The 109,176-nt window shown below is 42.7% G+C and overlaps 2 protein-coding genes across 2 annotated transcripts; one reads left to right on the top strand and one right to left on the bottom strand.

Moving 5' to 3' along the window:
* Window positions 1–1,428: 1,428 nt before the first annotated feature.
* epha4b (eph receptor A4b) lies at window positions 1,429–82,020 on the bottom strand. Its single transcript, XM_070918607.1, has 19 exons — window positions 81,906–82,020; window positions 66,358–66,422; window positions 60,553–60,753; window positions 58,692–58,799; window positions 57,606–57,957; window positions 39,111–39,266; window positions 35,228–35,563; window positions 34,091–34,203; window positions 32,268–32,430; window positions 29,996–30,104; window positions 17,035–17,102; window positions 16,343–16,468; window positions 15,908–16,093; window positions 8,160–8,221; window positions 4,897–5,106; window positions 3,407–3,556; window positions 3,038–3,231; window positions 1,773–1,913; window positions 1,429–1,528 (listed from the first exon to the last, which is right to left on the bottom strand). The coding sequence occupies exons 1-19, from the start codon at window positions 82,018–82,020 to the stop codon at window positions 1,429–1,431; spliced, it is 2,955 nt and encodes a 984-aa protein (XP_070774708.1).
* A 16,617-nt stretch (window positions 82,021–98,637) lies between these two features.
* LOC139296248 (eotaxin-like) lies at window positions 98,638–100,036 on the top strand. The gene is made up of 3 exons (XM_070918609.1): window positions 98,638–98,882; window positions 98,993–99,107; window positions 99,536–100,036. The coding sequence occupies exons 1-3, from the start codon at window positions 98,816–98,818 to the stop codon at window positions 99,789–99,791; spliced, it is 438 nt and encodes a 145-aa protein (XP_070774710.1). The 5' UTR covers window positions 98,638–98,815; the 3' UTR covers window positions 99,792–100,036.
* Window positions 100,037–109,176: the final 9,140 nt, after the last annotated feature.

Genomic DNA, 109,176 nt, shown 5'->3' with positions numbered 1-109,176 from the left:
GACACGAATGATCTAAGTAAAAATCTTCCCCTCTCGTGGTGTCACAGCTGAAAATCAACACTGTCCATATATTTCATCTCGCTGAAAAAAGATCCCATTCCAATGCTCCTTTTCATCAAGCAGACTATTTGGACAAAACACTGTAATTACTGTGACTGGCCTTGTGTTACCATCCAACCATGGGAACTGATTAAAGGAAAGAGTACAGCAAGAATGATGGTATGTTGCCCAGATGGACATTTAAAGGTTTCTGTACATGGCACAACACTGGAAAAACAAGTTACACGTTCTTAACAGTGTCAACTCTATAATGACCTTGGCATCACCTTTGCTCCACACGAAACACTATAGCTTTCTTAACACACCTGAAACATGGGAAGGCAAACTCTTGGGCTGAAATATTCCCAACAACATCACACTGTAACAGCTGAATAGACAATGTTGTTTGGAATAGACAGTCAGTTATGGAAGAGTAAAAATTCCTCTGTGCTAACTGCACTTTAAGCAGTTTTTTGCTGTTTTCTTTGCACTCAGTTACATCATAAGTGCAAGCAGACTAGCAAACGTGCACTGGGTCTAGTTGCTATGGAAGTGTGTCTGAGAGCAGTCGCTAGGGAAGCCCTTGTCCTGGTCAAATACACTATTTAAATGAATCATACTTCCATTCTACATGAGCTAGCAAAATCTACATCCCTGTCTATCTCTAAAGGTCCAGGTTTTCTGTTCCCCCTCACCCCACACATTCATGTCATTCAGAATCTCGGCCCATTCATTGGCTTTCTGTATACAGAGAGCAATGGTTAGGGAACGTACAGGTACTACGTAATAACTCGTATTAAGGTTGAGCGATATAAACCTCAGCACCAATACAAACGTTAGGTCCATCTCTACGGTTGTGGGAAGACACAGCCCATATAAACATATATCTACACATATACATATCATCTGACCCTTTTTAAACTCTTCAAGGTGGAAACTCAAAACAGAAACAAAATGACAGTAAAAACCAACTGTACACCTCACAGACAGTGATGATAATTATATTCTAATTTGTTTTTTTTTGTCATTTCTTTTGTTAAAAATCTTTTTTTTCTTCTTTTGTTGAGTTGATATGATGTGAAATGGACTGGGATGCTCTACATGTGGCCTTGCTGTCAGACATGTGCCTCTCTGTTGCTCCATAATGGTGGTTGTGTTGCTGGGACTCTTGAGTGCTAAAGCCGGTAGTGCCCATCGAGGATGGGAGGAATGGTGAAACTGCGAGAGGGTGAAGGAGTCAAGCGTCTATGTTGTCTCCATCTCAGTGTGTCTCAAAATCAATGGAGGCCTGAGCACAGGGTATCCATTACAACTCCATTTCATGTAGGGAAACTCTTCACAGGAGCATCCATTTTGGCTCTGTCTCACTGTGTGTTTATGTGGGAACTGTTATACTTGGATGTGCGTCCCCTGGGTCTGCAGGCTCTGCACGTTGGACAAAATCTTCTTCTGGTGGCCGGCCAGAGTCACACCCATCTTTGCCAATTCACTACAAGGAAGACAGGAAAACATGCAGAGAAATATATTATTTATTAATGACACTTTTGGAGAAAAAAACGACATTGTCCTTCAGATGCCAAGCAGCTGCGGAGGTTTCATGTCCAAGATACTTGTGTAAATCCCCTTCTTTAATTTCAAATGACACTCAAGTGGAATGTAATACGTCTTTTACTGACAATGTTGACCTTTCGAGTGTTTAATTTTAACTGGGATGAGTCACCAGCCGTCTGTACCTGACACTGATGTAGAGGACTGAGTCCAAGCTGACATATCCAGAACTGGAAAAGTTCTCCTTATACTGGCCCATCTTGATGGCCTCCAACCACTCATCCACTGTGCTCACACTGAACTCTGGGGTGGACGGGTCCTCCCTGCTGGGATACAAAGCACACTCACAACTCAATGAAATGTTGTCCTGTTGAGTGGCTAAATAAACGTTTCTGACTGGTGCTGAGGTTAATTATTTGTTATTAAATCTCACTCTTGTTGGGGCATTCATAATGATAAAAACTGCAGCACACTTGAGGAGCGACTTAATTCTCAGTCATGGTGCTTGATTTTGATCATTTAGACAGAACTGCTTTAATTTTTCAACAACCGCAGCATGACGGACTCAAATCCACTGTGCAAAGAAAACATAAACCCTAAACTTTAAACCTAGCCGTTAGTGGGTAACTATGATTAATGATTGGTCCCCTCACTGCCCCCTCCCCCCGTACAAGCGCTTTACTTGTGGAACCCTTTGACTTGTTTGCTTGCTTCCTGTTGTTATAGATTGTTATAAAGGATCTGTGTGTTTATTCATGTGCCTGCTCAAACTTACTAAATACCTTGCATATGCAGGACTAATTGCATCTGCACTTACATACAAGATACACTTACATATAGTGCTGTATTGTATATGCTTCAATTAAAGCCATGCCACAGTCAATAAGAGACTCTTCTTTTGGTCACACTGTGCATGTGTGTATAATGTGTAGGCCCTTGTTAAAAGCTCAAAAGCAGTACTGTTGTTGTTTTCAGTTGTGCTGGGATTTGAGTGTCTTCTGTCTGCTTTGAAAGGGACTGAAACATATTCTGTTGCACACTCTGTGTGCTGGTCTGGTTCTGAACGTCAGCTAAATGCCTGAAGCGTAAAATGTAAATGTGAAAAAAATGATATTCTATGGATGTGTGTAGTACATCTGGGGAGGCAGGGAGTCTTAACTGTGAGTGTGAGACTATGGATATGCCAACCCACAACCCTATATTCATACCTTTTCAGTGACAAATATGACTTTACTGAGAAAAGATAAGAATGTGATTTTGCTGACAAAAATGACATTTCCTACAATTTTCTAAACTGACAAAGTAGATCTACAATGTAGATCTAAGGCAGCGATTATGTCTTTAATGCATCTACCTTCTGATAATCTAATCCAAGTATGTCAAGACTACATGTGTGCCTCAGTGAAAGTTTTGAATTCACAGCTTTAATTTCTAGCTTTCTCCCACTGACCATGCTGAGCTGTTGGCCAGCTCTCTGAGGCTGGCGGGGTTTCTGATGAGCTTGTCCAGGATTGTGACAATCTGTCCAAACTTTGGCCTGTCGCTGCGTCCCTTCTCCCAGCAGTCCAACATGAGCTGGTGCAACACCACAGGACAGTCCATGGGAGCGGGAAGACGGTAGCCCTCGTCTATTGCTTTGATCACCTGCAGGGGAGAGAGGGTAAAATATCAAGTTCAGCGATCAATACAAGAGGGGGAAATACAAATGTCCAGGAAAATTCAGTTTCATAGTTAAGAATTGAGCTGAAGATTGAGGGGAAAAAAACATCTTTAGTCTTAGTCACTGTAAATGAGACACGATGCATGGTTTGTGACTCACATCCTGATTGGACATCTCCCAGTAGGGTCTCTCTCCGTATGAAATCACCTCCCACATGACGATCCCGTAACTCCACACGTCGCTGGCTGAGGTGAACTTCCTGTAGGCTATGGCCTCTGGAGCCGTCCACCTGATGGGGATCTTCCCTCCCTGGAGATGGTTCACAATATGGTCAGCACATTCTTGGCATACTGAATATGTCACCCTGAAGTTGATGTTTTACACCCTTGTCTGTAATTGGGTAAATATTTAAAAGTAGTTTTATTAATGCCTTTGTGGCTAAGCGCTATAATAAATCAAGAGTAGAGCACACAAAACAAATTCTAAGGTGGTGGCTGCAGAAGAGCTCGCTGCAGCGCTTCCTTTAGGAACAGAGCAGGTGAGATTAAACACCAACATACAGTATGTTTACTTTCGCTCCAGTGTTTATTCTTGCACTTGACTTTCTTTTGCCATCAATTTCTTTTTGCTTCTTCCATGTTGCTCCTGCCTTTGTTGTTGATGTACAGATCAAAAGGATTCCATAAAGCCCAGCGTGTAGACACAATAGGTAGTAAGATACCCCCGCCCTCTCTCTCACTCTGTCGCACACACACACACACACACACACACACACACACACACACACACACACACACACACCGTACCTCTATAGGGCTCGGTTCAGCTTTTTAACATGCGGCAGCTGCCTCTGCACCAACTAGCATTCCCCATCTCTGCTTGGTCAAAGTCAAATAAAAGACAAAGCTGCCAAGTCACTCGGCACTGTACTTTTGTTTCCACCTCCCCCTGTCCACCCCTACCCCATCCTCTTTTTTTCTCTCTTCTCTTTACTGCTCTCACTGGATCCTTCCCCTGCCTTCTCTTATTTTCTCCCTCTCTCTCTCTCCGCCTCCCTCGATCTCAGTCTTATTTGATATCCACGCCCCTCTCTCTGTGTCTCTTCCCCATCTCCCCCCCTCCCTCCCTCCATGCCTGCAGCTCTCCATCTAGGTCTCCTGACATCAGTGGGAGTGTGTGTGTGATTGCAATAGAGCAGTCAGCGGCTGATACACTCCTCCCAGGGCAATGCTAATGCCATATTAAAAATAACATCCCCAACACTTCCTATGAATATGAATAATGCCATCTCCTTGTGGGCATTTTAGATGAGTTACTCCGCAGTGGTTTAACTTACTGACGTTTGAGTTTCTTCATTCTTTCTGTGCTCTGTGAGAGGATGGCGATGTTACCAAAGACTTCTTTGATTTGACAAAAACATGAAGGTGCAGAGTTTGTGTTCATCCTATGTGTGCGTTTAAGTCATCAGTTGTGCGTCACTACCTCATACAAGACTTCACCTTCTGAGGGAATCAAAACAAACCCGATCGATTCACTCCTGGTTTTCTCTCAAATTATTGTATGCACGTCGGGTCTGGTTTTGGACTGAATGTAGAGGTCAATGGGTGGATAAACTTCAATTTATTTCTATCCGTGAGAGTGTGTCTTACCCTTGTAGTGTAGGCAGCCTCTGGGTCGTCCTCCAGAACCCGACTCAGGCCAAAGTCAGACACCTTGCACACCAGGTTGCTGTTGACCAGGATGTTTCGAGCCGCCAGGTCTCTGTGAACGTAGCTCATGTCTGACAGGTACTTCATACCAGAGGCAATGCCGCGCAGCATGCCAACCAGCTGGATCACTGTGAACTGGCCGTCATGTTTCTGGAGGGTGAGACGAGGAGACAGCACAGAGTGTTAATACTGACATTAAGCTGCAGCAGGGTGGCATAGTGATTAGGGTGGGGGCCTTCAACAGCTTCAGCTGGAAGTGAGGGTTCAAGCCAGGATTCAAGCCTCTGTAATGGCAGCAATTTGCTTCTGAAGTGTCCCTGAGCAAGACTCTGAATCCCTTCCACCTCCTGCTAACCCTGCGCTCTGACCTCTCACTGGGGGGTGAGGATGAATTTCTCCTCTCAGGGATCAATGGAGGATCACCAAAAACTCCTACTTGCGGAGGATTGGATCTGACAGAGCAGACAAAACTTTCCTCTCTTAACACTGACTGTGGGCCCAAGCAGAGCTCACTGGATTTCAGATCGGAGCTGTCTTTGGCAGAGAGCAGAGCCTGTTGATCGATGGCGGTCCAGCTCACCTTCCTCTGCCAATTATTTCTGCCCTGGGCCAGCGGTCCCCGTTAAAAAGCCATCCATGTTATCAGTCACCCTCTCTCCTTTATATCATCTCTCCTTCCCTCTGTCTCTTTGTCCTCTCCATCCATCTCTGTCTCTCCTCAGTCTCTGTCTCAGAGAGAGAAAGAACTCTGTATTACTTTGTTTCAGTCTCCATCCATCTATCTATCTTCCTTCATCTTTCTGCATCTGTGCCCCCCCTCCTCACTCTATCGTTCTTTCTCTCTCTCTCTCTCTCCCTCGGCAGCTGTGGAGTAAGTTAATTAGCCGGTGGTTTTGTGAGATGCTGATTGATTGGACTGTCTAACAAACCTACAGACTTCCTCTATCAATCTGCCCACCACATTGTATTGCCAGGAAGGAGGAGGAAGGGTGGGCAGGGCAGGGAAAGAGTGAGGAGACAAATGCAGGGCAGAGAGGTTAGACAAGGAGATGACGAAGGAGACAGATGAGAAAGGTGAAGATGGAAGATTTCTGGCAAATTCTACTTTTTTGGCATATTACTAATAAGTTTTTACTAGAAAACTAAAAGGGGAGACTTAAAGGGGAAGGGAGAGAAAAAGGCTGCTGTCGGTAGAAACAAGGAGACAGAGAGAGGAACACACAGAACAGTGGTTTTGTTATTTCTTAGGGACGGCTGCTTAATAAATGGTCAGCATAATTAAAGACACATATGGATGCCAGGAGCACGGATGAGCTGTAAAACCCATAAAACTGATTCCGTAATTATATTGAGCCACTGCGGACGCTCTTTACGACCCCCATTATAATATATACTGTAACACACAACATGCATGTATCTGTGTGTATGTGTGTGTGTGTTTCAGGACACTGTGCCTTAGCCATTTTGTATCTGTCAGATTTCATTTCATTTTGCTTCAGTGTTGCTGATGGGATTGGTGTCTATTTAGTGATGGGCCTATCATCACAGGCTTAATGGCTTTGGAGCACTGCAGTGATTTTACTGGCTGACAAACAACCCTGAATATGAATCAGGGGGACTTTCAATGTGAGGCACACCAGGGCTGCAACAAGCTATTCATCTGGGTTTATGCAAAACCCAATTCAGCTAAATCAATATGGCACATTTGCTACTTCTGGCACATGTTTTGTATGAACAGGAATCATGAATCACACACTTAAACATCATATTCATATATATGAAAACATCATATTCTTGTCGTCTGCATCTATCATTAAAATACAGATCCATACTTTTGTGCACATAATTGACATTTTAAGAAACGCTTCAAAACCTTCTGTCAATCTTTAGAAAATACATCTAAATTCTCTAAATAAACGTAACATGTCTGCAGGGTTGTGATAGGTTTCAGCAGATGGCTTGAAGCACTAATTCTTTAAAAACATCAATTTGTGTAATGACGTATTGAGTGACAGGCTCCTCTATTTCTTGACATAATGTCGATTTTAATAACAAAGCAATACCTCCGCAGCCGTCCTTCTGATGTTTAAATCTGTTCACTGATAAGAAGTTCAGTAATATCCTTAAGTAAATTCTTCTTTTCAGGATTTAATTTTGTAATACTCACATCACAAACCAGTCTCTTTACTGAGATCATTTTCAGAGACTTAATCAGCATAATAAACATCCCAAGAAATATTTCTGCGAAATGTGTTTCTCTGTTCAGTCATGATAAAGCTTCCTTTAAATCTCTTTGGCAAATAACTTGGCAAGTTATTTTCAGTGTTTTTCTCTGTTGGCTATCTTGACTCTTAACAACCATATGACTTGTGGTATTATATCACATTTAAAGTGAACTGTTCGCTTTTGTATCCCCTGACAGAGCAAATGTTGCACACAAAGCAATACACTTTCTCTGTTTTTATTACCCATTTGTCAGCAGTCTGCTGCCATTTTCTGTTCTGGGATATGGACAGTAAGTGCATTTCATAAACCCGGCATCAAACATCATGTGATGAAAGTGTGGGGAGGCCGTGCATCCATCTGAATGTTTCTGTTCTCATCCACTTCTCTGTCCAGTATTGCTAAAGAAAAAGTTTCTTGCAGCTAAGACAATTGTGATTTTCACTCTTTTAACCATTTGTTCAGTCACTTAAACTCAACATTTCACCCCATAAAAGATATAATTACAATTACAGATGACACTTGTTCTTCTAATTTCACTGGACCATTTAGTGAAGATGCTTTGCCTTTTTTTATATTGAAAATTATATTGAAAGTTCCTAGCCGCACATATTTATCTGTTAGAAAATAATGTGTGACTTTTGACAGTTGTATTCTTTTTCAGATTGTGTCAAACTATCTTTTATACTCTTAATGTGGTGATTACAAAATGTGGTTCAAAACTGATTTCAAAGGATACTTGTTAACTTAAGTCATTGGTGGACTTTTATGGATTAAATGCTCCAGCTTTGAGATATTTTTTTATATATTCTTTTAAAAGCATGTGCCCTCAAGTACAGCAATTTGGGGGAATGAACTCTACAATTTCAAACACTTTAAAGCTGGGACATCATTTTCCACGTGGCCTTTGTAAAGTCTTGTGGCCCTGGCCTTGGAGGAAATGTGCGTGCTGTGTTCCTTCCAGCTGAGCCGTGACTCACCTTGAGGAAAGTGTCCAGAGATCCGTTTTCCATGAACTCGGTTATGATCATCACTGGCTTACCTACGGAGGCACATAACAAGGCAGCTGTTAGTGGAGTAGAATTACAAGGAAGAAAGACACCAACTATAAAGAGACGAGGACAGAGAAATAGTGGAGTCCACAGCTGTGACCAGCCTTCCTCTCTGTCTCGCTGCCTCTCTCTAGGGGATAACATGGCATGTCGTCATCAGTCACACTGACAGCTTCTAATCAGCCCTCTCCATAAACGCCAGGAGATAATTAGAATGGACCAATCCACCAGAATGTGTGTGTGTGTATAAGGGGGCCTCCAGAGATCTCATGAATACTAATCAGCTTCAAGGGGGGGGGGGGGGGGGGGGTTGGATCGCTATGCACCTGCACCTGCATGAGTGTCTGTGTGTGTGCATGAAGGGGTGGTTGACTGACAGGCCCCTCACACCATGGTCCCCTGCATGGCATCTGGTGGGGCTTACAAATGATTAACAAAGTACCTGCAATCGCACACACACACATACACACGCAAGCACACCAAAAACAGCACTTGTCCCTGTTTTACAGGGTTCTCCCAAGGCACCACCCCCTACAGCCGAGCTTTGCCAATCACAAACAAACACATGATGCGTGTGTGTGTGTGTGTGTGTGTGTCTTGTAAACACACAGACTATGTCAGTTGTGATGAATAGGTAACATTTACCCAATCAGACCTCAGAGATGCTGGGAAAAAACCTGGGGGAGAGATAAAGACAGCACGAGGGAGGGAGAGAGAGTCTTCATATAGTTTTCCTTAAGAACACAGAAATTTCCCCAAATTTACCAAACATCCCAATCTTTTCTTCCCTTCCAAGATTCCAAGAAAAGGGCTCATTCAAACTCTTTCTACAAACTGTAATACACATAATTCTCTGTCTGGCTCCGTCTGTGTCATGTTTTCGGATCAACATGTCATGCCAAATCATGCTTCATTGAAGTAAAAGTTGAAATTGAAAATTAATTGGAAAGAAAAGTTAAACAGGGAAAGAAATTAATGGAAAACAAATATAAAAGACAACATAAATTGCGCAAAAGAAGCAAAGGGTTAAAGGATAAAAGAGAGGAAAGAAAGACGGATCGGAGGAAGAAAGGAGAGAAGAGGAAGAGGAGGAGGGAAGGAGAGGAGGGGTCAAAAGCTTGTCATGGAAAGGCAGGAACAACACCACCGAAGCCTACAGTGAGATTGTAGGTAAAGACAGCAATACATCACCTTAAATGAATTCACTATCTCACTGCAGCAAACACACACACAAACTCAGGGACACACACACACAAACAGAGTCGCCTGGTCTCTGGTGGTGGTGTCTTCTTTGACAGTAACATTAGTCTCAGGGATAAAAGTGAAAGAGAATTGGATTTTCTTCTGCTGGGGGTGAGGACTGCTGGTCACATTTATCTCCACACGGGGCTTGTGTGTGGTGTATTACCCAGTGTGTGTGTGTGTGTGTGTGTGTGTGTGTGTGTGTGTGTGTGTGTGTGTGTGTGTTGTGTGTGTGTGAGAGACAGAGAGCTGGTTTCAGGGCATGGCAAATGGGGAGGGACGGCACGATGACGACTGCCTGATTTCAGCTCTGATCAGGGAGGTGGAGAGCATGTGTGCTTTTGTGTGTGTGTGCGTTTTGTCACAGCAGAGATAAAACAGTTGATGGGATTGATCCTGGCTGAAAGGAGGTCTGACTCCCCACAGCCCTCTGTCCACCTCGCAGATGTTGGATGCTTAGTTGCGTCTCAGATTATGGACCCTGTAAATTTGAATGCATGTATGTTATTCTGTCAGTGTCCATACAGAACAGACAGGCATCCGTATTCTACAAAGAAGACAGCCATGAAATGGAAAATAGCTGTAGCTCCCTCTGAAAACCAATTATGTGTTTGAGTGATTGTTTCTATGTGTGCTACATGTGTGTAAACCCATGTATGTTGCCAGTGGAATATTACCTTCAGGCCCACAGTGTTAGATGCGGTCAAGAGAGAAGCACAATGAAACACATTCGTCCTGTTGTCAGGACCATGTGAGCCTGGCATGTACTCGCACACACACACACACACACACACACACACACACACACACACACACACACACACACACACACACACTCTGCTATCACTAGCCATCATCTGGACACCTGCCATACAGAATTATCCCTGCCACTCTGAAAGATAACAGAGGTTACCAATAAAACCGACCACACGCACTCACGCTGTACATTAGCTCGTTCTCTCTCTTTTTGTCAGGTGCCACCACAAACACACGCTCACAAACACACACACACACTCAACGATTCGATGAATCCCTCTCACTTCTTGTTGCGACTTCATCACAAGCCATCCACATTTCAAGCACACACACACACTCCTCTCGGCCAAACATTCAGCAGCGCTCCTCAATTTCCTCCTCAAAGCACATAATTAACTAATCACATTCATATTCATTCAAATGTATTGCCTTTCATCACCTTCACAAATAACGCAGCCGTTTGCAGAGCTAAAAACATCTCCCAGTGTATGTGTGTGTTTGTGTGTGCGCAGATTGGGTATTGATGTTCTGCCAGGTGGAGTGTGTTATGGAATGGATCAGAGAGGAGTTTGCTCTTTTTTACAGCTCTTCATTAAGTGAAAGTAGAAAGTGTTGTCTCTGCTCTCCCCAGGATAAAGCTAGGATCATTTAGGCCTCACGTGTGTGTATGTGTGAATTGCTGTGTGTGTGTGTGTGTGTGTGTGTGTGTGCGTCTGTGAAAGTGATAGAGACGACGTATATACAGTGTATCTGGGAAATTACATTATGAGAGGCTGCTTCTGTGTGTGTTGGGGTGAGTGTAAATGAAAGCGATAGAGTCCGTATACATCTGGACAATTACATTATGAGTGGCTATCTGTGTGTGTGCGCTGGTGAGCTGCAATACGGCAATATTGAATGAGACGGCCCGAGGTACAAACGAGAAAATGAAATAACTGCTGTATTGATTAATGTTAAGGGTCCAAACTAAGTGATACAATGCTTTTAACACAGGACAGATCTCTGTTCTGGGAAGCTCCATGTGAGGGTGCTGGGGGTGCGGAGAAACGGAGAGACACAAACTCAATAACCTTATCTCCACTGCGCTCTTCACCTCTCCTCCCTCTTCGCTTTCTCATCTCCTCTCATTTCCTCACGTTTGTCTCCTCCCGTCTGTCCGCCCCTCTTTTCCTCAAATCTCTTCGCACATCTTCCCCTGTTTCCCTCATTTGTTCTCAAGCCCCATCTTCCCTCATTTCCTCGCTCTTGTATCCTATCTCATACATATTAACCCTCTATCCCGCGCCCATCGTCACCTTTTCTCTATGTTCTCCTCCTGTTTCTCCTCTTCCTCATTTGTCTCTGCAGTCCAATCTCCACATCTGCATACATATTCAAAACCCTGAATAATTCCAAACACTCTGACAGGAAACATTGAAGCACTTATTGTTCGGTGCACAAAGCCACACAGTTAAAACTAATCACTAGTTTCTTCAAACAGAAGACGGGTGGAGAAGACGCGTGCTTTTGCCGGCTTTAACAGCACCTTTGTAGAGCGGCTTTTTTTATGTGTGTGTGGGAGCTCTGTGTGTGTGTGCGATGTGGGTAGATGAGATGGAGCTCAGTAATTGAGGGTTTTCCAAATGAGCTGATTGTTGCAGCGATTGTAAAACACATAAAGGACGGATGGATAAAATGAGGGACGGGGGAGATGAAGGGAAGATAAGGAGATGGAGGGAGGAGAGGGGAGGGGAGGTGGAGGGGGCAGATTGCTGCACTTTCCTGATGTGTAGAGAGACAGATAGAGAAAAGAAAGAGCTATTTTTTCCTCTTTTTCTGCATGTGGTGCTCTAATTAGCATGACAATAGCAACAATCAGGTGACAGACAGCAGAGTAGGTTATTAGAGTGGCACACGGCAGGGGCTGAAGACTTATGAGGTTTTAAGTGGAGAGAACACACACACACACACACACACACACACACACACACACACACACACACACACACACACACAGATGAAAAAGGAAAATGCAGCGAGCCAACTTGAAATAAATACCACAAGTACTACCACAACTGCTACCATCACTAGCCCCCACTTCGACTACTACTACCAGGTTGTATTACTCCTGATACTATTACTACTACTAGTACTTACTATTATGCTCATGGTGTTACTTGTGAGACAATATCTATGATTATAACTGCTACAACAAAGTCTACACTTTTGCACTTTTTCTGCAACATCAACAAGAAACTAACATTACCTCTTCTTGTACGGTTACACTGTAGGGTTATTAATCCATTCTTAATTATTTTGATAATCTCACTGCATGAAAAGAGTCAAATCTGGACAAGGAATTAGCAGAAAACACACCAACGTTTGGATTTTTTCCACACCACAAACTTTACATTTCAATGATCTGAATACATCCATGTACTTGGGAATATGCACTATTCTTGTGTGTGTGTGTGTGTGTGTGTGTGTGTGTGTGTGTGTGTTCCGGTACTGTTATGTTGTAGAGCAAAAATCAAAAAAATTCCCAGTTCCAGCTTCTCAAATGTGAGAATTTGCAGCTTGTCTTTGACTTATATGAAAGTAAACGAAACGGGTTTGGACTGTTGGTCAGACAAAACAAACGTTGCCTTAGGCTTTAGGTCATTTTTCACTGTTTTCTGACCAATCAAATAATTGAGCCAGGGACAAGTTAACTGTTTCCCCGTTTACAGTCTTTATGCTAAGCTAAGCTAACAGTATCCTGGTACCATTTTAACATTCAAGAGACAGATATGAGCGTGTTATTCTCATCTAAGTCTTGACAAGAAAGAAAATAATCGTATTCGAATATGAGGACATTGCTACAGTATCATACTGCTATTAATATTGTTACAGCTGCTACCGCTGCTTTATACCACCACAGCTACGTCTGCTACTGCCGACACCTCTGCTACCTCACAGCAGGACTGTGAAAACTGCAGCTACTCCTTTTACTACCCCAACCAATAGTACTCCTACAACTGCTGATTCTACTACTATGTACACCTACGCAAACCAATCCAACACACCTGAGCCCAGAGCAGTCAGGGTCAGCCTGCCTGATTAGACTGAGGGCGGTGTGAAGGGACCAGCTGGTGCTTGAGAAAAAGGCCTGAAGGAATTATTGACCCATCTCAACTCTCACCCCCCCCCACTCGCACATACACACCCTGGGCTGTGACCTGTGAAATTACTGCTCCGCTCGTGAGATTTGTTTCTGAGGGGCTCTATCAGCTCCTCAATGTGCCGTGAAGACAGGTGAGAAGAGAGGCACAAAGAAAGGCATATAGAAGTACACACTCATTACACCCACGAGCCACAAAAACATGCAAGCACATTTTTTACATTCATAGAGAAGAGCAAAGCAAAGAACACCTCATTATGTTTAAGTTGCTCATCAAGCCAACATGTTTCTGCTGTTGTCCTCTGTCACAAGATTTCCAGGATTTGGCAGTAATTCTTGAATTTATTCTGGTATTTTAAATCAGAATAATGTGTGAGCCACCGAAAAGAAAGTGCTATAATTACATGTCTGCCTGGCAGACTGAAAAAAACACACATTTGATTGAGTTTGTTGCTGCTGTACTGCTACAAACTGCCTCAATCTTCCCAACCTAAGGTCACAGTTAACATCGGGCATTATTTAGACAATGAGAGAGAGAGAAAGAATGACAGTGAGAGGAAATGAATAAGGAATGCAGTGGGGTCTCATTCTTAATATGCATGCTGCTGAATATTCATGAGGCTAAAAAACACATCCAATTAACTTTATGAATTATTAATATTCATGATAAAAGCCTATGCATATGCATTTGCGCTTTTATTGATGGCCTAAGTGCCACTGAGCACCAGTGTGTGATGGACTGAAGATCTTTGTGTGTGTGTGACAGAGGGAGGGAGGGGGGTGAGGTGGGGGGGGGGGCAGCAGAGGTTTATTTGTCTTCCTGCATGTTTACAATTCTGTTTCTTTGTAGCAACTTTCTCCCTCTTCCTTTTGCTCGTCTGCAGATCTCTAAGAAACATCTGCATAACAAGGTGTCAGACCAGAAGAGGAGCAAAGCAGTGGCACTGAGGAATAGAACAAGTAGAGTCGGAGGCTGCACCCACATTAGGATGGCTAATTTAGAAAATGCAGTTTATGCATGAAAATGATGCGCGTCCACACTGGTGTTTTCAGGTCTTCCACACTAAAACTCCTGAACAAAAAGAAAAAGACTTATGCTTTCTGTGATCACCTATGGTTTGTTTTAATGTAGCCAAACTCGCAATTTAGTTGTTACCATTGACTGTTGTGATTGATTTTTCTGTTTCTGTTGTCTGCCATTTGAAGGAGCAGAAAATAGGGACTTGATTGCAGGTCATAAATGCTACCTGCTAATCAGGCACACTGCAAAATCAACAGAAGTACGGCTAAAATGACAACATCTGCATTGAGCGATGACCTATTTTAACATTTAAATGGTACCTGACCAGCCTTACATCATAGTTTTGCAAAAGCTCAGTTTTTTTTATTCATCCGCTTTGGATATCTTCTTCAAAAAACATCATGCATTGTCAGATTAGCAGAGACTGGAAGTAATTTATTCCAATGGAGGCTGAATGAAACCGGACCTTCAGTCGGTGGAAGTAGAAAGTGGAATAATTTTGGACAAAAGACAACAGCTAAACCTTTTTTCCACAACCAAAAGCTTAATTATGGTTTATACTTGTGATGTTAGTGATGATTACAATGTAAACTCTAACTTTATCAGTTGGCTTTGCCGCTCATGATCACAAAAATACTTGACATTTGCCATTGTTGGACCATTTCACTAATTATGAGAACCAAGCTACGCAAAAAACACGCTTTTTGCAGTTTGGTTGCGATAACTGTTGGGTCGTAAAGGCAGTGGTACACGGATACCGCAAGTTTTGGCGGTTCCTTCCAATTCTTTCAAGCAGGGAGTGCGTCAACAGAAACTGTCAGCCAAAACTACAGAGCAACTTGTGACTTTAGAGTGGTCGTCCAAAACTGAGAGAAAAAGATGTGTTCTAAAATTTAGCCGGCTCAGTGTTGACGTATTCTGAGGGGGACAGAGAGAGGCAGAGAGTGCTAGAGGGACAGGAGAGGAGACTGGAAAAGACTGAGAGATCTGCACAGAGAGGAAAAAGAGAAAGAAACGTGGAGCGATTGAATGAGGAGATAAGATAGACACTGACTGAGACAGAGAAAGCAGGAGCACGAGATAGGGACATGAGATGAGAGAGGGACACATGGACATAGAGAGAGAGAGTGTGATTAAGAGAGCGAGGCCCAGCGATAACAAATGAGCCATCTTGTTGAACCAGACCTGTGTCTATGAACACACACACACTCGCTCTAATTGTCTAACGTGATCATGTGAAGTAAACAAGTGGCCGTTAGAGAGAGTCATTGTTCACAGGCACTCCTCCATGCGTCATCAGTGTGTTACCATGGTAATGGTGCTTTTATCTGATCCAGGGTCAACTCCGATTTACATCACCAGCAACTCTGCTGAGTCTCACACAGGTATGTGACAGATGCATATACACACACACACACTTACTACAGCACACATACAGAGAGGAAGTGTATGGTTACACAAACAACCAAACACATCATCCACACGCAGGAGGAAGCAAAGTTCTTGTTCAACACTCACATCTTGTGACGACGCCCTCCAGCCTGATGATGTTCGGATGGTCAAACTGTCCCATGATGGACGCCTCAGACAGGAAGTCCCTCCTCTGCTTGTCCGAGTATCCCGCCTTCAGACTCTTGATGGCCACGTAGATCTCCCTCTTTCCCTGCACACGCAGCCGACCACTGCACACCTCCCCGAACTCTCCTACACACACACAAAAAAAGGTTTTATAATAATAAACACTGACTCTAAATTCAATGCAGATTTTTTTTACAAGTGCTACTTAGATGTTTTCTCTTCAGTGCCAAAAATAAGAAAAATTGTCCATGCATGCAAACATGACTCAAAAGATCCCTAAAATCCAACCATAGTAATTTGAATTCAATCAAGTCAAATTCTTACTGTTCTTTGAGTCTATTAATATACTCTACTGCTGTTTTACTGCCAACTCACCAGCTCCAATGACTCTCTCTATGCGAATATTGGAAGCATCGATCTCTTTGGCAAAGTCCCTGACAGCCTGGTTGGGGTCTTCGTACGTGTGAGGATGGATGTAGGTTCTGCTGCCTGGAAGCTTGACTGGATGAACGGGAAAGTGGAGAAATGGGGAGAGATGAATATAAAAGGCAAAATGCTAAATGTACTGAAATGTAGCCAGCTTTTGCAAAGTGTATGGTATTACATTTATTTTAAAAAGTTAATAGTATTAATAGGTTATTGATCTCTCAAGGGAAGTAGGAGCCGACACGATTCCTACTCAGACATTTCAGTAGCGTGAATACGTGTTGAGCGTGGGTGCTCTGTTTGAGTGACATTACAGATTATTACATAATTAAACACTTAACTACTTTGTTACCAATGGTGTTAAAATGACTCATAATTTTAACAGGAACCCATAAGGAGCTTCCCTCTGCCAGCAAACATTTGTTCAAGGAAGTGCAAAACAATGTGGATTATTCAGCTGAGAATGCTATACAGTTGAAGATTTATGTACAGTAGCTGCATGCTGTTCTGTAGCTCCAACTGTTTCACTTCTTATGATACATGAGGTGTGCAAACATAGTCATAAATACAGGCAGTGGTGTGATTCATTGCAGCTGGGCGTGAAGTTTGATTTAAAGACAAGTGTGTGTGTGTGTCTTTACCTCGGCCATGTTGGAACTGCATCTTCTCCTCGTCGGGGTCCTGCTTGGCTTTGATATATCCGCAGTGCCTGAAAGAGAAATGAACAGCTGGATTATGATCCTGTATATAAACCTGTATACACAGTATGGACATGTTTTTCCACCACACAGATACCAATATAGCTTTACAGCACGTCTGTGGAGGATAACATACTCTTGAATGCGTATGTGCAATTACACACAGGTGTTTGATATATTAAATCTATGATATTTCCAGGAAAAGCCCATTCTACGCTGCGTGAACGAACAACTAGATATTTCCTTTTGTCTCTGCAAACGTAGACTTCACGACCAGACAACCCTGCAGGAAAAAAACTATTCTTGTTTTTCTCTGCTTCTACCTGTCAATTACACATTTCCCTCTAAGCTGTTATGCCTGCGGTTGAGTGAATGAGTGTGTGTGTGTGTGTGTGTGTGTATCATAGATGTCCCTATAGAGGCAGCTCTATGCATAAAGCACTCCTCTTTTTTCCCCATCTTTGGACCCCTCTGCCTTAACCACAACCTTCAGTATTGTCATGGGTCACACACACATCCATGCCCTCTTCGCACCCTGCTGTGCACACATGCACACACCCTGCAGCGTGGGTCAGTCCAGTGATCAAGACAAAGTATTGATGAATTGATCAACTCAATCCTGCCGTCCAGCTGCGAGGAAGCGTTGGACTTATTCTGCCTTACAGACCTCACAGGGGGGATGCTTCCAGTGTGTGTGTGTTCTTGTGGGATGTTGGGAGTGTCGTATGTTTGTGCCAGCGTATTTTCTTTCTACTTTGTCAAACTTCAGCCTCAAACAGTGTTTAACAGCCCTAATCACCCATAACACTGTCTCTGAAATTTACTGCTCTTCTAAATTCAGCACAAACATTTTTAGGACAAAAAACATAAAAGCAGTTTCATGTAACGAGGTACTAAGAACGATATAAACACAACATGGCCTCCTCTCCTCTCCATTTTTCCCTCGTATCCCATCCTCCTCGAGTATCGTGCAGGTAAAGCAGCAGTCAGTATGTCTGTCCATCGGGAAGATAAATTGATTCGGGCTTAGAGCCAAGAGTAACTGGGAATCAGCAGCACAGACTGAATGTGATTTAAGGAAGCAGAGCAGAGGAGGACGGATCAGAAAAGGAGACTGAAAGAAAAAACAAGCAAAGATTTAATAAAGAAAAGGGAGAGGAGGAAGTTAGATAAAGACAAAGCAGACCAAAATAATAAAAGAGAGGAATACTGAGTGGAAAAGAAACGTTATGACTAAGAATAAGCGAGAGAAAGGCGGTGTCTCACCAGGTCTCAGTCATTTGGTGTTTAATCCTTGTGTTGATTTTACACAGCTGAATGCATGGTATAACCCAGACATCAATAGGCTATCTTGGGAATACACACAGACTCACACACACACACACACACACACAAGGGTAGAGACTGGTTGCTGGTATTTGGGGATAAAGAGGAGGGGGCATAATGTTCATATGAAAGGGGAGTTGGGGCCCCACCTGGTTATCAGCTGGGCTCAAGCCAGTCAAACACCAAGGGACTATCATTACCCCCTTGACACACACTCACACACACACGTGCAGCGCTTTGGGGCATGTGTTTAGAACATATGGGGAATGGGGACATGGGTCACACCTCTGCTCCAACTGTGATAATCCCATGGGGGTGTACACACACACACACACACACACACACACACACACACACACGCACACACGCAGACAGTTCTGCAAAACACCAAAACCCACGTTTGAAACACTTCCCCATCACTGCTAGATGTGTATCTGTGTGTCTCCACGGGTGCATGGCCGCATATGTGTGTGTGTGTGTGTGTGTGTGTGTGTCTGATGGGAAATGAACACATTTCCATAGTAATTACAGAGCAACTCATTTCTCCTCTCCAGTTAGGAGTGTCATGAATCATTAGCGCTGCAGTCTTAAACATGGCACAAAACCTGACATGGCTGTGGCTTTTGTTTCCCCCCAACAGCTGTGTCTGTCTGTCTGTGTGTACGTGTGTGTGTGTGTGTGTGTGTGTGTGTGTGAAGTAGATATTTTATTTATTGCCTTCAACTAAATGCAACTGACCTGTAATTCATCTATTAAAGGCTCTGGAACTAGACTCTGGAGGGCAATGTGGAAGCCATTTTCCGATGCCGCAGGTATTTTTTTTTTTTTTTAGTACGTTCATTTTATTGAGTTCTCACATTTGAAAGTGGTTACATGTGGCAGTAGAACAAAAACAACATAACAGGACAAATAGTAGTCTCTGGGTAATCACACATTTATATGCAATATTCTTATTTGCAGCTATTCCATGTTTACAACGACAATTAGGCTGCTTGTTCAGCATGTAGATGGTCCACTTTTCCCACTTTCTATCAAAAATATTATCTCTGACTCTCAAAGGGTAGGTCCATTTTCTCATTGAGTAGATTCCCTGATCAATATCTAGCCGATCCGCTTCACACCAACTTCTTTTTATGGCCTTTTACTGGCTGAAGCAATAGTTTAATCACATATTTGTCCCTTCTTTGTATACTCTTCAATGTTTCCACGATACATTACAGAACATATGTTGGGAATCAAACCTGCTTCCTAAAAAATCTGTTCATTAACAACTAATGTGCATTATCAAATATAAACCTGGATTATGTTTTCAATCAACATAAGAGGAAATATTTACATCTGTATCTGCAAAAGATTCAATATCCCCTACTGTCATCTAAAGCCAGATCAACATTTTAATGATTATGTTTAGACACTTGAAGCTCTTGGTTTATGTTAGAAAAAGATTGCAGTCTTCTCTAAATATCTAAATATTCAAAATGTCAACCCAGACTGGCTGTTGACATTTAACCAGAGCATGATCTTTCCTTAATCTTCACCAAATGTTTTAATAGTGTGATGTCCCTCCCTCTTCCTGCTGCTGCTTGTGTGGTTTGGCGTCCTGGTTCAGGAGCCTTTAAGCAGAGTAGGGAAGGGACATCAGGAAATGGTGTACACCAGAGTAGCTTCGGGCCTCAGTCCAAGGCAGTGACTTCACAACTAACATCCCTCCCCTCTTTTCCTTCCAGGCCTCCACGTGCTACTGTAGTTTGCATTAAGGTTTTGTTGTTTTGCTTGCACACATCACACAATACACTCATCCACACTGACGTTCTAGGAGTACATATTTAAATGTATTTATTATTCTTAAGGTCACAATAAATTTCAGTTTTCTTCTTTATTCATGTGTGACTCATGTCTTTGTCACTGGGCTAATTTGCTAGCCTAACAACATGTGCGACACGGTCTCTGGTATCAAAGTCCTGTACTCTGTACACCAACTGTACAGGAATGTCACGCTTCCTGGATCGGTAAAAGCGCTTGTAAACCAGGCAACTACACGCACGTTTCCTCCAAAACATATTTGGCAAAGCAAGTTAGTGTATATATGCATAAGCTATTGATTTGGATGCCTCCGGTTTTTACTTCACACTATGAGCATTCATAGACTCTTGAGCTGGAACAGACTTTATAATGAGATACAGTCGTCCTCCTGCATTGCCACTAGCTGCTTCTTTACACTGCTGTACCACAGTGAAGTTAGCACTATCTGCCACTGTGGGAGAAATCATTGTTCCATTTAGCTGCCACCCAATTGCACTATACTCTGCTGTTTCATTCAGTAAATACCCCCCCAACACACACACACACACACACACACACACAGCTGTATATTCATGCAGATTTAAAGTACACACACCTTCCCCAATCACGCAAAAACACACACTTTAATGGACTGCGATATCACTATCACACCCGGGCTCTCACCTTTCTCTCTGCCTCTCTCTGTTCCACTTCAGTGAGGACAACAGGCTATCCCTGTCCTCCAAAGCCACACACTCCACATTTGCATATCAATTTACTTTTTAATATAATACTCTGTCACTCGAGACCCATTTGTCATTCTGCTAGCAAGCTTCCACCTTCATAGAACTCCATCCATATATTATTGTCGCCGTAGCCCCTCCCCCATCTTCCTCTCTTTTCCTCTCCCTTCCTGCCCTTTATCTCTCTCGGGTGTTATATTCTTTCTTAATTCTTCCTTTAAGTGAAAACATTCCCTTGCCCAATAACCCATATCCTCTTTTTCTTTCTCCTGTTTCCATCCATTTATCCTCCCCCAACAGGCCCCGATCTCTTTTTCTTTGTGCTGTTTTCTTTTTGATAGAAACAGTGGACACTAGGACAAAAAAAAAACAGATGTGGAGAGGGAGATGGAAAAAGAGAGTGCTGACAGGCAAGAACGCACAATGGGGGTCCAAGCCTGCATACCAACTAACAAGCAATCAGATGGAGGGGAAGAGCGAGGAGAGAAGGGGAGGCAGCCATATGAATAGAAACTCGAAGGTTAACGTAAGGAGAGTGGACAGAAAGAGGGGTGGGGCTGGGTTGTGTGCTGCAACAACAGGAGCTGAAGGTAAAGAGGAAGAGAAATAAGACGTGAGAAGAAATGGTGCTACATAGACATGAAGGGAGTAAAAAATGGAAGCAACAAGGAAGAAATGTAAGGTCTTCACAATAGGGACTCTGGCTACATGAGCAGGAGAGAAGACGATAAAAACAACGATACAGTACACTGGAGAAGATGAGGCTGGTCAGTGGTAAACCAAATGTGAAGAAGGACTTAAAATAAAGCTGAAATAAACTTAAAATCTTAAAGTCACATTCTTTTATTGTTTATACCCACTTAGGCCCGATCAAGGAAGCTGGATTCTATCCCAGCGTGCATTGCACAGAAGCCATGGAAACACCTCGGGCAGGTCACCAGTCTATCACAAGGCCAACTCAAGATGGATAAACATACTCAAAACAGACAGTTTGGATCATTCAGTCCATTTGACACTGGGAAGAAAGTGGAGCATGTGGAGGTCAACTTGCATGAAAACAGAACTTTCTTTCTGACTGTCTTTCTGTCAGGCGATAGCTCTAACCATAAATGTAGTATCCACCGAGACATCATCATTACTGTTTTTTAGGGAGATTATACTGAACATACCTTCCCTCAGGCCGTCAGGATGGTGAACTCTGTCCTCTGTATATCCTCTGCCTTGTCTAGTACATTGTTCTCTGTAAACCAATCCTTCGCCCTGCACATTTTCATCTTAGCACTGGAGTGTGTACACCATGTTATTGTATAGTTTGCTTTACAAGTGCGACATTTTAGATTGTTATAAACTGAGAACAGCCCATCTACATCTGACATTTGTATTTCTTGCACACTAGGCTTTTTAGCACAGCCGCCCAGCATTTCACTGCACACATTCTATGAGCATGGGGCAAATAAAATTGAATCTTGAGACCTAAAGATAGTGGATATCCAGTTGTCTGGTGGAAAGTCAAAATGCAGGTGGTCCGTGTTGTGTATGAGAGCATATTGTGAATCAGCCTGACTCTATAATCTTCTTAAGGGTTTACAAAATGTGCGACAAAGCAGGCTGCCCCCTTTGCCTGATTTTGTCACTATTATGGCCAGTCATTCATTTATTGGTCTATTAGCCCCAAGCTCTTCTGCTGCTTCCATTTCCCCCTCAGTCTAACTCCAGGCTATAAAGAGTGAGAGACAACATCTACTGCACCGAGTTGCACCAACTTGTTCCTCCTATGATAATTAAAACCAGTACTCAGTGATTCTGCTGCCATTTTCGTTTGCGGTTTCGGTCACTAAAGCTTGACAGTGCAGTGTGGAATTAATAAAATGAGCCCTGTCAGATATAGATGGGGTCGTCACGTCACACAAATGCAACTGTATTCTCTGACATTAAGTATCTGAAGGCGTAACAGCCTGCAGTTCCCAAAAGCTCTCTTCTAAAAAGTGTCTACTGAGTCCCTGAATCAGAGAGGAAAAGAGGAAAAAGAAGAAAGGAGGAAAGGAGAGATCACATAGTGACAGAAAAGAAGAGAGATGCAAAGAGGAGATCAAACAGGGGGAAACTTTGGCAGGACAGAATAAAAAGCTTGATTATGCACTAAAGGCTGAAGAGGAGAGAGAGTGGGGTAAATATGGATGGCGGAATAACCTTGAAACAAAGTTGGACAAAAGAGACGGACCAAAGACAAACAAAGTTAGTGTGTGTGGACGATGACGCGCTGGTGACATAACCTTGGACTAATGTTAACCTGAGATGTGAAGAGTGGATAATAAAGAGTGTGTACTTCTGAGCTGCGTGGTATCGCCCAGTTTGTTTTATACGGCTGGCCACCTTTTTATAGGATTAGAAGTCGGCTGACGGCTGGAAGACGGGAGTAGAAATTGATACACTCCGAGACGAGGAAGAGTCAGAGGGGGTCGTTCATACACAAACATACTGTGTTGTCTTCCTCTCCTCTTTCATTTCCTGTCTCTCCACATTATTTTCCCACTGCTAATCGGAATGACTAGAAAAATGAAATCAGTAAATCATTAGTCACCCCTCCGGCATGACACAATGAAATGACACATCCATCCTCCTTTCTCCACGACCCCCTCCGACCCCACCTCTCACACACACACACACACACAAACACACACACACACACCCTGCTGTGGGTATCTGCTCTCATCATTACTCATGATAATGGTGATTCCATTTAATATCAAGCTATTAAATAAAAAATAATTACTGTGAATGAAATCAATGGATGAAATTCACTCTCATTATTTCACAGCAAAATGAAGCCTCGTTCACCAACCTGCAAAACAAAAAACGTTCGCTGCTAATAAACGGTGAGGTCCATAAAAGCTGATTGTGGATAATTAATTAAGAGTCAAAACAGCATGACAAAAAAGAAAAAACCTCTGACAAAAAGTCTGGGTGATTGTAAGACAGAGAGTTCAGAAACACAAGTGGGTGAGATTTCTTCTTCTCACCCCCCGCTCTCCATCATGGATGTGTTTGGCACCGGCTCAGCACTCTCTGACCACAGCGTAAAAAGATTTACTCGGCCCGGGCTAATTATTAGGAAGGGGAAATGATTAGCTGGAGAGTTATGACTAATAAACCTGTCTATGTTTCATTAACACCCTCTTTGGAAACATTTAATTTAGCTCTTGCTCATTAAAGCAAGGGGTAATGGAAGGAAAGGAAAGGGAAAAAGGGATAAAAGGAAAGGAAAGGTTAGGAAAGGAGGTGGTGGTGGTGGGGGGGGGGGCAGTGAGGTTTGAGGTAATTGGTGTAATGTAGCAGGGTTTTTAACAACCTGGTGAAAAGGTCAAAGGAGAGAGGATTGAAAGAGAGTGAGAAGCAGCAGAGGAGCAAGTCATCTGTATCATTAAGTGAAGTGTATCTTTATATTTGCTAACAGATCAGCGTGAAACTAATTCCCCTAATGATGTTACTACACCGACACAACTTGATTAGGTCATGATCGCATGTGATGTGTGTGTCTGCGTGGATTTGAATGCGCGATAAACTTTAAAAGCCCCCCCCCCCAACCCAAAACAGTTTTTTTGAATTTGTCTGATGTTTATAGGACATTTGATCAATCCCGCTGCAACATCTGCTCATTTGCATAAAGCCTGTGTGAAAGAGTTCTGCACCTGCGGCAACGAGCTTCTGTTACTGCACTTGTTTGTAAGCTACTTTCCAGGCATTCTGCAGACAAAGCTGTATGCAGCTGCACCCTACAGCCTCGCCACATTAATTGAAAGCACCAGCATCTGAGCAACACATACAAAATCTGTGTAATGACATTACACACGCACATCGTCATCATCATCATCGCATATACGTACACACACACACACACACACACACACACACACACACACACACACACACACACACACACACACCTCCCCATACCGGCCTGTTTTGTGTCAGATTGGTACACACAGACTCTCCTGTTGGCTATTATTCAGCAAACAGGCCGACACCACCCACAGGGAAGGGAATGCACTGACTGACTTCTACCTCCACCATATTCACCATAAGTAGCATTTGACAAACATGGCTCTGTTGTTTGTGCCTTTTGTTCCTGTTTTCCTTATTTTGTGGCTCAAAACAAAGCATTTCCATTTTTCTTCTCAAATTCAAACCAAAAAACCCTCACCAATTTTTCTTACTTTTAGTCTTTGGTGTTTTAAATTTCAATTTCTCACATCTCCTTTGTAATCCAAACAGGCACACACACACACACACACACACACACACACACACACACACACACACACACACACACACACACACACACACAACATGTTTGAGTTGTTTTACACTCAATTAGTGTTCTTCAGTTTCTCACAAGCGTCTTTCTCTCACTACCTCTCTAAGCAGCATGTTTTCATGAGCACATGCCCTCTCCCCCTCCTTTTTTTCATCCCTCCTCTCCTCTTTTGTGTCATTAAGTTTTTAAGAATAACCCTGGGCTGCACAACAGATGCTGCGGAGGTAAAAGAGCTTACGCGCACAAACACGCACATCAACAAGACATGCTATTGTGTTAAAAAGGGTAGAGCTGTTACCGCTCTCTATTAGTGAGACTGAGAAGTCTTTCTGCTAGAATCAGCCGCGTTATAATGACCTGCTCACTATCCGAACTTTGCTCTCTCTCTCTCTCTCTCTCAGACTTTCACTTTATTATTCAAAACTCTCCCCAGAAAAGGTTTTTATCTTCTTTTTGCTGTTGATAAAACACTGCAAGATAGTGTTGGATAGAGTTCTGTTTGATCTTACCTCTGTGGAAAAAACAACAAGACATAACTCTACATCTTATTTTGCTTATTTTATGATTAAGTATTCACTTAATCACTTATTATTATTTTAAGATTTTCAGGCATTTTCCTGAACAGATTGCTGCCCTTGACCTGCTGAATATCTCCAGCTCTGACAACAGATGTACTCCATGAAGGCAGACTTAGAGACACATAGCAGATGAGACGGCTTTAAAAAAAACAAAACAAAGAACAGGCATCACATAGATGGAACAACTTCACGCTGACTTCTCACCAAAAAAACTCCCACATTAAAAACATGAAGAACAGAAAAACACACGGGAATCTGGCACATAACCAAAGCCTGCAGCAATTCAGAAAAGAAGATGGTTGTAAGGCTGAAGAATCATTAGACAAAAGGCAAAACAGAGGCACACACACACACACACACACACACACGCTGGGAGGCAGAAGCTGTAACGTGTTTAACAAGGAGTGAGAGAAAGTGAGGGACCGAAGGGGAGAGCGCTTTTTGAGCGAAAGGCCATCTGTTGAATCCACGGCTATGCCAGTCGCTCGCTAGCTTCCCATCGCTCGCACCTGCCAGCCTGCCAAAGCCCCCTCAGGAGGACAAAAGCACCAACTTCACACACAAACACACACCCGCACGCATTTACTCGCGGAGCAATAATGGCACGCACGCAGCAATAACTGGTGTGATTTGTCAGCGCCGTGCTGCGTCTGAGGAGCTTTCGACATTTTCTCATGTTTTCCCTCCTGCGGTAACAATAGCATAACAGCACTTTATTAAACGAGAACAGGACAGAACAGAATGGCCTGCAAATCAGCCCGTTTATGAGGCATAGCTGTTCAGTACGCTGCCAGCGACGGCTGCAGGGAGTGTATGTGCCGATGTGGTGTATGTGTGTGAGTGAGAAAGGCAGAGAAAGACTGTACGGGCATACATTGTTATTTTATAGTTGGGTGATAAAAACCTTTTTTTTTTATCAGGGTGGTCAGGATTGTGGATTCAATAGGTGAGCTAGGTGTAAAACCAGACCCAAAGGCTCTCCAGCACTTCTCTCCAGTCTAGTGATTATTGGGGAAATGATTTAAACAGCTGGCATTTAGGGAGAAAAAGGGCCTTTACAAATGCCTGGTGGGAAATCATTTCAACCCTGGCTGCCTCTCAGTGTCAATTTCAATTCCAAATTTAATCATTGTCCACATTGAACCGCTCTCAACGAATACATCAGATTCTCGATACATTACGAAAGAGGGTTTCATCCAAATGTAAAATTCTTAAGAACGGAGCAGGAAATGAAAGCCGGAGAGCCAAAGACGGGCAAAATGAAGAGGAGCGCAGAGGCAGGGAGAGTGCTGAACGGAGTGAAACGAGGGGGTGAAAGGAATGGAAGTGATTGACAGATAAGATGGAAGGTTGAGCAGATGAAAGGAGGGAGGTATGGACAACAACAGAGGAGAGAGAGACACCAAATCCTTATTTTTAGGTTTCTCTCAGTTCCTCCGAAACCTGAAGTATGACACTCCTATTGCACCGAACAGTGCAATCGCCCACCCATCACCTCTCCCACCCTTCCTCCTCCTCCTCCTCCTCCTCCTCTCTCAAACACACTCGTAATCTACCTTTTCATCTTTTGCTCCTTGCACCCCTCCCCTTCTTCCCGTTGCGCTGCTGGCTCTCCTCCTCCCTCCCTCAATCTCCTTTTCTCTCCATCTCTCTTAAGCCTCCTCCTCTTTTCTCTCCATCTTTCACACCATCTCAAAATGTATCTCTCTAGTGGCGCAAACATATTTCAGATGTACTCCCCCCTCCTCCTCCTCCTCGCTGCAGTCTGTCATTCCCACTGCCTATCTAATACCTTCTCATTTTATCCTCCACTTGTGTCTCTCCGTTACCTTGCTTCTGTCCATCTCTCTCTCTCTCTCTCTCTCTCTCTCTCTCTCTCTTTCCTGCTGTTGTCTCTCTAGTGATGTAGCTTTGATCCTCGCCTCATTCCCCAGTTACAAACACGGTGCATGCACATTTTGACAGATGTATAGATGTTGTTTAATAGAAAGCGGTAATCAACACTACTTCCTCCCAAGTGTCCCCACCTCTAAATGGAGGAAGGATGGATAGAGATGGAGGAAGAGGAAGAGAGAGACCTGGAATTGATGGCAGTGCATCGACCCCCTCTGTAAAACCTAGTTAACACCTCCCCAGCCCGTGAAACCTGATTAGTTGAGTGTTAGTGTGTGTTTGTGTCATCATGTGTGTTCATAGCACACTGTGTTTAACAGGTTGCTTCTTACAGACGCAACCTCATAATTCCCCTCTGATTAAAAAAATGTTGATGTGCTCCCATTCACGAGCTGTGTGTTTGTGTGTGTGTCACACAGGACAGTCTCCACTGATTGTATCCCTCCTAGTCAATAGTGAATAGAGCACTCAGCCTGATAAGCAATCACCTGAATCAATACTAATGTTTTTAGTGAGTGTACATTAGTGTGTGCATGTTTGCGTGTGTGTGTGTGTGTAGTTCTTAACATGCGGCTAATCTAGTCGGAGCTCATAGAGGATAAACATTTAGTTACAGGCACGGTAAATCACAGATGCCTGTCATCCCCTTTTCTTCTTTCTCCTCTCCACCTCCTCTCCTCTCCACCCCCTCTCCACCTCCTCTCCACCCCCCCCCCCCCCTTGCCGTTGTCCCTTACTTCTTCGTCCAAAGAGCCCTCTCTTCGCTCCGATCCTTTCATCTTCTCTCACCAATCGGCATTCTTTTATTTTCCTTTCTCCCTCTCATTTCCTTCTCCTCTTTGGCCTTCTTTGAGACGGAGCATTAACGGCAGCCTAACCTTCAAAGAGAGTGATCATAGAGAGTCCATGCTCTCCACATACAGAATAACACAGCCTTTAGTTAGGCTTATGGCAGGAGTGTAAATGTCAAAGTTGGAGGCTGGCACACCCACATGTAATCTCTGAGAGAGGGAGAGGGAGAGAGATGTGAAGTGACACCAAGTGGGGGGATTCTGCTCGTGTGTGTTAACCCTCATGTGAACATGAATACATTACCAGCTAGGCCCTCTACATATGTTAAGTGGCAGATTAACTTTGCTCCTGCCACTATTGCTACCTTAGATGTTGCACTCAAGTTCAGTTGGCTTCAGCTTTAACCTTCTTTGTTGGTGACCCTCTAATGTGATCACCAATGACATTACAGCTGTCAGTGGTGTAACCGGAGAGTGACCCGCGATGGATGAAAAGCCAAAACCAACAATGCATAAGTCCGTCTCTCAGTACTTTCCACTTCCTCAGCCTGCCTGTGCCTCTCACCTTCAAGCCCTTATCTTCCTACTGAAGATGTAAATCTTTAAAAATGGACCACAAATATATTCTTTACCTTTAAACAATTTTCTAAAAAGCACTGTAGTTTCAATGAGAGTGACTCAAAATAAACTGTGTTGCCCATGTTCGTTGTAACAAAACAATATGTCAGCCAGTGCAAAGGCGTGGCTCTTTAGACAACGATGGAGGTCTACGGAACAGAGGGCTAAGATCAGGCTTTGGATAAACAGCTAGGAATCTACTGTCAGCCCAGGCCAACCTCCATACATTAATAACAGACCGTGTTTACTGCACGTTTAGTTGGAATATTTTCTCTGTGTACTGTTTATGCCAGTGACATATTTTTTAGTTTTATTATCACACACAAAAACGGCTTCATAATTCATCCAAAATAGTTAAAAACAGCCTAGAAAGTGTCCTCAGTTTCAAGAGTTAGTCAACTGCACTTCCGTAATTACAAGTGTTTGTTTTGCACCTGGCATTTCCTCAGAGCTCTGACTGGACTTGTGTTGATCATTAAGGAGCTCTGGTAGCTCTGAGTAACTGGATCACGTCCACATGACAGAACAGAGTATACACGACTTTATTTTCCTGCTTCCCTACAGAGCATGATTAAGTGTTCTTACCATTTATTCGTTTTTGAAACATACAATCACCTTGGAAAGGGTAGTTGTAATTTTATGACATGCTAAGGGTGGCCCTGCGAGCATGTTTTCTTTTTTAAGCACTTGTTCCTTGCTTGTGAACATATCTGTCATTTTGCAGCATTTAGCGTCACTTTCCTGCAGAGCCTGCTCCTTCTCAGCTCCACCTTCTCTCTTTCTCTCTGTCCATTTTTTTGCGTACAGCTCATACTGATCATGTGCAGAGGACCTTAGTGTCTCTTTTTTTGACCCTACCTTCCGCTGACAACGAAGCAAGTCACCAGGAAGATGAGGAGAACAATTCCCCCAGCGATGGACACAGCCAGGATGGTGGACTGGTTAGGGTCCCCGATAGCAAAAACATCTATAGACAAAGGGAACACAGAAGATTAATAAACAAAAGCATAAGGGAGGATGGAAAGACGCTGAGGATGTTTTCTGCAGGAGGAAAATGAGGGGGGAGAAAAGATGAAGGGAGGCTGGGAGTAAAAAAGGCAGCAAGGTGAGTGTGACGGGGGAAAGAGGGAGAGAGAATGAAATATGATAGCAATAGAAAAGGAGATAAAAGATAGAGGTTGAAGGAGAGGGAAAAAGAGAGAGCAGCAAACGAGTAAAAGAGAGGGAGGTGGGTGGAATAGTAAGTAAGGACCTTGATGAAATACGCTCTCCCTCTCTGCATCGCCTATGAGGGTATGAGAGTGGACGTGAAAGCCATTCCCACTCGGCTGCGCTGTCCAAATGGATATGTTAACATTGCACATGAAAAAGGCTACCGCCGAGAATTTTCTGCAAAGATGCATCGATTTTTACGCCACACCAATCGAGCCATTACTCAAAACAAATACCCCATTTATCTGGCTTAGCTAAGCATGAGCGGACACGTGTATCTGTCTATCTGTGTGTGTGTGTGTGTGTGTGTGTGTGTGTATATATATATACATGAGTGTGAGTGTATGTTGGTGAGGCAAATGAATGCCTCTAGGCAAGCACAGATAAGCATTGATCTCCTATTACATTAAGTGGCGCACACATACACACCCTTCTTTAACAATCAATGGAATTGATCTGATTAGATAACCTTGATATAAATGCCACGGGGTCAGGAGTATTCTGTATTTTACAGCACTGAACTTGAATATGAACCTGCTGTGTGAAGGCTCAGTAACAGCTCAGTGCACCAGTGACACCCATCCTGGGTCCTGAGCTCCATAAGTTGCAGGCAGAGTCATAATCCTTTTTTACAGTCATATTCCAGATATTTGTTGCAGAACAGGAATAAAAAACCCAGCTTTTATTGATTATTGAATGATTAGTGGGCTAATATGTGCCTGTTGTATGCTATACAGACAATCCATAACGCAGTGCTATACATTAACTGATTTATCCCCCTCTGCTTGCCTGCCTGGGAATCAATGTTCACTTTGAAGAGCACATTATGGGGCCTCTAAAGCAGAAAATCCCAGATCCACATAATGAAGCGATAATGAAAGGGAAAGACGGCAAACAAAGGAGGAAAGAACGAGTGATGGAGAGCTTGAAAACATCATGACAGAGATGCAGCGCAGTATGCCCACAGCTGCTTGTGAGGCCTGGATCGAACCTGGCATAGATTTCTCTTTTGTGTCTCCTCCTCTTCTTTCCCAAACTATAAGTATGGAATGCTTTTCTAAATGTAAGTGGTTAGTCTCCTTCAAGCAGAAGAGGAAAACAAATCCTGCTCTAAACAGATCCTTGGTGTTATAGTATATAGGTGCAGGCGGGGAGAATAAAACCAGTCATCCATGTCAGTAAGATGTCCAGTCAAGTTGAAATTAATTCACCGGATGGCTACAAAATACCTGCGGATGCTCAGCGTTTTCACTCTCTGTCTTTTGAATTCATGGTCATCTTCAGGATTTCTGCACGATGCAAACTTCTTCTACCCTCTAGATTTTGCTCCCATCGTTGGTGTGAACCAAGTATTTCACAATCCAGGAATGCAGGTTCACAGATTGCTTTTTCTTCATTGTGAAATTGGGTTGTCTCCTTATTTACCTGATACGTATTCCAGGATACTTTCAAGCCACTGGTTCAGATATGCGGATGACAACCTGTGAGGCTTTCTCTGTCTGACAACAGAACTGAAGAAGCCATTCAGGTGAAAAGAGAGCAATTTTACAACCATCCGGTGGATTGATTTAAACTGCGGGAGGGATAAATCAGATTCTTACTATACCCTGAGATAATATGCCAGTATTATTTGCTCTGCAGGTAATCATTGTGCTTTGGTTTCACCTGCACCATTTACCTCTGGTTTGGATTTGTTGTGTCAATACTGTGGATTGTTTTTAAAGAACTGGCATGTAAGTATGAAACAAGCAACCTCTGACTGCTATTCTAATTTTGAGCTGAAAACCACAGGGACATTTTAAAAAGAGATGAAAAGAATTTCAATCCATTTACGCAGAATGAAAAGAAAAAATAAAGGGAAAAAATGAAATTGCTCATTCATTAGGAGTGAAAACATATTTATTATTCCTCCCTCTACCTTCGTGGCTGGTTTCCAATTCAATCTCTCCACCGTAGCTCCCGTAGCCCCCGTCGGTCCGTGCCCTGACCCTGAACACATAAGTGGTCCCTGGCTTTAGTCCGTCCACTGTCATCATGTTGGAGCGAGTCTTCAGGACTGTGTAGTTCTGCTCCCGCTGATTCTGAAGTGGAAGAAAGAGCAAGAGCAGAGAATTTAATACTCAATTCAGTGGATAATGTAATGTGTCAGAGAAATAAAGGGATTGTGGATAAAAAGGGGCTGAAATTATAGATATACTCTAAAGGGTTATATACAGAGAAATGGATTGTGGTATTGAGAGAGACAGAAAAAAAAGGAAAGTCTGAAAATAATAGAAACCTCAAATTGTTTAATTTAAATGTCTCCAGGGGCCACACACACTTCACTAAGTTTTCATTTGTTCATCGCTCGACCGTTTTGTCGCATTTATACATGAGCATCTGTCAAGTCCCAAATCTCATCCTCTTTACACTTGGGGGCAATATGTGGTTACTCAAGTCCTGCTTCGCTCCGCTCCTCGACTACCTTGTAGGTGAGTGTGTGCGTGCACTTACAAATATGTGAGTAGGAGGACGAATAAAGAATAAGTGTGTCTGTCAGTAAGCTGATTCCCTGCAGAGAGGCTGATACTCTACCTAATGGAGGACACTCTACAACACGGATTAACACTTTTTTACTGCTAATGCCTGCCAACAGACACACACACACACACACACACACACAGGCTTAATTTCATCACCTTGGCCGTGTTTTACGAGGTTTGTTCGACAGATGTGTGGTTAATTGGCTTGGTGTGAGCAGTAGGGGAGACTTGAGGGATATTGCGATGGAGATAGAGAGATAGGAAGAAAGAAAGAGAGAGATGTTTGTGATGAACAAGTCATTAGAGACATGCCCTGAGGCTAAACCCTGCGAGCCTCGACAGCATGTAGATCGAAGAGAACAAGAGGAGAGGAAGGAAACATGTTGCTTTAAACATGTTCAAGGGTTGATCCAGGAATTTAGCATTGCATTTAAAGGAATAGTTTAACATTTATGGAAATATGCTTATTTGCTTTCTTGGTGAGAGTTAGATGAGTTGAGTTGAGTTAGATGATGATTGATACCACTCTCGTGTCTGCATGCTATATATGAAGCTACAGCTAGCAGCCGGTTAGCTTAGCTTAGCACATAGACTGGAAACTGGGGGAAAACAGCTAGCCTGGCTCTTTCTAAAGGTAACAAAATTGTCCTACCATCACCTCTAAAGCTCCCTTATTAACATGTTATATGTCTTTTGTTAATCCATGTGGAAGCTGAAGTGCGGGAGGTTATGTGCCCGACTATTTCGTGGCTGGGACCAGTGACTTCCTGGAGTCTCCGCTGGTTGCCTGGCAACTGGTTTCCGGTCGAAATAATCTGGAAAATAACCCCATGTAAAATGTAAAATTGTACAAACTAGATATAATGTGGTAATTCAGGAGCTTCAGAGATGCCAGTGGGTGGAATTTTTTTTACCTTTGGACACTGCTAGGCTAGCTGTTGCCCCTTGTTTCCAGTCTTTGTGCTATGCTAAGCTAATCAGCTGCAAGCAATAGCTTCGTATTTACTGCACAGACATGAAAGTTGTATTGATCTTTTCAGCTAACATTCAGTAAGAAAGCAAATACCTCCCAAAATGTCAAAGTATTCCTTTAAAGTTGTTCCCCAGCTCCAGATTGACAAGTAAACTGATCTTCATGTTTAAAACTGGTCGAGTGCCCCTTTTAAAGGTGTGTGTGTGTGAGTGTGTGTGTGTGTGTGTGTGTGTGTGTGTGTCTCACCTTCTCATAGTAGATGACCTCATACTCCACTATCGCTCCGTTGGGTCTCTCTGGACCCTGCCAGGCCAAAGTCACACTGTCCTTGCTCCGCCTCTCCTTCAACACTACGCTCACTGCGGGAAAACAAAGACCAAGAGGGGAAAGCTTGAGCAACAAAGACAGAGTAAAGTGCAACGAGATGAGAAAAAATACAGCATGAAACGAGGTGGAAAGAGCAGACTGTGGGGGCGAGGAGAGAGATTTCAGATGGGTGCCTGTCGTGGGAATTTCAGGAAAAACAGTGCCCACTGTGCTATAATGAGGAGACCCATATTTGAGGTGCGTGTCATGTAATTTTGCTAATGAAAGAGCTTACAAGGTGTTTCAAACATGTGTGATCACAGCATTCTACGATGTGTGTATGGTGTGTGATCTGCTCGTGGTATTAATGTGCAAACCCTGCGACTGATGCCCAGCCTTCCCACATTGGGGCACATGCTCACGTGGGTTGAAAGTGTGTGTGTGTGTGTGTGTGTGTGACATACTGTAACCAAGAGTAGCACGTGTGACATGTGCGGATGTTAATGAGGTTAACAACCTCCTACACCCGTTTCACCTTCCCCCCTCCTGTTATTGCACACACTCATCCGTAGTATGAGGCCTATTAGTCATCACTACCCTGTCATATGCACTTCTCTTACACAAATTTCCCACAGGCCGGCACTGTGGAAGATGCATGCATGATTATATATGTGCAGGCAGAGGTGTTATTTTGTGGTGTCAGAGTAATTTTGCCGTTCTAAATGTTAATGTTAAAGCCTGATACAATTTGTGAGCACACATCAATCAGGAGACAATTTCGAAAATTGCTCAATTCAGTATCCTAGAAATTCCTACTTCGGGCTGGTAAAATGTGTTCTTCCCTAAAGGATTTTATTTTCTTATCAGCCTTGAAAAGTGGATCAGTGAAATCCTGCAGAATCCTTCTTCAGCTTCTCAAGTTTTTACTGCAATTTAAATCTTAAAACATGCCGCCACACATACAAATCATACTGTGTCAACAAATGCTGGTGTTTGAGATTCGTAGTTACATTTGGGGATTCAAGATGGGTTTTTTTAAGGAGTGACATTACCCCCAGTATGCGCATGTGCTCTGACCTGTCTGTGATGTTGTGACGTTGATGACGGCCGTTCCTCTGGGTGTGGGACTTAAGTCTGACACTCCATTCTGGCACTCAACAGTGAAGCTGTAGTTGGAGTCCGGCTGCAGGTCGGTGACCAGCACGGTGGCTGACGAGAGACCGAACTGTCTGGGAACAAAATGGATGCTGTTACCACATGGTGCGCACTTCTTGCCGTCACCGGAGCACTTCCTGCAGTGGAGGCTGTAGGTGATGTCTCCTCGGCCTCCTGTATCTCTGGGCGGTGACCACTCCAAGGTGACGCAGGTCTCGTTGACAGTGGAGATAGGGTTCTCTGGAGCAGATGGAGGACCTGGGGGAAGATAAAGGCATAGATGTATTTATGTGAACTTGTAAAATGTTTTTTCTGATTTATTTTGTCTAGAAAGTAAAGTATTATCCAACCCAATGGGAAATGACTAGGAGTGAATGTGAGAAGTTTGAAGGTACCCTGTGGAGTCTTTTGTAAACAAAGTAATGCTGCCTTTTCTCACCAAAGGCATTGTGTGTATCCTTGAGGCCTAATACACATGTTTAAAAGTGTTCTCCACTGATTTAGAATTGCACTTGTCGGACTCACAGTGAACAGTTTAGAAAAACAGGATCAAAATCGGTGCAGATGCATATTGTCTTTTTTATTCCATGTATTCTTCTTCCTTGTCAAAACCTGCCACCTACATTACCCACAATCCTACTCGACTGCTAACAGTTGTCATGGGTGTGTTATGCATGTAGCGGCTAATGTAGCCTCCAGCTGCTAGCCTCAAGCAGAGATGAGGAGCAGGCTACAGAGGTCTGGTAAGCTCACTACTTTCTAACTCCACACACCACACTTTTTTCATTTCCTTTGGCAGGACTATGCACATGCATAGATTTTTACAAAAGTGGGACCCGCTGTTTAAAAACATTTCTCCGTAGCACCACCTGTGTTCAAAAACTCCACAGGGTAAATTTTTAATGATGTAAAATAAAACAGCTAATTATTTGAAAAGTAATATAACAATATATGGCACACTGTACCCACAAAAAACGTGCTATCCCAGCATGCACTGGGGGAAGTGCATGGTATACCCCAAACAAGTCACAGTCTATCCACTGCTGAGCTACTGATGTGCATTGCCTTCATGTTCATTACCAAACGTACTGCGGTTTCTATTAAGAAAAGAAGTCACATTGATTAAATTAAAAATTAATTAACTGACTCCAGCCAGAGGGTGGACACTTAGCGCTCGATTAATGAATAGCTATGGACTGGACAGTGATTAAAAGAGCTTGGCTGATTGTAAATGTGACGGTAGGAGAATGTATTACACGTCCGAAGTTTGAATCCATCTGGGAGGTTTTTACCATGTGAAGTTAACTAATACTCTCTGGGGGGCTGCACTGCAGACAATAAATAGCGAGTGGACAATGATCTATAGAAAGTGCCCGGGGTAATTTTCTCATGAGTCAGGTACATTTTATGATTTAGATTGGTTAATATTACTTTGGACTTCAGCTGAAATGATTAGTGTGTCACAGAGCCAGAGTCCAAAAAGTATGTCAGTAATCATTCTCAAGGAAGCAGAGACACTGTGACACACAAATGCTCTTTATTATATCTTTAGATGAAGTGTGTTTGTGTTGCTACGTAAATCAAAATGTCTAGAGTTGAAATGTCTAGATGTGAATGCATGTATGTGATATTTTATTGTGCATACTCACAATGAAAGATGGCATACAAAAGGAAATTTGAAACTCCCAGTTCACTAGCATGTGTGTGTGTGTGTGTGTGTGTGTGTGTGTGTGTGTGTGTGTGTGTGTGTGTGTGTGTGTGTGTGTGTGTGAACATGGATCAAGGAGCACACAGCAGCTCAGAGGCATGACAATTAATATTTCCTCTACCAAATGTGGGCATTATAACACATTTGAGTTTAAATTCAATTAAATTCTGTTTAGGGCCACAAAAATGTTTGTCTTGCCCAGTGGACGGCACATATACACTGGCTCGGTATAACTCACTGTCTTTTGTTCGCCCTGCGTTGCTGGGCAAAGTTACAAAGTAATCTACCAGGAGTGTGCCCTTGCCGGATGACGTTGCATTGCTTTGCAGCAAAAGTTGAGGCAGATTCAACATTTTTGCCGGACAACCCTGTGTTTTTACTGGAGCCCTCTGCATTGGTAACCGTGCTGTGTCAATGTAGTGGTCCCATTCAAATGAGGGAGGGGGCTGCGTTGTTTTTCACAGTGATTTTGTTTGTCTGAACGTGGCCTTATTCTGAAGCAGATACAGGAAGTGCTGGCTTTGTTACCAAAGTCCTCGTTCAGTAATTAACAACATTTTGGCCTTTTTCTGTGCTTTTTCATTGGCAGATCAAAATTGTCAGAAGGGACAGTTTGAGCGAACCACAAACTGCCAACACATCATCAAGGTAAGCCTTTACCGTGCCATTTCTATTGCCACTGATACGTTGAGATACTTGTCTCAACCGTATGGAAATTTGTCAGGAGATGCCCATTCAGCCTGACATCTCATCAGGTCCTGGCCAAGCAGCGAGCCCCAGGGGGCTGCCCAGCAGAGCCTGGGACTTTCCTGATTAGCCTTCCCAGTGGCGAGCCTCTCTGAAGGGGTAGGAGGGATGAGGGGAAGCTGGGCGTGGGGGATGGAGGCCGTGCTGGGGATAATTGCGGCTGTCGGTCATAAATCTCCTGAAAGGGTGTGCTGACTGATCCTGCTAATTCTGTCTTTTTCTTTTCTCCATCCCCCCACTTCCCTAGGCCACACTAAACTGTCCATCATCATCGTTTCTACTGATCTGCCTTTTATGACATTTAAATTATATGCCTCTGATAGCCCCCTATTTCCCCCCACTGTTCTATTCTTTGCCTGTGTCTTAAGTGTCACTCTCCATGTCTCTAAATGACCAATTCTTTCACCTTCTCTCCTTATTATCTCATTTTTCGCCCTCTCCATCTCCTCAGTGCTCTTCACCAGCGCGTGCACATGTGTGTGTGTGCATGTGTGTGTGTGTGCACGTGTGCCCATACATATTTGAACGAACCGTTACTCATTTCCAGCTGATAACACCAACCGTTACACATCTCACCTGCTACAACGATTAATGAGTGTAATCTACCGTAGCCTGATAATGGGTTTGGGTATGTGTGTGTGTTCATCCATATTTATCTAGTTCAGTCTCTCTCTCCCGCCATGTCACCGTCCCACCCCGCACATCCACGTCTATCTCAATCCATCTCTTTCTGTCCCCCCTCTTTCGCTGAATCTTCCCTCCTCATCATTTCTTTTCTCCTCCGTCTCTGTTCATGAGGATGTGGTCCGATCCCCCTGGCTCTGTGTGTGTGTGTGTGTGTGTGTGTGTGTGTGTGTGTGAGAGAGAGAAAGAAACAGACAAAGAATAAGAAACATCATCAAATTTCTACCAGAGTATCACCCATATCAGTGTTCTCATCTGAGATATCTGTGGACTGTAACCACACAGTGGACGGACATGGATGTGTGTGTGTATGCTTTATGTATGTTTCTCTGGTGTTGAGTAAACCAATAGCAGCTGAGGAAGAGGAAAATACATGGAGGCTTTATAAAGAAAAATTATTAAATGGAAAGCAGCCCTGACATGTAAATTCTTACAGGAATACAATTCAAACTAATTGAATGAAATCCAGTCATTTTTTGTTACTTAATGCCACTTTATGACATTAAAATGTAAACAGCCAAATGGAAATATTTGACTACTGTGAATGCACTGAATACACAATATGGCGTGGTGTGAATTAGTGTCCAACTGTTCCAACAGTGTTTGTAGCTAATGAGATGTGCATGTGTTTGAGGGTTTTATTTTGCCAGCGTTTGCAGCACTCACGTGTGCAGGCCATGGCACGTGGGTCGCTCTCAGCGCGGTAGAAACCTTTCTCGCAAACGCACTCGACGGCTTGTTCCTGCGACGACGAGCTGTGAGGAGGACATTTGGTGCAGTAGGCATCTGTGGCTGAAGCTTTGTAGGTACCAGGTCTGCATGCTGGAGTGAGGAGACAAACGTTAAACACAGCGTTAGAGACAACACAACAACACGACATAGATTCCACTCAACAATTATTAACCATAAAGACAAGCGTTTGCTTTGCTACAAATGCTTTAAATGGTCAAAAATACTTGTATAAACTAGTATACTAGTATAAAGTTCAAGTTAAACCATTCATTCATTCAAGATTGAAATGGTCTGTGTAAAGTAGTGTAATTTAAAAAAGAGTTTATTTAAATAATCTTTTTTGTGTTGCTGACGAAGGCCACAAGCCGGAACACATTGGTCTCACAATAGTTGTCGTTCGCACTTTAAGTGTTGCTGGAGTGTTGACCCTTTGAAGACTATTTCCCTTTTTCATGCACCGTGGCATTGTGCCAGAAATCTCTATTCTCCAGAAATGCTTTTACAGGATAATTCCAGTTTATTACAACTTGGGTCTCATTTTCTTAAAATCGATTCTGTCAGTTACCATAACATTACACTCGCCAAAGTAATTGCTAAGCTCTGGAAACACATTGCTAGAAAGTGGTCATGACGAGGCAACAAATATGTGCAGTCAGATGACCAGACAGGTTTTAAATAAACCTCCAGAGCAGCCAAACTTAATTGGAAGAAGGCTGGCTTGGTTTTTTGGCCTAGCGTACCGACTGTAGTTGTGCAGGCACACACTTTTCCTGTGCAATGAGGGATTTTTACAGACCTCTCAGGTGCATTCACTTTCAGTTTTACCTCCAAATAAAGTGGTTTGAATAATCTAGCTCAATTGTTGGCTTGTGTACAACCTGTCTGATCGTCTGACCGCTGATGTTTCTGGCCTTGTCTGACTTTGTTGTAGCTATTCCAAGACCTCAACTTGATGGGTACAATTTTATCATATGGCCAAAACAACAAGTAATAATACCAATGTTGAACAGTAATAAACAAGATGTATCCTGTAAGTCTGTGTTAAAAACTCAGAAGAGTATAAGGGAGAGCAGATACTCAAAAAGGAGAACATTTTCAAAAAAACACAAAATGACACGAGGAGTTATGCTACAACCAAGGTACTATAGACACTGATAGGTCATAAGATGTGCCGTGCAGCACCCATGGCAAAGAACAAGAAAACAAAGTTTGATTTGATATATTGTGACATTAGGCTGAAGGCCTGTACAACCACAGGGCCGTACAGTACAATAACGGTGCAACAGCAGATCAACTGTCACTGTTATATAAGCTCCAGATCTTCAGGCAACCGAGGGGACAAAAATACACAGCTGCAGTCACAGCAATGATCACAATAACATAATATGACTATTGCTACGGCTGTTTCAGTGGCATATTAGTCATTATGTGGAGTCATAAACTTGCAGAGGGAAAACCGTGCTACCACTCAACAGGAGCAGCCGGCTGCTGAAATAGATTGGGGACTTGAATGATTTCCCTTTTGCATCCTAGGCAGTAAAATGGCATTCCTGACTTTCCCTTTGGTAATCTGAATATAGATTACGCATGTATTTATTTATACATTCATAGGCCTGGTATTCCCATCCTTGCAAGTCTTTTCTGCCACGGTGGTAAATTGTATTAGTGTTAGTACACAACCCCATGTAAGGAAAATGAGGGTGTCTCAAATGCAATACGATAGATGCCCTGTGTGTATGCATATGTGTGTATGTGTGTGTGAACAGGTTGGATCAATGATGCGATAGAATCCGCCGGGTGCTGATTGCATGTTCGTGTGCTGATTGCATGTTCGTGTGCCGAGCGGTTGTGTGTGAGAAGGTGTTAAGTATGCGGCGAGTGCGTGTGTGTGTGTTCGCTTGCTGATTGCTTGTGCTGGTGGTGAAGGTCACAGATTTAATCAAGCTACACGTCAGTCGTCCCAGAAAGGCTGTAAATTATCACTCTAACGCACACGTTCACAGGCACACAAACGTATGTTCGACGCCGTTGGTTAACCTGCGGATAGAGGGATTGGAAAAGTGGCCTAAAAGTAGTGTGATTTCTCACTGTGGAGGTAAGTTCTTCCACCTGGACGCTGTGCTTGCTCGCATACAGACAGTATTTTTAGGCAAATCATTCATCATAAGGGAGCAAAGTCCACTAGCACAATCCCCAGAAGACCTGAGAGAACTCTGGAAAAAGGATGTGTGTGTGTGTGTGTGTGTGTGTATGTGTGTAGGTGTGAAAGAGAAAGAAAGAGAGAAAGAAAGAAAGGAAAGGGAGTGATAATTCTCAAAGGGTTTCTGCTCTCTTTCCTCCTTCCTGTCAGCTTCCAAGGTAATGGGTGCCTATGTGCTGTGCTAGTGACTGTGTGTGTGTGTGTGTGTGTGTGTGTGTGTGTGTGTGTGTGTGTGTGTGTGTGTGTGTGTGTGTGTGTGTGTTCCTGTTGGCTGGGCTGTGCGAGCAGGGTGGAAAAGCAGCTTTTCTCCGGGGACGTTTCATCCGGAGAGTCCTGGCTCCGGGCGCTGCCCAGCCACCCGGGCACAAAGGACCCCGGCGCTAGAGGACAGACAGGGTGCCCCATGCCAGGCCTGGCGTCCGAACAACTGCCTGATCAAAAACTTTTTACAAGAATGGCGGCTTGGCTGCTTCGAGTGGAGCTTCCTTCTCCCAATCTGCTGTTTTCTACTCTGCTTTTCCACCTCGTTCTCACTCCACTTTTTTCTTTCTCTCTCAAAGTCCCCCCCTCTCCCACTTTTCTTGCCTGTTTTTTTTTTCAAGCTACTCCCTGTGTCTGCCCCATGGGAAATGTGTTACTTGACTTGGTTCCCTTATGATTAATGATATACCTTAGGTATGAAAAAGGAACAAGAAGGCTGAGGCAGTAAGACAGAGCTCACATAAACATGCACTCACACACAAAGCAGACACACAGGAGTGCAAAAGTTTAGTCACAAAAACTATGTTGTAGAACTATGAGCTAACTCCAAATTTGCAAAGTAACAGTTGACAACGCTGTACAGTATATAGGCTGTGTATGTGTGTGTGTGTGTGTGTGTGTGTGTTTCTTCTAAAGACAAAGAGTGGCCTCAGATCCAGTGTCTTATTAAATATTCATCCGGTCACCAGAGAGACTTAGTGTATTTATGCCAATCGATAGCTCTTAGATATGATATAGTACTGCTACTCAAGACACACCCTCAGTCACCACGCACTGATTGAGAAACGTTTCCTCTGGGGAAAATACGGAATGAGCTGATTGTTTTCAGCTAAAAAGTTCTTATAAAACTGACTGTACGCTACCTGCCCAACACCAAACAGGAGACAGACAAAGTTAGCGGCAATAGTGGTGCATTAAGCTGCTAAAGAGCCAGATATTTGTCTCAGGAGTTGAAGGAGGTAAAAGGAAAGTACATTTTTGACATCGTCAGGTGACAAGAATCAGAACACACATCATAAATCAATGCTAATTTGCTCCATTTGCGTTTCTTGCGTTTGCGTTCCTCCAAAAGAAAAAAGAAAATCTGTTAATACTGCTTTTGCTTGTTTTATTCGACCGACTTTATTTAGAAACATATAAAAAGAAAAGCAGTAAATCATCACATTTCAGAAGCTGGAATCTGTGATATTAAAATGGCAAATTACTCAAAAGAATAAATAATAAATAAAGTTTATGTTGATTGACAAATTATATTCTGTGCACTTTTGTTCTCACACACTTTCCCCTCCTTTCTAACAGTCAAATTTATTCTATAGCATGAAATGAATGTGATCTATTAGAAAAAGCCTCTCCAGAGAAGGAAGCCAAGATTAACTGCACTGAGAGGGGTACAAAGTCTCTTTTACTGTTAAGGGGTCATGTATAAGTATGGAGCTGAGTGACTGTTTAAGACGCTAGCGCTAAAGTTAGAAACTAGCACACTGAACAAAAGCACGCTTTGCTTTAGTTAATGCTGTGACGTATTCTGTGATGAATGACTTTAGCTGCGTTTATGTGTGAATGGTTACATCATGCTATAACAACACTTAGCAGTTGCTTGTAAGGATGACAGAAACTGCAGACTGTACCGGAAGAGTTCAGGAAGTGTATTCACTTAATGTTGGAAAGTTTCACACACAAGTCCACACACAGAAACACGAACCCAATATCTTGAAGTCAAAGTCATTACGTCCTAATTACATTCAACCAGGCGGCTCTGTATACGTATACAAAATCCCATCAGCTGCACTTTTCTGAAACAAACACTTCCTCTGGTTGGCTCGGCGCCGTCTCCTCTCCTCCACTTCCCTTTCAAATGTTGTTGCTAGTTTAACTGTTAATTGCTCTGTTCTCTTGCTTTCTGTCGCACTTGCTTCAAGTCAAACATTGGCTCCCCGCCGGCTTTACCATAAAGGGCAGAAAGAGGAGAAAACTCTGTGTTTGTGTGTGGATGGGTGGGGGGTATAGTGAGTGTGTGTGTGCGTGTGTGTGTGCCTTTTGAGAGGGAAGTTGTGTAAAGCTCGCTGGCCCACGGGAGATGAGCTCCATAATGGTCACCATGGCAACAGGCTTTCAAGATGGAACCCTTCTAGTACCCCTCGAGTGCCACAGCTCCTGGAGCACAGAGCAGCCCGTGTGTGTGTGTGTGTGTGTGTGTGTGTGTGTGTTTGCGTGTGTGTGTTTGTAGGCTACCCAGGCGTTAGTTGAGGCCAGCTACTTAAAAATTGATACATCAAGCGTCAGTGGAGAAATCTGACGAGATTGAATCTGACGTCCTTTACGGCCACCGGGGTCGCATCTGTGTGTGTGTGTGTGTGTTTGTGTGTTGTGGTTGTGCTCGTGTGGACGTGCCCGTGAAACATGCTTTCGTTCGAATTGACATGTTTGCATGTTCTACAAACTTAGCACAAAAGTTAAACAATAGCGTTGTACCTTATATGTGAAAAAACATACACTATTCTGTAAGATTATACGCTTACTGGAGCTTCACAATATTACAAATGTTAACGTAAACATGTCAATTAATAGATTCACTGTATGTTGGTGTGCATTAGCAAAGCGGAGTGCATTATTTAAAAGCCGCAGAAGAACATGACACAAGTGATTTTATCAACTGAGAGTGTGTTCGTGTAGTCAACAAACTGCATTGATAAGTGGCAGTAACACACGGGTGTGTGTGTGTGTGTTTTTGTGTGTGGTTCTGTTTAGTAGAGAGCAGAGCAAAGTGCATTAGTGTGTGTGTCGGTGTGTGTGTGTGTGTGTGTGTGTGGTAATGAGGAGGTTTGTGTGGGATAGAGATGTCAGCATCAGAGTCCAGCCCCCTGCTGAGAACCTCTAATCCCTGATCGGAGTTCATAACAACCTTTAACACCGTAATATTCACCATTACTACTAATCCTGTGAAACACACACGCACACACTCAGACAGACACACAACTCCTGAGCAAACCTGTTTGCCTGATTTTACATTACATCTGCTTTCTTTCTTTCTTTCTTTCTTTCTTTCTTTCTTTCTTTCTTTCTTGCTGTCTGTCTGTCTGTCTGTCTGTCTGTCTGTCTGTCTGGTCTGAGGATTTATCATCATATCCACTTATTAAACTTTAATAACCTCATATTGTTTGCTCTGTATGAACAGCACCTTTGAACTGCATTACAAAATGTAATTGCCTTCATGTTTTGTTGTTGTTGTGTGGGGCAGTTTCACCACTACAGAAATGTTGTAAAAGTTCATTGTGGTCATATATGCAGTAACTCACAGGTTCAGAGGATGCTAAAGCCATCTGACCATTACACAATCCACAAGAACACTGAAAAACACACAAAATATTTATCTTTATCCCATCCATTTTTGGGGGATGCCCCATTAGCTATGATGAGAACACACATAAAAATCTCTGTTACATCATTTACTCCACCGCTCCAGACTAACATTTAAGCATGGACTATTTTGAGTAAAACTAAGATACATTATTGTCTCAGCAGTCAGAAAATGAGAGCTCTGAAGACAAGTTAGTCATTAAAATATATTGGGACAAATATATATGTGAGTTTGATGATTTTTTTTTTATTTCAATCAAATGTTATTTTGAACAACTATAGAATACGGGCATGGGCATTACTGCACATGGTTCCCCATTAGACACAGTAATCACTGGTCCAGTTTAACCCAGTTTTTGTCAAGTATATTCAGTGCTTATTTAGAAGTGAAACAAATGTGAATGTTGAAATGATTCCCCAAACTGTCTTATGTCTGCATTACAGAGCTACTTACCATGGTTGTGTGACTATGCAGATTTATGGTGCAACAAGTTTAGAATGGAAGGCTACCTACTGGAGATATGTGCACAATTTGTAGTGCTTGAACTGGGCTGGTGCCAACACTGTAGATATTTGCCTACCAGCATACTGGGTGGCAGTGGAAGGTAAACCCAACTGAACTAACTTAACGAGAGATCCAAGTATTTGAGACTAAATATTGTTATGTTTGACTATGTTTTAGACCAGAAATTTAGAGATTATTTCCCCACCAGGTTTTTATTACTGGCAGGAAGATGTCAGATCCTGTGGCATGTGTGGTCTTATATGGGTAGGTGTTTTTTTTGATTTGGCTAAAAGAAAATTGTCCCACATATTATATCTAATCAGAAGAATTTCAATAACTGCACTTTAATAATGATATTATCTTGTGTGTGGTGTGTCTGGAAAAGATCAACTGGTAGAAACAAAGGCCTACTAGTTACTTTTGAGTAGTATGAGCAGGATACGTTTACAGTATCAACACCTTTTTATATTTACACCTTTATAATTACCAATTCAACCACTACAGTTCATCACATAAAAGGTAAGACGACAAATGGGGTAATGTCTCGAAGACTATGATGTTTTCCTGGAGCAAATATTGCACTTTATAGCAGCATGTCCTTTTGCCTGCAAGACTTTTGTTAAAGAAAGACCGGGCAGGATCACATTGTTGCAGAGCGGACGTGAGATATGAGCTGTGTCCGGACAGAAGACATAGGCCTCCATGACTGACACCTCAGGACAGACCCTTACTGTGTTTATCATCTTATTACTTCTCACACACACATGGTCAGACCGGATATGAATAGGTTTGTGATGTCCAGTACATGAAGCACATGAGTACACTTCTTTCTGATCTACTCTCTCTCCTCTGGATACCAGCCAATTACTGAGAGCGTCCAAGGGGAACTACGGGATGAAGCTCTCCCTCTTCCTCATTCTGTCCATCTCTGTCTTTCTCTTTTTCTCTCTCACTCCATCAATCTCTCTGTTTACCCTCCTGTCTCTCTATTTCTATTTTTCTGTCTCTGTCCTCTCTGCCTGTCTTGCTCCTTTTCTCGCCGTCTCTACTTTATTCTCTCTATTTGTTTGTGTTTGTGTGTGTCTGCCTTTGTATGTGCGTCTTATTTCCCAGTGGGCTGTCTGTCATGCATTGACCCTGACCTTCTCCAGAGCTCCTGCACAAATATTTTCTCTCTCACTGACAGGCACACACACACACAAACCCCTCAAAAAAAATGAGGGAAAGAGAGCTCAATTTCAGTGCAATTAAAGCAAACACACATCTACACACACACTTTTCTAGTGGTAACCCAAGCTGATGGCTCACTAATTTTGAGCTGGGATGATTATCCTGCAGTCTAAAAACAGATTAAATAGATACCAGGTGCATGTGTGTGTGGGGGTCGTGGGCGAGGGACGGAAAGACAGAGACAGAGAGAGAGAGAGAGAGGGGAAGAAGAGAGAGAGAGCATGACAGGACTATAGAAGGAGTCTGCTGGGAGTTTGGTTCACCGTTTGAATAACTTACTCTTCTGTCTGTCTGTTTTGCTATCAAGATAAAAGGCCAGAGGAACACAAAGATTCACCTTCTCCTTTTAAACACAGCCAGGCAGACCAGTACACATGCAGAAACACAACACACACACGCACAAAACGCTTCACCATACACAGATGTATATAGACTGTATACAATAGACTATACCCACACATGTTCTCTCTCCCCAGGCACACACGTAGCTTAAACATCTTCCATAAAATACAACCCACAGAGCTTTAACACACTATAAACACACACACACCTTATCTCCCCAGGTACACTCAGATACACACACACCACAGCAGTAAACGTGCCGGCATCGGCCGGCCCCGTGACCGGCAAAGTGTGTGTAAGAGGAGTGCATCTCCTTTCTTCACCCACGTTATTTTCACTTCATCACTCTCAATAATTCATTCTCTCAGGCGGAGGAGGAAAGGAGAACCCTGTGCCTTTTTCTCTGTGTCAGTCACACAAACACACACTCACATAGATGTACCTGTCAAGTGGGGGGCCGTATTCCCGCTGTCTTTAATCTGTGGGTGGGCAGTGGTCGACTTCGTCTGCAAAGCTCACAGCAAATTGACGTTAGCAGGAAAATCTGCACTCGTATGTTTTCATCTCATTCGGAGGGGAAGATTTCAGAGACTTCATCGTCAGTGATTTATAAACAACTAACAAACACAGAAGCAGAAGAAATGCTAAGACAGAGAAAGAGATTGCTGCCTCGCTGGTTTGTAAGTGTATACTATATGCTGAGTATACATCTCTGTGAATTAATGTATTCATGTATGTCTATATGTATGTGTGTGACCCAAAGTGCCCTCTTCCACCTGACAGATACAGTATTACCTTGTTATGAATAAAGTATTCACCTTACACACCTCCTTGACACCCCGGTGCCCATTCAGCGCTGTGCAGGAAGTCAAGGGTGTCACAAACAAAGGAGCAATGGGAAAATTGCTACTTCGTGGCCCTTTTAGGCTCTCTGTAATAAAATCTGCAGCATTCAGGACCGCAGGAGCTTTTCATCTCACAAATAAATATCGACAAAACAATTAGATCAAAGCCTTGAAAGGTAATGACACTCAACGATATCCTTTCAGCATAGCCATGGATGAAGCCAGGTCGCAAATCACAAAGGAGAGAGATGTGTGTCTGACATAAACTTTATGATTTATGCAGCTACTTTTGGGCTCATTTATTTTCAGATTCATTTGAAATGATCAAAGCTGAGGTTATATGTTTGAGGTGTCTTACGTATGACCTTATTTCCTAAAATGTGTTGTAATTTGTAACTGACAGAAGAAGTTATCCTCTTTTTCTCCACTAATAACGCATTATATCACATATATGTTTTCAAAGAAGTAATGTTTGGGAACAGAGGTTTTCAAAGTCTGCCACTGTGGGCCCCCCTCAGACAAAATCAAAACAACTGCATTACATGTAGGCAAATAGGTACCATTAAAAGTATGCCGAATTAGCTATTATCACTTCCTGTTTTCAACTGCTGTGCCCATTGACAGACAACTATCACTGGATTACTTTGTTACAGGAGAACATTTAAAAACCTGATGATTTTCAGGTAATTTCTGAAGTTACAAGAAGTGTTTTTTTCTCTCTGATTTCTAAGCAGAGTTATGAATGGCTACTCTTGATAGACATTGGAGGTAATTATTCTTCTGAAAGTGTAAGTTACATGGAATGTAAAAATATGTGTATCGGGCATGTGTGTTCAGATTAAGTTATGACTCCCTGATGGAGTGCGATTTCAGGGTTTTAATGTCCCTTAACTGCCTCCATGAGCTGAGTTGGAGCTACAGTCACAGTAACTTTCTGTTGTTTTCAGGACACCGGCATGCACCTGTCCCTTTCACTTCACGCAGTATCTTTGCCTCAGGTCCCTCCCTTGAGAAACCATTACCAGTAAACATATCTTGCTTGCAGGTGTATTTAGCTACCTGTTCAAATCTTTCATCTGTAAGTGTGATACGGCAGCAGCTGGTCTAAACGGGCATATTTAAAAAAGAAACGTAATCTGTCACATGTCTCATCAAGTTCTGTGTAACCAGTCTTTGTTCCTGCCGACACTGAAAAGTCTTGTTTAAGTTTTCTGAATGGTTCCTCTTGGCTGTAGAACAATAGTGCAGCTGTACTGCATACAAAAGCAGCAACAAATTGGACTTCGACCGCAGATACATCTGCATGTCATGTTTAGGGTTGAGCAATAACGCCTGTGCAATGCCGGCCCAATCAGTCTGACAGGCTGATCGTACATCTGGAAGCCATCCATAAACTAGAAAGGGAGGGAGGGGAGAAGGGGAAGGGGTCAATGGCTGCCTTCCTGTTCCTGTGTTTCTTGTTCGGCAGACCCGCTGGCTGCCTGCATGCCTCCTCTGGTCTCTCGTGCACACACATGCACCTTTCTCGAGACCTTTAGATCTTAAATGGAGCAAACTCAACACTGATTCAACACTATAGAAATGTGAAAGTTATGAACTTTCCCATGAGCACACATGTTTATCCCTAGCTGGAACTCAACGGCATATTGAACAGCCAATTAATGGCAACTGTACCCAAAGGAGACAAACTCTCCCCTCTACACCCCTCTCCTCTCTCTCTCTGCCTCTGTCAGAGGGGAATAGTGCTATATAAGGACTTGAGGAGTTGAAACATGCGTTAACAGTTTCTCAGTCCTTGGCCTGCTTTTCCTCCTTTTCTCTAAGGGTTTGTTCACACAGCTCAACCCACTGCACCAGACTGAGCTGAGCTATACGAGGTTCTGTCTCCCAAAAGCCACCTTGATGTCCTCAGGTTATTGTTGGGGCTAACACTTCAGCGGGTGCAAATACGTCTTGGTGCTAAGGTGGCTTTTGGCAACTCAGCTTATGTCTGGCGAGCGATCTGCCATGGCGAGAGAGAGGAGCTGTGCTGGAAGGCTCTGTGTGAATAGACATTATCTGGGTCAGTGCTGTGTGGGTATGTAGACGGGGACTATGGTGTGTAGAGGATATAGTGAGTGCCTAAGCCTTTGTGATTTTGTGTGTAATTTATTCAAACACAAAAGAGGGGAGATGAGGAAGAGGGAGAGGGAAAAGGGATGGAGTCTAGGAGGGACATGTGAGAGCGAGGAGATAAAGGCGAATAAAGGAGAAATTAAGGAAAAGGTGGCTGTCGTTATCCAAATAAATAAAATGAAGTCAGACAGACGGACAACTTAAGACACACATTCCCACAGACAGGTAGAAGGACAGATGACTGGCCTTTACTTGGCCCATATATCCGTTTGTCATTTTAAGAACATCTGGCTAGTAATAACACCCTGCTGCCTGACACTTCAACAGCTTAATGCCCTAATGCCTGCAGCAGTGTATACACACACGCATACACACATTGCGTGGACTGTATACACACAAGAATCTCTTGACTTGCTGTCTAAATCCTTCTGTTAGCCGCCCACTCCCTTCCTACCCACACCTTCATGCTCTCAAGCTCCCTGAGCTGCCACTAAGAGAAGAGCAAAGAAATGAGAGAACTCTGTGTGTGTGTGTGTGTGTGTGTGTGTGTGTGTGTGTGTGTGTGTGTGTGTGTGTGTGTGTGTGTGTGTGTGTGTGTGTGTGTGAACATATTACATGCAGGAGGGAGCCCTTGACCTTCAAAAGTCTGTATGTGATCAACATAAAAATGCTCACTTTACCGACTGCCTCAACTGTCCACATCACACACACATGTACACACACACGCACACACACACTCCTGCTGTAAGGATAGAGGCAGAGATTGAGCTCTGTGTTAGAGAGGCAATAAAGAAAGGCAGGTCCCCTACTGAGCTTTCAACACACACACCTACACACACACACACACACACACACACACACAGCGCTCTGTAAATGAGCTCAATCTCTTTCACAGGTGCAAAGATTAGCCTTTTCCTACATCTGTTCCCTGCTCAAACCTTTCTTTATGAACACAGGCTGCAATCCTCTTATGAGATATAAAGTGTGAAGTCTATTGTGTGTGTGTGTGTATGTGCCAGTAGTCTTTTTATTTTTTATGTGTGTGCTTCCGCATGGTCATAGTCTTTCTTTCATTATCTTGATGGAGCCCTTATAGCACATGTATCATATAACTTTCACTTATCTACACAGAAGTTTTCTTGCAGAGAACAAACAAAAGCTTTTTACTGTAAATCCCCTCCTGCTGCGCTGCGGTCAGAGGCAGGTCTGATCGACTGAACGGCTGAGCAGCAGGCCTTTGATCGCTGCTCGTCGCTGGGCAGACAGAACTCCCCCTCACAAGTTGAGCAATGTTTTCCAAAAATATCAAACTACGTTTTTTCCCCCTCCTCCTGACAATGACATTTTACAGGACTTTGTTATCCCTTCCAACAGTTATGATCTCATCATTGTGGTCAAATGGGGTTTCGAGTGTGTAAGGGGCTAAAGCAGCGTGATGTTTTCCTGGCTTGAAGAGTTACATGGCTACGCCTTAAAGGAATAGTTCAACATTGGAGCTGTTTTCTTGTGAGAAGCACTTCATTCATCCGCCCGACACCTCTGTGTAGCGTCTCCTGCTGGGAGTTGCCAGATACAGCCAGTGAGCACAGATTTTGGTTTTGATCTCTGTACAGACACGGTAATACTTCAGGAAGTTACTGCGCCCAGCCAAGACATATTTCTGCACATAACACTGCAACGTTTTGTTTTACACTTGATTTTTGCACAGATTACGAGATATAGTGTGTTCATGAGTGAACATTTGGTTACCTTTGGACAGAGCCAGGCTAGCTGTTTCCCCAGGCTAAGCTAACGGGCTGTGGGCGCTAGCTTCATATCTATTCAGACATGAGAGCTGTATCAATCTTGTCTACACACATTTCCTACAGTACGTGCTTTATCGAGTAAACTCTGTCCCACCACTTCTTACAGCAGGTGGTCATTATCATGTAATTAACCATCATTGATACAAACAGAAATCACACAAAATAGAACTGGTATCAATCAATAAGTTAAAACAAAAATTGACGTTCTATCAATAATTTGGCAAACTGTGAAGATATACTTTACTAATCCAAAAATGTCTCTAACAAAGTGTATTTGTCAAAATGTTGAACTATTACTTTAACACACAGACAAGAGATTGATATCGATCTTCTGATCTAACTCTCAGAAAGAGCAAATAAATGTATTCCCCAAAATGTACAACTGAACAACTGCAGTTCTTTGAAAATATTATTTCAAGTCATGTAGCAGTCCATTGTGTCTGCCTCCACAGCATTCCAAATGAACACATAGCTGACAAGACAATTCACACCGGATCGGATGCGCATTGGACTCGTTCCTCAGTGATTTACACTTTGGTTTCTGTCCAATTTGAGAAGCGAAAAGAACAGCAGGGGAGCCAAGTGGAATCAGTATGACGAGTGTGGTGTGACTTTGAAAAGTTCCACTTGTAAACCAAGTTCTGGCTTCATGTTGGCAGCATCAAACAGACAAATGAATAAGAAGAGAAAGGGGAAAAAAGGAGACTATTAGACAGGCAGAGCCGACGGACAGACAGACATGTCATGCTGACCTATATTACTTTTGCCCGCTGAGAAAGAGAGAGGGAGATGAGAGCAAGAGAACTTGTGTCGAGGTGACAGGTGTCTGTCCTTCTCCACTCCGTCTCCTCCATCTCTCAGGCATCTGAGGCAGTAATTGGTGCTGTCAGACACACAGAGAAGGACAGGACACACACACACACACACACACACACATACTCCTGCCCTTCAGCATGTGCCCTTAGGGCTTAAAGCAGGAGAGGTTTGAGAGGAGAATTCACTGCATTCCCTACCAGCTGTGAGGCCGAGAGACAGCAGGAGAGAGCGAGGGAGTACGAGGTGGAAATGGAGGAAAGGGGGGCACAGGAAACAGTGGCAGACAGAAACAGAGAGGGAGAGAGAAAAGAAAGCGAGAGAGCGGTGAGGCCTCTGCATGGGGTAGAGAGAGATGGAGGAGAACTGATGAGGGGCAGCAAATGTATGTGACACAGGGGCAGGGAGAGAGAGAGCAAGTATGTGTTTGAATAAGAGAGAGAGAGATTATATAACTCTAGTGGTGACAAAGCAGATGAGTATGATTTCATGTGATCGAGCAGCAGAGCCACGGCCATCGGAGCAGTGGTGTGTTCAGTGCACAGCGCGGTACACGTAAAACTAGAGGTGAATGAAATAACACGAAACCGCATGCAAAGAAATAAAAGAAAAGTGTATTTGAATTGCAGGAAAGGATTGGTGATATATTACATTTTTCTTACTGTCTACAAATCCCATGAGACGGCCAAAAACAATAATGTATTGATCTCACTAACAAGTATTCAGTCTGTGTAGCAAAAGTCTGATGAAGCTTATTCCTCCAAAAGCTCTTAAAAACACATCAGTGAGTCACACCGTTGCACTAGTTGCTGTTTTTCCTCAATCACAGTAAACATGGATGCAGTTTTAATTCGCTCCCACATATAACACACGTCCTCCTGTGCTAAATACTCACTACCAAATGTGTATTCATCCGCTGCTAAAAATAGTCCCCAACAAATGCTGTTTGAGTAACTTTTGCTTAAAACTATAGTGCTCATCTCTTCTAGTAAACTACTGTTTTATTTTACAGGTCTCATAGTTTACTCATGATGTCCTTGAAACAAGTTGATATGTAATGACATGTCTGAGGAGAGTGCCTGGAATTTGGTACTTATTATATAAAATATTGAGACATTGTTCATGTGGTATATTTACAATGAGTTCATTCCAATTGTTTCCTGTAACCTAAAGAATCTTTTAGCAGCAGGGCAGCTAAACATACATGAATGTAAAATGTGCTGTGTTGCTGTACATTACAAGCAAGCACACAATTTGATCTGGAGAATAAAGTGTCCAATAATTAGTATTCCCTTGGGTTTACATGGATCTCTGTAATTTGTTCCAGACATTAAGATTTGAGCAGTTAATTCAAGGAAATTTCCCCCGGAAATCAACAACTGTGTAACTTCTACGCATATAATTTCTTGGTTCTTTCGTAAACACATAAATAAAATGTCTACTGTGTCAGAACATTGTCTCTATTTTCCCTATGATAAGTACCAAATTACCCAGTTTATTTCAGGAAATATCCGAAGAAATTACAGAACCAGCCTCAACTGAAGTACTTAACCTTTTCAAAAGAAAAATGAAACTATATAATTGTGGGCTGTTTTTCAAGACTTACGTCTTCGGTAGCAGTGAATGGGTTTGGGATTGAGAGCCACAAACAGGTGAGGGAAGTCAGAAAGTGTGGAGGAATTAACTAATTGTGAATTAGTTTTGTTCATCTAATGAGATTTGTGGCCAATAAGAAAAACATAACGCCAGCCTAGTCCTATCTTAGTCTTAACAAAATCAATATATCATCATCACATCACTGTTGAGACGAATGGTAGCTTCCATCACAACCTGGTTGCTCGTTGGGGCTTGTGTTTTTAAAATTTAGACCACATTTCCCATGAATCACATTATTTTCTCTTACACAGTCATTTACTACTTGCTCTGTTCGTACTGGAAGAACAGTGGCCCTCTTTCTTTTTGTCATAAAACAATCTAATCCAGTGTCCGACATTAACAACATCAAAACATACGCACATGTTTAAACACACTTTGTGCCTCACTTTAGGGAATAAGAAGCAAGCATGAGGAAGGGAAAATAGAAAAAGAGAAAGATGAACCCGTGATCTATAAATGTTTAACGAGTACAGACAGAGAAGATGAGGGCTGCGAGGAGGAGGAGGGAGACAGAAAGAAAAATGGTGAGGTGAAAAAGGAAGACAATATCAGAAAGGATGGGTGAGGAGAAAAATGGGGGGCTGGTAGAGGGAGAGAGGTGGACAACAGTCCCATTACAGAAGCAGACACCAGAGCAAGACTAGAAAATAGCAGAGAGGAGGAGGAGAGAGCCAGAGATTGAGAAAAAAAGGCTGTAATTGGAGGTGTCTGGTGTTTGTCTAACACAGAGAGGCTAGTAATGATTCCATTAGCGCCTCACAGAGAGAGAGAGAGAGAGAGAGAGAGAGAGAGAGAGAGAGAGAGAGGGAGAATGGGAGTCAGAGGGAGAGATGGAGAGTGACACAGAGACACAAAGAGGAGGCTAGAGAGGCCAAAACACTACGAGAAGATTCACACAGAACGTCAGAGCAAGAAAACAACGAGCATCAGAGCAGCTAAATGGTAAAAGAAAGAAATAAAGCAACCACCCACAAAAAGAACAAGAGAAAGGGAATTCAAGGCGTCCATTAAAAGGCTTGTTCACCTGCACGATGAAGTTAATTACAAATGCCTTTCCCCGGCTCTCTCCCCCACCTCACCTCTTCGTCTCTTTGTGTGACAGCAAACGAGAGAGGGTGATTTAAATGCATTAGCGGAGTGTGTTTTCCCTATGGAAGACCTTCAGACTGTGTCAGGGCAGGAACCTTTTGTTTGGCGCTGACGCCGAGCGCTGAGAGGACTCTTTAAAAGCCTGGCCCTTGTTATCTGAGGGACACATTAAAGCGCAGCACACTGGGTTGTTGTACTTCTCTGTGTCCTCTCATGTCTTTGTTAAAAGCAGGCTGATTACAGACACAGTTGCATTAGTTGGCTAAGTGAAATTTTGACGAGGGAAAATGAACAATATCAGAATGGAGGTGCGGGCACCGACGTCATTCCAAGAAGAGAAAGCTGGTTTATATGAGATATGTTAGACTGACATACGTGGGACAGCAAATTCTCCTGCTGTATGAGGAGGAGATTTCATTGCTATGCAAATCCCTCACAGGATCCCACAAACATGTTTTCCCTAATACTGAGTAGGTGGCGCAGACAACCCTGCAGCGGAGAAGCTTCAATTCCCCACGAAGGAATTAAAATCTATTGGAAAATGCTGGTTGATTGTTCCCAAAGTAATTGCTACACCAGAAAGCATGCCTCGAAATGAACGGAAACCAAAAACCTGGCTTCCTTCCTGCGTTTCAGACATTAGACACCTGTTTTGCCTTCACACACACACACACACACACACACACACACACACACACACACACACACACACACACACACACACACACACACACACACACAAGAGCACATGCGTCCACATCTGTATTAACCATAACTTATTAGACGAGGGACACATATATTTCCTGACCTCTGGCCTCAGACTGTCAATAAGTGTCCATCATTACCTCAACCCATGACTACAGCACACACACACACACACACACACACACACACACACAGCATTCAGCATTCTGTTATTGAGTTAAAGCTTGCTTGTTAAATGTGCTTACATCGCTCTATTTATTCTCTCCGGAGTGATAAGACTGAGGGAGCAGACTGATGAGGTCATGGAGATCACTGAGGTCAGCCGCTTCACTGCGTCAGACTGACTTTAAATAAAGTTTCAACACAGGGAGTGTGACATAGGCCTGCACACTTTAGGTACTGAAATCATTTGAAAACCTGTCAGTGAGATCACCTGTCAAATAGCCGCAACGTGTCCTTTTACAGGACAGACATGTGGCTCAACAGTCTCCGTTTCATGATTGAGATGCAGCCAGAATTCTGCCACAATCTGTGCACATTACCAGCCTGCAAACTGCAGAGTACAACTTCTGTTCCCATTCACCCGTCTCTAAGGCCCAACTGCCAAGTCTTCTGGGCGTCTTGGCTACTGCTTCTCCAAAACAACTGAAATTGCATTATGTGCACCGATTTCCAAGTTTGCAGTGATGAATATCTATGATATTTTCATTTTTTCGGGGGGGAAGTGAGCCTGTGGGGACAGGTGAGGGTGTGAGTCTAATACAGCTTGCGCACTCAAATGCATGCACACACAGTATATACACACACACTGCAAACGCCATCTGTGGAGTTTTACGATTCAATAATCTGCTTCCTAAGGCATACCTAGAACACAAACACACATCAATAAGCATTTTCTCACACACACTCGTACCGCTCTCCTCTACTCAGCAGGGAAAATGAGAGCTCTGACAAACACACACACAAAAAAAAAACCCAGAGGAAATGCCTCAAAGCAACCCCTACCCTTTTCTCGGCAAGAACTGTCCTCACAGTGTTGGGAGCTGTATAAAAGTCACTCTGAGTGATGACACCCACGCCGACACACACACACACACACAAGTCACATACACGCAAAGTGCATCTGTAACCTGAATACACAGAGTCATCGTCATTACATCCTCAGTTTCACAGCAGAATTCATAGAGAGCCAAAATGCTGCTGCACACAGTCAGGCGTGCACACATATTCACGTCAGAGAGAGCAGAATGGATACAATTGCAGTGTTTTGTTTATAAGAGCACTTTTGCCAGCTGTAGAGGAATCTCACGTCAGACACACTTCTTTCATATCAGAAGGCCAACCTTTATGGGACCTGTGCATACAGTGATACACACTATAGAACATGCACATAGCAGCCCACTTCTCTTTCTTGCTTTCTAAATTTGTCCTTCTCTGTCTCTCTTTCTCTCTCACACACATACATATTCCCCACACATGCACCCCATGGACCCCCACCCCACTCACGTTGGCAGACGTCCTTGTTCTCCTCAAAGCCCGGTTTGCACACACACCTCCCGATGGGAACCAGCCAGCCTCCGTCTGCGCTGCAGTACATCTTGGGAGCCTCAAACTCCTCAGAGGCATTAACACACGCACCGTGGACCTCCACCAGTGCCGTGTCTCCGCCTGTTATTGTGTCGGGGAACTGGGCCAAGTTGAGCACAGTGAGGGGACACTTCTTGTAGAAGACCCTGACTGAGACCAGAGCAATACAGGCTCCCAGGTCCTGGAAGGCCAAGTAGAAACCCTTTTTACTCAGGTTGCTGATGTCACGCACCTCCGTGTTCAGCTTCATCACGCGGTCGCCAACGTCCACCTGTAAACAAAGGATATTTTATACATGTCTTTGTTCATTTTAATGGGAGCATTCAAATTCAATCAGAGCATTTTTTTCAGTCCATAAAGTTCTAAGTGTATTTTAGTAAAATGTTACTGCCTGAAACTCATTTCCAAGACAGAAATAATTATGTCCTCCTGACAATTTTGCAAGCAAATGGAATAAGATAACTAAGTTTAAATATAACCCACATTCAGAGTTATTTTCTAAGAGTAGGTGGCAAATGGTGAATATCTAATTTTGGAATGAAAATCTTCTATTAGAGAATCAGACGCAGACAGAGCTTAATGCTAAAATTGATATATAAAACAAGAGATACACAATGGGACAGACTTCATCCATTTTTGTGGATGCAACAACTGGTCCCATTCACTTTTATGATGGTTACAAGGTAATTTGGAAATCTTTATTTGTTTGTTGCATCGTTATGTATTTTGCAATGCCCTACTTTATGTTGTGATGCGTGAGTGTGTAACAGTGTATGTTTACATATTATATATACAGTACATGTAAGTGCCTGTGGGCGGTATATGAGTTTTTTGCGTGCGTGTGGACATGTATTACTCATGTTGTGGGGACATAAATCTGTTTACTCAAGCCCCCTTTCAGAAGCCAAGTCAATGTAATGTCCAATGAAGTGATGGAACATGACTGTGTGTGTGTGTATGTGTGTGTGTGTGTGTGTGTGTGTGTGTGTGTCTGCGTGTCCATACCTGTGTAAAACTCTCATCTGCAGCGATGGTATCGATCTTGACGTACTGGCTTTCCTTGATGAACCACAGGTTGGCATTGTTGGACTCATAGTAGTACATGTTGAATGTCTGCAAAACAAAAAGTGTCCATCACACTTCAGACTCTAGAAATGTAAGTTATCAGACACAAAAGAGTAACACACAGTAAAGCTAGAGACATAAAACTGAGAAAGTCCATCCAATGTGAAATTTTAACAAGGCCCCCACAGCTGCTATTATGCTGCTTCTCTTCAAATCTCAGTCCATCTGTCTCGATGGCCAGTCAGCAACACTGTCTGCAATCTCATGAAAGTGCGGCTCTGTACTGTCTCATACAGTATTATCTCCACTACTCATTCTGGAGATGTAATGAGAGTGAAAAGGGTGCAGAGGGCAGACAAAGTAGAGAGACGTGAATACAGAGGAGCAGTGATATCAGGCTGATATGAGAGAGTGGGGGACAGTAAAAAAAATATATCAGAAGTTAAAATATACGAGGAGCCACAAAAGAAGCCTCTGGAGCATCGTCTGTTTCATTCTGCAGCTATTCTCTCATGTCATTCTTTTCTCGCCTCTTGTCTATTTATCTATTCATCAGCCATCAAAGTGAAATTCCATCTGTGTGTGTGTGTGTGTGTGTGTGTGTGTGTGTTGAATGGAAAAGACTGAAGAACAAAATAATAAAAAAGATATTTGAAATGTAATTTTGCAGCTCTGCAGTGTAATATAGTATAATGTGCAGAATAAAAACTGATTTCATATCAAGTAATAATTATAGTACAAACAAAAACTACCAGCTTTTGTCAGGCCTTCCATTAATATACATGTTAATACATTAATAAACTTGTTAATAATGTATATGACAACAGACATAATGCTGTCAAATGTGGGGACAGAAATCCTACCACTGATTGAATTTTCATTAAGTACTTGTTTAAACTGGCTTCGTGCACTTCACGAAAGAATATATTATTGTTTTTCAATTTGTTCAACCTTGTCTAAGAACATAAAATGCATTTCTAGTGGTCCTGCTTCACTTATCTCCCCCTTGCTTCTCATACTTTAATGTTGTTTTTTTTGCTGTCTCGAGTGTCTAGATTTTCTGCTGCAGTAAAAGGAAACTGCAAAAGCAAACAATATGGCATAATTATATCAGATATAATATGAAGATCAGGCAGGTTCAATTGAAAACACACAGAAGTGTTATTGGAGTTAATTTGCTGATTGAGTTGATTAGCTAAGCACACTATAAAAAGTAGCGATTGCGTGTGCCGCAGGGGGAATTTGTTCTGATTTGTAAATGTCCTAATTTGTGTGCTTAATTAATCAACCATTTTCATGACGAATATGATATGTATATACTAAGTTAGTTATACATGTGAAGTGAAAGACATACTGATTATATTATAGTTCACTCAGTTTTACCCAACAGGCTAAGAGCACTGCATAGTCAGAGAATATTTTGTAGCTTTGCCTCCAAACTATTTCCGCCTCCACCATGTTCCAAATTAAACCTACTCCTGTGCTATCGATCTCCAAAACAAGAAATGTGTCTTTTTACTTTGCTTCCCTTCAAAAGAAACTCGGAGTGCACACAGCCACACAAAAGCACCCATGGAGCTGGTCAAAATTCAATGTCTTGCTCACCAAGAGTCAACAAACAAGCAGCACAAATGCAACAGGAGGGCTTAAACACCCACACACACACACACACACACACACACACCAGTTTGTTATCTGCTTGGGTGTTCAAAAGCTTACATGTGTATTATCTTGTGTGTGTGTGTGTGTGTGTGTGTGTGTGTGTGTGTGTGTGTGGGTGTGTGGGTGGGGCGATGCAGACCTCTTTGCAGGTACCAGGAACCCCAGGCAGACTGTTACAGTCCCTCAGGGTGAACTTGATCTCAATGTGGACGCGCTGCGCTCCTTCTCGGCCGATGTGACGCGTCCTCAGCCAGTTGTTCTGGTTGGCCTCCATTACGTTACACACCTGGTAGGTCCTCATTGGGGTGTTCCTCTCATCCATCACACTGATCTCCTCCCACTGAGGACGAGAAAGAGGAAATTTAGAGAGGAAGGAAAAAAGCGGTTCTACTAGATGAAAAAGATAGCTGTTTATTTTACTGCCATGAATGTGAAATTTCTGATTGGATTTAGGATCTTCCACATTTATCAGATTACATTTTTTTAGATGGAGAGAGCAAAAGAAAGCAATGGGATGAAAGGAAGGCACAAGGTAGAAATCAGAGAGGAAGATGGAGAGGAGAAGGAGCGAATAAAATACTATAATAGGGATGTGGAAAAAAAAGAGGGGAACGAGGTAGAAGGGGCGAGCAGAGAAGCGGTGAGGACTGCTGAGGAGTGTTTGCGTTGACAGGGGAAATCCTTTCAAGTAAAACATACATTTCAAATCAAAGACTAAGAGGTAGTGTAGCCAGGGTAGAGTTACGTTCAGGCACGGCACGGGGCCGGCCTGACAACAGCACCGCTCAGCTGTAAGATCGTCTCATTTCATCGCTAGTCAATGGACAAAGGAGATCTCAGTCCAAAGACTGCTGTTGGGAAACTGGGCCCAAGTTCAATGAACTGCGGTTTCATGCAAACCAATGCTAAGCCTGCATGTTCTGTTTTCATGTCTGGGTGAATATGAGTGACGATCTGTGTCAAGATGACTGAAGGACGGTCCTTGTCTATGTTGCACATGTGCAGAGTGAGCATGTTTTTCTGAAGTGAATGCGTGGCTTAGCGCTTAAGAGGTAGAAGTATGTGCATGAGAGAGAGACACAAAAAGAGAAAGAAGGAGAGAGAGAGCGAGAAGGAGTAGGTAGGACAGAGCTACTTTGTCTCCCGTCATCTGCCACCATCTGTTTCCACTTCTGACTAAGGCAGTAATTGAGAACACTTCTCGCATGAGCAGGAAAACATTTCTATCTACACACACACACACACAGAGAAAAAGAACATTTCTATTTCTTAAAGAAAAAAAAAAATAAACCAATGTGGTTTCAGTGTCTCAAGTTATCTGATCCATTCGAGGGGAAGCTAACTTTCTTGGACACACACAGACACATATGCAAAAAAACACACACACACACAAACTGGATGAGTCCTAGTTTGTGGTGAGGCATGAGAGGACCACCATCTTTGTTCTGAGCTCCTGTCATCATCTTTAAGACTGAAACTCCAGAGCGACGAGCACAGCATCACCTTGCAGTGGTCCCACCACGTAAACACAGACCCTGATACATACACACAGGCATGAGCACATACTGTATACACACACACACTCACATGTGCACACACACTTGCACACACCGAGGCCCACAGGAGTAACTACCTGTCATCCCTAACGTGTCCCAAAATTCGAATGAAAGTCGAATGGTAGGGGAACTGAGAGGTGAAGAGAAAGAAAAGAGAGAGGACAGGCCAATAAAAAGCAAAGAAATCAGCAAAAAAAAAGGCAAAGAGAAAGTTTGAGACGAGCCGAGTCCAAGCTAAGGTTGGATTCTTGAGGTTAATCTGATGTGACGGCCCAACAACCCGGCAAAAGCTTGACGCATTTCACCTCCGAGTCCTGAGCACTAAAACAGATCCACATAAAAAAAAAAACAAACACACATTCTAACATCGACTCTCACACACACACACACTCAGATGCTTTTAATCTCCACAGCCTCCGCTGAAACGTCTACTGTGTATGAATTGGAGCTCGAACAAAACCGGCTCTCTGTTGATCGTGACCCAGCAGTCCTTCAAGTGCAGAAACAGAGAGGAGAAACGGGAGAGGGAAGAAGAGGAGGAAGAAGACTATTTAACACAAACGTCCCTGACAGTCAGTTCAGAGTTTTACATATAAAGGAGGTATCACTGGAGTCTTGCACAACATTTTGTGCGCACAGCAACTGAGAGTCATTGTGATCGACTACACTCGATTCAATTAAAAGGACAAAACACAAGACGGAGGGAGAAGGAGAGAGGAGAGAGAGGAATGAATGTTGGTAAATTACAGGCGCGCCTGGCAGCTAAATAGACCCATCTGTGCAGAGCTGAGACCAGTCGGACATCACAGGACGGTCGCACACACCCACCCACACACACACACACACAAACACACAAAGCTGAGTCCCCAGGGAGTGGTGATTAAAGCATTTATGGGAATAGTCATTGAGGGATAAAGAGGGCTTTATGATGTCTTTGTTTATTTCTTTGTAGGCAGAGTTTGGAGTGGCTGGATTACTGCCACTTCCTGGTGAGCGACTTATTTCCCTAGTTGGCGAGTCTGTTCATTGTCACTTTTGGCCTTGTGTAAAGCACAGGTGTGCTTATGAACATGAAGACAACCTGCTCGCCTCCGTGTTTGCTAATGATACACCAGCCGCTCGAGAGAGAATCTAACAAAACAAAAACGCAACAGGGAAAATGTTTGGATAGGCTGAAGAGTTTAAGCTCCCTTTCTTTCTCACTCCCTCAACACACACACACACATAAAGTGAAAACTGTTGCCTGTGTTGGTTCAGTCTGAACACTAATTAACACTCAGAATGAAACCCTCCTCCTTGAACCCTCAATCACCTCGGCCAATCAGCACGGAGCCCGCTTGATTGCTTTGAAGTGAAGCAGAGACGTCGGATCAGGGTTTAAGTTCAACCATTCACCAGCTTACCATAATATCCCCCCTTCTGCAATCATCTGATGGGTACACCTACGAGGACATAATTGGCCTCCAAACTCTGGGACAAGCTCTGGCTTAGTGAGGGGGATAGAGGAGGAGAGGGGGAGGGAAAAACAGAGATGGAAGATGAAGAGGGAAGGGGGGGGGGGTGCAATGGGGGAGTAGAGATGCCGTGGGGGCCTCCCATTTTCAAACATCATTAAGACGTATCTGTTTTGTGTCCCTCACGAGGAACACCCCCGGCCGGTGACAGAAGTGGGTCGCTCCACGCCGTCTCAGGCACATCCGGCCCTGCACGGCTTGGATTAAGCGTGACCTGCGGGGGTCAAGTGTGGTTTTGGACTAATTCAGGTCGACAGTGGTCTCAGATTGGTGGGAATTGCCTCTCGCTGAGACCGATCCCCAGGTTTAAAGTTCAAAGATCAACAAGATAATCCCCCTGATATGAAACATTCAGACCTTCTCACAGCCCCGGCACCTTCCTCCTCTCTGTCTGTCACTCTCTATCACTTTCCTCCTCCTTTAGCATTTCTTTTCATAAATCATTACCATATTAATCCTGAGACATATGCATAATTATGTTAAACAAACAAGACTGTTGCCAACAGGATTGGCAGCCTCTACTAGCCTCTACACTGCGTTTTATGATGTATCCCATCAGGTTAGATTCAACTAGAATTATGCTGGATTGTTTTATATCATGATACAAGAAGTGCTGTCTGTCAAGGAATGGAAAGTAGAAGCATCTTACAGGTTTGGGATGCTCGGGCCTAGCTGAGTCGTCAGGTACTGCGAAACGGGTTGGAGACGTGTTGGTTTCCACAAACCCGCAGTGAGAGCTCACTGTTTCTGCTTATTTCTCCCTGGAATATTCAAAACTGGTCTGCTGACCAAATAGTTCAGAATATTTACAGGTGCTTCACAATAAAAGCACGGGACTGTCCTCTGTGTACGGACACAAGGGAAATCACTCTGTGTGATTAAAGGGCACTACATGCCCATGTGAACCCAGCAGGTACGGTATGTGTCAGACCAATCGGCAGGCAGCAATGTGAGAAGATCATGACGTAACAGATATGAATGAGGCATTAATCTTTCTCCTAAAACATATTCTGAAACTCGTTCGGTTGACGCAGCCCCTGTGTTTGAAATGAAAAAGTTAAAAACTGAGATGATGTGAGATACAGGAGGAGCTGTACTTGAGAGTGTGGTGTCAGCTTTGTGGGAAATATTAATAAGAGACAGAGGCGTCAAATAATATTGATTCCATGCTGTCACTATTTATAGTATTTGTCTCAATCAAAATTGGCAAGGATGTTTAAAAATGGGTAGACAGAATCTCCTTTCATTCCTTTCAGTTCACCATTTCTTGTTTGTTCATGTTGCTTCCGCTGCACTTGCTTTGTTTTGCTTTACGCCTGTTTGCCTTCTGGCTGTTTAAGAGAAACAAGCTTTTTTTTAACTTTATGGCAAAGTCATCGCTAACTGATGAAAACCGTGTGCCTATTTTAAGAGGCAGCTATTTATTTCATATAATTTAGTCGTCTGCATTTGTCTTTTTAACTGACAATGACTAGACTGAAAAAGAGCGAGGGGGATCATGTTTATCTAGGAGGAAGATAACATCGCCTCCATGTACCACAAGACAAAGTACGAACGACCAGCTTTAACCAATTGAATCATTTCCTTGGTCAGATAAAAGCAGCTGATAAAGCTTGTGCCTGACCCCAAAGTAAAGAAACTCTGTGGCATTTTTGTCTCAACAATGTCTCAGCTGATACTACCAAGCATCTATTGTAGTATTTCTTTGACAGGAGTTGTGTGGATGCCCACAGAGCCAGCTTCATTCAGAGAGGAGAAGCCTGATCCTCACTATGTTGACAGTTGATGAAAAAAGATCCACAGGATGGAGTTTATTATACATATTTGACTTTCCAGGCAACACATTTCTTTGAGGGTAAACTAACAACACATGTGCTTTTGCGGGCTATGATTAAGCCCCCCCACCCCCCAAAAAACTGAACCATATTGTCAATAAAAGTAACTTGTGTACTTCAAAATTAGATTGAACCTTTTGGCTTAGCCCCAGATGGAGCACATTCTCCTCTTCTATAAGGAAGAAACATACACAAACATCCACACTAAGGCCACACAATCAGAGCGTTTCACTAAAGTGAACCTGATACCCTTGCTTGCTTGAGAAAACAACCTTGCTTAGCTCTGCTCACTTCAGCTGCCTCTCTGCTGCACACAACCATGAAACCGCGTGTGGCATCCTGCAATTTAACACACTGATGCTGAATAGTGGAGAGGAAGTGCGACTCAAGGGGAAATAGAATTAATTCAGTGCCATTCAACAGCTCCCGCGCTAGACTGACATACAGAACCCACTCTTATTTCTTTATTGAATGCACTTCGTCGCTCTTCCTCCCCATGCTCCCACCCTCTTCCGCTCCTCTCACTTCTCTGTTGTCATTTTCTGATGCATGGTGGCTGCACTCCAGACTCCCTTGGTCCCTATACCTGCAAAAGGATAGTTACGCAACCCCCCCCCCCCCCCCACACACACACACATACATACACACGCAAATAACACCAACATGTACACAACATCTCCTCTTGCGTAAGAATATTTGCCCCTCCACCCTGTCCCTTCACTTCATCCAAAAAATCGCAACCCGTAATAAATGGAGGCTCCAGTGCCACAGCATTTTCAGCACAGCGGAAATAATTTGTAAAGTCCCCCTGCAGACTCCCGATTTAGCAAGGAGCGCTCAAGAACCCAGTGCTCTCTAAAACACACACTCCTGTGCTGCTGTTAGCGCCGAGTCCCTGCTCCTTCCCTGAAAATAAAGCATGTCAGCACAACCTGCTAGTTGTGATCAAATTTGTTCTTTTTGATGCCAGCTCTGGCATAAAGAGAGGGTGATTTTTGTTTGTGTGTGTGTGTGTATGTGTTGTGCTGCATATACTCACCCCCTCATTAGGGTAAGCCTCCCAGCCCAGGTCAGCCAAGGCAGACATGGAGTCCAGCAACGTAACTGCATGAACACAGAGGAGAGAGAACAAACATGTTAACACACACATGGCACTTAATTTCTCAACTCCCACTTCCTTAAAAGAATGTTTTCCATATACAGAGATATTGCTGTATTGAAAGCATCACGTAACATCATATTGTACCATAAACCTTCCACGTAAAAACTCTTTTTATACAAGGGTGTCTTTTGTTGTGTTGGAGCACAACAGCAGCGGAATCATAAGCAGCGGTAAACCTATAATTTCAACTTTAAGATTACTGTGGTTGTGCTGCAGCTGCGATGGTTCAACAGGACACAAAGTCAGCCAGTGAAACGGCATCAAGATACAAGAGTATATTTTACAGTTACATTTACATTTTAGACATTAAAGTGATACGCCACCCAAAACCTCTCTTTTTCGAGTAACAACCGCTCACCCTGCAGGCTTGAAAAGTGGCTGTTAAACATTTGAAGCTTGAGTTCTTTAAGGAGAAAGGAGGCTGTGGTCAAGTTGTGTTCAACGTGGTCACAATGGATTCCAATGTTTTCATGCCACATAAAACATATCAAAATGTTTCCAAATCTTCTGAAACCACACCTGCAGTATAATCATCTACTTTGTTGTTCGTCTCAGTGTATTACAAACATGCACATTTTTTGCCAACATATGGCTAAAGGCACTGCTTTTGTCTTAATACTCGTCACTCTCAATCATAGAGCAGAAGAGCTAGAACAGAATCATACAGCGGGAGAGAGACGTTTCTGTCAACATTTGCAAAACTTTGTCACTATTGAACGCTTTGAACCCAAGCTCATCACAAGAAGTTATCTTTCAAAAGGTCAATTCAATCAAATCACAAAAAAACTCACATTTTCTCACTTTCAGTTTCTGCCACCCAAATAGGTGAATGGAATTATCTCAAAGAATGAAAAATTGCATTTTTGTGAACTCATGCGACTCTACTGAAGAAATAGTTCCTATAAAAACTGCTGACAACATGGTCTGTGGATTATCCAGACATTGTATTCTGGAGATGGATATCTCAAAACCTATAGGCACGTAAAACAAAAGCAGTAACACGATAAGGGAGAAGATATGTTTGGGTGAAGCAAGCAAAGGACAAACATTTAACATTTGATCAGCAACTTTCAAACATAAAAAGGGTTAAATACTACAAAAGATTCTGTTGTGCCACTATAACAGAAAAATGTCATCAAGGCCGAAGTGCAACAGTAGGATGAATGTACTGCACGTGTTGTTCCCTGTGTGTGATCTCTGTGTGACAGGAGGAAGTGGAGGGAGGATGTAGGAAGGTGAGAATGAAATGTGAATAGAGGAAGGTGGCAGGTTGACCAGCGGGAGGCATAATGAAAACCTGCTCAGATTCTGGAGCAAAGTTCTCCACCTGTGTGTGTCCCTTGTTAGTGTGCATGTGTGTGTGCATGTGTGTGTGTGCCTGTTAAGGGCTTGGCTCAGTCAGGTTCTAATCAAGCCTTCAACACCGCTGACCATCAATATTTAATCAGTATCCATCTGCAGAGACTGCTGCTTCGCTCTTTCTTCTCTCAATCACACACATTGTGGCTCTATCGAAATCTTTGAACCTATGCTTTCAATCTGCAGATCCCAGATCAGGTTGGTGAGTCGCTGACCTGACACAATTTAAATGGACTGCGTCACTTTAAAGCAGCACACTTTCATATTCCCTCCAATTTTTACAAGCAGTGACCTGGAAAAACTATTCCGAAGTAAAAAGAAAACAGAGTTCGCCCTCCTGAATGCAAATGAGACTGATCACTCAATAGAATAGGGTTGAAAGTGCCTGTTTACAAGCTCCTCTGTGTATCCATACTGCCTGTAGGTATAACAAAGGGACTGCAAAATTGGTCCAACCTCCTCTTTTCCTATCTCTCCCTCTCTGTCTCTTCCCCTCGCACTCATGCTGTTCATCAGCCCTTACTGAAAACCCAGCCGTTCTCCTCAGCTCAGCACACCGTGACAGCAGGGAGGCATGTCATGCTGTATTAGTGAGTGTACACGTGCGTATGCGCGTGAAACGGAACACACACACACACACACACATATCGGCGTGTGTCTGCACGCGCTCGCAAAAAACAGCAGCGTCTGCGTGAGAAAACAGCCACAGAGAGAATAGCGCACACAGTATAATGAAGCAGCAAGAGAGGCCACACAGCAGAGGCTGGGTGAGAGGGCGAGACAGCGAGGTAGATTAAATGAGAGGGATGAGAAACAGCGGAGGAGAGGTGCTGAGCAGTTAAAGGTCAGCGGCAGCCTCCAGCCCATGTGTGTATTCACAGAGACTAAAGACCATTTAGACTGCTTTCCTCAGTTCATGGGCATTTGAGTGGCGTACAGAAATAGGACATAATAGTATAATAATATATGATTTCAGGACCCAACGGAGAGGCACACACACACATATTTCTGCTCAGAGATAAAAGCTACCTATCAACAAGGTTTGTGGAATTTAGCAAAATTCATACACATACAGTCCAACGATATCCTCTGTGACTCACTTACTGCAATACCCTTTAAATTAAAGTGTCAGTTCACCCAAATTACAAAAAGCAGACTTTCTCACTTACCTCCACTGGTTTCTAGGCTTACAGATAGCTTAAGTTTCTGCCTCCAGCCCAATACAATGCAGGCGAGTGGAACTTTTGGTGCTTAAAACTTGAAAACAATCCCACTGAAATTCAGTATCAGCGTGTCTTTCCAGAAATAATGCTGGTTATTCTGTCTGGATAATACACAGGCCTCATTGTGATCATTTTTCATTGGATCTACTTTCTACTTAAGAAATTGTCCCCATTAAAACTGTTGATGGTGTGTTCTGTGTTATATCCTGTGGAGTAAAGACGTTGACAGCTGAACTGTTGCTCCAAACAGCCAATTTAGAGACTGCTCAGACATTAGCTGTTAGCTAGGTATTAACGTATGCACCGACCATGTGTGTGTGTCTGTGTGTGTTCGGATCTCACCTACCTCTGAGAGAAAGGGGATAAGCGTGTTTTCCAAAATGTTTAATTATTTCTTAACTCTAACTTTCCAAAATTGTGAACACTGGAGGTGGAAATCTCAGAGACAAATCTCCAAAACTATGAAAATTAGTTTTAGGGTTAGATTCACTCACCATGTAGAAACGTGCCTTAAAGGACTCTCTAGTACGTTAATGTGCTGGCCATTACATATTCTAAAGCCATTTTGCAGCCCGCTGGGAAAACACACACACACACATACATAAACCTACACATCGACACATTCTCTTCTCCTCACACCTCCTGTCAATACCACTTATCACTTGTAATCAATGACTGGACTCATCAATTATGTATTAGCTATAGCTTCCTGTCTGCTGACACAGCCAGTATGCATATACTGTACGTGTATGTGTGTACATCTGCGTGTGTTTGTGCGTCAAAGATGAGGCAAAAACAAGAGATATTATGAAAATGCATAGTTTTCCTCCCCAAACAAACATGAAGCCACATCTCTGTCTATCTGTCCATCCATCTCTAAATGCTGCCACCCTGTCTCCCCCTCTCTCCCTCCCTCTCTCCTCTCTCACCAGGGGATTGCCTAATTTGTGTGTGTGTGTGAAATCTAAGCCTGGGCCTGGCCTGCTTAGGCCCAGAATAAAAACACCAAGCTCATCACTTAGTCACTCAGGCCAGGCTCATGTTCTATCTAATGACCGGCCTCTCTTTCTCTCTCTCTCTCTCTCTCTTTCTCTCTCTCTCTCTCTCTCTCACACACACACACACACACACACACACACACACACACACAATCAATCTCCAGGTTGCTGCTAAATGTGATATGTCATACCCACAATGGAACACCTTCCAAATTTGAGCAGTCTGTAGAAACATGTAAATAAACCTCTATACTATCATGGCGTTCCCCGGCCTTTCAGTCCAAAACTACCATTTCCACACAAACAAAGAGACACACACACACACACACACACACAATCACAACAAATTTTCCCCAATATTTTCTTCACGGGGCATAAATGCACAGATCCATAAGCATGCACATGTGACCTGATTACTGTGAGAGTTGTTCGATTACAGAGAGACATGCTGTCTTATTGATTTTCAGCACCAAACTGTGAGGAGAGTGAAAATTGAGGAGGAGGAGGAGGAGGAGGAGGAGGGTGTGAGATTGTAGATGAGAAATTCCTGTACAAATGCAGGAAAAAGCTGAAACCGAAACTACAGCACTTACAGAGCCGTGTGCGGAAAACACATTTTCAATCTCTTTCTCTTTGTCTCTTCATCTCCTCCTGTGTCTGTCTATTTTTCTTCTCACTCCTGCTTCCTCCCTCTGGGGTGTCTCTCTGTCTTCCTCTCTTTTTTCTCGCTCCTTCTCTGTTTGTTTATGTCTCTCTGCCACTCTCTCTCTCTCTCTCTCTCTCTCTCTCTCTCATTGGTCGGTATCCACTGCTTCAGCTGGGCTGCAAGAAGCTGTGATCCACCTGCCAAGAATCAAACGGCGCTGCCAACAGCCAGACTGGCACACAAAGAGACCAGGATGCTTACACACACACACTCACACACACAAAACCGACTCACACACTTTAGGATGGTGCCAGTGCCACAAAGAAAAAGACTACTCAATAAGACCACCACACAGACTCAATATAGAGTACAATATGTGACTACATAATGAGTTCATAAGATCTTTTCAGCTCGAAACACAAAATATTACATTGGAATTGGAAGATGTGATATGTGAATGAATGGGGCTGCTGACACTACATTCAACATTCTGATACTACATGTATCAGCGTCGTTGTTTTCCACCGACTTTAGATATATTTCTGAAAAGGACCACATCAGCTTAAACAGATTTTCAGGTTGTATGTCCCCCACATACCCAACAGTGTTTCCTGCTGCAAGAAAATGCTGACAACCTCAGTTTACAGTAATCAAGGTCCTCTTGTGGCAGAAAATCTTCCGGTAATAGAGAGTAAAGAGAAAAATGTGGAGAAAATGCAAATAAGATGCTGATCCTGACTTTTCGTCCAAAATCATTTGAAAAATATATAGCACAGTGCCACAGTGGTTGTTTTGCAGATGGTGTTTTTAAAATCAGTATTTTTTGTAGTTTTGAATCAGATTTTCACATTTCTTCTCATTATTCAAAATAAACACCAGTGAAATCATGTATTTTCTTTTCACAAACAAATGAGAACAGAATAGATATAGACAAATATTTATTTCATTATTGAAGAAATACTCTTGCAGAGTGTGAGATGAGAAGGTTGATGCCACTGTCATGTTTGTGGGGCTAAATATGAAGCTACCACCAGCAGCTGCTTAGCTTGGCTTAGCTGAGCATAAAGACTGGAAACAGGTGGAAAAGGCTAGCCTGGCTCTGTTTTTGTACAAACTAAACAAACAAGATATAACTTACTAATTGGAGAGTTTTAGAAGTGCTGGTAGGTTTTTGTTATCTATGGACAGAGTAGTGCTAGCTGTTGCCTCTTGTTTCCAGTCGTTATGCTAAGCTAAGCTAATTGTCGGCTCTGGCTTCATATTTAGTGTACAGGCATGAGTGGTATCAATCTTCTCATCTAATTCTTGGCAAGAACGCTAATAAACTTATATCCCTAAATGTTGAACTATTCCTGTATCCTTCATCAGAAAGACAACGCCACTGAGATAGAAATCTCTTCATGAAGACAACAACAGAAAAGGTTATTAAACTAGAAAAAAAATTCACTATACAATTCAAGTACAGGCTCTAGTAAAACTAGCTTGGAGCTTGCCCCATACCGAGGTAACTTACTGTGCTCAAATACACCCAGATGCAATAAATAAAACAGCTATACAACTGCACACGACTACACACACACACACACACACACACACACACCCAGTATCTCATCTTAGTGCTGCCACACACGCAGACCTTCCCCTGCTTCCACTCCACTGAGAGTGCAGTTCAACGACTGAGAGGGTTGTCAGGGCAACAAACGGGCCAACGGAGAGCAGGATGAAGGAGTGGGAAGAGTTGAGCTCTGAACTTTAGGAACAAACTGGCGTAATACAGAGAGAGACTGCTACTCCTCTCTCGCTGTCTCTTCCTCAGTCCTCCGTCCACTCATCCACAAACCACCAGAGGCTCTCAATCAGTCTTTCTTCCTCTAGTTCTAGCTCTCATTCTCTGTTCAAACTATTTCGATCAAAGATCCTCCCTATCTTTACCTCCAGTGACTTTTGCTTATATTATTTTGTTGTACACAAGCTGTCTTGTATCTCACATGCTTTCATTACATTGGACTTGTTCCATTCAGACATGGTTCTGTATGCAGGAAAGATTGAAAACATGCATTAATCCATCGGGTGAGGGGAATTATCTTGGGCCTTGCATGTATGTTACAGGAATGGGGCAGCAGTTCATTGGGGTTCATTAATGGGCTGTGACAGGAAAGTCAACATTCATTTGAAATTATTTATGGGTTACCTCTACGTCGACTTTTATTGTTTTGCCATATAAATGTAAAGTATATTCTCATTCATAATTAAACATATTGAGTTGCAGACGGAAAATCAAAATTTGATGCTTCTTCTTAGCTGATCAGAAGATTTATGCCTGTGTTTACAAATATTATTGATGTCAACAATCCTTTAACATAATTGTTTGCTCTTTTATTAAAAGTTTTATCAAGCAATTTCAGACTGATGGCAGGTTCTGATCTTGTGTTTTAAGTTATGATAGAAGGGCTACGCTTTCATTTAGATCAAGGATTGTGCCTTCAACAGTCTGCACTGATGATCACATTCCATGTATAATATATGAAAGGCGCTTGGAGTGTTTGGAAATATTACTCTTTCTGTCACCCTTTTACAATCACAAGCATACATCAAGGTGCAGATAAAACCGGTTGCCAGATTTCAGGGAATGTGAGAAAGAATTTTACAGCAACATTTGTATTCACACTTCAGATTTTCAGACTCTGTTTGTGTGAGTGGGATGTGTTTCCCCTACAGCAGGCATATCCCAATGTGCAATATTTTCAATTTCATTTTTCAATCAAGAGCTTTTGGCGGGATGAGGTGGGATCTAGCATGGTTTCAGAGGACAAATGTTATTCTTCTTTGAGTGTGATAGCTATCTGCAAACTGAATGTATCTATGAATAATTCAATGGATTTGAATTAAATTCTAATCCTAATTCTTCTTCTTTGATTCAGTTCAATTGCCCGGGCCCTGCTTCCCATTCTGTTCAGGGAGAAATGTTATGTCGATCCTCCACACTTCGACAAACACACAATGATATTAAATTCCACTTTGGGTGGAACTGAATTGTATGGCTTAAACACAGTAGCATATAGCTTTACAAATTAATCATGACTTGACTTAATCAAAATATTAACTATATATAATTTGTCTTTAAGTTGAAAGCTGATTGAAGTTTGACTTAATTTGCTCTCTTTTGTGAAATGAAAAGAAGGAAGCAGACAATCAGAAACCTGGATAATGTTCACGTATGAATCATGTATATGGAGATATGAAATGACCAGTTTATGTCCATATAATTGTCATCGGGATACAAGTGTGCATGTATATATATTTCACAGGATCTTTAATCAGTGACTTGCCAATAAAACACTTAAAATATTAGCTGGGTTTACAACAAATGTGCTAAGAGACATAAAAATAAAGTGTGATGAGTGTCACCATGCAGTGCAGATGTTAAATGGTGAATATATACACCAGTGCAAATGACACATTGGTAAGAGACTGATGATAACTGCTTTAATGAAATCCTTCATGGCTTGATCAAAATAAGTAAAAATGAAAGACCAACGGTATCAATTTGCTCCGTTTCTATCATTTATTTTTGTGCAATACTCTCCCTGTTAAACAAAGGGGAAGCCTACTCAGATTAACCAAGCTAAAGGGGAAATGAAAGAAGACAAACAGAAAAAAATACATCTACATCATTTATCAAAAGCTCTTACTGTTTGTCTAAACTGTGAGGTTGGATTTTCCCGAATAAGCCAGAAGAAATATGAGACATCTAACCCAATTTCAGGTAAAAATAAGCCAAGATAACAGCTGTAAGATGTCTTCCACACTGCAGTCACAAATGGGTAAAAATGTGATGTTAAGAAACTCTTTTTTCAAGGCAGTTGCTTTAGTGAAGTCATTTTTAAAAGGGATGCACATGGTTTATTGAAAACCTTTTTCTCCAAAGCCTTGAAAAAAAAAAGAAACCCTGGCAACCCAGAAGGCAGATGGTGCGCAAAGCTAAAAATGTTTATGAAAATATTCATGTATGTGATGAACTGTTCCTCGTTGAGCTTGCATTTTTGGACACCCACCCCCCCCCCCCCCCCCCCCTCCACTGTGGCACAAAGTACATTAGCCTACTCTGCTATTTCATATACACTGGCAGCACGAGCAGAACAGAAAAGATGCCATTCTGACAGACTATGACAGGAGCACTGCCCTAGTTTGTCGCTTGAAGAGGCTCTGGAGTGTGTGTCTGTGTGTGTGTGTGTGTGTGTGTGCATGTGTGTGCGTGTATGGGTTTGTCTGCGCGTGCTGGTTGGACGCTTACAGTGTTGAACTGTGACACCCAGTCAGATCGAGACACTTGTTTTTTTAATAAGCTTCCCCCACCAGTATGCCAACACCTCATCAAGGGCAAAGAGCAACAAACACGTACACACAAACACACACACACACACACACACACACACAACCATAACGACACGCACACAGATACAAACACACAATCCAAAGACCTTGAGGATTCAGGAACAACTTGCAGTACAAACCACAGACACAGACGCCTCCACACGCTCAAACTGTGACACATCCCACCATTCGGTGAAAGAACTGAATTAAAATAGCTTGTGAGAAGAGAATAGAGTGAATGAGCGGTGATAGATAAAGCTTTTTTCTTTCCTTAATAAGACACAGGACAGCTCAGGACAGTGTCTTTCTTTCAATTCTCCCTCTTCAAGTGTGTGGGTGTTTCTCTTTTTTTGGCTTTTTTTGACCTTTTTCGTGCTCCGTTAGTTCTTATGACATTGCTCCTGATGGGACAAGAGCTCACCCACACGGCTGTCACACAGTGGTCGGTCACAGGAGGGTAAATTGGCCTGAATCTCGGGAGTGAGCCAGAGCAGTGGAGGCGGTTAGGAAATCACATGTCAGATAAAAGCGCGTTTAGACAGGTTGCTACTGTTGGTACACACTCACATCTAACATATGTATACACACAGACACACCTACAATCATCAAATTGTCTGTCTAGCAATTTGTCTGTATCTGCCCCGCTGCCTCTATCAAATCAAACTTAAACCAATTTGCAGTGATGTGGACACCATTGAGCAGTACACAGAGAGACAGAACAAGCGTAACTTCAAAAAACACTAAAGTTAAACAGGACAAAGGGCAGCGGATGTACTGCAGGAAGATTCATGAGGGAATTATGCTAGCAAAACATCCATCAGAGACACGTTTGTTAGCTTGGTCCCATGTGCTGTGGTTCAATTTTGTCTTGGAGTCCACTACAGGACTCAAGGAGACCTTATGCTATCGATGCATGGATATTAGCTGTAATACAAGTCTACAAATCAGCAAACGGTGTCAACAAAGGACAAAAAGATTACCATTTGTGACATGCAAGAAGGCATCAAAGAGTTTGTCCTCACCATCCAAAACGACCCATATGAGTGTTTTCTGATCTGGCGCTCCTCATCAGGAGGATGACATTGTATGTCAGAACCTTTCAAAAAAGGCTGGTAAGAAATTATTAATATTGTTTTCTCATCTGCCACCTTTATGGTTTACATTTGGCTAAGTTTAGGTAACTAAAACTTTTTTGGTAAGGGTCGAGGAAAGATCTTGGGCATTGTAAAAGAAACCAATGATTGTTGGCAGGGAATGGGGTGTGGTGTTCAGTTTCAAAGTTGGACACTTTGTACAACCAGCCCTCCACTGCTCCAGTGCTACAACCTCAGGCTACTTCTGCCTGTGCTTCTATGAGAAAACAGTCCGAATTTGCACCACCAGAAGAGGTGAATACAGTTTCAGTCATGAAGGTACTTAATTTCATAACTATACTTGGATGTATGAATCCATTTGACCAGCTAAATTCCAGTTTCCCAGGTATTTTTTCTCCCATAACACCTTCACAGACGATCATCAGCAGAGAACATGTTAGAGCAGCGGTCAGCAAACATACAATATCTGTGGCTGACCCAAATCCTCCGCTGTTTGTTTGTAAAGCTGGCTAATGCAGCCTTTCACAGCCGCGGCACGAGCCAAGCCCCGCAGAGCAAACAACAAGAGGAAAACAGAAAGAAAGAGAGAGAGAGGGAGAGAGAGGTAAGGAAACAACCAAATTAAATTTAGCCAAATTAAAGGTCAGGACAGGGGGAGGGGGGAGGTGTGTGTGTGTGTGTGTGTGTGTGTGTGTGTGTGTGTGTGTGTGTGAGTGAGGAGTGGGCAGAGGGAAAGCCAAGAAGGAAAAATTGAAGTGTATGTGTGTATATGTGTGTGTGTGATAGAGTGGCCGATAGAAAGTGGTCAAGGCCCAGTGATCAGCGATTTGACCAGCAGTTAAGGGCTTGTTCAGAGGGGGAAGGGGTCAACAGACGTGGTGGGAGCCCACTTATACCCAAACTTCACTACAGCCATCAGACATCACACACTGAGGGAAGGCTTCCTTTGACATTAATGAACTCTACATCCGGCTGAAATCGTTCAAGCCTAAAAAGCTGTTCAAGTTCAGTTCTAGCTGGTTAAAACACACACATGTTCACCTCAGTGTCGGGAACTGAAATAATGCTGTGTTGTGTGTCAACTTGTGGAGGGCCTGTGCATCTTTCTCAGTGATGAGTACATCATTTGGCTCATCCATGTCTGCATTTGCATATTGACATTTTGACAAATACATTTGTTTGCTTTCTTGCCGAGCGATAGATGACGACATCAATACCACTCTCACGCCTGTAAATATGACGCTACGGCCCGGTGGATGGTTAGCTTAGCTTAGCATAAAGACTGGACGTAGGAGGAAACAGCTAGCCTGCTACCTCTAAAGCTCACTAAATAACATGCTATATTTTGTTTGGATTTTGGACAAAAAACGCACAGTAAGAATGACTATTTGTGGGTTTTATGTGGCGTTGTGCTGGACTACTTCTTGGCCGGGCAAAGTGACTTCCTGGAAATCTCACAATGACGATTAGAGTCCATGAAGTCACCACCAGCAGCCTCCTGTAAAACCACAAATATTCGTTTATAGACTACAATTTGTGCAAAGATTCAACAAACGAGGTACAACCTGTTAATTAGTGAGCTTCAAAGCTGCTGGTAGATGAATGTTTTTACCCTTGGACAGAGCCTGCTAGCTGTTTCCCCTGTTTCCAGTCCGTCCAGTGCTAAGCTAAGCTAACCAGCTGCTGGCTATAGCCTCATATTTAGCGTACAAACATTAGAGTGGTATCGATCTTTTCTGTGAATACATGTAATGTCAAACGGTTGTGTTAAACACGGACAAAGGCACTTTAATGGGTTAACTGTTTATCCTTCAAAAGAGCAAAAAGAAAAAAACAAATAAAATTAATTGAATTTGAACTGTTGGGGCTGAATGCAAAAACATATTTAGTAACCACTGACAACCATCAAATACAACACAAAGGTCCTGTGGGTGCTGTTATGGATGCTCTGCTCAATAGACCACGGAGAAATGGATGAGTTACTCACTTTGTTTGGAACTACTTCTCTTTCTTTGTTCCTTTTATTTCTTATCACTTTTGTTTTGACTCACAGAGTCTCTCTTGAGGATTTGTCTTTTGGTCTTTTATTTATAATGTCAGTCTCTCTCCCTCTGTCTGTCTGTCTCTCTCTCTCTCTCTCTCTCACACACACACACACACACACACACACACAATGAATCCATGAGGTGAAGCTCTCACAGCAGAATCATTCTCTGTCACTGAGCTGTATTTATAACCCCATCTATCAGCCAGCCCCGGGAATACATGACACTATTCTCTGGACCAAGACCACCAAACTGCCCCCCAGCCATACATTACGATAGGATGAGTGTGTGTGTGTGTGTGTGTGTGTGTGTGTGTGTGTGTGTGTGTGTGTGTGTGCGTGCATGCATGTGCACATACATCCATGTGTGCTGGTGTGTGGGTCTGTGTTAAGCAGATATAGGAGCTGCACCGTATTACAGAAAACATACAGCGGCTTGCAGCTCCTGTCCAACTGTTACACTACTACTGGAGGTCAGAGAAAGAGGCGGAGAGAGGGAAGAAGAAGAAAACAAAAGGGAAAACAACCAAGGAGAGAGAGGATGGAGGCCAGGAAGGAGGCTGATGGAAAATAGAGAAGGGCAGATATGAAAGAATATGGATCGGAGTGGAGGAGGTAGAAAAGAAAAGCAGGAGGGTGCTCACGCTTGCTGTCTCTCTCTGATGAGAGCTGAGATCTATATCCTCTTCTGTCCAAGGTCATGGTTGTTACATTGGAGTACAGCAATCTCTCAGACTCACATACACATACACACACACACGCACACACACAGACACACACTTAATGAGGTATGGCTCTGCCGATAACTACAAGCAACCATTATAGATTAAAGCAATTAAACCAGAGGAGACCTTTGACCTAACATTATACCACAGTCAGGGATCTTGTGTGAATCATAAGAAGTGTGTGTGTGTGTGTGTGTGTGTGTGTTTAAGAAGACGGCGTGCTCTACATATGCTTGCCTCTGCACTAACTGCTCACCCTCATGTTAACCTTACAAAGCAATACAGCAATTTCCCCTCCAGCACCCTAAGGCCAATCCAATGAAAAGCTTCAAGTGTACTGTAGTTCCGAGACCAATTACAGATTACAATAAACCTCAGGACTATAATATAAACCACAGTTGAGTCAAGTTTCCCCCATGTTTTGTTGTTTTTCTTCTGCCTCCCTGCCCACTCTTGATTATTAATTCAATTATACATCCATTTGCACACAGTTTTCATGCAGAATTTGGAGTTAAAACATTCATTTACCTCTATTAGTACACTCTAATCAACACACACTCGCGGTGGAAGGAGGCACGGGGCTCCAGTCGTGCTTTTACAGTTTGTTTTTCTAGGATTGGAGGGTGTATATTTAGAGACACAAAAATAGAAAGGGTTGATAGTCTACTCCTCTCCCCACCAGGAGGAGGAGAAGGTGTAAAACAGCAGCAAAAGAGATGTCGTTCCACTATGTTAGGAGGGATACAGAGAGAGACAGCAAAGACGGGACGAGGACAGCAGGACAAAAAGGAGCAATGGGAGACCTGAGAGCATCCTGCTGTTACATCAGCGTGCCCTCATGGTTCAGTCAGACGGTGTGTTGGGCTCCCTCTGCTGGTGCACAAAAAACTCATCCACTCCTTTTACTCATTTTTACTGTTGACAACAAAGCTCTGGTAGTAAACTAAGCTTGTTGACAGCTTAACACTACTTCCCTTCTAACGCTATCAGCTCCATCAAAGGGACTGTGTTCTTAATTGAGCCTTGAGAGCTGTATCTCTCCTTTTATGACAGCCTCGCTTCTGCTACTAGACAGACTCAGAGGGAGGATTTCCTGGAATAACACGACTACTGAGATGCGCGGGTGAAGAATATGCACACTCATAGACAAACACAAGGTACGCACGCACACACACACACACACACACACACACACACACACACACACACACTGGCATAAAGAAGAGCAATCCTTCAGCTAAGCGTGCAGTCACAGCAGGAAAACTGGCAGGCCGAAAAGGTAAACGCGGAGCATAGAGGGGCTGACAAAAATGGCTTCATTGGTTTACTGTCCCATCAGGGGCATGTGCACACACCCTCCATATATATACAAACACACACACACAAGTCAGGCAATGGGCTTAAAGGTGGCAATTAGGCCAATAGTCTGACACAGCAGGACAGAGAAATAACCAGAGGATGAAAGACCACACACTGCCTGGGAGATTATTTGAAAAGTGTGTATTTCTAATAAAAAACCATCTGACCTGTCAGTCACCTCCAAAATTCGCAAGTTGAACATCATCCACACAAACACAAACACACACACACGTAGAGCATCTCACAGATGCCCCTGTCCGTTTATCTAAATCAACAGGAGTTTCCTTTGGCTTCCACTTGGTTTCATCATTCATGCTCATTTCCATGAATATTTCAACAGTGTGTTAGTGTCTCCTTCACATGCATTGTCTCCTGCTGTTAAAATACTCCTCCTGCTCCTCCACTCTTTCGCTCTCTGGCTCGCTCCCTGTCTATCCTCAGGAGCCTTTGTTCTGTGTGAACTCCTCCGGGCTGTGACATACATTCAGCGCAGTGTATATGTACTCACAGCCTATACTGTTCAGTCAGCCAGAGAGACGGGAGATCCCATCAAACCTCGGTGTGGCCTGCCACAGTGTGTATGTGTTCGATGTGAATCATTTGACTGTTTGATCTACCCCATGAAAGCCTGGAGTTGCGGTCTGCATGTGGGAGAGAGTGAGTGAGGAACGATACAGAAAATGTCAATGAGAGGCAAATCATCCAGCTCATAACAGGGATGGAGAGCTCTACAGAACAGGACTGACTGGAGCTTTGGGGGAGCACTGAACGAAATGATTCACAAGAATGAGAATCAAGGCACAGCTGTATCACCTCCAGCCAGACTGTCTGACAGCCAGCCAGCAAAAACAACAGACACAGATACTTCCATTTTACCTCAAACAACCTCCAACCTGCTTTATAAACCAGTGATTGTGAGTGTGACCTGTGCACACTGCTCTGTTCTTTTCTCTCCATTTACTGCAAGTTCAACTTCCCATTAAACATCCCATGTTTCAGCCCACCAAGCAGTCAAGAGTAGTTAGTAAGTAAATGCATTGGCTAATTTCAGGCCGAGCATCGATGTTAATACAATAACAGAGAAAGGCTCAGCAGCAGCGTGTGACAAATTTAATGTAATTGCTGCTCCTCATTTACAGACTGAGGCAGCAGGGAAAAAACAACATCTATCAGTGTGTTATAATAAAAATATCTACAATTAAGAGGGATTTTTGACAGAGATGTCAATGTTGTTTTGGCATAATTATTATAAGTTAGGCTACTTTGATGCAAGAAAAATAGTTAGACAGATTAATAAAATGCCGGTGTCAGAAAGTGAAACCAGCCCTCTCTGTCTCCAGCATGGCAGGGTCGCCTGTGTGTGTGTCATACAAATTTAATGTCAGTATGCTCGGAAAAGAAAAACGTGACGAACAGTTTTTTCACCCCTCTTTCTCTGTCTCCGCTTTTCTTTATGCATGATTCATAACCGAGCCGAGCACTTAACGGAGTCTCCGCCGCTCCGCTCTTTCCCCGGCAAGTGGAAGCCGTCAGCACAGCGCACAGCCAAGTCAGCCACCGCACTCCACTCAAGGTTCACACAAACCCGCCAAGTGGCACCCACCTTCATTCTCCGGGTAATTCCGTAAGGCTCGGCACGGCGACAACGCGTGAAAAAGGAGCAGGGAGGACAGGAGGAAAAGGGATGGATAGATCCACAGGACGCGTGGTGGTGCCATTTTCAGGCTGCGCTGCGCCCTCGCTGCATCCCTGTCGGCGGTGTCGAGTCGGTGAGCGCAGCCCCGCGATTGAGGAGAGAGAGAGAGAGAGCAGGGAAGAGGGCAGGAGAGGAGATGGAGAGAGAGAGAGAGAGAGAGAAAGAGAGAGAGAGGAGGAGACGCTGGGAAGGAGGGTCCACAGCCAGCCAAGTCCTGTCAATCATCCGCCCGGCTCTGGGGTGGGATATGGAGACCTCTGGAGAGACGCCTCACATTAGGTTCCACTGATCAAGTGCTTCAGCCTGTTGTTGAGTTTTAAAATACTATTTGTTTTTAAAAGATTGAAAAGATATAAAGAGAGATAAAAACCAACTTTTCCACTCACCAGCCAAACATGTTAACGACACATTCAGTTGTCAGTGCTTCAAGGACATTATCAAAATTGAGTAATCTCTTCCAAGGCCATCCTAAACTGAAATGCATGCTCAATGGCGCTTCAAATGTGGTAATGGGATATAAATGTCGCAGCAAAAGCAAACCTTTTATTGGATCAGATGATACTAAGCACATTTTTTGAAATGTTATATATTTTTAAAGGATAATTAGAAATGTATGGCAGAGTATTGTTTTGCTCAGCTGTATTTATAACAAGTGAACACTCTTTTGAGATCAAACAGTGACAGCTGTGTATCCCGCCCCCATTTCAGGAGCAGTGAAAGGGATGCAATAGTTAGCAATAGTTAGGACTATAAGAGAAACAATCACCTATGTGAACCAATGTCATGTTTTATAAATCCACATCAGGCCAACACAACATTTCAGTTAGAATATTTGGGTGAGATAGAGCTTTTACAAAGGAAAATAAATGCCCATGCAGTAAACTGATTTTAAATGGATTTTACCCAGGACCACATTCTTGGGTAGAACAAACCACAACAAAGCCAGACATCTCATTACTGATCCAGAGTTGGGATCTAGCCTACAGAATCGTCTGGGTAGCACCGGGATGAACACTTCCATCTCACAGTAGAAAATTCTGTCAATTATTTTGATAAGTGACATGGGCACATGGCAATTACTGGATTAGTGTCAGCTCAGGCTTGCCTCTCTCTGTCTTTGGCCAGTTGTTGATATGGCTCCTGCAGATGCGACCAGCAAAAAAGAAACAAACACTGACATGCACAACAGATTCCAATCAAACACTTTATGGAGATTTATTCTGCCTGTATTACACGTATTTGACTGCAGTTTGGACGTCAGGAGTGTTTGTGTGTGAATCTTGCTGTTGGTATGTCTTGAGCAGACTGTCGTTAAACATGAATAAATAACGTGTGCAGCCTGTCATATGAAATGTGTGAGTAGGAGCTGAGAGTGTGCAAGGTCAATCTTTCAATCTTCCTCTTCTTTAACACAGCCTACTGACAGAGCTCATGAGATGAAACCCCTGCCCCTGCTGGGAGAAGATGCCTTTAAGATGTTTCCTCTCGCTTAACTGCTCAAGTGTGTTTGTGTTCATATAGAGAATATTGTGCTTCTCATCCCTCCGGTGTCAGCCTCCCCATCTGATTTAACCTATTTTATCACCTGTAGGTTGAGCTCCACACAGCATATGAATAAAATAAATGACTCTGGAAACCAGCAACATTTCATGGAGACATGGGAAGCAAAAAAAACCCCATTTTCTGACAATTAATTGAGGAGTATGATTATTATTATTATTATTATTATTATTATTAGCAACAGTAGATGGAGGGGAAACTTAATTTAATTGTTAAACTGTTTTGATTTTAGATTAAATCCATAATGAAATAGTTCAATATTTTGGGAAATGCTTTCTCTTTCTTGCTGAGAATTAGATGAGAAGATTGATACCACTCATGTCTGTGCGGCAAATATAAGGCTATGGCCAGCCGCTGGTTAGCTTAGCTTAGCATAACGCCTAGAAACAGCTAGCCTGGGTCTGTCCAAAGGTAACAAAATCCACCTACCGGCACCTGTAAAGCTCATTTGTTCACGGGGGGTTTTATGGGAGGTTATGTGCCAGACTATTTCTTGGCCTGGCTCAGTCACTTCCTGGAGTATCTGCTGGTTGTCAGGCATATAATGTGAGGAATAATGGGTTAATTAGTGAGGTTTAGAGGTGCTGATAGATAAACTTTGGTAGCATTAGACAGAGCAAAGCTAGCTGTTTCCCTGTGTTTCCAGTTTTTGTGCGAATGAGCATAGTTCCCAAAACGTTTGACTATTCCTTTAATTCTAACATTTGAGTACTCATTTTGGTGTGTGGTTCTGAACATGAATTGGGTGAAATTCATATCTAATTTGGCATTTCTCTTGCTGTGGATGCCCAGCACAGCTGAAAGAATGGGGTAAAGAGATCCCATAGGTCACCTGATGCACTGGGATTTTTTCCCTGCAGCCCGCAGGCAAATGTGATGTAACCACGCCGTGATTTATGGAAGGATCATGACCACAATTATATTTACCATGAGCAACGTTCTTCTATCACGCTTCTGTCCCAAATGAGGCTCCTGAAAGAGCTATAAAACTGTCAAACATACCCTGATTTATGCTGAAATTCTGTTTTACCCCCTCTTGGCAATGTGTGTAGCTATAGACGTGTGTGTCGGCTTTTGTGTTTTTTCTTGTGTGTGTGTGAAGCAGCCACCTCCACAGATTTGTTAAGGGTCCAATTATGATGATGATTTGTTCCCTGCAATGGCTTTACTTGGATGACCTAATTTCCTCATTGAGTGTGGGGAGAAGAAGAAAAAATACTAGTGCCTTTTTTCTTCCTCTCCTTCTACTCACTCCTTCCTCCTTTTTCTTTCTTCTTCTTCTCCTCCTCCTCCTCCTTCTGCTGCCATGACGCTGCATTCATCCGCACGGTGACAAAACCTTGCTGTCATGCATTCCAGCAGTGACAGCGTGACACGGCCCCTTAAACCCTTGTCACTCCCTCTACCGCTCACACACACACACACACACACACACACACACACACACTCACATGCATGCACCCAAACACACACACACATCCTACATGCCTTGTGGAAGAGTGATCTCGCCGTCGTAAAGCACTGCTTTTGCATAATGCCATTTCAAGGCTGCACACACACACAGACTCAGTGACAATCCAGAGCGGAGTGACAGTAGCCTATAACAAACATTTGAAACGTGTCACGTGTTTTCTTATGCCCTCACACACATAACTCTATCTACATCTGCCTCTGTCGTTTTGCAACATTCACTCTCTTGACTCAGGCTCACAGAATTTATTTCCACAAGGAAGTGCTGATCTCTTGCGAGCCCTTTCATTCATTTTTGAAAAGAGTTCTTCTGTCATTTGTTTTCCCTCCTCTTTCGACCCCTAGACTCTCACCCTTCACCCTGCTCGGCCTGGATGGGTCAGCTATTCACTTCATCTGTCTTAGTCAGCTAACCAGCCACCCTACTTCTCTCTCTCCCTCCCTTAAACACACACACAGACACACACACACACACACACACACACACACACACACACACACACACACACACACACACATTTCACCAAGAGCTCCTGCCTGAGAAAAAAAAGGACTGTAACAAAGTAGAGATGAAACTTGGATAAGCGCAACAGGCAGCGCAGCCAGACTGTGTGTGTTGCATTCATGTCCCATTGACGGCGATCGCTTGTTTGACAAGGGGCAGAGGTGATGACAGGGTCGTCTGCCTTGCCAGGAACTCCCCCCGTAGCCACCACACTCTATATACACACACACCCTTAGCCCTATTCAAAGCCACTCACTCATGTGGTAATGTCTCTATTGTGACAGCCTGAACGCTTTATGGGCAACAGCTTGGTGCTGGCATTTGGGCAGAGGCATTAGTGTGCATATGAGCATGTGTGTGTGTATGTGTGTATGTGTGGCTGTGTCTGGCTCATCCGCTGTGGAATCTGCCCATGTAGAGCTCAAAGCATTGAGACCTCGACTCCTCTGCTCCAGACCGGTGACAGACGAGCAGAGAATTGCTGGACAGAGGATGGGAAGCAGCGGAAGTCTCAGGCACAAAAATTAAAGGACAAGACTGCACACACACACACACACACACACACATCCTTCCACTTCACTCCACTCTTACTTTCTTACCACCACCGTCTCAGTTAAGCAGGCAGAGCGATTCGTCATGTCAGAGAGCCCCGGTCCTGCCATACAACAAAAGGTGAAAGGGAGTGTGGGAAAGGGCTGGTGCACAAAGCCCTCCCTGCCCCCGTCTGTCTCCCTGTCTCGGTTGCATACGCAGGCCGAGAGCCCCTTCAGCATCCCCCACCCATGTAGTCTTCAAGGCCCCCATCTGCGAAAACACAGCCAATCTCCCTAAACCTGTACTTCCATGTCCCTAGCTTACTTGTCATTTTTGTGGTGCAGTGTACCGTAGCTCAGGCCACTAACACCGCCAGGAGTGAGGTTGCGATTTTGACTGTGGCAATCCTGAAACGTATGCGTTCATAGATAATGTGCTCAAAATATCTCAACATCAGGTCTCTGGAGCCCCCCCCCCCCCCAAAAAAAACCCTTTAGCTCAGTCCAGACGGCCATTCAGCCAGAGAGATAGAGGGAGGAAGAGACGGAGGGACAGCGGGAGGGAGAAAGAGATAAAAACAGCTATTCGGGGAGGATATTCTGCCAGTCTCTGCCAGCTCTACCCACAAGAAGAGAGCAGGGAAGAGAAGGAGGATCTCCTTGAGAGTGACACCAGCTATGCAGACAGGGCAAAGAAAACAAAGAGACAGACAGACAGACAGAGAGGCTGAGAGAGGAGGATATTCACGCTGTTCCAAGTGTCTTCTCATCTGGGCTGGATTTGTGCTCCTGATTTTCTCTGGTTGCTAGACACCAAATATTGGGGGTTCACACACACACACACACACACACACACACACACACACACACACACACACTCACACACACACACACACACACACACACACACACACACACAGAGACTTACTGCTGACTGAAGGCAAAGTGAATGCTGTCTGGCACATAGCTGAGCCCAGAGGAGGGACATTTACCGTAAGTCTGCGGGGGAAGAGCAGTCAGTATCTTACCGTCTCAATCGTGTCCTTCTCAAACAGAGGAAAGATTTAACAATCAATGAAAACTGACCTTGCCTTCCTGTATCACATTCCTGCCTGAGCTGATCTCCTAGCCAATGATGAGAAAACATGCAGATTCACCAGGGAAGGTGAGGTGAGCAACAATTTGAACAACATCTGGGAACAAAAGAAGGTCATTTGCAAGACAATGTTTCCATTAAATAAGAAAATATCCATCTTTTTGTCCCTCACAACATCATCTTGAATGTAATAAAAACAAATGGGAGCACCTTGTGATGTTTATGTTATTTGCTTCAGCCAATGTCACATCATATCAAAGGCGTTAAAAGAGAGAGGGATGGATGGATAAAAGGGAGGATGGAGTCATCATGACGAATTGGACTTTGCCCAAACAGTGACAGTCTGTTGGCAGAGAGTGAGAGGAGGGAGAGATGCCCAACTCTCAGCTCCATCATTTCCTGCTTGCTTAGTGCCTTATATCGATAGGCTTGCTGAGATCAAGCAGAATATGAATAGGGATTTAGGAGTCACTGTCATGCATATGGATCACACAGAACTGCTGTCATCAGGTCTCCAGTCTTATTAGGATTTGCACTTTCTGATGCCTCAGTGACAGTTAGTCATTTGTCCAGTAGTGTCTGAAACTATGCAGGACGTGAATAGAGGAGTGAGACACCCACTGAGGGGAAAAAATGGTCATTATTTCTGTCAATGGGAAGATTTTACATTTACAAACAATAGGCCTATTTCACAGAAGACATGTCACAGTAGGATAAGCACAGGTGTAAATAATAAGATTGCTTGCTCATTGTCACACTGTCATGGCTCACTGGGACACTTGGAGCCTTCGTTTTCAACCAGCTTCATTACAATGTTGGTAGTTTATGCAAATAAATGTTTCACTTCTCTCCATGTTGCCTGCACCCAGTGCTCTCCGCTCATTTGCTAGCAAAAGTCGTCATCTGGTGGACTTTGGCCGGCTCTAGGGCCAATGCGAAAGTACATGCAAAAGTACAAATTGTACAAAATCAAAACATCCTGTCCAAAATCAACTGGCTAGAACAACCACAGAAGGCAATGTTCTTGTAGATATGGAAGAAAACGATTTTAATAGTGTAATGCTGGAATCAGACGTTCGAGGCTACTTATATGAGCCAGAATACAGTGCGGAGGAATTACAGTGGAATTACGGAGGAGGAAGAGGCTGCCTCAGCTGAGAGTCAAGCTCCGCCAGTCGGTGAGGGTTAGTGGTGCAGAGCTGCCCCGTGCCAGAGACAGCTGGTGGTGCCGAAGTGTAGTAGATGTGCTGCAGGGAATTTCACAGAGGCCGGTTTCTTTTGAATGAAGTAGCTAAATCTACAGAGGAAGGGGCATAAGCATGTGTAACGTTATGGATAGGCAACTGCCAAAGCCAGCAAGGCGAAAAGGACGTCTGAGCATACAAGAAGTGCTATAGCGACAGGGTCACTAACACAGCAACGTTATAGTGTGAAAACACACAATATATTTTTTATTAGGCCCTTTAAGACTAACTTAGTACATACACTGCCCTAGTTTGTTACCCAGCGGTGCGGTTTAGTCCAACATTAGTAGCTCTGACCGGCTGTTTGTTGGAGTTTGGGAAGTTTACACTTCAGTGGCCTGGGAGTGGCCTTGGAAGACAACAGGCCCAGTGCATTCTGGTTGTTGAAGGTTTTCTACCTTTGGCGCAAAAGGGAAAACCACAGCCCCTTTTCTCTGTTTTCTGTGACAAGTCAAAATGTCTGCTGTGAAAGAATCTATGTTTTCCCCAAACGAACATGCACGCTCTATGTAAAGACCCCAAAAGATGGTGTCTGTGGCATGTATGCAATGCTTTGCTTTTTATAGATATGACTCTACACCTGGTGGTGACTTATGGTTTACTGCTTACTGCCACTGGGTGTCTATAGGGAGAGTGACAGAGGATAATAATTTTGCTTAACAGCTTAAGAACGTTCATGCTCTATTGTTGATGTCATCAAGACTGAAGTACACAGGACTTGTCCTATGGACAGTACATGGGAGTTCAAACACCAAAAATGTAGAATGATAATGGTTGGCTAAAAACTTCTTTCTCAGTGGGTGGAGGCACGTACAGATGGTTCTTACACAACACTTGGGGGTTAAACAGATTTATGTTAAAGTTAATGTGTAAAACTAAAACTAAATAACATGAAATAAAATAATAATAACAAATAATACAAAATAAATATGAAAGTAGTGCACATGATAGGAGGCTGAGGCTTCTTGATATACAGTCTATGCTTGAGAATAAGAAAATATTGGCCACAGATAATATATGGCCTGAGATTGGGAAGCAGGCTAAAAGTTTAAGATAAAAAGAGGTAACTAGCATGATGTCTTTCAGTTAAAGCTGCATTAAGACACGTTTGTCTGATAAAGGGCAGGAGGCAGAAGTAGCAGTAGAAAAGCTACAGAAACCCTTTCACATTACATAACATTTGATTCAAAGTTCAAATCTAAAATATTTCTTAACTGTAAAACAAACACTTTCCAAGGAAGTGTGGCTTGTTCTTTCACCTCTCCTTCACACACGCAAACACAATTATGTACACAGAGCAGATACACATGTTGGTGTGATTTGTCACCATCTCTCTTGGCAAGGACAGGCCTGCACTAATGGACGGACACTCTTTGTGTGCTAAACAAATTAGCTCCATTACTAAGAGACAGACAGCCAGGGTGAGACAGATAGAGAGAGAGAGAGAGAGAGAGAGAGAGAGAGAGAAGGGTCCAAAATAAGAGATAAATGTGGTGGAGAGGTGAACGTGAAAAGGAAGAGGAGCAGGGAAGAGATTTATGCATGGTATACGCTGAATAAGAGGGAAGTCGTCTTATCAAACACAATGCTGTGGCAGCGTGTATGTGTGAGCCAGGCTAGACATCTAAGCGCTTCGAGCCCTCGTGAGAGAGGGTAAATGTGCATTATCGTCCATCCATCACTCACTCATTACTCATTCACTTACTTACACTCAGACACGCACACACACACGGAGCACATACATGAATGCTGATATGCCCCTAATACGTGCACTTAACACCAGACTGGATGCGAGCAAGACACATTTATCTCATGCAAGTGTGTGGAAACGATACTGAGTGCATCTGCGAATGTGTGTGCGTGTGTGTGTGTGTGTGTGTGTGTGTGTGTAGGGGGTCAAAGCAATCCACTGTCAAATGATTGGTTTGTAATCTGATTGACAGGCAGACTCCCTCCTCTTCTCTGTCTTCTCCACACTTTCTCATCGTTTATCATCCATTTTCATTCTTTCTCATTACCCCCCCGCTGTATACATTCCTCTGTTCCTTCCTTGTCTGCTACTCCTTTCATTCCTTCCACCCCTTTTTAACATCATGTTTATCCTCCCCTCTCCTCCCCTTTGCTGCTCTCCATCCTGTCTCACTCTTGATGATATAGACACATCATTCTGTCTGCGCTGTGATCGCATTACCTGTGGTAACGCCGCTCATAACCACAGCACCTCGGCCATCTGGAAGTGTATGAGTGTGTGTGTGTGTGTGTGCATAAGCTCCTCTATACAAATATGTATAAAAACGAGCCCTGTATGGTCAAAGTGAATGGAAACAGAATAAAAAAGGCTTTCCGCTCAGTGATGGTGACATTGAATGTTTCTTCTGGAGTTACTACAGTCACATAGAGTTGTGTTAAGTGGAAGGTTGATGCTTTTCAGTGCTGACAGGCTGTATCAATACAGAGATTTCAATACTTCGTCTCTCCACTCATTTTCTGTCAGCTCTCTACTTTTCTATAAACCTTTAAAAAAATAATCCTCAAAATAAATCCATCCATTGAGCATAAGAGGCAGGGTACACTGCGGACAGGGCACCAGTCTATCACTAAGCAAACATAGTCACAATGACCACCAATTTTAGTTGGCCTTGCCACCTAACCTGCTTGTTTTAGCTATGCTAGCGGCATGGCTAGCATGGATGTCAGTCTATCACTTTGCTACAGATGGAAATATCTCAACAATTATTGGACAGATTGCCATGAAATGTTCCCCAGATGATGAATCCTTGTGACTTTGGTGATCACCTGACCTTTCCCCTCGCGCCACCATGAGGTTGACATTCATGTTTTTCAGTGAAATGTCTCAACAACTGTTGCATGGATTGTCATGAAATCTGGAACAGACATTCATGTCCCCCTTCAGGATGAATTGTTTGAACTTTGATGATTCCTTCACTTTTCATTTAGAGCCATCATCGAGCCAAAACCTTATTTTGGCTCCTAACTAAACACCTGTAAAACTGACATCCCCATCAGTCTCAGCTGTACTTTGTGTTTTGTGCTAATTAGTAAATGTTAACATGCTAATATGTTAAATGAAGATCAACATGCTGAACATTACACCTGCTAAACATTAGCCATTGTTAGCATGCTGATGCTAGCATTTAATTCAAAGCACTGCTGTGCTAGCCTCATAGAGCTGCAAGCATGTAGTCTCAGATCAGAGAAGGGTCCCAGTTTATGATTCAAATCCAGAACCTTCTTGTCTTGAGGCAGGCTGAACAAGTAATCCACCAAACCATGCTACAAAGAAATGACAGCGTAAATAACTGTGATTAAGATGGCTATAATGACAATAATCATAATCATAAACTTAATTTCTGTAGCACTTGTCTAAAAGGGAAAAAATACTTTGGAGGGGTACTCCGCAACTTAATACTGCACTTTCATAATGTTGGGGGAATCATGAGAGACAAATAATAAAAAAAGAATCAGCAGAGGCTGAGTCATCCTGACTTGTAGTCCCTGGTATGAATCAAACTCCTAATACTCTCCATCCTACATTTCCAAACCCCGCCTATCCCTCATTTAAAATCAGTGGAGTGCTCCTTCAAGAAAATTGTCTTAGAGGATAAACTTCAGAGGCAAAGAGTGAACTGGAAGATGACCATATTGATCTTGTGCAATGAAAGGCTCTCCTCACCAACACAGAACCTGTGAGAGCACTGAGGGTACATTTTGAAGCTTTGACTTTCTTTTTCTTGTTTATGTGTTCTGGTCTGCGGTTAAATGTAGGAGTGAAACTGATGTGGTGTTCAAAGTGAGCTGGGCCTTTGTACCTCTGGGGTCGAGGCCACTGTACCCCAATCACATAGGGGGTGATCGATCTGATCGGTCCTCAATTAAAGCAGGGCTTCCATACTCCTGGCCAACCAACCTCTAACCTTTGTATGGATGTATTTACAGTATGAGAGCCGGGAGCGAATGCAAATCTGCGATGTAACGCACACCCACGCTTTAGAGGATGAAACAGGAAAACACTTTACCGGACTTTCCTTTGACATTATCATAGAGATTTAATGATATGTTATAGGCCTCATTTAAACTCTTAGCAGCTGCTTGGGATCTATAGTGCCATGTCACTCAACAATCAATATCTCTCTCACACACACTCTCTCACACACATACACACACCCTGAGAGGAATCTCTCTTATCGGGAAACATCAGATTGAGCAGATACACTTGAATGGCTATTGGGGCCAGATTGACTCACAGTGAGGGGACTCGGGATCAATGTTTTTGCTTGCAAGCCAAACTCATCCTGTTGTGTGTATCCTGGGAGTGTTTGCCTGCCCAACCAGCTGTCTGCTTATCCACGGCATATTAATATTAAGATGGTGGTGATGAGGATCAGAGGACAGACCGGCAGCCCCAGGACAGGCCGAGTGCGTCCATGGACTCGCCTGACAAGAGAGGCCCCCGGTCGAGCTCCCCCACTGGGCTCAAGAGACAAAGACAAGTGCCTGTGTTTCTGTGTTTCCAAACACGGGCCCCTCTCACCACCCAGAGGTCAGGAACTTAGAATAATCTAGCTCAAGCAGGAGGGACCAAGCTTTCTCATGCACACACACACAAACACACACACAGATTTAGGCATTAAGGCTTTGATATGACCCTGCTTAACCCAACAGAGGAACGAATGGCGGGGGGTGTCACAGGGGGAAGAGAGGGCTGTAGGAAGAATGTTTCGAAAAGGGTGGGTGGGGGTCTATGTGGGCAGAAAGACAAAACAGTAGTGGTTGTGGGGATGAAAAGGGCAATCATGGGACATGTGCTTGACAGACAGAGAGCTAGTGCGTGCCCGCTAAAAGACCGAAACAAGACGCAAGAGGGTGAGATATGGACTGAATGGACTGTATGATCAAAGCAGACAAATAGAGAGAGAGATGAAGAGAGAGGGAGACCTTGCTGCAGTGAATCATGAATGAGCGTGGTGGTCTAAAAGGGACACATGCTCTTTGATCCTCCTCTAATAACATTTCTCAAGCACAGTCTCATCTGAAATGCCACCACCAAAGGGAGACAACTGACGACCAGACACAAAAATCAATGAGTGGATTCATCACCTGCCCGTGAAAAGACACACATCAGCTTTTTAAACACTTCTTTTAAGCACAATATCAAACTGGGAGCCTATATTTAAGCATTGTAGTGTCTAGAATGAAAGTCTAAATTATTCAAGGCCAGCTGACATTTTTATCTCTTTAGCCTCACAACTTACTGTATTGCCATGAAGAGCAGAATAATGTCAGCCATAGCCTAGGGGTTGCAGTAGTTGTATTTTTTGCCACTCTAGACTTCTGGGCTAAATTTGGATGACTCTCTCAGAGGCTGTCAAGCTCACACTTGCTGTCTACTCTCTGCAGGGGAAGTACGCCATCTAGTGCACAAGTATGAAGGTTCACAAGGGAAACTGAAAATACAGAGGAGTAGATCAGAGGGTTAGAGCATGGTGTGCATCAGACACTCAGTGGGAAGAAAGGATGCTTCACTTAAATTAAAAAGATTAGCATTGTGGACTCGGACAGTAAGCACCAGGCTGTCTCATACACATTTTAAGTCCCATTCAGATTCAGTAGAGCAGCTGTATAAAGTCTCTGTTGATGGCAATCCATAATGAAGTCTTAAATTTCTTTCTCATCTTTCGGAGGGAAGAGAATTTGAAAATTGGAGCGAGCTATATCAACAATATATATTCTTTGCAGATCAGAATTTTTCAAATGGAAAAAAAACAGAAATAGAAGAAAGATAGAGATAAAAACTCAGGAGCCAATTTATTAGGTGCACCAAAGGCAGTCTAATACAACAGTCCTGCAATTTTGGAGGATGTAGTTTGTGGTGCTGTTGAATTGTATTGCACCATACTGAGAGGGTGTTTCTGTTATTTATACCCTCATGGATATAAATGGGACAGACAAAATAATAGAAACACCCGTCAGTACGTCTACCATGGCGTTCCACATAGAGCTATATTATATTTTGAATCAGAATTGTTGTATAACCATATTTTACAGTAATGTTGTTCGAGACGTAGCTCAGCCAACTCAGGTGTACTCCAAACCTGAGGCCTTTTAGTTTGTCTGTGGCCCTGGGGTAGTTGCCTGTTTTGCCCACGTGGTATCACAACAAAACATTTGGGATATAAAACTCTTCCATCATATTTAAAGCACTCACATAAGATCAGAAATATTAGTTTTTAACACTAACACGAGTGCTATAGGAAGTTGTAGACAAGCATAAACTCCTCTATCACAGCTTATAAAGTGAAACAGACATTAACGTTAAGATCATTTCACAACGACAGCACAAAGCAGCAACACAACAGAAAAACAGTGGCCACCACCTCCCTACTAATCGGCCCATTTTACCAAATCTAAGGAGAGGAGTGGACAATTTGCTGTCTCTAATAGCGCTGGCCAACAGAGGCAGGTTAGTGAGGCGGTGAGAACCCACTCCGTCTGCAATGATCGTGCTGGATCAGCTGTGGCATTGCGCGTCTCCCAACCGTGAAGAACTGCGGCCCGAGCGCCGCTATAATTAAAGCGCGTATTGATTAGACTTTACGCGCTCCTGCGTCCTCTGGACCGTGAGCCGGAGGCGCAGGGTGGGTCAGTTACTCTCACTATGCTAATGTCTATGTTAATATAGCCCGTCGGTTTAAGTCGATTATTGACGCTTTCCCTAAATGGACGGTTGATCCACAATTGAAGCTTTGTGGGGAGCGGTCAATAGCAACGAGGTTGATGGGAGGAGGAGCAGAGCAGGAGGTCAGTTTCATTTTAACTCCACCGGTTTAGGGAATAACTTAGTTAATTGAAATATTAATTGGAAAGTAAACGACATTTCTCAACTCCAAGTGGGATTTCGGTTCATCCACTGGTATTGAGCAGAAATATACAAAATCCATCCATAGAGGCCCTGGGGAATGGGCCGGAGACCCTGATTTACATCTTTCATTATATGTTTGCACAAGCAGTTTGTATGTGTGTGTGTGTGTGTGTGTGTGAGTGAGAAGATAAGACAGAGGTAAAATAAAAGAGCAAGGCACAAGGAGAGAACTGGCCACACTGCTGAAAAAAAGAGAATAACAAAGCTTGATGGTTGATGGACCTCTGGTGGGCACTGGTGCTTGGGGCAAAGGAGTACATCATGCAATCAGTCGGAGAAAGGTCGGTGTATTGATCGGTGTGTATGGCTCCACTGTTACATATCAAAAACATCTCTGCTCTTCCCAACACTTCTCCAACTCTAAAAAGGACCTGAAGTGCACTGCTCTTTACGGCAGTCCATCCCCAGACAGCAGTTCGGCCCGTCACGCTGAGGCACCAGCGTCTTGCAGACTCAGACCCAGACACATAGCTCTTTGTTACAGCATACCTCATGCCTGGCCTTTATGGTTAAGTTTTCTGGCTGTTTTTCGTACTTGAGATGAACTTATCAGTATGTGTACACAGACAGGAAGGAGAGGGAGGGAGTTAATCAGCTGTCTGATCATTATAATTCTGCAAAAAAAGACAGAATCATATCTTCCAAAATGAATCAATAAAATTCCTCAGTGTTAAAGGATAAAATTAAACCATGATCTGTCTGGAGCTGATTCTTTATTAAACAGAGAGAGCAGACACAGCCAAATATATCCATCTGATGAGACACTCCTTTAATTACTGGTCTCATTTTCGACATGCCACTCACATTGTGTCTTCGCCTGCAGGTGCGTGTGTGTTTGCTTTGAGCTGAGCGCCAACCAGCGATGTGTTTCATATCAGGAGACGCTCCTCTCTGCCTCAGCCTGATCCTAAAAGCCCCACATCTACTGTAATAGACTGGCACAGAAGAGCACAGAGAGGGCACAGCCATGATTTAGGGTGTGTGACTCATGCATGAGAGGGCATGCATGCATACAGTGTGTGATCAGAAAGTTGTGGAGTTTGATCACCATGGTGATAAGGTGGGGTGCTCAAATAATAACCACATTCAATGCAGCTGGAAAATGTGTGTGTGTGTGTGTGTGTGTGTGTTTGTCTCTTAACATGCCTCCATATGTAAATGTGTTCTTAAGCATGCCCTCGTGGCCATGTACAGGGGCTCGACAATGTGCTTCTCATTCCCATTTGTGGTCGATATCGGATGAGGATATGAGAGTCAGTATTGATTGTAATTTCCCGCGACGCCACGTTCCACTCTCTTGCTTTATCAGGAGACTAATTCCTATCAGCTACGCTGTCGGCCAACCAACAGCCCAGGCTGCTGCCCTGGACAACAACTAATGAATAAGAGAGGAACGAATAATCCAGCGAGGCATTTCTCCTCTGACAAACAGGTTGCCACAGGGATGATAATGATGAGGCTGGGACACTGGGTGGTGGAGAAATGTGTATGTGAATGAGTGCAGGCCGATCGCTATGTGTGTGTGCTTGCTTGCACGTGTGCCGGCAGACGTCTTCTCAAGTGTGTGTGTATCTGTATGTGTTTTGTGCTTGGTGAATTCACTGATTTTAATGACTGGACATTTGGGATGACAGGCGCTTGTGTGCCTTGGGATTTGCTGTTGTTGACTGAAGGAGTCAAGGGCATGAAGCTAACATTTGCTTTCAATCCTGACAGCAGGTGGACGGCCAATCAAGTGTTTTTTTTTGCTGTCATTGTTGAACTGTTATAATGATGTGCAGGTTGAGATATACTGGGTCCAGATACATGCTGTAGGTTTCGAGTTTCAATTTCTTTTTCTGTTTCGTCTCTCATTCGCACCTCTCATGTCTCAACTCTTTCTTCACCTTCTCTATACGACATCGTTTTCACTCTCTCCTTTTCAGTCTCTCACTTGATCCATCCTCTCTTTCTTTCTCATTTTAAGCTTTAAATTGACTCCACTATATTGGCAGTTTGCATGGCTTTGCCGTTGGTCAGATGCTGTGTTAACACTCCCTCTTTCCTCTATGTGTGCCCTTAAACCAATATGTAAATGTACTCTTCAATACTACGTCTTACCTCCTCCCCCATATATTTTTCAACCCTTTCTTCCTTCCTGTAAAAATAAAACTGGCTTGTCTCCATTCAAGACTACCATCTCTTTCATCAAAGGCTGCTCTTAAAGGCCACCTTCCAGGCTTCAGGCCTTTTGCCAGAGGAGCTCTGTAAAATAAAAACAAAAGTAAGTGTTACTTGCAAATTAAAAAACCATGAGAGGGAACGTTAAGTAAATTGTGAGCACCCACATTAGAAAACAAACTCATAAATTGAACAAAGTGTGTAAAACACAAAAGAAATACTAACACTAGTGGACAGCAGCTGATGCGGCCGCCATACTCCACACAATGTAATATAACACTGGCAGAACTGGGTTATATTAAATTGTTATGAAAATTGGATGGTGAAACACAGCTAATATGAATAACTTCCCTCAATTTGGACTCTCCATCCTCAAAGGTCAGCACTGTCAAGAGGGTTTACACTTCGAATTCACCTGCAGATTTAATTTGCCTCCGAAAGCAAATCCCCTAATCACAGCAATTCCATTGAAACAAATGTATTTCGGTTGGACATTTCATAGTAGTAAATGCTGATGTGAAACAAGTGCAACAAGCCTGACAGCCAGGGAGGTGTCATTCAAACTGTCGCTACACACCCATGCAGTCTTTAGAAAGAACCAAAAATACCTCCAAACACCTGTGTGGGCGTGCAGGTACGCATGTCATTGACAGTTTATTTAGGAAGTTAGTTGAACCTGGTGCAAGCATTTCTGATAAGAAAATGTAATTTATGAAGCATTCTTCTTCAGTGATTAACCACGGGAAATTTCCCCAGACCTGATCTAACATTTAATAAAATGTAATGCTCCATTCAGTTACCACACTTTGCATACTATCAGCGTCTCTAAAAGCAGAGGCAAGTTGTGGCTTTCAGAGTGTGTGTAGAGGAAAGTGCCAAGTATCTGTGTGTATGTTCACACATTGTGTTTGTACTTTTGGATTTGTACTTGTTGCATTGCGGGCAGGATTGTGGTGAATGGTATGTTTCTCATGTTTGCTTGTGAAAGGTGAACTCATTCTTTCCTCTGCAGCCACAATGACTATCCTCCATGGTGACGGGTGAGGGGTGTGATGGGGGGAGAGGCGGAAGGGCTTGTGTTTTATAAGAGACCAAGATCTAAACTTGAATGATGAGAAAGACAGAGAGAACTTCGCTAATTCGTAAAGCCGTGAACATACACACCACGCCTGCTGTGTGAGTAAGACTGGATGATTCAATGTTCTGAGAACTACTCAAGCAAGCAGGGAGATTATCTGAGAGCGATTCAGATCGTATAAGCTTGCTATTGTCAGCTATTGAAGAACAAAGCCAAGGTGTAATTTTGAAGATGAGATTCAGCCTGGTGTTCACCGCTCTTCTCTGCGTCATCACATGGAAGAGCATGGTCCGTGCAAGTAAGTGCCGCAAAGAAGTACAAGATTTTTGAGTGTATGACCTGAGTATTTAGCATGGTAAAATTACTTAAAATACTTAATCTTTCTCTCTCTATGTCTGTCTTGTTTAGCGAATGGACCGGTGACAAACTGTTGTATCCAGATGTCCACCACCAAAGTCCCAGTTAACCGAATTGTCGATTACACCAATCAGTCTGAAGGCGTCTGTCCAATCGCAGTTGTAATGTAAGTGGTCCTTACAAAATGTATCCAAATATTTGGACAGTACACGAACAGTAATATACATTGTCTGTGACAACAATACAATAGGGATGATCAGAGCACTGCAAAATTCAGCAGCGACATCTCCTCTCTCACATCTCTCCCTGTCATTCTGGATAATCCAAAAACGGTCAACGGCTTTCTACTGGAAAAAAGTCCCTTTGAAAACAGTTTACAGCGAGAACTGTGGGTTATTCAGAGTGACAGGGACCCTTTCTGCAAAGAGATGCTGCTGTTACTATGCATTGAGCTTGGAAATTTCCAAACCTGAACAAAGTTTGTTTTTTCTAACTTGGATGAACTACCTTATAAGAAATTATTTGTCAGAACTTAATTAAAAAACATGTTGAAACAGCATTGTGATGCCATTAACAGATCCCAATCATTTGCAGTTTTCTGACAAAGTCTGGAAAGAGACTTTGCTCCGACCCAAACGGTGGCTGGGCAAAAAAAGCCATTCTGAAGGTGGACAAGGAGAAAAAAGCATTGCTGGAGAGGAGACAGAATGAAGATGGATCAACAAGCGACATCACACCAGCAGTGTCCACCACATCAAAAAAAGCTCCACAGAAGAAAGGCAGAAGAGGAGGAAGACGGCAGAGGAAGAAGTCCAGAAGAGGGAGGAAGGGGCAGAGAAAACGTGTCTGACGAATCACAAGACGAATCAAAGCTACCACAGTCAGCAGACATTACTCTTTCCAATTGGACTTTTCCTGCTATATCACATAAACAGTTAACAAAGCTTAAACAAAAACAGACTTTTATATATTATTGTATTGATGATTAAATATGGAGAAATATACATTTTAATATATGTTGACCACAGCTTGGTGTCATTAATGTGTGCATGTACCTTTTCCTGTCAGTTGCCAATAAAGTATTTTGGAGCAAATCTTCTGAACCAGAATTGGTTTGTTGTAGTTTCTCAGTATCTCTCATTGTGTTTACAGAACAAATGCACAGGAAGGAAACAAACATAGACATACAGATAAACATAGATACTCACTCTGGTGGCATAAATATTATTATTATTACAATACAAGCAGTATTTGTTACACTATGCATGTGTATATGTAATATGTAACAAACACTGTTGTTTTGACATTGGTCATTGCAGGGCTATTTCACAGAAACTGCATTGTTTCTGACTGCGATGGCATGTGGTCAAAAACTCTTTCTGGTGTCAGGGGTCTGCAATGATCTCCCTGGCTGTTTCCTATCTTGGGATGTGTACAAGTCCTGGAACTGAGCAGGTCAGCATTGATGATCGTTGAGGTCCTGACTGTCCGTCGCAGCCTGTCTTTGTCTTGTTCGGTGCCCCATCCAAACCAGACTCTGATGGACGAGTGGAGAGCAGACTCACTGACTGCTGTGGTCATTTTCGTCATTTGTCATACACTGGAAAATGTCACCTACTTATAATTATATATAAATCTTTTCAACCTACTGTGACTCACAAAAACCCCCCACAGAAACTACCCCTGAATGTGACAGTCAAGAACATAAAACACTGAAGTTGTGCTAATATAAATAAAGTACTGCATGATGTATCATTACATAATATTTGTTATATTTTATAGTAAATATATAACTTTCTACTCTTACTGTAATGGACATTTGCTAATGGAAACCTACAGATAATCATCAGCATAAGTTAAACACTTTTTTCATCAGCCATTTGCTAAATTCAAGCTGTTTGAATGCAGTAAAGATACCAAATTTACATCATCCTTTTCTTTTTTTGTGTGTTTCAGGTTTAATTTTGTGATTACATTGACTTTGGAGTGTGTGAAATACAGTATCTGAGACAAAATGCCACAGTACCTGTGGCTATGATCGTAAAACAATCACAATCCAATGTTTTCCCTCTTTTCAGCCAAAAGAAACAACATTTAAGAATGAAAACTAGTAAAAAAATATATATTTATATATATATGGAAGTAGAAAAGGCTTGTATATTTGTGTCAGGAGTCTAATCGTGGTGTAGATAGCACATCACCTAGATGGTATACATAATATCATTGCCCTTCTGTTTCTTGGATGTGTTTGGTTGTATGCAAAACTGTGGGGAGGCCATGCCACAGCAGCCACCACATCCTGAACACTCAGACGAGCATGTGTGTGTGTGCATGTGTGAGTGTGTGTTCATGGTCGCTTATTTCAGCAGAAGGGTATTAGAGGGACTGTTTCCTCTCTTCTAAGAAAAAAGACAATGTGACAAAACCTTTACGCAGTCATGTAAAACTGAACATGTATGACAGAACTGTCACCTACATACATACAACTGTGGGTGGAAACATATGAGAATCCTTAAAGCTGCACTAATCTTATACTACAATGAAATTACTGTGTGTAATGTGAAAGGTGTTGCTTGTAGTGATGAATCCACTGAGAATTATCACCCGACTCTGCAGTTTCCCTCAGGTCAATTGGGCATTTAGCATCTTTCAGCTCATTGTTGTGATTTTACTGCAGCACAGTTTCGATGTGTTGGTGCCCTCTCACTGCACTCATTGGCCCTGTTTCCAGTGGCAGTAGGCAGCTGTTTTCAGAAAAAAAGCACTGTTAAAAAACACTTCACTGTACACTTCCTGCCAGAACCAAAAGCAGACAATGTTGACACTAGCTGGTGAACACAGTGGAGCATTTACCAACTGTATTTCCATCAGCCGTTGGTGTAGACCCAAACAGAGCTAAAACAAGAGTGAATATTACGCTTGCGTTCATCAGGTGGCCAGAAACACGACTCCAAATGAATGCAAACGCTGCTCTGTGTCTGCTGGATGTTTAAATAATAAAGTCTTTGCTAACCTGTTTGCCTTGTTACCTTTATAAGGTGATAATACGCCAATGTAGTGTTCACAGCTTGTTGCGGCGGCCGCCATGTTGCCAAAAACAATCAATGAATGCAGGTTTTAAAAACTCACCTGTAAGATTCATGGAGATTAGTGGCCCCTAAAATTGAAACTGACTCCTTTAAATAAATTTCAATAACTTTAATTGTCACATGCACAATTAGGATGTGCAGTGAAATCAAACATCTGATTAATACAATCAATAGAAATTGGGGAAACATGTCAGTCTAAAGAGTCTTTAAAGGATTTCATTTCATTCAGAGGAAGATGGTATAGATAAACCAAGGCCAAGCCCCCCTATTGAGACCTCTATGTAGGCGTAAACAACATAATAGGAAGAGCCATTTATGGAGTCAGTGATATATTTTTGTCTTTTTCATATTCACTAAAAGTGACAGCTAAGTCTCTAACGGCAAAATGATTCCTCTGTGTTCATACAAAGTTTGACTTTTGTGACATGACTTATGACTGTGTGTGTGTTGTACATGTGTCTGCACTGGAGAGATGCTTTGTGGTTAACCCATCAGTAGGAAAGCGCAATCTCACACCTCTTTGCTCGGCTCCACATCACATCAAAGTGAACTTAACACACTGGGGCATAGGAAGATATTCATTGTCATCTTCCTACCACTTTCATATGCATACACACACACACACACACACAGAATGTATATATGAAGTTGAGGAAGTTGAGGAAGACCCACAATCCTTTGCAAACACTGCTAGATACAAAAAATGTCACAGTTTACATCATCACAAGCATGGATACAAGACGGAGTTTGTCTGATTAGTGTATAACTGTAAACAGTGCTGTATAACAGTGATAGCACCATAGTGACACCAAATATAGCGTTGTCAAGACTAGAACACAAGCCATAGTTTTCATACCCGTAGGTTTGTATCACACTTGCAGTACATTCACACTTTTAGTCACACTTATATTTAATCACAGCCTAAGTTGTAAATTACTTTTGCTTTCCTGCGTTCAACAGCTCAGGTATACAAGTGGCAACAATGGTGGGCCACTAATTTAAGAGGGGTGGGGAAAACCCATTGCAATGTGGTTTGAGAAAACGTTGCATCGACCTCAAACCCTCTCCACTCTCAGCCCCTCAAACCTCCCCCAGCTGCAGCACACTGAGGCTGAGCTGTACTTTCTTTTTCTGCCCACGCACTATAAACAGTTGGTTTGATACCTTTTTTTTCTTCTTCTTTTTAATCACACATCACTGCGTTAGCTTCACTAAATGATGGAAACATGATAACCGAAAGCCCCCAAAGCTTCCACCTGGTCAGCCCGAAGCCCACCATGTCACGGCATCACAGTGAGGGGAGGTGGAACATGGCAAAAATTATTAAGCACTGCAAGTGACTCAGCCATGGTCTTGACAACGAGCTTAGGGCAGACTTTTGACTGAAGTACATTTTGTGTTGGGGTTGACTTTTTATTTAGTGGCTTTAAATATGTTTCATGAGAGTGCCATTTAAAGGTCGTGTGTGGTTAGAGAACTGCTCTGAACATTTAACCTAACAGCTGGCAAGACTGTTAGGTTAAAAAATGTCTGTCTTTTCAAATATGTTATAATAATAATAATATTTGAAAAAAGGTTTACCTATAATATCTAATATCATTTACTATGTACTGTGCATCACCTTTATGTACTGTATTTAAGATCATAACTAACTGACCCCTGGGCGGTGGTGGAATGTAACATTTACATAGTAACTAAGTGCTGGACTTAAGTACACACACACTTGAGTATTTAAATTTCATGTCACTTTATACGTTACCTTCACTAAAATATTGTAGTTTTTATTTTTATTTATTTAATTATATTTATTTATAAATATAAGCTGTTACATTACAAATTAAGATTTTACATACAAAACACATGATGGACTTGAATAAAATATGATGCAATGTCATAGATTTAACTTCCCAGCAGTATGCAATAGTTAAAATGAGCTCCACCTCAACAACAGTAAAATGCTAACTGCACATTATTACATCATCATTAATGATCTAACAATGTAAGATGCAATAGTGTAACACTCACAGGAGACATTATTCTGCATTGGGTACTTTTACTTTTACCATTTACTAAGTACATATTCCAAATAATACTCGTATACGTTTACTGAAGTAATATTTTCATTCTGGTATTCCTACTTTTACTTTAGTAAAGGCTCTGAATACTTCCTCCACCACTGGCCCTGAGCTTCTGGACTTATTTGGACCCTCTCCCACTCAAGAATCTCTGCCATCTTGCTCATAGACTCAGCTATGTTACCATGGTGAATCTCTGCGGTCTTTTTGTGGAAATTAAGCACATAAAGAGATGTGATAAGGAAATGAAAAGAGGCCACTTCTAGATGCTGAGATTGTGGTTTTTCTCGATACACGCACTTAGACAGTAATCTATTCTGCAAATCACAGAAACTAAGCCATTAAATAGTGACCATTTATTATTATCAGTCAGTACAATGAAAGCAGCACATTATATTGACTTTCATGTAGAATATCAAATAAACATTATATAATTCAAAATTATACATAAAAAAGGCAAATATAATAGATATCATGTAACCTCACTAGAGTGAGGTAAAGAATATGCAGAAAATATGAAAACATTCAAAGTCTGTGAAACTCAAAGAGAAACTCAAGAGAAATTGGAAGCTTTTAATTTTAGCTTCAATAGTGCTGTCTTTTTGTGTGAAGGTAGAAATTGTGTCAGTTGTGCGTTGAATGTTGGAGTTGCCAGTTCTTTCCATCTAGGTAGGCCATGCTGGTCCTTGTCCACAGTTTGTGGGGGTCAGAACAGATCCTCTTGTCTCGCAGTGTGATGAATCTATTGAAAATCACAACACAGAAAGTACACATTCAGTAACACATGGCAACGTTTTTGAAGAGAGGATGATTGAAAACAAACAAAAAAAATCATTATGGTTAATTCTGAAATACAATACGTCGCAGTATACGTGTATTGTGTTGGTATCTAAATATACAAAGACTGGATGACTTACACCACTGTGTCAAGAGGGCATGCCGGTTTATGTTGTTTGTAGTAACTCTTCAGCCGCTCTCGGTGGATGGTGGTGGTTGAAATTGCTCGACAACAGCTGCCTATCCCACCTTGGAATGAAGAGTCCTTTATTATCATTACCATATTTTCCATAACCTGACATAAAATAATACATCATATCATATTTGAAATGTTACCTAAATATAATATAATAATATAAATAAAACACACAAACACACACACACACACAAAAGAATCTGCATATTGCTCTCACCTTGAGCTGAGGCTGTGGACACCATGACAGTTACAAGGAAAAGAGAGACAAAGACGAGACTTGTCATTGTGTGCCTGTAGCTTAAACAGATATGATGTGTAGTCTGAGTCTCAAGTCCCTTTTTAAGCCCACCAACACAGTCAGCACATTCATTTATACTACTTGCAAGTCAAGCACGCTGCATCTACAGATACGCACACGGCTGGAAAGTAGAGTTTCCTGCCACAGCAGCTCACCAGTGAGGTCCTCGCCCTCCACTCACTCATCACTGGTGGTCTGAGGGTGTCAAAACATGTTCCACTGCAGAAGGATGTGGTCTTTGCATGTAGTATTATAATATTTACAATTCAAATGATTATATGGAATTCATTTGCGGACACACTTGAGGTTATGTACACAAATACAGTTGCACATACATACACGGATACACCAAACCATGTTGTTATGTTATGTAACCCGCCTGGTTTGTGGTCACCTGCCCTTTCATGCATGAGAGGGAAAGCATGGCAGCAGGGAGACTCATTCTTTTGAAAGTTTTGAGTTGGAATCTCCCCGGTGGCTTAATCAGGGCTGCCTGTACAGCTGTGCAGGTCAGCTATTCAAGAGACACAGTAACACATAACAGTTATCTTAACACTTGCATGCTCATGTGGTAAATACAGTAATCGCTAAACACAGCTAAGTCACACAAATCCCCAACACAACACCAGGCAGAAGTGACAAGGACAAGGATCATCATTTGAAGTCAAAGGCAACCAGGACCAAGTTTATTGTAGTTTTGAAAACTGTGGTTCATAAGAAGACTTTAGGAAAACCCAAATTTGTTATGTTTTTAATGAAAAATTATGTGGTGAGTATCTTTTCTCTGCTGTTATATGTGTCTGCATTCTTAAGAGACTGAAGTGGCATGTTAGTTTAACCATACTCATTTTTCTTATGTTGAAGTAGTTCCTATGAATGTTACAGGGTTATAAGCTGAAGATCCTGTCAGTGAATATACAGTTAAAATGGACAATGGCTGTTGTGGCTTGTGTAGGCTGTTTTTTCATGGTCAAACTGTGTGAGAGCCGGAGAGACGCTGACCAGCACTACATGATGGGGGAACCCGTGGACCTTCCCAGGATTTGGACTTCGACATGATGGATTCTTCACTTGGATTCCAGGTAAGCTTTAAAAACTGCATGTGGCTCCTATAACAATCTACAATTATGTAGTGAACTGAAGTAAAAACGACTGCCTTCATTGAAATTAATTAAAGCACAACAGAATATAAACTGCCTGGGTTGTGGTGATAAGAGGGGGGACAATTTATTTTCTTCTAGTTTGGTATTTGAAATTTTAATTAACAAGACTCTGACCAAAGGGACAGTTTTATGTAATTTTAAGGCCTATAAATTTGAGTATAACGTGAGGCTGTGAAGGGGGATTTCTTACTTTCTTGAGACTGTTACAGCAAAAATTACAGCATTTGCCATTTATTCATATGCTCAAAACGACATATGTTTATGTTTACCTAACAAGTACGTCCAGTGGCCGTGAGAGTTAGACTATGAAAGTATGAGTGCAATCGTTTCCAAATATTAAAGCTGCCATAATCAATATTTTTATAATAACAATGTATCAAATGACAATTTGATAATGTGAAAGGGGTCGTTCGTTGTGATGAACGTTGTTGTGAGAATTATCACCTGAATCTGCAGCTCCCCTCGACTTCAGCTTTATAGCGAGCTATTTGGCTCGCACCTTTACTGTTTAGATTCGTTGTTACTGCTCTCATAGTGTTGTTTTTTCATCAAAAAAGCTCACTGTACACTATCTGCTCAGCAACAAATGGCAGGCAGACACAGTTAGCGACTAGTTGGTGAACATAGTGGAGTTGGTAGAGCCCAAAACCTGAGCTAAAAGAAAGTGAATATTGGACTTACATTCATCAACACAAACACAACTCCAAATGAATGTTAATGTTGATCCGTAACTGCTGGATGTATAAATAAGCAACATAAAAATTAAAGTGCCAACTTAAAGGCTGTTATGTAAATGTTGTGTTTACTGCTTCTTCCCAAGTAGTTATTGCACCTAAATCCAACCAAACCTTACCCATAGCAGTGGTAGATCCGAAAACAGGAATTATTTTTTTAGTTTATGAATGCAAGGGTTTGGGTTATCGCCAGTTTGTACAAAGACAGCATGGAGAGAGTGTGTCACTTTCACTTTTGTGAATGAGTCTCTCTTATTCAAGTGAGATAAAGCAATGGAAATGACTAATAAGACAATTTTATATCATAATTCAGAAAATAAGATGGGATATCACTCATGAGAGCCAATGTCTGTCTGTAGAAGTTATCATATTGTCAATAAGCACTGATGGAGCTGTTAAATGACAATGTAAATGAATCTGTTTAAATGGGTCCATCATGTTTAGTTGACTCTGTCCTGTCCTAATATATCCCTCTGTTGCGCAATTGAGGTCTGCAGAGCAATGCTTTACTTTTAGATTGTTCTACCAAGTAGTGTACTATATTGTTTTATTATTTGCCAGTTAGTTTAGAGCCCATAAAGATAACAATATGAGAGATGTATTGTAATCTGCCTGAATCGTTGAATTTGATAAATCCTCACACAATCACAGTCTGACTTAATCTGTTAGATTAACAGCTTTGATGTAAGATAAAAACGATAAGAGTGAATGAGGTGCATAAAAAAGGAGAACTTTTTTCAATTCATGATTAAAAAAGTCCGTACCATGTTTCGCAATTTCATCTTCATTTTCATGAAACCATTCACCATGTTCGTGCTTCCTTCCCCATTTTGAGGAACCGCTTCTGCTTTTTATTGAACAGGAACTTTAACATTTCATTCAAAAATGCCAAATCCAGGAAAGTCATGCATATGTCATTCAATATCAACTGACACTGCTAATTGTCTACTGTATAAACTAGTTTATAAACTAGTTACAAATTCATTTTACATACAGGTTTTCAGATTATTACAACATATGGATGTGATTTCGTCACCAAGTGCTGAGATTTGTGGATGTTAAAACAGCTTTTCAGCATAATATATTATGTCTTAACATATTGTTGCAATGAATGCTCTACATAACTAGCTTACTTGTCTCTGTCGTAAAATGCACTAAAGTCACAGGATTAGTCCCTTAGGACTAAACTAAACCCTTGCAAGCCTCTGCATAATGAAGCAAAAATACTTTAGTGTCTTCCTAAGAAGGCAAAAGGACAGGGACATGGCTTTCTTGAGAAATAAAAGTTTGGGCATCATAAAAGCATACTGGGAAAATCTGAGATCACAAGCTCTGCTTTTTTTTTTCTTTTTCTGTGAATTAACTTCATGTTTTTCTAATCATTATTCACTGAAAACACTGAGAAATGATCACTGGTGGTTTTATAATCTGTCCTGGGGTTGAAATACTGTTTGTGTTTTAAAGTAGGCTACGTACCATTATAGTCACAGTCTCTTTCTTTATCCTTTAATTTGAGCCCAGTGTGGAGGTGAACACTGTGCCATGGACTTGTAGGTGGAGATTAGTTCTAGTAATGCAATCGAGATCTACAAAGGTCACAGATGACTTACTTACTTTACTTACTATTTTTTTAAATATATAGTTGTATTATACAGTATATAGAATTAATGCAGTGGTTATTAAACTTTTCATGCCCCCCACCAGATGTAAACAGATTGAATTCTTATCAATTATTAACAATATGGGGGAACACCTAATAAAAACGGAGCCAAGTTGAATTCGACTGAAATAAAATAAATGACTCAGGTTAGCACGATAGCATCAGCAAACTCTTGTTTTTTTATTTCATTCAACTTAGTTCCACTCCATATTTTTCCCCTCTGCTGTGGCTCTATGCCTCCTC

The sequence above is a fragment of the Enoplosus armatus genome, chromosome 14 (genome assembly GCF_043641665.1).
Source record: "Enoplosus armatus isolate fEnoArm2 chromosome 14, fEnoArm2.hap1, whole genome shotgun sequence".
NCBI classification, from domain to species: Eukaryota; Metazoa; Chordata; class Actinopteri; order Centrarchiformes; family Enoplosidae; genus Enoplosus; species Enoplosus armatus.
Note: the sequence above shows the minus strand (reverse complement) of the source record. Positions and strands in the feature narration are given on the sequence as shown.

What these genes read in the sequence shown, in the direction of transcription:
- epha4b (XM_070918607.1), bottom strand. Translation starts at nt 82,020, where the DNA reads ATGGCACCACCACGCGTCCTGTGGATCTATCCATCCCTTTTCCTCCTG. An exon ending in CAGATGAGAGTTTTACACAG is followed by an intron (nt 57,958 to 58,691) that starts GTATGGACACGC and finishes CTTTGTTTACAG; the next exon opens with GTGGACGTTGGCGACCGCGT. An exon ending in AGGTCATCTACTATGAGAAG is followed by an intron (nt 32,431 to 34,090) that starts GTGAGACACACA and finishes CTTCCACTTCAG; the next exon opens with AATCAGCGGGAGCAGAACTA.
- LOC139296248 (XM_070918609.1), top strand. Translation starts at nt 98,816, where the DNA reads ATGAGATTCAGCCTGGTGTTCACCGCTCTTCTCTGCGTCATCACATGG. An exon ending in GAAGAGCATGGTCCGTGCAA is followed by an intron (nt 98,883 to 98,992) that starts GTAAGTGCCGCA and finishes TGTCTTGTTTAG; the next exon opens with CGAATGGACCGGTGACAAAC. An exon ending in TGTCCAATCGCAGTTGTAAT is followed by an intron (nt 99,108 to 99,535) that starts GTAAGTGGTCCT and finishes AATCATTTGCAG; the next exon opens with TTTTCTGACAAAGTCTGGAA.